The sequence below is a fragment of the Haemaphysalis longicornis genome, unplaced genomic scaffold (assembly GCF_048455015.1).
Source record: "Haemaphysalis longicornis isolate Haplotype H1 unplaced genomic scaffold, Haemaphysalis longicornis Haplotype H1 scaffold_4, whole genome shotgun sequence".
In the NCBI taxonomy this organism is placed as follows: domain Eukaryota; kingdom Metazoa; phylum Arthropoda; class Arachnida; order Ixodida; family Ixodidae; genus Haemaphysalis; species Haemaphysalis longicornis.
Genome location: NW_027526361.1, coordinates 180664641 through 180784765, shown reverse-complemented (window position 1 = coordinate 180784765; position 120125 = coordinate 180664641). Strand labels below are relative to the sequence as shown.

Genomic DNA, 120125 nt, shown 5'->3' with positions numbered 1-120125 from the left:
GAGGGCGAAAGGCGGCGAGATCTAAAGATGGCTCAGGGACCTTAGATTGGATGATGTCCAAGGTTAGCATTTAAACAAGTTTCGGTTTCGGTTCTGTAAAACAACATGCTTGACATCCGACGGCACCGTTGGATGGGCATTTTCGATATCTCAGTAATCATCGTACCCCGCTTCTGCCGTGTTGTCGGCTGTAATATGCCTAAGATGAGCCTCCCAGGACGGCTTGGCATCGTACAAATCACTAGCCGAGGTCTACGCAGTGGATAAACGCCCTCCGCGTCACCGCCGACGCTCAAATGCCATGCGCTTTTCCCGCATATTCGAAGCTTGCCTCACTCATGCCTGTATCGTAAAAAGCGTGTTCGCCATAGAGATAATATACTGACTCGTGTTCGCACCAGGCCAAGGGTCTTCTGGCCTGTGCCCACTGTCCGCAGGCAGTCGGTGCTTGTGGCAACAGCACGCCAACGAGAACTGCATGGCTAGCGCATCAGTGTCAATCTGCGCGCGTTCTGCGAACTCACTCGCGGAGCAGTGAACGTTACGGCCCAAAAATGGTGAACTCAGGTTAGAAAACATCGGCCGCAAATGAAAAAAAAACAACTTACAAAAAAAAAAGCATGCACCCTCGGGGATTCGAACTTGCGACTTGCAAAACAAAATTCCTAGCGCTTCAGACCACTCGGCCACGCGCCTTTTTTTTTTTCTTTATTACATAGGAGAATACCCTCAGACGTTTCAGTACGAGAAATACAAGCAAACAAAAGAACACACTGAAGTTATGAGAAGCACATATACATCAAAATTGAGGCAAACACACACAAGCGTTCAAAAGAGGGAACCATGTCAGGTGGTTATGTACAAATGCCACAGTTTCTCGGAAATATGATCTTGGTGGCTGAGCATGCCTATCACATATAAGCAGCATCGCCACAGACTGTACAAACCAATCAACACAAACATGTCATAAGGCGGCTCACCAGGATAGTCTAATGGCAAAAATCGGATAGAGAAAGGCGTAATATCCATGTCTTTTCTGGGCGTTCGCTGTAAAATGTCCCAGAAAAAGACAGCACCTCTGCAGTCTACAAAGCAGTGATCAATTGTCTCTGGTCGAGTACAGAGCCGAAACAGACCCCGGTCTTCCATCAAAGTTTTAACAGGGAGCGTGCCAGTGAGTAATTTAAAGAAAAATGTTTTAACACCTGGCGGAACACGAGCCAGCCTTGCCGAAGTGGGATATATGAGGTATATAATGTAACCCGCCGCCAGTTTGCACTTTTATTTAATTTTAGCATTTCAAGTACTTTAGGTGACTATTTGTTGCATAGCGCTCCTGCAGTAAGAGTCCTCCAAACTTCCACAATCTTGCTGCTGACCGCTGTGTTTGTTCACCCAGCGCAAAACAGTGCTTCCGGCTCTCTAGATTTGCGCTGTACGGTAAAAGTTTCAGTTGATTTTATTTCCTTAGTACATATATTGACTTCGCTGACTCTTCTCTCGCCTTCAAGTGGCCTTAGATTTTCCTACTAGCGTAAAGTCAGCGAAGCGTCGGATGTGCACTTGTGTGGAGTGACCCAGACTCGGAGCTTGATACAGTAGAAAGGCACATTCTTCCATTCACAAACGTGTTCCCAAGTAGCACCAAAACATTAGAAGAACGTATTTTTTTTGTTTGGTGCTAACGTTAGAGCAATGTTCTTAATGTCATTTTTTTTAAATGTTTAACTAATGTTATCAAAAACGTTACAGTAATGTTCTGTCAAACATTATTTAAACGTCCACAAAACATTTTTACGACATATTATTAATGTTAGTGTTACATTTCCCTAACGTTGCAGCGAACAAGCTAATAACGTTCAAAAAACGTTTAAAAACAATGTAAAACGTTACATCACATTTCGCCAAACGTTATGCGAACAGTAAGAAAGCATTTCTACAACATATAAATACTCTTGGAGTTACGTTTACCTAACTTTGCAGAAGCACCCTGCAAAAACATTTTAAGAACAACTAAAAAACGTTACAGTAACGTTTCGTCAAACATTATTAGAACTGTGAGGAAGCATTTCGACAACATAGTAATTATGTTGGATTTACATTTACTTAACGTTGCAGAAAACACGCTTGAAACAATCTTTTAACGTTGCAAAACCTTTTCAGAATGTGGACCAGGAACGTTACAGTGACGTTTTGCCAAACGTGTGGAATGTGTATCGTGGAGCATTGTTTCTGTTATCCACGTTTGCCGGTTACGATATATTTTAAAGCATTTTCAAAATAACAAGGAAAAGTGAAATTTCAAATAAAATTTTATTTTATTTTTGCATGGTTACAACATTTTTTTTATTTACATTCCATTGCTGCTGCTGTGCAGGAGAGGAGGCTCCATCCAGGGGCTGGCTGCGTCTGTGTGGAAAAAGCAAACAATTCCTACTGCAGTACGCTGCGGCAGTAGGCGGTTTTTGCGCGAAAAAGTAGTCGCCGCCTAAGGATTTGTTTAGTTAACGAGCGCACACACGCACACACACGCACATGCACTAAAAGGAGAGTAACTGAACAAGCAGCTACGCAGCAACTCGTGCTAACCATATGACCAGAAGAAAGCAAGCGCACAAAATTTTGGGTCACCTGACTCCCAACTTGAATCTCCCGTCGCTCGCTAGCGGAGTGTTGTGTCTTCTGCATGGTTCATGTATTTTTATTAGGCAGAGATTAGGATGAAAATCATTTAAATATAAATGCACTATTACATTTTGAGAATATTAGTTTATTGCTTACCTTGTGGGTTCCTGTAAGCCCAATATTCGCAAAGTGGATCCAGTCACCAATGATGTGGCCCGCTATCGACTGTGACCTGCGTCACACCAGCAGCAGCTGGAAAGCATAGGGCGCGACTAGTTATGGGCTGCATAGCAGTTCATAAATCGAACTACTAAAACAAATCAAAATACGCTTTCAGAAATTTTCTACACTCACCAAATACTACTCGGGAACGGATACTAACCTCTCGGACCGTTTTCTTCTTTTCTTCCTGTCCAACTGTATATAGATGACCGCTACCTCAATCGAAACAACCCATCTGAAAATTCGCTTGGTTGTAGAAGCGACGTTTGCTCCTCCAGTCCGGCAGATCTTTCACCTAAAAAAGAACACAAAGTGCTAGAGGTATTACAGATGGTTCACACAAAAGAAACACCCATTAAACACGAATGTGTATAATGGTCCAAGTTTACTTACGTAATAAAGGGAACCAAAGTGGGAACTCATAAACGAACAACTTCGATCCTAGTCTTTCTCAGCACAGGCTAGGGGAAGAAAGGAGGAAGAATTTGAACATTTTACAACAACCCGGGCATTCTTCTTTATTTTTTTTTATTTGCACGAATGCAGGAAGGTTCTGTTTTTCAGTCAAAGCCATGCGTATCATTGCAGCCACTAAATTTGTTAGCGTTCACTTTAACCATGGTTTTTGTTTTTTCACGCTCGGCGTTGTTACCTCGTCATATGAAACGCACCCTGTTATTCATCACTGCTGAGCATTTACAGGATTTTTCAAAAGTTGGGAAGAGCGCCTGGAACCACGGCTGTAAAAGCCTTTGATTCAAGCTGTTCGAAACCGCACCACCGATGAACAGTACTAGAACTAGCTTTTTTGCTCGAAGCATGTCGGTTTTATTTCGGCGAACGACGGCTGTGCATGATCAATGCGGCCCCAATGAAAGCGTGTTGGTTCCAAACTTCTGATAAAGTACGCGCAGTAGGCAAAATTCTGTATCCAGAGTGACCTCTTTTGGGCGGAACGGTTCCCTTTAGAGGGAGTGGGTGATCGTTAGCATGACCAAGTACCTCCCACACCTCCTACCCCCAATTACCCCCTTCGGATCTTTATCGGCTTAGTTGAAAGTGGCACCTGCCCTGGTCATTCCAGCTCCTGTTGTGCTGTGCGTTATCGATTGAATTCGCTTTTCCATTTTGATTCGCTAAACCCGCTAGCCATTTACACAATTGAGCAATATTTACTTACCAGTTTCTATGGTCTCGGGATTGGCACTCATCGTCGATGAACTCCGCGGCTTTCCCGGTTTGAGGGTATCTTGAAAACCATAGCCTGCAATGAAAGTGACTTTGACTCTTTACCAGCTGCTATTTACCAGCCTTTTGGGGTGCATTTCTCACAACTCAAGAACGCGCTATGCTGCTTTAATGCATTTCAAAAATGTAAGTCGCAAACGAACGCATGTACTCGAACAGCGCACTTTTTCCCACCCTCTGTGACACCTTCAGCCCTCAAAGTGCCCCTTTCTAACAAAGTTGGCTATATAGTCACGCAGGTTGTCTGGTTGCTTACTCGCCAGCGAAGAAAGCTACGACAAAAGGCTCAGGTTTGCAGCTTTTAACAATATATCCCAGAAATCTGACGAACTTTTTGCGATAGGTACACCGTCATACCGTCTAAGTTAACCAGCGGCAAAATAGGCTACCAAGGGGTGCATTCTGACCTGTTCGTTTGCATTTGTATCGACTACATTCCGAAGTAGCTGCACTGGCTGCACCCCCCCCCCCTCTTTTTTTTTTACGTTAAGGAACCCCGGCGTTCCCAACATAATTATCGCATCGCCAGGCAATTAGGGGCAACCGTAATGTTTTTTTTTTTTTTTTTTTTTTTCAAAATTTCGCACAGCGAACTAACGTGACACGCACATTATTTTGTTTCGCGTGCCCAAGCCGCTACCTCACTTGCCCGGCTGAAGTGAAGATCATTCGAGTGTGGGCGAGGTTAGTTATCCAAATTCACTTTGCTTTGCACAAAGCGCGCAAAAAACGTTTCCATGCAACGAACAAAAATCGTTTCCATGCAACGTACCCGTAACATCGATTCTTCCATCAATACTGCCTACTATATAGTTCACCAAACATATAAGGCCCGTTCACACTTGCGACGATGAGACGCGATTTCGGAAACTTTTGCCGCCCGGCGATCCGTTTTGTCGTTCGGTCTCGGCCAATTTGTCGCCGCGACAGAAATCGCGTTGTTCGTCGCAAGTGTGCACGGGCCTATAAGCAAGAAAATACTCACGAGTTGCTCCTGCACACCTTCCTTGTATGTCGCTTACATTGCCCAAACGCCACCTCTGGCGCTTCGTTTTGAATATCCAGCGATAAACGGGTCTCGGTTGGACAGACCACGGAGAAAGATATAACACCATCGAACAGGCTACGACTGAACAAGCATGCGCTTGCGCATATACTTACGTCTACAACTGCAGTGTTCCAGGTAAACGATCCGGTGTAACGACTGGAGCTGGGTGCGCACGGGGTCGGCAGTGGCGAGAAAAGGCCCCTTGAGCCCTTGCCCTTTTTTCTTTCCCTCTCATATGAGGCGAGAAGGCAGTGGATCTCCAAGAAACTTTCCGCAGCCGCTGTCTGCGGCTGAAACCTGTCTGAATGAACAAAAAGCCGTGGGGGGATGCTACACAAAGGAACGTCGCACAATGCGACGGGAAACTTCTCCACCCGCCCTTGGGGACAGCGCCGCGAAGTTCGCCTTTTACATCGCAAAGTGAAGACAGCCTTACCTGCTCGTCTCAACGAACAGGATGAAGAGGACTCGCGAACAAGATTGACTTTGAACGAGACTGATCGTGATGCCCGGATCAAGGAACGCTTCATAACCAAACATGAAATGCGAGTGGTTTAGGGAGAAAATTTGTAAAAAACACCAGTGGCATTTTTTTTTTTGTAAACTAGAACTTAAACGTTTTGATTCACTAGTCAGAAATATCATGCTTCGATGAAAAAGAATTGTGGGCAACTTAACCAGTCCGGCTGGTGCGTACGGAATAACTGTGTGGTCACATAACTACAAAAAAGGGTTGTTTTTTTTTCGTACATGTATGCAAGCGAGTTACCCCTGCAGCCTTGAGCACTATTAGCGAACACGATTACGTAATTTCTCGCCTGATCGCCGATAAAGCATGCCTTCGCCAGGAATGCCTTCGCACATGGAGTCCATCTCCCCCCCCCCCCCTTCTTCCTCCCCCGTTAAACGGCTCCGAAAATTACATAGTCTCACGACTAGAAATAATAGGATATCATTTCACAGTAAATCACGGAATATTACGCAAATTACGGGATATTACGGCTAGAAACTGCTCTTTCTAATGTTTTCTAAAATGTTTTCTGAGTGAATCTAGAGCAATCTCTCCCCTGCCCAAAGAACCACAACTTAATAGGAAATAAGCCGCAACGAGTAAAATAAATCTGCTTTATAATAGGTGTTGCTTGAAGTGTGTTAAAGAAAAACCTAACAATGGACACAAATCGTAAGATAAACCTTTGAAACGCGGCATTAATATAATAAAAAAATTCAGTAAGTGCAGTAAATAGTCATTCACGACATATGATTTACCAAAATCAAAATACAACAATACGTTCAAAGCAAATAAGGCATACAAGAACCAGACCGAAGTAGGTGGCTAGTACCAACAAATACATTTTACATGACCTGCTCGAGACAGCTAGCGCACCGCTGGCGTTGTCTTATTACCGCTGTTTCCAGAAAACTGTACGAGCACTGCTTGCGTACTCAAACGCTTCGTCGTCGGTTTCTATCGTCGTTGTCTTCTTCCATCGTGGCACGTTAGGAGCACACTACGAGTAACCATATCTGTTCTTCAAAATGTTTTCGCATCGAAATGCCTTTGAACCGAGAAGTCCGTGCATCGGAAAGCCCGTGCGCCGAAACGTGCTTCACCGAAATGTCCCAGACCCCGTCATAACAGTAACAGGGAGACACTAGCCGCGTTTACATGAATGCGACAGAATGCGATAGCGCGCGTCACATTTCCTAGCGCATCACGAGTAATGCGATGCGCTAGCGTTTACATGTAGCGCATTACCCCTGGTGTGATGGTGGCGCCATACGGTGTCGCACATCGAAGGTAAAGCAGCGTTTATGGCGCTTCCAAAGCTTCCGGCGCGGCTCGTTCTTGTTCTTTTTTCACGACTCGCATTTTCTGGCGTCTTAAACTCGATTTAGACGTTTTTAAATGCAAAGCTGCGTTTGCAGGGCTTAGTTTTGTTGTTGACGTAATTCCTAATGCGATGCGCTCGCGTTTACATGCACTTCGAAAGTCGACTTACGCGTCTCAATCCACCCCTGTCTGGCGCATTAATGCGACGCGCTTTCCTAGCGCATTAGCCCCGTTTACATGGATGCGATGCGCTAGAAAATTGATGCGATGCGATGCGATGCGCCACTAGTCGCATTCATGTAAACGCGGCTTCGGATGATTCGTTTCAAATTAGCTCGATGGCATAGGCGCGAACAAAGTGGGCGCTGAAAGGCTCGATCCCCCCCCTCTTCCCTCACCCTCCCCATTTTTCGAGGGCTTCATGTCCTTAAGCCGCACACGATGATGGGAAAAATATGGGTACGCAGCTTTTCAACAACAAACGCAACTCAAGGTTTTAAACGAAGTTCGCGTAATTGGAGGCTAAACATTGCGCTTCGGCTGATTATAAGGACTAGAATACTTCCTAATCGTCTTGCCCTTGCCTGTGAGAAGAATTCGGGCTTTGAGTTAGCACAATGTCTGCAAGGCACAAAATGGGAAAAAAGGAGTCATTTCAAATACATTTGAACCAGGATGTAACTAACTTCCATGTGACGAATTCCTGGATTTAACAAAGTTTTTCAAATCCCCTTGTCGTTCGGTACAGCATCCCAGCTAGCACCTTCTCAAAAAGTTTGAGTGCACAATTAAATAGCATCAAGTTCGCGAAAAGGCGCCCTTTCAGCACACGTTTGCTCCTTGAAACTGGTTAAAGCAGCGAAGAGTGTCAAAAGGCAAAATTGATAGTTACGTTACGCTTGCGAATACAGGGGTATAAGTGACCTTGATTCTTTGGACTGCCGTGTACTGAAAAACTTCGTGGAAAAGCAGAAGCCGCAAATAGAGCATTGTTTTCACTCTGAAATAAATTCTTGAAGGGAGAGTTCACTGTCCCTGATGTCAAGTATTCTGATTTAGTTTCGGCTTCATTTACGGGTGCCTTAAATCGAAACTTGCATATAATGAAAACCTGCATGTAACGGAAATTTTGAATTTTTATCAACTTCTTTACATACAGGTTTAACTGTACGCGTAACTCTATATTTCGACGTGGTGCGTGCTTTTACACGGCGGATAAACCTAGGCTTGCATCAAAATTGACGAATTGATTACGTCTGCCGCAAAGGGAAGTTTTCAAAGTTTCAATTTCGTCGCCTAAATATTTCTATGAAGTTTCATCAAAGGTAATACAGTTGTCAAACATTATAGCTTTTGCAGTGAATTAACAACACCGCAGCAGCAGACATCAAAATATTTAGGCCGCAATCGTGCTGCCAGCGCAGCGCTATGGGGAGGAATTGGAGCGACAGCGGAGTGCAGTTTATATACGTAGATGTTAAAAGTTGAAATCCACTCTAGAAATACAGTTATGCGGCTACAAAGGAAGGCTGTACAGCTTGGTTAGATACTTCGCAAGGGTCCCGGTGCTTGATTTCACCTTGGGTCCACCGCCCATCGACATCATGAAGTCGATTTCCCGACTAAACTTATAACCAGGAGGCCAGCCGTTTGTAGCGCGAGCGTGAGCGTAGGGTATCATCGATAGTGAGCACTTACGCGCTCGTATAGGCTCAAGGCAGGAGCATGGATATATGGTTAGCAACCGCCACCAAAATGTTACAGAGAGGAAGACGTGAAACGAAGATGTATTTATTAGGCGTATTTACACCCGCCTTGGTGGCTCAGTGGCTAAGGCGTTGTGCTGCTGGGCACGAGGACGCTGGTTCGATTCCCGGCCGCTGCGGCCGCTTTTCCGATGAAGGCGAAAAGCAAAAACGCCCGTGCGTACGAGATTTAGGCGCACGTTACAGATCCCCAGGTGGTCAAAATTAATCCGGAGCCCTCCACTACGTCGCGCCTCATCGCTTGCGTTGCATCGGCGCGTTAAACCCTACAACCCATCAACCAACAAGGCGTATTTACAGAACAGAAGGCCCCGCGCGCAGACCAAGAACGCCAGAGCTTCGGCTTCTTCCTTTTCAATACATGTACACCTCAGAGTCGATCTGAGCGCGCCCACCGTCTTGTTTTGGCTACAGTTTAGCACACGTGCGAGCAGGCTAGGCACTGGCGTTCGTGTCTTCTTCCTCTGTGGCTGATGCACCATAACAATGCTGTTGTACTTTATATGGCTAATGCGAAACAAAATAACGCGAAACTGCGGTGTCGCAGTCTCGCGTTGCATGCGCAGGGCAACTCTGGCTTTCAATGTAGGTGTGAGTTCGTTACAGATCTACCAAATCATCCAATGGGTGTTAATTCGATCGCCGCATTGATAAGAAGCAGCTCTCGCATTTTTGTTTTCTGCTTGAATGGCGCAGAATTTGCGGTGCAAACGTGACAGGAATGTAAAAATTACACATAACACTGTCAATTCCTATTCATTTTTTTATATTCCTATTCATTCCTAGTCATCCATTCATTATTTCATTCATTCATTCATTCATTCATACTAGTCATTCATTCCTAATCATTCCTAGTCAATTCCTAAATAAATTTAACTTCATATGATGCTTACTGAAAATAGTGAAAAGCGTGCTTTCGTGTATATTTGAAGTAACCTGCATAATTGTCTTGCAAATCGTTGTTTCCCGGCAACAAGTGTATTTCTCGATGACGCAAAACACCTTCTGCTGCTCTGTGCTGTCGCTCTTTCTTGCGCTCGGTGCAGATGACAGAAAAGAAAAATACCAGGCAGCCTCACGCGGGAATACAAGACGCAAGAACAGGCTTTTAACGCACTTCCCCTGCAGGTCTTGAGAGGGGGAGCAAGCCCCCACCCGCCGCGCGCACCCGCATGATACACGCCTTGCAAAACGAGGGGAGCGGCGGTGGGCAACAATAGGACTGGTCATAAATGGGACCGGTTGTTGACGGAGCTATTCCTCTGAGGGAACAAAAGGCAACTGAGAGGAAAGCCGCCTTGCCTGAGAAATGTTTCGCGCGGACTCGCAGCGGCCAAAACCACAACTGATGACACGATTGGCGCTGTAATTTATCCTCCTCAACACGTTGGCTTGCCCATGTCCTGGGCTGGGCTGGGCTCATAACACAAAATAAACACGCACGCATACACACTTACAACATTTGTCTCAGCACATCTCCGGCGGCGTCAAAATGCAGTGAAGCACTGAAATAATGTGGCTGCGATTTTTAAAAGCATTGGCGTAGCCAGGATTTTATATCGAATGGGGGGGGGGTTTCAGCCGCCAGAGCTGCTCAAACGAGCTGGAAGTTAGCCGAGGAAGACACGCCCAAGATAGCAGAATTGGTGGCGACACTCCGACGGCGCGAGATGCAAAGTTCTATATATGTGAAATAAGGAAATAACCAGAAATATCCTCCCCCCCCCCCCCCCCCCTTTAATATGTCAAAATGGTGAAGAGGGAACCAGAAGAACCGACCGGTACGTGCTGGAGCCTGGAAGCGTTATCTGGCGCGTGCGATTCACGTTCGCGCGAATCACCCGTCCTAGACGACCCCCCCCCTCCCCCCCCTCCCCACTTCCCTCACGAGAAATTTCGGGGGGAGGACTTGTTTTGACCCCCTGTACCCCTGAAGACTTTGGTAAAAGCCAGTTGTATTGTGCAATTAGTTTGAACATTTCGCTAATGCTTCAAGCATAACATCACCCTGCCGTTGTAACATAAATGTTATGCGTATGTTCAGATTTATTATGTTACCTGACAGTATTACCTCGAGCATTTTAATAACGTTAAATTTATAAAATTACTTCAACGTTATGCCTTGAACATTGTAATAATGTTGCAATAAAGATGTTACCTATAACGTTGCTTTGCGGGTACTTCTTAACATTATAATAATGTTTACATTTTTACATCCCATTAATGTTCTGCCGTGAACATGCCCTGAACGTTATTATAATGTTTCAATTTGTACATTACTTTAATGTTGAGTCCTGAGCATTTTAATAACGTTACCATTTCTAACATTGGTGATAAGTTGTTTCCTGAACATGTCCTGAACGTTATTATAATGTTTGTATATTTACATTACTTTAATGTTGAGTATGAGCATTGTAATAACATTAGTATTTCTAACATTGGTTTTAAGTTGTTTCCTAAACGTTAAATAAATGTTGGGAACAAAACGTTAACATACATGTTTGTTTTCAACGTAAAAATAACGTTTCTAACATAACATAAACATTGAATGTTTTTTTTAAACGTTACATAAACATTGCCTAGTAACATTTAACGTTATTTAAACTTTCGCAACTTCCAGATAACGTTATTCTAATGTTCTGTGCTACTTGGGTTGTGGCTTAGTTTCAACTGATCGAGCGAATTGCGACAACCCGTCGGCGGCCGGCGGACTAAAGTAGTAGTAGTAGTATGAAACTTTAATGAGCCCTATAAAGTAGGAGTGGTTCCCTAGTCCGGGAATCCAAGTGACGACCGGGCGACCGACGCCCTAGATGCCAGTAGTTGCTGGACGTCCAGGTGGTCGCTGGTGATCAGGTTCTCCCACAGCTCATGGAGGGGGAGGGGGGAAGGAAAGGGTGGGAGGTGAGGGTTATGCGTACACTCTAATAAAATGTGGACGAGTGTGCCAGGCTTAGAGCAAAAAGTGCATTGGGCGGGAAATTGAGTAGGAAACATGTGGTGTAAGCGAATTGGATGGACGAAGGACTAAACTTTGGGCTGACTGACTCGGTCGCGGAAGGTCGGCGAGCCATGCATTAGCGCAGCCAATTTCCAGCTCATCTCCTCCTGACGTCACACGAAAATGCCACAGAAAATGGACGAGGGTGCAGAGAGGAGGACAGCATTTTCGAATTGATTTTTCTACTAAATAAATTTGCGTAAACACGCTCAGAGTGATCGAAACATGGCCTATATGGACTCCGGACTACAATTAATTTGCACTAGTAATCCCGCAATGTTTACGTTACTTCAGTGTCCCTTTAAATGTTTCTTCTTGAAATAGTCCTTCATTCACTCTCACCCCAAAAATCCAAGGAAAACGTATAAAAACCGGGAAGCTGTACAGTTAACGTTGGTGAACGGGAGGCATACGCATGTATCCAGTTCACCAACGTTGATTTGTGTGTTACAATATTATTTTTCTTGATCCATCCCAGTGAAAGCATGTTGCCTGATTGATCCTTATTGTGCGTTTATTGTGTAATAATAATTTAAAATAATTCTGTTTCCATTTTCATGCTCTGTTTGCTTTATGAAGGCTTAACAAATCATCCTAGGCTGTTTTGCCGCAATTAAACTGTTTTGTTCGTGTTTGTTCCAGTGACGCCTCTTTTTTTAAAGCTCCGCTGTGAAATTTTGGCTTAATCACTAATGAACGATCATCGCAATTTGTTCATTATTCCGTGCGCAACTGGTTTGTGTTTAAATCTACATTATATTTCTGCTTATTTCTTCTGACTGCTCATGTTTTACCTGTTTTTATGTACTTTTTTACAAGAGATCCCCCCACAGTGATAAAGTATGAGACCTCTTTCTGTATTCTTTACCAATGTAAGTACTGCATTATTTGCAATCTTCCTAATAAACTTCAACTTCTGCCAGAGAATGAAGCCTTTGAGAGTTTACAAGCAATGGGGAGGGGTCAGCTTCAGGCCAAGCTTCTGCTGACAGCCACATAAAAAATAGGACGGAGCCTGGAATCTAGCAAGGAAATACGACTAGCAGAAATACAAGACACTGCACTACTAGTACACTGCAGGTAGAACACAATTTATTCGAAACAGTTTGTTACAGAGTATCAGTACTGGTAGAACACGATTTATTCGAAACAGTTTGTTACAGAGTATCAGTACATAGATTCGGCAAAACAGAATAAATCATGAGTTTACAATATTCTTATTTTGAAGGTCAACAGTCACCAGACGCTGGCAGTGGTCCACGGTCTCAAAGCTCATGGAGCCTTCCCCTATGGGCAGTTCAAAGAAATGAAGGGTGTACAACCACTTCATCCTTTGATCACAGTGCAGGCTGTGAAGCCATCAGTAACGTGCTGTTTATGTAACCTAAATAAAATCGTAGGCACTCGCTAGCAGTACAATTGACGTAACAAAATTTTATTGTTGGCCTGCACAGAGACGTTACGTTTTGACAAGAGTAAGTGCAGTGCAGCTTGTTGAATGAGACACCATTGCCAGAACATATTGTCAAACAACTTTGTACATGTGTATCCTACACTCAGTCTGCAAGCACAACCTTGCAGAAGATCCCTGGGTTGGCAGAAAGGGTGAAGGCTGCTGTGGTTTTTTTCTCCGCTCATCTTCGAACGGACGCTATTGCAGACAATACGCGTCTTTTTGCTTTGTGCCATCAAAGCCAACATTTGCACACTTTAAATGCGACGGCCTATAAATGGGAAATGACCAGATGTAGAAGCAAAAAGTAAAGCGGATGACAAACAACACCATGGCCAAGCCTAAGTCAAGTTGGGCACTGACAAAGGACGAAGTTGTAGGAGAATAGGTGTTTCGAGGTTTTCTTTCCTGTATGAAGAAAACTGCTGACTGAACAGTACAAGACACTCCATAGCCCTCTTTTCATGTGACGGAACTGGCAGAGAGTAAAAGGTGTTGGGCTACTGCAGTACTACTGAAAGCTTGCATCTGCACCAGAAGTCCATGTGGAGCTATGCTGCTGCAGGTATGTGCAGGACCTGCTCCGAACGAGTCAAGCTGATCCCTGTGCTTGTAGTTTCTCATTGGGTAAACAGTGAATGAACATCGCTGAAACAGACACCCTACCAAACGCCATTTCACAGTGGTTACAGTTGTACTCTACATTATGCGAGAGGCAGCAATTAAGCTAGTCCAAATGACCTCACAGAGCCGAGACTGCAAAGTGTGTTGAATCTCGCACACACGGCCAGGTTAGTACCTCATCTTGGGCAAAAAAAAGCCTCCTCGGCAAGGAATGCAACTTTGGTTTTAGCATGACAGTCAATAATTGGTGGCATGAGGAACGAGCAATGCAGCCAGCATGGAAGCAGAACCAAGTGTTCGCGTAATGTGAGTCCTTTGAGTAATCAATGTGTATACGTTGCACGGTGGGAATTGTTCCCCACTTCATCATTTAGCATCACCACTTTGGACTGCGAACTCTATCGAAACAATGCAAAGTACTCGGTGCCGTTTTCAGCCACCCCAACTAGTGCCTGTATGGATACGCATTATCTAATCAAAATCCTTCCCTGCTGCATCTAAAGCTTTTTTGCTTATTGCAAAAGCTTTTTTGCTTATTGCAGAAGTTGTCCTGGTTACTTATTGCAACCAGGACAACTGATTCGTTAAGCTACGCTGCTATGAGCGAGTGTCATGTTTTAGTTACCTGGCACACGTTTTTTGGGTCATGAAAGGAAACATTTGAAATTCGCCACTGCATCAACAGTGGTGACTTCAGTCGTTGTCTGTCGTGATGGGTCCACAGCCAGTCAGCAGGCAAAAGTGAGCGAGGGCCTTCCTCCAGGCAGCCTCATCTGCATCTGCCAAGGCCACAGCTTTTCTCATCTTGCGCCTGCATGAAAGGAAACAGCAAAGGTAAGCAGAAGACGAAGCTCTAGGATACTGAAACTTGGAAGGCCTGCTCCCTCAAGCTAATAAATGGCCACCAGAAAGCGAAGATCTTAGAATATGCTCACAAGGGCTTAAATATACCGCAAAATCTTCAAACAGCGCCAGAAAACAGAGAACGCACTGGTCGAAACAACTCGTTGAGAGGAACACCGAGGCATGAATTTATCACCCTGAGAAGTTGCCAAGTGGCACCAACTAGGCCACCCGTCACGGTGGCTCAGTGGCTAAGGCGTTGCGCTGCTGAGCACGAGGTCGCGGGTTCGATTCCCGGCCGCGGCGGCCGCTTTTCTGATGGAGGCGAAAAGCAAAAACGCCCGTGTGTACAAGATTTTGGCGCACGTTAAAGATCCCCAGGTGGTCAAAATTAATCCGGAGCCCTCCACTACGGCACGCCTCATCGCCTGCGTTGTGTCAGCGCGTTAAACCCTACAATCAATAAATCACCAACTAGGCTAAGCCTCGTGAGGAGTACGGGAGGTGTTATTTATTTGTACTCCATAAAAAAGCCTAAGCAAGCTCACGCTTAGCGACCACCCTACCTTGCAGACCAGCTTGCAACCAGATGACACCCCAAACATGGAAGAAGAAAGAACTACTTCCACATTTGATTGGACGCTTTCCATGGGAAGACAGACTCAAGTCAACAGAGCACAATGCGAGGCTGACCTTGGCAGGCTCTGATCCAACAAACTGGACAACAAACAGAAACCGCTGCAAAAAACTGAACTCAAACATTCATATTTGAGCCAAGCACATCCTCGACCTGCGAACGTATGTAAAACTGCAAGTCACCAAAGCCATCTTCGCCACCCACAACCTACCCCGTCACAACCCTGCAGTATGAGTGGATGGCACAGAAAATGTTGTGCCGAGCAGACCACATCACCAACCGTCCACGCTACAACTCTATTGTACTTCAAGCATTAAGGGACCCTGAGGTGATTTGTAAACATTGCGGGATTACTAGCGCAAATTGTAGTCCGGAGTCCACAGGCCATGTTTCGACCACTCCGAGAGCGTTTACGCGAATTTATTTAGTAGAAAAATCAATTCGAAAATGCTTTCCTCCTCTCTGCACCCTCGCCCATTTTCTGTGGCGTTTTCGTTTGACGTCAGGAGGAGATAACTTGGATTCACTGCACTACTGTACGGCTCGCCGACCTTTCGACAGCGTTAGTCGGCCCAGTGTTTACCGCCGGCCGCTGCAATGATCGCCGGCCGCTGACGGGTCATTGCAATTCGTTTGCTCGGTTAAAACTAAGCCATGACACATTTGTGAATGGAAGAATGTGTGTTTCTTTAGTTTGTTAGTTTGTACACTCTATCAGGCTATCCAGTTTCCTATCCCTCTATCCAGGTCACTCCACACAAGCGCTGCACAAGCGCACATGCGACACTTCGCTGACTGGTATGCTAGTAGGAAAATCTAAGGCCACTTGAAGGCGGGAGAAGTCCGCGAAACCAATATAGGTACTAAGGAAATAAAATCAACTGAAAATTTTACTGCACAGCGTAAAACTACGGAGCAAGAAGCACTTTTTGCGCTGGGTCAACAAGCACAGCAGTCAGCAGAACAACTACGCATCTGCGAATGCTTTTCTGTCTAAGAAATGCAATTGCTAGACGTGAGATATGGTGGAAATTTGGGGGACGCTTACTGCAGGAGTGCTATACAACAAATAGTCACCTAAGCTGCTTAAAACGCTAAACCAAACAAAAGTGTAAACTGGTTATACATTATATACCTTATATTTCCGTCATCGCCAGCGCTGGCCTGTGGCTGAGTGGTCGCGAGCGCTAGGAATTATATTTTGCAAGTCGCAAGTTCAAATCCCCGAGGGGAGATGCTTTATTTTTGTAAGCCGATTTTTTCCGTTTTCGGCCTATGTTTTCTATACTGAGTTCCCCATTTTTGGGCCGTAACGTTCACTGCTCCACAAGCGAGTTCGCAGAACGCGCGCAGACTGACACTGACGTGCTAGCGAGTTCTCGTTGGCGTGCTGTTGCCATAAGCACCGACTGCTTGCGGGCAGTGGACACAGGCCAGAATCAACAGACCCTTGGACTGGTGCGAACACGCTTTTTACCATACAGGCATGAGTGAGGCAAGCTCCAAATATGGGGGAAAAGCGCATGGCATTTGAGCGTCTGCGGTGACGTGTAGCGCGTCCATCCACTGCGTAGGCCTCGGCTAGTGATAGCTACGATTCCAAGCCGTCTTAGGAGGCTTATCTTAGGCATTTTACAGGCGACAACATGGGAGAAGCGCAGTATGACAATTACTGAGATATCGAGAATGCCCATCAGATAATGTCTGATGTCAAGCATGTTGTTTTACAGAACCGAAACGGAAACTTGTTTGAATGCTAATCGTGGGCATCGTCCAATCACAGTGCATCTCCTCCCGTCGTCACAGTGTATAGTTGGTGCGGCCACCGCAGACCAAGCAAGCTAGTTTTTCTTCTTTCGAGCTTTATAAAATAATTACCAACTTGTCAACCGGATAAATGATGAAAAGTGAGTTAATTTGAGCCAGTCTATGCAGTGCAAGTAAAAACGGGAGCTTGACAAATTCACTTCAGTGTCCCTTTAAGGGCAGACAACATGCAACAAAGTCCCCATATGGCTCCTCCAAACTCATGCCGCCGCGTGATAGTACACAACAGTCCAGCCAATCCAATGACACAGGCACGGAGAGCAGCCATGGCTGGCCACTGCACCACAATGGGCAGATGCAATGCACATGACCACGAGCCCTGCCTGCTATGCCTACCGTAACCAGGTCAGACACAGAGCGGATGTAGGCTCAAATTCGGGAGGTCGGCATCTGGTCACAGTGCAACAGGCAGGACCTGGCAGAAAACCAGGAATGTTGCCCATAGTGCAATTTATGCAGCGCCGCGCACCCAACAACCTCAAGACTTCCCACAGCACTTCCACAGTCTGCACCAAACGTCTACAAGGGGACAGGTGACAGGTCTACACATGAGCCAAACCTGCATCAGAATCCACCAACAACATTCGCATTTGTGATCAATGCTAGGACACAAGAGAGAAGTCATCCTGAGGAGTCATCACGTGCAGGAGCAGATCAAGATCCCAAAAGCAACTAAATCTGGCCGCCTTGCAGCCGAGTCGACACACAAGCAGAACACAGGGCAGCTGGGCAGCACAACTGCTGCCTTGCCCGACTGCCTGCCTATCCCAGCCCACCACACAAGCAGCACCCCCAACAGTGCAGCACAGTACCACCCCCCACCAGCCTTCGAGGCCATGCCCCAAATGCAGGTGACACTCACAGAGCTTCACAAGCACAGAGAGGATAATACGCGAAGGCAGGTGCATTATCCTCTCAGAGAATTGCTTGTATTCACTGGCAAGCCGCGCATGCAGGCAACCGTGCGAGTGGCACTCATTACGTCGGGCTCCATGAGATGGCGGTACTTGTCCGTGCTAAGCAGTGACTGTGTTGCACGTTAACAAACTCTACCTCACCAAACACAAAGTATTGCCTCGAGTCCAATGTCAGTGCTATTAATAACAACTCTGTTGACACCACCATTGAGAATCAGGTTAAATGGAGCAGACGACGCACGCCGGTGTTTTTTTTCTTCAGCGTGCAGGCACAGTGGCGCAAGCCGCGCCATGTCCGTGGCGCATCGGCCATGTCTGCGGCCGTTTCCAGTGTTGCCAAGCAAAGGAACTGACAGCTAAACCTTTCAACGAAAACCACCTATACAAAGTGTCAGGCAATAGGCAGAGAATAGAAAGTTACATCAAGCACTGCCACACAAACAGAGCAACCAGGGCCTGGAAATGCTAACTGCAACATTTACAGCGCAACAAATCAAGCTCACACCTACAAGTGACCCAGCCTTTGAAGTACCACAGGAGAACACTTTACATAACTAAAGCAGCGCGCAATGGAACTGAAACAAGAATGGAAGCACAATATTGGAACTCACCCTAGAGTTACAAACCTTTCTCAGTTCATGGCAACGAATTGAATTTTTGTAGGGTTGGAGTGTTGTATTGCTTATAGCCTAAAAAATTAAAGCTGACTGGGACGCTTACACTTTTGTACAATTTGTAATCACCTTTCAATCAATTATTTCCAACAGGAATAGAGAAGCAATAGCCAGACTTATCCCTGGCATGTATATTAGTATGTTGCAGTACTGGGCCTTTTTTGTTCAACGTGCAGGTTTTCTTCTGACAATGACAGAAATATATAAACGAGTCGTCTACAAACATTACAGAATGCAGACCCCCAGAGCAGGTGGTGAGGATTACAGTGATGTGATTGGGTCGAGTAATTTCGGAGCAGCTTTTGGAGCCGCCAAAAGTATTGGAGCAGCAAAATCGGCTTTTGGAGCAGCCAGAACGAGCATTAACATTTGAGAAATATTGCTAGAATGGAAGCAAAACAACCGATAGGAGCCTCAAAGCAGCATCCTGGGCACACAGAAATGTTTAAACAAGTAAAATGCCGTCGGTGCAGACGAGTTTCTGCCGCACAGATGTCTTTTACCAGTGACTATGAAATGCCTCAAGACAAGCAGCGAAAGAGTTTGTGTGAGTGTGTACACGCATTCACTGCATGAGCTAACAGATCATGAAAGAACTTGAAGTTTTATTTAAAAAATGACTATCTGGGTAGCTTTCCAATCGGTAAGCTACAGAACGTTTCGTAAAACCACAATGAACGGGACACAGTGACACGCGACAAAATGTAGAGTGCATTTTATGTAAAAGTTTCTAGCGTCCAGCCTAAATGTCTGTTTCTCTCCGGGTTCCCAAGACGAAATCGCATGCTACATGTCCTCTCCGACTTCTACACTCGCTTTCCAATTTGCAGGGGACTAGGTTTGCAAACACGGCAACTCTCTGGCTTTTTTTTTTGAGCGGTAAGACTGTCTTCACGAAGCACCAACCCAGCTTGTGAAAGAGGGCCACCTATGATGATCATTGAGTAGGTGGACCAACGGCTAAATTATTTGAAGCAAAGACAAAAAAATCAATGAAAACGGCGACCACATTCTTTACAAAGAGCAGCTCTGCAAAAAAAGCTTTATCATAAAATGCTTTCCTGAAGCCCTCCTGTAGCGTTCCTCCTGAACATGTTGAGTCAGGCGAGATCACTTTCTTCGAAGCTCAAAACTGTTCAATGAACCGGCTTACGGCCGGTCCCAAATTAAGCCATCTTGAACTTTTGTCCCTTTCCCTTGTCCCGCTAGCTACCCTTGCAATGCCCTCTCCATCTCGACCCCTTGGAGTTAGTCCCGTGAATTCCTGCCAAGCTTTCATCATCATCATCACCATCATCAGACTATCTACACCCACTGCAGGGCAAAAGCCTCTCCCATTAATCTCCAATTATCCCAGTCCTGTGCTAACTCACCAAGCTTTATTGCAAAGCAGATAGTTAAGCGTGAACCACATGGCGCGTTTTTACACGCGATTCGTGCGCGTCGGCATTGCGAGCGCGATATTTTCACACCCACATCGACGATATTGCGCCCGCGGCACCTTCTACCTCTGCCAGAAACTGACGCGCGACGCGCCCGACAGGGGGAGGAGCTTGCCGACTTGCCCCAATTCGGAGGCGCGCACCTCATGGGGGAAGTTTCGAAGCGCTTGAGACAGCCAGTTGGCTCAGACAGAGATGTTTAGGTGGTTTAGGCTAGTTTAGGCTTACTACCCGGAAGATATTGCATGGGCGTTTTCACTAGTGGAGTGGATTATGGCTTATAGTACCGTTTTCGCCCCCATTATAAGCTCCTTTACCGCACAAGCAACTTCGTCTGTGCCTTGAGCAGCATTTTAGAGTGCTGTTAGACGCAGTCCCTCGAGATCCCCACATTACTTCGCCGCCGAAGCCGCCGCCATGTTGCCGCCTCCGGCCGCGCCACGCGCAGCATGCGGGTGTTCCGCGGCAGCGTCAGCGCGCCTGTGGCGTGCGCGGCGCGTTTTCGCGAGCAGAAAACACTCCAAGATTCCCTCCTCTTCAACGCTCATGGCGTAACGAGCACGCCACATCGAGGAGGCCCGTCAAAACGAAGCTTCGGCGCAGGAGTGGCGCAGATTGCTTGAAATCAGAGTCGATGTAGCAGGATGTAGCAGGATTTACCTCTCGGCGCAGTTAGGAGCAATTGGCGCAGCTATCACATCACTGGGATTACTAACACCAACAAGTAAGAGATAAGGCTCTGGAAGCTCATCAAATAATGTTTGGAACCACGCTGGAGCACTTGTTTCTATTGTCCACGCTTGTCCTTTGTGTAAGTTTTGTGGTTTACTTGTCAAGCACGCAATGGGGACTTCTGACCAACAATTGCTACGCCCCTAGAAGAGCACATGCATGCTTGCTCGCAACCATCCGTGTTTTCTATCTACAGCGCAGTTCTCGAAGAAGCCCGTACGGTTCAGCTTTAAATGTGTTCCCTGGAGATGTTTGCTTGCTATTGTGAGGGCCATTTGTAGATACCGCCTAGATTTTCCAACAGGCCTCGCAGTTACAGCGGAGCTACCATGCAATTGTGATCTTACTAGTAGTACGGCAGATTTTTTTTGTATTGCTGACTTTGTATTTAAGTGAGCCTGATTGGCCTGCTAGTATTGCACTTTCGCTGTGCTGTCAACCTCCTGGGTTCCGGACACCTTGCCAGGAGCCATGATCTTGGGGGCCTGAATTTGGTAAAGCAACGAACAGTGCCCTGGCCTGCCAGCGCCCCACACTCTGAAGTGCTTGCCACTGCAACCACGGTCTCTTGTGAAACCTCACCAGCAGAGCTAGACTGGACGTTTGAAGAAGCACGCCTCCTAAAGGAGTACTGACACGAAAATTTTGTGTTCCGTTTCTATTGCTTTTATCGATGCTTAATGGTCTGGCGAACCCAAAACAGCACTTTAAATACTTCAGCGCGCAATAATTAATTCATTGTTCGGCCTGAAAATCGTTTGTTTCAAGTTCCTGCACTTTCAGCCCGAAAGGCACATCTGACAGAATCCCGGCATGACCTCACCGCTTTGTGCGGACGTCAAAACACTAGGGAGGGCCGGTGGGGGCATTGTTTCGACCACGCCGCCGCCGGAGCTGAACGGCTGAGCTACCTGAAATTGCTAGGCCCCCCATTGCGGCGGAAATTCCATGACCGCTTTCAAAAAACGTGATCAGGGCGACTTCTATTGCGATTCCGGGCTATATTATCGCTTCCTTTCCCATGTGCGGAACTTTATTTTTACCAGCAGTGCCTTTCTGGGCAGCGGTTGTGCCTGTAGCTCGGCTACGTGCACCCGTTTGTGAACGCGCCGGCGCCCAGTTGCCGCTCGCGGGGCTGCACGCGTGAAGTGACGTCACGAGTTTTTGACAAGTGGCGTCCGCGTCACTTTTGGCTACCACGGGATGATGTCACGCTGATGTCCATTTGCTGAGTACCGCTCTGTGTGCTGTTCCGTCGACGCGATAGATGACATCCAATTAAAGAGTGTTCTTCACGTCGCAGGCCGCTCATATTTCAGCCAGGGTATTCTGTTGTGCAAAGAAAGCGAACTGTGTAGTAATATTAACGCCAAAAATTGGTGTCAGTACTCCTTTAACCGGTGCAGGTAACGTGGTGCCGGCCACGGGCCAAATGTGAGCGCCAAGGGGTGCTGGGGCAACCTCTAACGCTTCCTTTGAAGCACATGTGGTGGTCATAGCCACAGGCACCTAGGCAGCACATGGAATACGCCACCCCACGCGGCACCGCGTCAACAAAGCATGTACGTGCAAGAGTCTTTGGGGCGCTTCCCAAGACATAGTACATGCTCTCTCTGATTTTCTGAGCAATGAACTCTTTTTTCTTTTCTCCACTGGGTGCATGAGTAAGTGTACACAGCGCGCTCTCCTGTGTAGTTACACGGTGGAGTGGAGTTTCACTGCTGCCACATGCGTGGTCGGAGGCTTCCTATACAGGCTGGCAAGCCAAAGCCAAATCTCTGACAGTTATAGCACTGGTAAAGCTTTGGAGTACAGTCTACGCCCGTTACAACGAACCCACTTAAACCAGAAAAAAAACACCCGCTGTATCTGAAGTACGCAGTATCTGAACGGGGGTGGGGGGTGGGGTATATGAGCGCAAAAGTGCGAACTTTGAGCAGCACTGCACATACATGCTACAGACACGTTCTTTCTAAGTGCCTGCAGCACCTCTGCACAGCCTTCACGCAGGGGAAAGAATAACCTAAAAACCCTGTTTCCGAAGCTGCACGATAAGCTGAGCAAATAAAGCAAGAATATAACTAGGAGCAATTACTAACCCGCTATAACCCGCTATCAGCCGTGGTCAGCAGAATTAGCTAGGCTCTTTTAAAACCCTTGGTGACGAGGCAGATCTACCTGAAACCGGTCATCAAACAATTTGGATAGCTAGCTGCCTGACAGTCCCCGAAGGCAGCTTCTACATTTTTGATAATTATAGCCTGGTCATTAAAACAGCTGATACAAAAGAATCTGATCGGCAGCTGTAAACGTCGAAAGTTCTACCAATTGGACTGTGTACAGCCACCGGCAGAATGCACGCAATGGAATGGAGCCAACCTCCTACTTGAGGCATTTCTTACCTTTTTCACCGCACGGAACGAGAACGATGCATGCGTGGGATTAATAAATGCCAAGCTTCACTGAACCCGAGTTCTTTATTACATAAAAAAAAAACTGTGATGAGGGCAGACTCGACCCTGAGTGCGCCACATTGCGCACTCAAAAGCGCTGTTGTTCAATCTCACCAAAGTCTCGTTTGTCGGCAGCGGCCTTGTTCTTGACAGTCGAGCAGACCGTTTGCTTAGATAGGCCTGTACTTCTGGCGATGTCGGCCTGTATTTCATCATGTTCGACAGCGTTAATCATGCTTAGTTTACCCGACAGTGAAATCAGCTACCCTGCTGCTCATGCCGCTGGGCCAGTGGCACTGGCTTGGCTTGGCTGCACCAACGACCCGGCTGCTAACAATGTTGCAGACATAACAGTATCCTTGCCAAACTAAACAAAGAAAACGCATATCACCACGGAAGTACGCTATAAGCATTCCCTCTCCTCCTAAAATTTAGTCTGCTTTAGCCGGGTCCGTTATGAGCAGAGTGCACTCCACTTAAAATGCATGGGGACCAAACAAACCAACAGAAATGGTCTGTCGTAACCGGAAGACCATTGTAACTGGACACGCTGTAACCAGCGTAGACTGTATATGGAAGCACACATACTACGTTGACATAACAATTACAGTAAAACATCATTACAAGAGACACTGTTACAAGAGACACTTGGTTATAAGAGACATTTGAATGAAAGCAGTTTGGTTGGCTTTCCTATGTTCGCCATGTTAGCAACATTGCATACGAGAAACCTTGCTTACAAGAGACACGTTTTTTGGTTTCCTTGGGTATCTCTTGTAACGAGGTTTTATTGTATGTGCTTGGTTGGTATTTCCTTGCACCGCTTTGGATCTAGCAGCTCAGGGAGCGGAAATAATGCTGTTTGGAGCAGCTTTGGAGCAGTAAAAGGGTGATTTTGGAGCAGCTTTGGAGCATCAAACCCGAATTTCGGAGCAGTTTAGGTTTGTTTGGGTGCAGAGTTCCAAAGCCAAACGTCATTTATTTGCAACTTTTCATTTCCGGTAAACACACACAAAAAAAAAAGCAAAAATTTAAATGGCTGTCATTCGGCATTAAATCAATATCGAGCAGACCAATAAAAAAAGAAGCTGAGAGTGGAAGAAATTAAGAGGAAAGGAAACTAAGAGGAAACTACAGATAACCTGAACTAAACCTGACTAGATTCCAGAGAAAGCAAAAAAAATTAAATGTTCACCAGCAGAAAACAATGAAAAAAAAAAACCATCCTAGCATATTATTCACATTATTGACCCTTACATTATTGACCGCCTAATTAAGAAAAGGTACTGCGGAACTGCATCGTGTTTATCCAAATAACGAACATAGCAGTGTTCATCGACTTGTTCTTTTTCCAGGAGGGAGAAGGGTGGGGGGGGAGAGGACATGCCTTCCACCCGTAACCCCCGCCCTCTTCCTGCGCAAGAAACATGCGACGTTGGGCAAGACACACCTACGGAGCTCATTGCTTGCCGTAGTTGCTAGCTTAACAGAATCTCCCCTCTCACTTGTGCCAGGGCCTGTTGTTTCAACCTGATCAACACAGCAGGGTGGTATATAACCTTTAGAATGGCAAGCACACTCGCGATAAGGCGATGGTCCGACTGAAGAGTAAAACTACTTTTATTTTTACATTTGACACTAAGTGGAAACGTTGCAATGACGGCTGGTGCCGACACGTGTCACGGCGCAGCACGCTGTTGCATTGTAGGCGAAAGTTCGCGCAACACCCGCACCCCAAGGTCCCTCCCAAGTTCCGTGAAACCGAGCCGCCTTTTGGAGACCGGGAAATTGTGATGAGTAACTCCAAGCTCCAAGCATCACTGAGGGCGTTCACTGGAGCGCCGTGAATGAAAGCTGAACGAATCAACCCCTGACTGCTCCGTGCTCAATGCGGCTGGCATTGAACGCCACCATACAGTTGCCTCGCATCTTGCGGTGCCGCTTTGGAGCAGTTTCGGTGCAATTCTGCCTTTTGGAGCAGGATGGAGCAGCAAAAGCGGATTGAAGCAGTGTGGAGCAAATGAAGCAGCGCTTCCAGCCCTAATCTAGGTTTATTGAACATTAAGAATGTTCTGACCATCGAACCCTTCAACAACATCTTGCTTAGACAGGTTCACGCAATCTTCATCACAGATCACACATCTGGCCATGTTCATGAACCCACCCATACGGTGTTACGCTCGCAGGGTTGTCAATGATGGTGGCTCTTTTGGTCAGTCTGGTGCACTGTCCGCACCTTTGACTTCCAAGAGGAGGTTGCCACTTCCTAACTTGTAGATTTCTAGCCGCTTAGACTGTCGATCATTAAGAATTTGGCTACAAGAAATGGTGACGGGCATCTCATTTAAGTGCTTTCCATGTCACAATGCATTCTGTGAAACTTGGGACATGTTTCTGGCTTTTTTTCAAGTGAGAAACTGCTGGGCTGGTTTGTCTTGCTCCAGTTTTGGAAGTCGATCACGCAAAGAGCATGTTCTTGCTATAACAAGTGAAATATGTGCTGTGGCCAAAATGGCCACCTTCTGTCGAGCCGAATACAAAAACACCTTAGACCAACACTAGCCATAGACACCTGCTATAACCCTGTTTAAGTACTAGAAAACGTTAATTCCTTACGCGCCGTTAACCTTCGCCCCCTAAGCAAGTGGGAAATGACGAAGAAAAGAGGTGGCAGAAAAGAATACGGGAAAGTGAGCGTGAAGACACGAAAAGGCGACTGGTTGATTTGCCCCCCCGGTGGGACAGTACGAGGGTACTGTCTGTAGGAAGTGGTGACCACAGTGGTTGAGTTGCCGCAGCTGAGCGCTTGTGGAGGTCCTAAACAAGCGCAGTGCTGGCCCAGCCACCATGCTTCCGTTTTCCCCGGCCACGCCCGGGCATGCTGTCGCAGAGCCCCCAATGCCCACGAGTGCAGGCACCCCTGCAGAGCACAGGCCCTTCGTGGCACTGCTCACTCAGGGTGGCCCCTCCACGATACTTCTTCACTAATCACCAGCCACTTGCACATGCCATCGTTTACAAAAAGAACAACACAGCAGCCGTGCAAGAGGCCACCAGCCACTGACCTGTGCCAGGCCGACTGGATGACCGCTGCCGCCGCTTCCGTCCTCCCCGTGGTCTGCTCCTCCAAGAGGCCTGGGCCATAACACAGTGCTTTAACTACGTTCACGATCACAGCTGGCAAAGCTATGAAGAAATAAAACTTTGGCAGTCGCGTAGGCACTGTAACTCCTCCTGACCCCTTTTTGCATTCCACGTGCGCAGTGCAGCCTTACAAACGAAGCAAGCTCTCTACAGACGGAAATGTGTGCAATGGGGCCTTCCTCCATACACCACAGTCCAGGTGGGAAAAGTGTGTCACAACACGGGTGCCAGGGGTACTATAGACAAAAAAAGGAAGCTAATATGCCACAAACTTTTGCTGCCATAGTCATGTAGTGCACCAAAGCACTCACGAGATGTACATGCAACTTTCTCAGAAGAAACCTGGAACACGTGTAATTTAAGAATGCCGCTAGCAAAGTGGCTATTATGCCCCAAAAATGTCTCAGTAGTGTTCGACTGCGGCCATCGATGACTATAATCCCTACTCCAATGCTCTTCTCTTTTAGCTCATTTTGTACTACTGCGATTGAATGCTACACTCATATCCCACGCTCAACTCTGAAAGCCGCGAATACAGCCCAGTGCTGCACCTTTGTCCTCTGTGTCCAGCGGAGTGCTTGGACAGCCCTTGCACTTATTCGTACACAGTCACTGCGGCACATTGCACAGAGTTCCTCACAGAGCATTGCGCGCCGGACGCACTAATACCACTAGCACTGCACAAGACAGCAACTGTGGAGGAGGATACTGAACTAAACATGGGCAAGTGCCAACAGAAGAGACAACAAACTACCACAATTCAAAACCTGCCCACAGCTGATGCCTGGGCCCAAAGAGCAATAAAAGGGCTCCTCATTCCTCAATTCGCTATTATCCTCACTGTGCACTTTTTGTGCTAAAATTGAAAATGATTGAGAGTTGCGAGAGTACCCATTTTTGCTAGCCACTACGTTAAAACCAGTGGGCGCGGGTATAAAACCACCACACCTCACATAAGTTACGCAATTTCATCAGGGGTTGACCTGTACGGAATGTTCAACTGCGGAAATGTATGACCCACCTCTTCATTAAGACCAATGCTTTTGCCAGAATTGGTGCAGTCAGTTTGAAATACAAGTACATTAGGCAATGCCTGAGAGCCATATTCCATTCCACAGAACACCTTTACAGATAAATTAGTGAGTATGAAAGAAGCCACACTTCACCAGCCATGAAAGCAGGCTAAAGTATAAGTAAATCATAACACAATAATATTAAACCCAGGCTAAAGTACAAAGTTGGGGGCAAATTAAGTTCAATCCAACAAGTGCATTTTCACACGTGTTTTTTGCATTGTGCCTGTATGACAACACCCCACATGGCCCCATGTCCAAACACGAGCACCTCAAGAAATCCTGACCTTGCATCAAACACAAAACTGATTCTGTCTATACCAACCCAATGAGTTCCAACTAAATTTCCAGAGATGCTCTCCAGATTGAACGAGCTTCACTGGCTGTGCCCCTCTCGAAATCAGGTCCAAGCATTTCTACGAATGACAGCGGCTAGGAATGACAGTGCCCTTGCAGGTGTGTTTTAATGTCTGAGTCACACATTTCGGATAAAAGTATTGTCCTAGAGCCAACAGTCGTCAGTTCACCAGATTCATGTGGACAGCCTTGTCGAGTGCACAATTTCGAACTGGAAACGATCTCCGACACGATTCCAGACCTTGCAGAGCCTCGAGTGCTATATCTCGTACATCTCCTTTAACGTAACACATTGGGAACCCCCACCAGCTGGTTTCACAGGGTTCAAAGACACTTCAGCGTTTTCTCAGTGTGGTTTTGCAACCTCAGGATTGCACGCCCACATTTTCTACATTAATTAACAAGTGGGCAAACTATATGAGACATGTAAAAAATTCAGCACAAATTCAGAGAATTTTATACTAATGCTTAGCATTCTTATGCCGCCTGTCTTGAGTGTGTGTTTTTTCCAGCCATATTTTGTTTTTGTTTTCTAAATCCTGTCCGACCAATTATCTTCAATATTGCGAAAATGCCATGCGTTACACATTTTTTCCATTTTCCGTAATCTTTAATATTCTTCTTTTTTAGTTGTTCAAAATTTTGTATGACCAATTATCTCAATTTATGTTGCTATAAGGATTACATTTGAAACCTTCGCGAAATCTCCGTTATTGTGGGAATGCCATGCGGTATACATTTTGACATTTTCCGTAATTTTTTTACATTTTTGTTATTTTTTAGTTTTTCAATATTTCTTGTATCAACCAATCATGTCCATTTCCGTTATTCTAACGATTACACTTCGAACTTTCGCGAAATCTGCATTATTGTGGATATGCTGAGTGTTACACGGTTCGCCATTTTTCGAAAGTTTTTTAATATTTTTCTTTTTTTAGTTTTTTTTTTTAATTTTGTTCGACCAATTATCTCCACTCTTGCTATTATAATGATTACAGGTGGAACTTTAGCGAAATCTGCATTATTGTGGAAATGCCTGGCGGTATTTGTTTTGACATTTTCTGTAATCTTTTTATGTTTTTGTTATTTTTTAGCTTTTGTAAATTTTGTTCGAACAATTATCTCCATTTACGTTATTCTAACGATTACAATTAGAACTTTCGCAAAATCTGCATTATTGTGGATATGCAGGGTGTTACACAGTTCGCCATTTCCCGTAATTATTTTATATTTTTTTTATTTTTTAGATTTTGAAAATGTCGTTCGACTAATCACCTCCATTTAGACAATTATAATGATTACAGGTGGAACTTCAGCGAAATCTGCATTATTGTGGAAATGTCACGCGGTATACGTTTTGACATTTTCCGTATTTTTTTTACATTTTTGTTATTTTTTAGTTGTTCAAAATCTCGTTCGACCAGATTTCTCCATTTACGTTATTCTAACAATTACAGTTGGAGCTTTCGCGAGACCTGCATGTTTGTGAAAATACGCGTCACACGGTCCTAGCTGTAGGGTACTCTGTAAAGAATGCTACGCATTAATAGGTTTTTCAGATCACGTCCTGCGGCAAAGTTTTAGTTGGCCTGCTTCCATCAACAAAGAGGTGATTAAGAGACACGGCAAGAGGTGCTGCCCACCCAGGGGACAGTTGCCCTCCACTCACTGCCAGCTGAAGTGGAGGTCTTGTTGGCAGCCAACCTCCTCCTCCTCAGCCATGCTCGGAACCTCCTCTGCACAACACAAAAAGGCATGGGGAGAAAAAGGTTGGAGCTCGTCACAACCTACTTTGTGCACAGGCACTGCTAACTGCGACGCGGTCTTCTTTCTGCACAGCATTTAACGACAGTGCAGTTACAGTATCCAATTGTCACTGTACAGCACTAGGCCCTTCGCGAAGAAACTCTACTGTTCAGATTAAGGTTTACGGCTCCAGAGATACAGCTGGGCTATAGCGGATGACTGTGGGTTAATTTTTTCTCACCTAGGGCTCTTTTGGGTGCAGCAAAAATCTTGCCCACACAGGAGAGCGTTTGTGTTGTGCCTACATAAGGAATAGAGCCTCCGTGCACTTTAACCCTCGGGTGACACAGTCACCACACCACCCAGGTGGCTCTCCAAGAGAAACAGAAAATCATCCACATTCTGAGTGGCTCAAGCGGGGCTTGATCGCACAAAAGTTTCCAATGTAAGAGTCCAAAACCATTCCACTGCTTCATATGACATTGTGCTTAATTTAACAGCGTTCGGGCCAAAGACAAAGAAAAAAGGACACAGGACGCGCGCTGACTAGCAACTGAATTCTACTAGATGAAAAAACAACACATCTGCAGGTGTGAAAAACACGACAAATCCACACAGAGAGCAGTTTCTCACAAGCATCGGAAAAAAAAAAGAAAACAAGTAACACGAGTGCAGAGCTCATCAAGTGGCGCTGGAAGGCAAATTCGCGTCCTTGCCTGGCAACCTGAATGAGACCTGGCTAACGTGACAACAGTTGACCGGTAAAAAGCGCAAAGGCTCATGGGTACATTGTCTGCTCCCGCGGAGCCTAGCCACTTCCGGTTCGAGAGTTCTCCTGGCCTCCCATAGGCCGGCGGCTTTCATGCGCACGTGTGCTCGTTGTTTATCTGTTTCCACCAAAGAAAAAAACGCTCATGCATCGCACATTCAATGAATAGCAACAATGAATCCTACTAGGGACTCCTCTGAAAGGTAAGCACCCTGTGACAAATAAACAACACGCACACACGCACGCGAAAGCCGCCGGCGTGCAGGAGGCCAGGCGAGATCTCGAACCGGAAGTTGTGGGAGCAGACGATGTACCCGTGAGCCCATGCGCTTTTTAGCGGTCACCTGAACACTTGCGCCATCTCGTGGGTAGCCTGCTCCCTGTGTGGGACTGCATGCATGTCACTGAAGCACAGGACGCACCTGCATGCACCACAACGTGCGGAAAGATGCCCATGTGTGTCGTTTTGGAGGCTGTTGCGTTCCAACCTGGGCCACGTGCACAGACCCACAAGACAGAGGTATGCTACAAACAGCCGCCAGTTCCCATGCAAATGCAGTTTTCTTTTTGTTTATTTATTTATTTCATGTACCCTCATAGCCCAAAAGGGCATTGGAGAGGGGAGTGGTACAGCGTACATTTTTAGCAGAGAACAATGTTTAACAAGTTTCTTTACAGACGAATTAAATGCAAAAAAGATGGCGGTATTATCCAATACCATACAAGGACAGGAAAAAAGGGAACAACTTTTGATTACAAGCAACGTAACAATCAGGCACTTCAACCATACAAAAAACTAAAAAGATGTACACGATGACAACAGTGCAAAGCAGGCAACTAATGAGCAGCCTGTACTCCAAAGTGCGCGCGCAGCCGCTTTTTGAACTTTTCTAAATTGTTAGTATCAACGACTGCTGCTGGAAGGTGGTTCCACTCTGATGACTTCTTTGGAATGAAAGATGATAGAAGCACTACGAAAAAAAGGCGTGCCCACTTCGTGGCGATGATCCATGCGCAATGAAACGTAGGTTGCCGGGGTGAACAATGCATTTCTTAGATATGAATTCATGCGATATATTTTGAAAAACAAGCTTAAGCGTGAAATTTTTCTCCGTAGCTCTAGGGGTATCAATGATAAAGTCTGCTTAATAAATGTGTGCGATCGTACCTAGGGAGAATAACTCGAGCTCCGCGATTCTAAACAGCCTCAATAGCATTTTGTCAGTGCTTTAGTTCGGGGGTCCCGTATCAGAACGGCATATTGAAGTTTACTGCGAATACAGAAGGTGGCGTCATATAGTAAAAATTCCTTTGAATACACCCTAGCATGCGGTTAGCATTGACGCTTACGCGGCTGACGTGACTGTTCCAAGAAAGATCGGAAGCGAGTAAGACACCCAAGTATTTGTAAGATGTTAGTGTTTCTAATAGCGTGTCATTAAGGGTGTAGGAAGAGTGGTCAGTAATTTTACAATGTGAGAAGTGCATTAGTTTGCATTTGTTAGTGTTTAGTGTCATGTTCCATTTGGAGAACCAGTCCGAAATCACGTCCAGATCTTCTTGGAGTAACACGGTGTCATTAGCATTTCTAATCTCTCGGTAAATGACACAAACATTGGCAAAAAGTTTTACAGTGGAGGTTAAGTTGCTTGGAAAATCATTAATATAAATCAGAAAGAGTAAGGGACCAAGGAATGATCCTTGAGGTACTCCGGAAGTTACTGGAATTGAAGAAGAGTTATAGCCATTGGCATGCACAAATTGTGAGCGATCGGTTAAGAAAGATTTAATCCACATAAGCACATTCGGGTCAATGTTAAGTCTACTTAATTTTACAAGAAGCAAGTTGTGCGGAACTTTATCAAATGCCTTACAAAAATACAAGTACACACAGTCTACTTCAGAACCACGAGAAAGAACAGAATGAACATCATCAGTTAGCATTAGTAGTTGTGTTTCACAGGAATATAATTTTCTAAACCCGTGTTGCGAGGGGGAAAAGAAAGATGAAGACTCAAGAAAATTGACTAGCTGAGAATATATGACATGTTCCATGATTTTACAGCAAACGCTAGTTAATGATATTGGGCGATAATTGGATGGTGAGTGCTGGTCTCCGCCCTCATGAAGTGGAAACACCTTACCAACTTTCCAGACTTCTGGTAAAATCCCGTGCAAGAGCGATTGTTCAAAGATTTTGGATACTACGATAGAGCTATATATTGTAGTGTTCTTGAGAACCTTTGTGTTAATATTGTCAGGGCCACAAGATGACGATAGTTTAAGCTGTTCAATGATGGCGACAATACTTGTGTAGTCAATCATTACCGCATCCATTGGAAAATTTAAGAAACAGTTATAATCAGGATATGGTGAGCCCGAAACATCATAAAACATAGTGCCAGCCAAAGGTTTGGTTTAAAACATTAGCACAGTCACACTTAAGGATTGGATTTGAATAAGGATCGAAAAGGGATATTTCAGATTGTTCCTGTTCATTAACCCTTTGAGGGTCGAATTTTTTCATCAAATGTGACCCCCCAGGGTCAATTTTTTTATTGCTGATTTAAATTCTTCGGATGAACCTATTTTGAGAAAAAATTATCGTAATTTTTTTAGGGTGACCATGAAGTGACAAAAAAATTGTTTGTGTTGTTACATACATGTGGTTTATTCATGAGTGACACAAGAAAAATTCTAATAAAAATAAGAGAGTAACAAGCCGGCACCTTTTGAGTGAATCTAAATCAGATAGACATCAGTTTCGTGGGCGCAAAAAGCAGTAAGCGGCCGGAGGACGATACCGAAACCAGCCGCCGCGCATGCGTGCGGCCAGATGCGCGAGTGATAGACGGTGCACTGCTCCTAAAAAATGGTCCCACAACACTCCCGTCCTGGCCACCCCAACTTGGCGACTAGGTAGACAGGCCCCGTGGTGCGGTGCCCTCTGTCCGTGCCCAAGAGAAGATCTGGTCACGCCGCTTGACGCAGTGTTAAAACCTAAATATTCGTACACCGTGGTGTTACGCTGTGCACATTTTGCATTCAATACAAGAAGGTGTTTGGTTGCACTGCTTTGGATCATCATCATCATCACCATAATCATCATCATCACCAGCCTATCTATGCCTACTGCAGGGCAAAGGCCTCTCCCATTAATCTACAATTATTCCGGTCCTGTGCTACCTGCGACCAATTTATCCCCGCAAACTTATTGATCTCACCTTCCCACCCAACTTTCTGCCGCCCCCTGCCATGCTTGCTTTCTCTAGGGATCCACTCTGTTACCCTTAATGACCAACGGTTATCTGGCCTTCGCATTACATGCCCTGCCCACGTCCATTTCTTCTTAATTTCCGCTAATATGTCCTTAACACGCGTTTGTTCCCTGACCCACTCCACTCTCTTCTTGTCCCTTAATGTTACACCTATCATATTCCGTTCCATTGCTCGCTGAGTCGTCCTCAATTTAAAGGGGCACTGACACAAAAAATTTCGCATCTTGTTTTTTTTGTGGTTGCAATAAGTAGCTAGTGACCTACTTGTCACGTGTGGAAACCTCATTTGCTTCTGCGTGCGACGGTTGTTTAATTAGAGGCATTTTCGATGCGGCCAGTCGCAGTTTCGGTTTCAGCGGGTGCCGCGAAACGATGGATTTTGTGTGAACAAAGCTGACCACGTGACCGTCGAAGGGATATCACAGAGCAGAGCTGCCGTAGCACTATCGAATCCGCGTCGCCGGCAGTTTCTGCAAATTCCCCCACGTACTGATCTCGTGAGCCGCTTAATTAAAAAGCGGCCGTGGACGTAACACAGGCGCTGCAAGTGCACATTGCTGCCGCAGCTACAGAACGACGCGTGACGCTCGAGACAGTGGGTGATAAGACGCGCGCTGGGAGCAGCCGGCCGGTCTGACTACAGGTCCGCCTACAGATGTGTTTGGCTTAGCACTGCGGCGGATATTCGATTGCCGCTCTCTTAAGCGGTGCAGATGACAATTTTTAATGCAACCCGCCATCGCATCATTACCTCCTTTCTCATATAAGCTGCCATGTACGGGACTTAGGTCCAATTTCGTGCTGCGGTAACAAGCTATTGCTCAAGCTACCTGCGCCGGCCTGCATCACTTCACGGCCGTGGCCGCCGCCTGCACAGCGACCGAGGGCTCGCTCAGTGCGCTTTTCGTGTCCCCAGCGCGTTTTCGCGTCCAATGTAATAAAAGTAACAAAAATAAAGTGCCTGGACTCACTGTAGAACTTAGGTTGCGGCCAGCTGCCCGATGAGGCGACGCAATCACGGCGCCTCCGCCGCCAACAATCGGGTCGTTCGTTCTCGAGGGCAGAAGCTCCGACCTCCGATTGGAGCGGCGAGCCGGCGGAAAACGCCGGCAGTGCGGAAGTGGCCAACACAAACTCGTGACGTGTTTGAATGTTGTTTATTTATAAAATATCCAGGGGATGTCGATTGCGCGAGGTCGTCTGCTGGCTGCTCGGTTGCGTTTCGCACACTTTAAAATCAATTTTAAATATGTTCTAGGCTGTATTTGCCACTGATATTTTGCAGATGATGGATGTTTGTTCACACCAATTTATCTCCGAAGTTATCTCACCTTCAAAATTTTGTGTCAGTACCCTTTTAAGTTGAACCCTGTTAGTGAGCCTCCAAGTTTCTGCCTCGAAGGTGAGTACCTACCTACGGTGAGCTCTGGGTGAACTCTGGGTAGTTGTGCAAAATTTTGGGTGGTCATGCAGCCAGATAGTGCAAACAGATCAAACAGATGCTTCGCATTTGGTTCAACAGACAGCACGGTAAGCGTTAGCGTATAACAACGCAAAATCAACAAGATGCGGTTCTGACCCCTCCTTGCAGTGACAACGCAGCCAGTTGCAACAACTTAGTCTAGTGTGCAACAGTCTCTCTACTGTCACACAAAAGATTCTCTAATCAACTACTATCTGTCCTGCTGCTCCTCCCCCCCCCCCCCCCCCCCCCCCCCCCCCCCAAGATGGTGTGTTGACAACACTGGCTGTGGTTCTCGTTAGCGCCCTGCCTTTAACAACCTCTTTGTGCAGCGTACCCCTTTTCCGCAAGTGCACCGTTGCAAAGAAGCACCGAGGGAAATCGGGAACTGTTGTACCTGGATGGCCAGGGCAGCTGCTTGGCGCACGTCCTCCGCACACAGGGCCCCCGCAGCACGCAGCCACGCGCTCAGCTCCCCACTGCCGCTGCTGCACGCCTCGTCCAAAGCAGTCGCCCTGCAGCACACACGAGGCTCTCTTTCCTGGAGGCGGCCAAACAACCCCGCAAAGACACACCAACCCATCCCTCCAGGCGAAACTGAGAAATACGTCCCCTACTCCGATCGCTCCACTTGAGCCGAGTACATTAGTCAATGTTTAGCCAATTTTTGTTACAGTGCCTTTTCTCCGATTTATACATCTTGTCTTGCTCCCCTATCACTTTATTACTTTTTTATGTTTTGTTTTATCACCCCTTCGTCGCAGCCCATTCGTCGCATGGCATTTCGTCATAGGCCGGTTCGTAATAGGCCGTTTCGTCACATAGCATCATTTGTCATAGGCCGGTTCGACACATGGGAAAGTTCGTCATAGGTGCACAAAACGAATGTCCACGTGTTTTTTTTTACGTGGGTCTCAGCGAAGTAGGTAGGATAGTTTGACTCAAAAGAGAGGTGAGGCACGGTTTCTTTTTTTTCTCTTTCCAGCCTTACATCTGAGAAAGTTCAGCAAAGAATGCAAGCCAGAGTGGACAAGTAGGGTGACCTGGGTTGATCAAGAATATAGATACGAGTTCAACAACCCTAGGCAGAAAAGTGAGGCAGGGACGTAGCCTAATGAAATTCTTGGAAAACGGGCCACAAAGAAGAACCCGCGCCCGCCTTTTCAGTGTTTCGGCCGGCTTGGGCACCCTCCATGGCAACAAGCCCACTCGTCAAAGCCAACGCTTCATGGGAAAACTGGTCAAAAAGACATCTGGCTCCAAGTGGCCCCGTGACAGGGAAAGTGGCAGCACCGACCTTCTTGTTCTTGAAAATTTCGTCTGGAAGTTTCACTTTGGGCGGATGTCGAGAAGGGAGGGGGGAGTTGTTAGTGCCTTTAACCCTGATAATTTGTACCAGGTTGACCCTTTCGCAGTTCCTCGGTTCGCCTTTTTGCTTTTTTGGAGGGGATGGTTGAAATTATATTTTTGGTCTAATATGGTCTCTCTTTTTTATCTTACTCCTCCTCACAAAAGAAGAGATGTGTTACATGAGTATCGAAAGATATAGCACAAAAGTAAACTCCACATTGCTAAAAAGGATTGTGAGAACGTGTGTAAATTGGTTATAATTACACTTTCTCACTCAGCAAACATTACCCAACATGTACAAATGATAGTGAGTGATGCCTTATCACCGCTTACGTCTTGTACAAACGATACTGAGTGATGCCTCATCTAAAGTCTAAAAACACACAGCAAATTTTGTTTCACCGTTCCTGTGACGAATTTTCCTAAGTGACAAAATGTGAAATGTCCTATGACAAATGATCCTATGTGACCAAGCAGCCTATAACGAACCGGTGGCCCTCCCCCAAGTGTCCATGCCCTCCCCATCGCACCGGGAAGAATGCAATGCAGGCTGTGCAAAGCGATGCCGGCCACTTTTGGGGGCTGCATGCCTCAGGCCACAGTAAAAAATGTTCCCCCTCACCAAAGACGCTGCGCGCAACACACTTAATTATTGGGGCCAACCAATTGCGTGCAGTAGCTGGAGATGATGCTGCTGCCACCAGCCACCCACCCTTTAATGTTCACACTGCCTTGCGTCCACAACAAAAAGATCACACGCTTTGAACAGGGGCTAATAGGATGACTCATGCATGCTTCCACGTGCAAGAAAAGAAGACGAACGTGGGAGAGGATTGTTGACGGGACAGATGCCAGACATTAACTGAACATTATAAACCAGATCATTGAACAATAAATTTGTTGGAACCCAACAACACATGCTTCTGCACACATCCCAGTAGTAAATTGCGCATAACAATGTGGTATGCAGAAGCGTGTGTTTTTGGGTTCCAACAAATTTACCGTTCATTGCTCACAAAACTTCGTTGGTTGGGAGAGCACCTGTGCTGTCCCCATTCTCCTCCTGTGTTAGTCTTTTCTCTCTTTGTGACAGGCATAAGTCCCCCCACCCAGGCGAGAAAAAACAATTGGAGGATTGTGTTTTCGGCAGGTCCATTTGGGCCTCCAATTGTTTTTTTCGCCTGAGCAGCACCAATTTTCCTAACTTTACACTGTCAACATTTCTTCCTGGGCACGCGATTTTTTGTTTGGCAAAGTGTTCTGCCAGCTCTATTCTGTGCATTCTTTTTTTAGACAAGGCTGCTTTGGTATCCTCTAGGTCAATTTAGAGCATGGCATGTCAACACTTTTAATTAATGTTCCGCGTTGCCCTGGAAGTGCCGGTAGGGTTGCCGCCACCTGCCCGGTTTTGGACCGGCCTGACCGTTTTTTTTAACAGCGGACTGGTTGCTGGTCCATACTTAAAACCGGCCGTCATTGGCCGGTTTCTTGGCCCTTGTGCCGTGATTATGTCCATTTCGGCATTTTACAAGTGTCAATTCAACAACTAAGACGATAAATATGCGTCGACAAGCTGCGCAACGACACGCGAGCAGAGAAAATACACGGGCGAGTGCGCTGCCTGAGTTGGAGGGGGACCTCAGGGAGGAACAAAACAAAGAAGTGTTGCCGCCGCTGTCAGCAACTGCGGTTACTTCTCTGTGAAGCACATTCAGACCAATAACAAAGCTCCCAATCACTTTCAGTGCAAACGCTATGTTGATTTCTCTCTAAGAAAACGCTACAATAATGGCACCGCATGTCAAAAACATGGCACCTTTTTTTCAACGTCAAGCATTCAATACACCACGCGCCCCCCACCCTCCCCCAAGAAGGGCCAGTTTTGTTTGTTTTTTTTTCGGGGAAAGGTGGCAACCCTAAGTGCTGGGCTTGTGTGCCAATTACCCCGGGGCGGGATATTGCGTGGCCCCCAGCCAGGGCCGAGGAGGCCGCTACCCACCACTGACTGACCTGCGCTGGCTGAGGTCAGGCACGGACAGCAGGGCCCCGTGCCTGCACAGCAGCTGGCACACGGACAGGCTGCCGCACCGAGCGGCCCAGTGCATCGCCGTCCGGCCCTGCAGTGACACCGGCCGCACTGAGGCCCTCCAGCGGTGCTCAAGTCAAGTTCAAGTCCCTGGGAACCACAAACGGCTCGGTCTGTGCACCTCTCTCCCCAGTGCCACCCTTATATCCGTTATAAATGGGGAATGAAATTCATCCACACTGCAATCTAACCCAGGCTCTCCTTGTGGGCAGGGCTACTACGCACACCTCACTACGGCATGAACGAGTGGTAATCACAGTGCCTCGAAATGATTTGATTGATTGATTGTAGGGTTTAACGCGCCGACGCAACGCAGGCGATGAGGCGCGCCGTAGTGGAGGGCTCCGGTTTAATTTTGACCACCTGGGGATCTTTAACGTGCGCCGAAATCTCGTACACACGGTCGTTTTTGCTTTTCGCCTCCATCAGAAAAGCGGCCGCCGCGGTCGGGAATCGAACCCGTGACCTCGTGCTCAGCAGCGCAACGCCCTAGCCACTGAGCCACCGCGGCGGGTAGTGCCTCGAAATGGCCGGACTCTTTTTTAACACGAAAGTGTTTTATTCCGGGATTCACTAAGATTTCACTGACGTCATATCCGTCATGGAAGTGACGCCAGTACAACGAAGCAAGCGGCCTATAAAGGGTGCACCCCTGAACACGGGGTCTTCTTGCGGGGAAGCAACCTCTAGTAATAAAGAGTACGTCATATTTAGGGTTGTTCGTTTTCTGGTTTTATATTTTAACACGAAAGTGCCGGGATACCGGAAAGTGCCGGGATACACCAAGATTTCACTGACGTCATATCCGTCACGGAAATGACGCCAGTACACCTTTACACCTTTGCTGAAGCGACCCGCCAGCAGGACGTCGCTCGCCAAGCACACCCACCAGAGCAGCCGACCTGCAAATCATATTCAGCTGCAGATTTCGCTGCACATTTCACTTTCGTGTTTTACAGATTCCTACGACAGAGGAATCAACCATATGTAGTTTTTTTGCCTTCCTTTTCAGAGCCTGATTTGAGCCCCGATGAACTCCTCGTTCAACCAAACTGAACTGAATCTTGTCCCCAGTTGTCAAAGGATGGCATCTGAAGGCAGCCACCTTGCATGCACAGTGCAAGCCACTGCTTTCGCAAGCTTTGCTTAGAAAGGCACACATTTCAGATTGGCAGGAGGGGCACAGGCCTGCGACACCAGCCTTCTCCCCTCTCTTACCAGAGGCAGGGATGGGCCCTGTGGCTTCATGCAGCAGCTCGCAAAGCACGCGGCGAAGCTGCATGGGCACACAGACCAACCTGCCACAAAACATACAGGGGTGGCTGTGGAATCGCTGGCTGGAAATGGGGCAGTAAACTGCAACAAGGCCCAGCCAGAGTGCAGCAGGCAATACGTGTGCCAGCCCCTGAGACGGCACCACTGAGCGCCAATATTACTCGTTTGACATCTACAGTCACGAAGCCAGGGCGAGCCCTGTCGCCGTCCAGGATAGAGCCAGTGCTGAAACTGCAATGCACAAAAAGGAGAGGAGGCACCATACATGGCACGGCGTGCACCTCGCAACTAGCTGTCAGCTGCAAGATGGGCATCGTATTGTGCAACTTTCTGTGGTCTTTGTATCTTTTGCGCAGCCGACGGTTAATGCAAATCACCAACTCGCCCAAACCTACACCTCGTGCTGTGCTCAACTGCGCCGTGTGAAGCTACATAGGCTATGATGGCCGAAGCAGTTTCTATGTACTTCTCTATTACACAGCTTTCGTATTTCCAGCCTTACCTTGCCTCAACCGAGAGGCGTTTGCAGGAAACTACCGCGGCTTTCGGAAGCCATTTGTCCCAAGCATTTTTGCACAGTAGGAAGTTTTCAGAGGTATCTACTTCAAGTCCAACTCGCTGTTGTATCGACGAGCGTGCTGTGCACTGTAGTGCGCCACCATGCAAGCGTGGCCCATCAAAGAGGCGGCCTGGAACAGTTTTGTGCCGAGTGCTGCGAGACCTACCTGTGTGTCGGTCAGGTTGGGATCCGCCCGCACTTCCAGCAGCACCATCACGCATGCCGACGACCCGCGGCTGCTGGCGTAGTGCAGTGCTGTGCGACTGCAGGGGAGAGTTACACTGTTCCCCTCTCGGTGCACACTGGTGCTGCACCATGTAACCCCACACTGCACACGTTGCTACCTCCAAGGGCAGAGTACTGGAGATGCAAAGCAACCACCGTTTCTGACACAGACGCATTTCCAATGGGGCCAGCCACACATCAAAAGTGTTTTTCCCGCTTACCGAGGAGGCCTCTGGCAACTGCTTCATCAAATGTTATAAGGTAGAAATCGCTCGTAAAAAAGACTTCTCAGTCATCACACTTCTGAGCTCACTGTTAATTCATGTGTGCTGGGTGAACATTAGGACCATGTGCCAACAGGCAGTAGGGTTGCAGCGACATCATCATCTTCATCTTCATCAGCAGCAATATTAGCCAGCTTGCGCTAAGAACACGCTCGGCACCCATCTGAACGACACCCTGATCCTCGTCCTTGCCATGGCACCTCGACCACACTGCCTCCCTGGCCGCCTACAAGAGTGCCTGAGAAGAGAGGGGTATCCCAGGTGGCCTGCAAAGAAACATGGGGCTGAGCAAGGGAAGGGCCCACACTGCTCACTTGGTGTATTGCCACTTCCCCTTGCGGTGCTTGGGCTTCGAGATCCAGGGTGTCGACCAAGTTTTAACTTTCAAATTCCGTCAATTTTCTAGGTTTTCCCCGCGTACTTTTGCTAAATTCCCCGAGTTTTGTTTAAGGTCAAGATGGACTGACACCGTGTGGCCAAATGCTGTCACTCATCATAAAAAAAACGACATAATATAGTTTGAATGGTAATGAGTAACTTATTTTCTTCAAAACAAAATGGAACAGTACACTTCACAGGGAATGAAATATAAAAAGAATGGTAAAGCCGTACTGCCATGTTCTCAGCTCATGCGCAATGCAGCGCCTCAGTGCTCTGCTTCAAAAAGTTTTCTGGGAGGACTGGTTGAATCCGGGTCCTGGCGTAGATGTGAAATCGACGCAAGAACTTTTGGCGGCCCACTTCCTCCGTGTTAGTGCGGACCTCTGGGAGTTCTACGGACCAGCCGTCTCCCAATGGAGAGACTGGCATGACGGCCCAGACTAGGGCTGTTTAAAGAATAAAGTTTTCTCTCTCTCTGTCTCTGGTTTGGATGGGGAGAGCTGCACCTGGGCAACAGCCTACACTTTGTTTTTTGAGCTCAGGCTCCTTCAAAGAGGCACGTTTCCTTTCCTGTCGATTCCTCAATGTATGAGCTCTTTCTTTTCTCCTGCTTCAAGCTTCAAGAGCACCATTTGAAGCACACTTTTCGCCAGCTGCACACTGGCAACTAGGGGTGCGCAAATACCGAATGGTAGCTCTCAAATCGAATATCCAGTGGAATTAGGAAAGAAGCCGAATATCGAATCGAATATCAAATATTTTTTTACGGACTTCGATTTTTCGCAGATGTTTGTACATAAACAGAAGCTACTTCGCACGTTCGGGAGTCACGACTTTCTCTTTCCGGCTCAAGGAACAAAATTTTAAACTCTCATTCCCAGCCGTCCAGTCGCTGAGCTGCTATGACGCGACGCCTCAGGAGTCTCGAGCGGGCACGATACGCATTTGAAGAATGACTACTAGAATTGATGTCCACTGTAATAGCCGGTATGAACCAGATCTAAACTGCTAAGCGAGCACTTTGCCGGCATTGAGAGTAAGCATGCGAAAACACGGCACAAGCCCATCATCGACCACGATAAGGCCCTTCTTCAAAAGTACATGGCGATTGTGAGGTGTGGACGATACGTTGCGGGAAAAAGGCTCGCATTACAATCGCCGTGCACGAGCCTGTGCTACTCTATGTAAAGGCGGCTTGCTACGGTACCACGATTAGAGAACACCGTGAGGCAGTGGAGGGGTGGCTTGTAAGGAGTAGTAGCAAAAGAAGGAGTAGTAAGACTATTGTGTCCTGGCGTAAACAAAAAAAAAAATACAATAAGCATACGTCAACTGCATTTAAAAAGCGAGTAGTTTTTAAATTAATGGAGACACTTTCGAAAGCGCCACAAAAGCGGCAGCAGTTGCTTTGCCGGAAGCTTCACTTGCCTAACGTGTAAACATCTGCTTGCGGAATTCAAAATGGCAGCCAGAGTCGACAGCATAGAGGAAAAATTTTATCTACGCAATCACAAGTTCCTCCATGCTGCGTGAGAAAATTCACGGCCTACAAGGCGCGCTCGTCGAAAGCGCCATTTGGATGAAGCTTGCCAAGTACGTGGAAAATGAGCAGATGGTGCAGCGTCAGTGCGGTAGTATGCGCTGACGTCCCTCGCTGTCGCAGAGCCAAGCGCATTCGGAGAATCTACTTGACTATTCGGAAAATCAAACAGTAGCTATTTCATTCACGAATCAAATTATTCTCGGGGGTACCATTCTACTCGTATTGGGATATTCATGTATTCACACACCCCTACTGACAACTCCTCCAGCCGACGACACAGCGTCAAAGACAATTCACTGGGGGACCAGAGATTGTTGTTCCTTCCGAGTTTCGACAAGCCAGTCTGTTACGGCCAATTCTCTTTGGAAGAAGCACAAATTCTCTGAGTTTTCCCCGAGTTATTCCGGAACTCCCGTTTTTTTCCCCGTTGATAGACACCCTGGGATCGGCCCCTCCCTTGCATCAGTGCCAGACCGCACGCCAGTCATTTTCACGACTGGCACTACTTCCAAAAGACGCGAGACTCGCGCTGTCCCCACATCGAAAGTCCTGCCAAATTTTTCACAGGCAACGCTATGAAAGCAAGCTGCGACATCTTAGTTACGCCAGCCATCTTAATCGGCTCTTAATCTATTTAGTAAGGGGACATGCTCATCGAAACAACTTTTTTTTTTTAATAATGAAGTTAGGAGGCTGATATTTTCACAGCTTGTAAAGATTGAGCTCCTCTGGTCATGTATGCAATCATGTGAAATGGGCATTCGTAATGGCTCCTTGCCACTGGTGCCACCAAAGTTTAATGAGCTATAAAATTAGTTCCAAGCGGCGCATCGAAAAACAGATTCTTTTATTGCACTCCCCAGGGTTCCTAGTATTGGGAAATATAAACATTACACTTTTATCAACAACACTGTTTTCTCTGTTGTTCCTCCAATAATGACTAATTATCTCATAATCTTGCGAACTATTTGACCAAATCAAGAAATCGTGGCATATTTGAAATCAGTGGAAAAAAATAAGCCACACTGGCAAGTATCACAGAGTTTACTTAAAAATTAATAAAAGGAGCTGTTTTAAGAGCAGTGTTCAGAGCACCCTTTACGAACAGTTTTAAGAGCACCCTTAACACGGCGCTGCAACAACTGGTCTACAAGGTGCTTTGTAGCCAAAAGACCACCCGGGGGGCATCTTTAACGTGTGCCAGAATCCCGACACGTGGGCGCCTCGGCATGTAACCAAAATTGTCCACTTTTGTGCATTTTTACACCATTTTGTACAACTGTACATTTTTTTAACCACATTTTCTCCGCATCGGGCGTGCGCGCGTGAGAACCAGAGGGCCCTCTGATGCCCACGGCCCCTGCCTCGTCCTCCGACACTCACCCCTGGTGGTCCGGTGCATCGACGGGGCAGCCGCGCTGAACCAGCAGGCGGCACACGCACGCCTGGTCCCCGACCACTGCCCTGCACACACGCGTGGCTGCTCAGGGGGGGTAGGACTGGCCGTCACCAGCCACAACCAACATCGTGGAAGCACCGCTCAATCTTTGGTTGAAACAGGCTGTTCTAATGACTCCATGCAGCCTCACCGTACTACGGGCACCTAACAGTGAAAGCCGTTCCATGCCTCACAGCCCATCTTTAAAATGGTAAGGGCTTGGCTTGGCTAACTACTGCGCGAAGAGGGGGTGCTTATTGCTCCTTCATACCTTCCCTTCTTACCTAGTAGCAAGCCACAAAAACAAAAAGTAGAGCTGGGCAAGTGTCCAGTACCTGGCTGCACGCTGCATCACAAATTTTGGAATGCAAATAGCTTAGCCCGAAATTTATACAACTGCCTGCACACGTGGTACCATTGAAAGAAAAAACGTGGTTGAAAAAAATGCTACATAACAAGTTAGGGTGAGGTGGCAAGGAAGTGGAGCAAAGATTTGGCAGACATAGCTATGAAGAAACAAGTTACCAAGCATGTTTTGAATAAGGGAACATCATAACAGCTGACAGGGTTCCACTCTTGCTTGGCCTGGCTTGCAACATGGCTACTTGTGGCTACAGACGACAAAGGCAACCCAAACATTATCCTTCTTGTTATTGTGGCATGGAGTTCTTAAAGAAGCCTTTATGCATAAGTGTTTCAGCAGGTACACATTAATATTATAAAACAACTTCAAGAACTCTTCAAACGACAATACGTAATTGTTCCAGAAGCCACAGGCAAGCTTGGAACTTGTTTGCAACTCCATATCCTGTGAATGTGAAACACTTGTCAGCGACCTGTCAGCGACCACTTGTAGAAATGCATCTCTGCCTAGACACTGCACCACATTTCCCCTTGGCAAGATAATTAGGGCTAATTAGCCATTTTTAGTCAAACAACAGACAACAGTGTTGGTCATAAAACTGTAATGTTTATGTTTTCCAATACTATGAACCCTGGTGAGTGCAATGTAATCAAAGCAGTTTTTTGATGCATCGCTTGGAACTAATTTAACACCTCATTAACCTCCAGTGTTTGAAATGGGCACTGGTGCTACTGGTGCCACCAATGTTTAATTAGCTGTAAAATTGATTGATTGTGGGGTTTAACGCGCCGACGCAACGCAGGCGATGAGGCGCACCGTAGTGGAGGGCTCCGGATTAATTTTGACCACCTGGGGGTCTTTATCGTGCGCCGAAATCTCGTACACACGGGCGTTTTTGCTTTTCGCCTCCATCAGAAAAGCGGAATTAGCTGTAAAATTAGTTTCAAGCGACGCATCAAAAAACTGCTTTGATTACATTGCACTCACCAGGGTACATAGTATTGGAAAACGAAGATTACAGTTTTACGACCAACACTGTGTTGTCTATTGTTTGACTAAAAATGGCTAATCAGCCCAAATTATCTTGGGAACTAATTGAACGACTGAAAAAATAACAGCATATTTCAAATCAGTGGGGACAAAAACAGCAAGACTGACAAGTTTCGCACAGTTTACTTGAAAATTAACGGAAGCTGTTTTAAGAGCAGTGTGCCAGCCCCTTGAGGCTTTCACCTTAATTAAAACATGACTAGGCCCCCCCCACAGGTGACACCCACAAGCTGCTGCAATGCACGGCAATCACGTGGGTTCGCAAAGTGCCATGACGGCATCTCAAATATTTCATTGCCCCACCACATTTATAACAGCCCCTGGGTTCGTTGCGGTACAATTTGTGCTGGCGAAAAGAACTCGCCGATCGCTCGACGTCAACTCGCAGGCTGGAGAGAGGGCCACATCACAGGCGAAGTTATGTGAATCTCTGAAGTAGCTACAGATTCAGATCCCAAGATTTCTTGCTCCGATACTACATTTGGGCTAAAAGGCATTCTGCAGAGAAGACCCAATCCAATGTACACTGCTCTGTTTCTTACACTGAAGGGACCATGACGACAACGCACAACTTAACCTGAAAGAACTCACGCAGCGCCATTTCAGCCACAAAAGGCTTTTTTTTTAACCGAGAAGCGCAAGAAATATTGAAAAGCCTTCCCATCTCACACCACAGGAGTTGGGCAACGGAAGCCAGCAGTCAGAGCTCAGACGTAACCGTGTCAGCCGCACATTACCGTCCAAGTGACACGATCAAACAGGCCCCTTCACAATCATCGTCCAGCCACGTCTCTTGGTGGTGGCTTAGGTCGGCAGTCGGCCAACCACACAAACAAGATTCTGCGATGTCCCAGAGAAACTGGCGGGCAGGGGCTCGGGTCTGTTTTGCTTCACATCTCAGTTATTTCTTTGAACGGTGCCATGAAACCGGCACCGTTGTTATCAGGACCAAACTTTCACTTAGTCTGTGTGGCCCCTTCAATCAGACGACGACCACCATGGCCAGGAAGCATAGCTTGGCAGTGACGGCACCAGAGACGCACCAGTGCAGGGCAGTGCGTCCCCCGGAGTCGGTACAGTGCAGGCTGGGGGTGCCAGCGGCGTCCAGCAGGGCCAGCAGGCAGGGGGTGTGGCCACCGCAGGCAGCCACCATGAGCGCCGTCTGCCGGGTGGCCCCGCTCTGCCGCTCGGCCTCCCTCACCCCTCGCAGGTCCAGCAGTAGCTGCAGAACGGCCAGGTGGCCCTGGCTGGCGGCCGCCCGCACCACTGCGCCACGATTGATTGATTGATATTATGACAGGCAAATACTTCTGTATTTAATTTTCCATGACAAAACAGGCATAAATAAAAATACGTACATGGAACCAGTGGTTGCCCGTTCTACACGCTCACAACACTCTGAAAAACTAAAAGACTTCTCTTGCAGAACGGATGCCTTTAAAAATTCTTTTTTTCCGAGAACCTTTCGTGAGTGGAATAGGCTAAGAGCAGACATTGTGGAATGTGCGTCCCTTGAACCTTTTCTATCAGCGTTAAAAAATAACTCTTGATTTACACCCCCTCGTTCGTTCTTTTCTTGGACTATCATGTCGTGCGCGCACGGCGCCGCAACGCCTACTACTTGTCCTGCGCCGGTTTCTAAAATGCTATTTCAAAAAGCGAATTATGTGGTCAGTGTGTTATCTTGTCGTTGAAGACGACGCATTTATTCTTGCTTATCTCTTGTGTTGGCAGTCGTGTTGTGAAATTTTGCTTCTCCCCGGCTTGATTTTGTATGAGGTGCTGTATGGTTCGTGGCAGTACCCCCGTGAACTGCTTTCATATACATGTTCATCTATCTTGTGTCATCCGTATACTGTATCGCTCACTCCTGCCAAGGACCTTGCTTCAAAGGTCGGCAGTATTACAGAAATAATAATAATAATAATAATAATAATAATTGGTTCATTGATCGGTTTATCATGGGGTCAGAAGCACAAGGGTACACCTGGGCTAGTCTCCGGATTAACTTTGACAACCTTGGTATCTCTAAGTCATGATGGTCAAGACACACGCAACATTGGACGGACGGACGGACAGACAGACTTACCGTATTTACCCGATTCTAACGCACACTTTTTTTTCCGGAAAAATAGGCCGAAAAATCGCATGCGCGTTAGGATAGGATACGAAACCGAAACTGCCCAAACTGGAAACTTCGTCCCACCCATCGCCATCACCATCTCAAAATGGCGCCAAAGCTCTTAGCAACGATTTTTCGGACCCAGGAAGCATAGGCGCCTAGGCTTTTCTATCGGTGTTCACACAAATCGTCAAATTGTTCCACTTGCGCGCTTGATAACAGCAATGGCAGCAGCGGCTCTCACACGTTCGAAACGACCGGTCGGATGAAGCGTGCGCCTCTGGAGAAGCTCGCAGGATAGGCGTGCGAGGCGTGGGCCATGATCCCATCGACCATGGTTGAACGTCCGTTATGAAGTGTGGCATCGCGAACGCGCTTGACGGCACCGAGGACGAGATGTTGTGGGCAGCAGAGAGCAACGAGGAGTGAGATGAGTGAGATTACTTCGGGAAATAAATCGCCCGTTTCTCTCACATTCGTTTTTTCTTGCTCACAAAGTTTCGTGCGTGTTACAATCGGAGGTGCAAGTTTTTTCGGTTTTTTTGCCTGGAAAATCAGGTGCGCGTTAGAATCGGGGGCGCGTTAGAATCGGGTAAGTACGGTACGTAAAAATTGGGTGGGTCAGCAGGCAGGCAGGCAGGCAGGCGGGTAGGTAGGTAGGTAAGTGGGTAAGTGGGTGAGTTGTTGAGGGCTGTTGAGGCTGGAGAAGCTCAAGGGGTCTTGCACTGAAGACTCCTCCCCAGTGCCTTTTGTAATAAACGCATTTACCCGGTGTCTTCCCGTCACGTGCCCATCACGAGTACCTTACAACTCGCACAATTTCATACTCTACTGCAGTTGGTCGTTAACAGGGGCTGAAAACTCGAAGCACGGGTGTTTTCACTTTTTGCCTCCATCTGAAAAGCAGACGCAGTGGCCAGGATCAAACCTGTACCCTTAGGCTTAGCAGCACACCGCCCTAGCCACTGAGCCACTATGGCGGGTGATGTACAAGTTGGGAACACCAACGGCTCACGTAGTATATCATTCCACTGAAGCAACAGACCTGCAGCGTCAACGTGTGCACGTATTTTGAAAAGGGATTGCGCCTAACGCTCGAAATCGTCTGCTTTTTCTCGCTCAGTTTACCGTCATCACTGCTGTAATTTATAAGCAGATTAAGGGTTAAAAATGGCAGAAACGACTCGTGTCGTGTTCGGAATACTCACGGTGCCACGCTTTCCATCGCGTGCAGGGCAAGGTGCAGGGGCTACTTCCCCTGTCGATCTCGAGCTGCGCCGTAGTGTACTATAGGTTGTACTCACTGGCGTGGCACGCATGCGGGCAACCACGTGTGTGCACTCACGGCCTCTGAGATTCCCCCGCGCGCGTTTTGCTCCGGCCGTCTCAATCGGCCGGAGAGAGCATAAGTTGAAAAGGGGGCGTGGCCACATCTTCCGCTGCACCGCGGCGCTCGCCAGCTATGCATCAACTATTCCGCGGCAGCTTGGCGCAAGCGAGAAAACGCGCATTTTCGCATCTTGCAGTCAAATTGAGTCGAGCCACCAGGTTTAAAATAACAGGTACAAGACAATAACCAATAGCTTTATTATGGTTAACTTAATAGTATGAGGCGCGCAAGTGCAAAGATTAAAGAGCAATCACCCGAACGAAGCACAGTCGGTTCTGGGGCTCTATTCTGCGGTTTCGCGTCCTTATTTTACAGCAAAGCTGTAAATGGCTAGGATCCAGCAGATCGTCTTCGGTCCCAGAGTGATGTAGACAGGAATCGCTAGCTAGCGTAGCGCCACGTTGCGGAGCCCACTCAAATCCCCGGAATCGTAAAACTGCACGCCACACCCCCGGGGCATGGAAAAAATCATACAAAATTAAAAAGGTCCTAGGGCCTTCATAGAGCATGTGCCGTGATTACCATACAACCATACACGCACTTTAATAAATTTCTACCCACGATTCCTGCATGTTTTGTAGCGTCAGCTACACTGGCCGAGGTTGAGCAGTTTCGCGTGTGCCGTGAAGGGTCGTTCTGCGCAAGCGCGAGGGGCATTGGATTGAATTCGATTGGCTTGGCTTGGCTTGGCTTGATTTGGATTGGATTGGATTGTGTTGCGTCACAGCCGCGGCAGACGCACTGGTGCCGGGCGTGCCCAGGTGTGCGCCTCAAATGCGCAGTAGCTAAGTCTGACGCTGCGTCGGAGCTGCTTGATAGCCGTTTCACGTAGCTCGTGAAGAGCCGGGCTGAGCATGCGCGAGGAGCCGTGACTGGACAGGACTGGACTTTCAGTTAATAATCAAGAACAATGCTCAATCGCAAATTACAAACAAACGTGTTTTGCTTCGTGCACCCCTTGGACTACGACCCAGTCAAACCTCGCGTTGAGGCTCGGCACTGTAGCTTTGCTGGCCATCCCTCTTCACGGGGTGGAAGGGCTCTGATTTTTTTTGTTTTTAAATTTTTGGATGTGTATTTAGACGCGGTGCCCTTGAAAAACCTCCCACGTCCTCACCCAACATTATCTGAAAGAGTGACAACTTGCCTAAGCATCTGTCGTGCAAATACAGTATTAAGAATGCTTGATTGGTTTGCTTAATAGATCTTTCCTCAGCATGCAAGTCCGACGCAAGCCAACCGTGGTACATTCAGGCACCACCATTCATTGCAATGCAGTGCAATGTGGTTCTATGCAATGCGGTGTTTGGGAGGTCTTAGTAAGCGCTTTGTGAACTAATATAGCGCATATGCGCGGCAGTTAAAAAACACTAATCATGATCTGCAAAAAACTACACGATACATCATAGCATATGAAGCTGCATAATTAGTGCGTGATGTGCGACTTATTACATGTCTGTGTTTGCATTTGAGAATGCTTTTTGCTTGTATACCTGTGCGCTAAGGAAACTCAGCTAGATCAGTGCACTATAACCTAGCTGAATTTGGAACTATTAATTGTGCTAACTCCGCTATTTTCTCATTTTGTAAAATCACTTTTATTAAAGGCTGTTACAGTAGAATCTCGATGATACGATTCTGGGTGATACGAATTTCGGGATGATACGAATTTCTGAAAAGTCCCGGCAAAATTGCATTGTTTGCAATGGGAAAAATTTCGGCTGTTACGAACGGACCTGCGCGGCCCGGCGGATGATACGAACGAGCCGGCGAGGCGCCCGACTGCCGAACAAGCAAGTGACGGCTCTCTCTCCACATTTGTCACTCTTCTTTCTCCAGAAACGGCCGGGCTGTTGTTTTCTGCTCGCGAAAACGCTCCCCGCACGCCCCATGCGCGCCGCGGCCGGCGGCGGCAACATGGCGGCGGCTTCGGCCGCGAAGTGGCACGGCCGCTTGAGCAACTGCTTCTAGCCGCTTTTTAAAATGCCGCTCAAGGCAGACACGAAGTTTCTTGTGCAGTAAAGGAGCTGATAACGTTGGCGAAAACGATACTATAAAACACCATCCGCGCCGCTAGTGAAAGCGCCCATAAAATATCTGCCGGAGTGCTAAGCCTAAACTTCTCGGGCGGAGCCAGCGGGCTGTCTCGAGCGTTTCGCAAGTCGTCAGCGTCTTTTTCTGACCGTGGTAGGAGATACCGCGGACGCGAAATCGTCAATGCGGCCGTGAAAATACAGCGCGCGCAAAGCCAAGGCGTGCGAATCGCGTGCAAAAACGCACCATGCGGTACACGCTTGACTGTTGCGGCGTGTAGCGAGCTTGGACACCGGGAGTGAGGAGACGAGCGCGAAGCTAGGCGAAGCGTTACGCGCTCCAGAAAGGACTGCTTTGTGACGTGGGGGTTTAAAAAAAGCAGAAAAAATCACGGATTTGTTCACGCGAAAGTAAGAAAAGAAATAAACGAAAACTTTTTTCAGGGCTCAATTTTTTGGTCTGTGTTGGTTCATACGAATTTCGGATGATACGAATATTTTTCGCGGTCCCGCGAGATTCGTATCATCGAGATTCTACTGTATTTATTTTTGTTGTCTCTTCTGTTTTCAAGTTTCGTTTAATTAATTAGCTCGATTTACACTATATTAAAGATATTCAACATGTTATCTCAGTTTTATGCAAAGAAAGAGGTTTAGACAATTCGTTTAAATACGTGTTTCCGTAGTTAGTTTCTATTTGTGGCTCTTGTAAGATTCTGTGCGAACAATTATCTCCATTCACGCTATTATAACGATTAATTAAACGTGTTAACACTGCCAATTATACATTTTTGCGCAAATGCACAGGGCATTACACTGTGGTCAGTTTTTAAGATTTTTTTATTCGTGTGCCCGTCGTTAATTTTTGTCAGGGCTTTTTATTCTTGTCTTCGCTTTGCGCAGGAGATGTATAGAACTGATATTTTTAAATTCATAAGTTTACCTTTATAAATTCTTCGTAGTGTTTCTTGTTTTGTAATATCCCGTTTGATCAATTACCTCTATTCGCGCTATTATAACAATCAAATCTGTTTGACTCCAACAATTGTGAATTTCTGCGCAGATGCAGGGCTTCACAAGCTTTGTCTGTTCGCGCATTTTCTTTTATTCACACTTTTGTCATTATTTTTGCTGCTACTTTATTTTTGTCTTTCTTTTGTCAAGCAGCTGTATAAAATTTATATTCTTGAATTTCTTAATTTGACCTCTATATTTCTCATTTTTCTACTTTCTGTACATGTGTTTTTTTTTTCTAAATTACGTTCGACTAATTATCTTTACCTACGCTTTGTAGCGATTAATTATATCAACTCCGCCAATTTACATTTCCGTTGGAATGCAGGGCTGCACATTTGGTGCCGTACGTGGGGCAGCTGGCGGTTGTGTACGTTCGCTCTAGAATCAGCCAACAACGATAAGCTCCTCGTATTCTAAATGCGATTCTACGACTCATGGCATAGATTGTATATTACAGTTAGATGTTGGCTTCCGCTTCGCGGAAGACCACAACGGAGAGCTGGTGGGGTGCCTTTATACACCAATCGACTTGCAAGGGCGTAGGCCTGTGCCTCGAAGGGGTTGAGCTCTCGGCTGTTCCAATGAAGGACACGCCCGTTACAGGTGTTCTGCAGTACTTGTCCTGGCTAAGCCCACGATGTGTATTAGATGTCCCAATTTCTATCCCACTGAGCGCAAAGTAATGCCCCGACTCCAATGTGAGTGCAATTATTCACATATCTGTTGACCCCACCGTTGAGAATCGGGTTCAAACATGGCAGACGATGCACGCCGGTGTTTTTTTTTTTTTTTGTGCAAGTTGCGGACGCGCTGGCACAAGCATGTCTGTGGCGAAGAGGCACAGACATGGCCGTCTCCAGTGTTGCCAAGCGAAGAAATTGACAGCTAAACTTTTTTTTGTGAATACCATCTAGACGATCTATCACGCGTGCACAACTCTGCAATCCCGCTCAACCCAAAATGGCACAGCCACAGTTGTTCAGGGCGGTCACAGCTCATTGCTTTGAGTGGAAGACGGTTCTACAAAGCACAATTTCTGCCCAAACAACACTTTTTTTAGGTTACGATGGTTTTCCATTCACGAGGTTAAAACAATGTCCCCAGATACTCACTAAAGCAAAAGCATGGTGTGCCTCATGAGACAAGAAACCCAGCAGCAATGTGAGCAGTAAATGGCCCCGAAATTCTCCGTGCTTTCGATTAAAAAAACAGAAAAACCTTGCATGCACAATAATGGAACCCAGGAATCCAAGGTGAAAGGCAAGTTTCTCAACCACTACTGCAGCCGTATGCCACACTTAACACAGCTTCCGAGGTGCACTTAAATCTGCTTACGTTTTTCGAAAGTGAAAGAATTACGGCTTCGCCCGGAGACACTTCACTGCTACATCGCATGTGCGTCATGCTCATTTCAAGAGACCACCATATTACAAATTCGTGGCTGTTCAGCAGAGAGTTTCGAAGAGCCCTCGGACTGGTTGCATACTTACTCATTGGCGATAACAGCTGCCATAAGCTTGCACTGGAGATCAACAAGCCCAGCCACACTCCTACATACCCACTCAAGTGAAGATGACTTCCGCCATTAGGTTAATTTCTGAATCACCAATTCTAACTGCCGTAATGCTTTCATCGTTAAAGCACATAAGCGTACCATATTTTCGCGCGTATAACCGCACTTGCATATATAATCCGCACCCCCACTTTCAGCCCACTGGAAAAGAAAAAAAAAATCCTCGCGTATTGCCCGCACATTTGATACAAGAAAGGCTGCACCAAAGCTGTCAACTCAGCCCAAGCAACAAAGATGCCCTAGCAACACATCACATACTATGTAGACAGAAAAAGTGTACGTTTAGTAAGTAGAACACACTGACTCCAAGGTGTAAGTCAAAATTCACTGTGTCACTACTCTCGCTAGAGCTATCACTTGAGCCGCAGTCCTCACTGTTGTACACAAGGTCATCTTCACAGCACAACACACATTGCCATGAAACTGCACTAAGGGAATAACCCCGCACGCCCACTTTGCCGCTTAAATTTTCGCATTTTTTGATGCAGGTTATACGCCCAAAAATACGGTACTTCAGTGCCTGCACCCAGTAATTTCGTTTCCCCACATGTGCACAAAAAGAAACTCATTTTTAGTATTGCCAAGTCAGCAAATGACAAGCGTCGTCCCTCAACAATTAAACAGCCCTCACTCGTAATTTCCACACCGGGTGAGTGCAGCCCACGCACATCATGGGCTCTCAATTGACAATGTTTCTCCCTCGCAAGCCTATGCGCACGAGTTGCGGCGGAGACAAGCGGCACGAACAAATGGAAAGCAATAAGCCACAGCTAGCCCAAAATTGAACAATCACAAGCTTATATTGGTTCGACGCCCCAAACATGAGTTCTGAGAGACGGACGACATTTCGCACTATGCAGTTACTCACTTCGCCATAACAAGTTTTGATAGCGATTGGTGCTTGGTTTTATCAAGAAATGCTTATTTGCTTTTTTTATGCATATTTCCAGGTACAGCTTTCTTACAAAAGTAACTGGCACTCTACTGTATTTTTGTTTAGTTGCAAAAAGAAACTGAGCTAAATATTCCCACAGTAGTATGTATGGCCTGCAGCTCATTGGGGCTAAATGGCACAAAAAAGTGAAAAGAATTGTGTTTTTCCCGATACTTTTCCCAGGCAAGCATGTTCACCTCATCATGCACATTTCTCAACTTCTTTTACACACTTTCTCAATCTACATACAGCTATGACTGCCTGCCCAATTGCAATAAAATCAGGAAGGTAGGTCCAACTTTGGGCAGTCTCTTTTTTTAAGATGCAGCCCACAGTGCAAATACTGAAATTTTCCGGCTGGACTAAGTAGGAATGCTTACAGAAAGACGCTCAGAAAGCCTGAAATAAAGAAACAAAACTATGACAATGTTGAGTGATAGGCGATTACTCCTAAGCATTATTGTTGCCTCAGTTCAAGATTGATGCTTGTGGTTTTGTAGTGAACATGTTACTTGATGCATCCCCTACTCAGGCATTCCCCAGGCCAGCGTGCTGGGCCCCTCGCTTTTTTAATTTTCATTAATGATTTGCCTAACACAGTTTTATCTCAAACAATTCCGTCCGGGTAAAAGTATAAATACCTGAATAAATACAGTACAACCCCACCCGCCGCGGTGGCTCAGTGGCTAAGGCGTTGCGCTGCTGAGCACGAGGTCACGGGTTCGATTTCCGGCCGCGGCGGCCGCTTTTTCGAGATTTCCGGCCGAGATTTCGGCGCACGATAAAGATCCCCAGGTGGTCAAAATTAATCTGGAGTCCTCCACTATGGCGCGCCTCATCGCCTGCGTTGCGTCGGCGCGTTAAACCCCTCAATCAATCAATCAACAGTACAACCCTCACCAAAAATGCAAAAATTTAAGCGGCAAAGTAGGGGTGCGGGTAATACGCGGGGTGATTCCCTTAGTGCAGCTTTACAGCAATGTGCATTATGCCGTGAAGATGACCTTGTGTACAACAGTGAGGACTGCGGCTCAAGTGATAGCTCTAGCGAGAGCAGTGACACTGACTGAATTTTGACTTTCACCTTGCAGTCGGTGTATTTTACTTACTATATATAGTGTGCTTTTTCTGTCTACATAGTATGTGATGTGTTGCTTGGGCAGCTTTGTTGCTTGGGCTGAGTTGACAGCTTTGGTGCAGCCTTTGGTGTATCAAATGTGCGGGCAATACACGAGGATTTTTTTTTTTTTCTTTTCCAGCGGGCTGAAAGTGGAAGTGCAGATTATATGCAAGGGCGGGTTATACGTGCGAAAATACAGTAAATGAATACATATATAAACGACAGCCCTCACCTGCAGCTGCTCCAGTTGCGTCCAGTGCGACACCGCGGCGGAGCAGGGCCCGCACGGCGACCGCATTTCCGGCCAGGGTGGCGCCCATGAGTGCCGCGTGCAGGGGGGCTGCCGAGTGCCGCGACAGCAGCATGGTGACTAGCGCCTCGCTCTCTCCAGTCGGGGGGCCACAGCAGGCGTGGCCCAGGGGCGTGGCACCCGTGCGGTCGGCCAGCGATGGGTCGGCACGCCGGTCCAGCAGCAGCTGCACCACCTCCCTCCGGCCTGCAGCAAAGGAAGGACCGTGACCGGGGACTGTGGAGACAAAACACGTCACTGCAAAGGCTGCTCTGCGTCGAGCACGACGACGGCAGTTTTATCGCAAACGCCAAACAAACCGTGAAGAGACTAAGGAAAGCAATTCCCTTCAGACGTCACACGACCTGATTGTCGGCTGCCCGTCAAAGCCAACGCCAGGAAACGCGATTGGGCAATTGCAGTGAGGTCTCTAGTTTCATTCGATCATATCACTTCAATGCTAACATGCAGTTAGCGTACCAATTTATTTATTTATTTATTTTAATACCTTCAATGCCCGGAGGGCGTCACAGAAGGGAGTGGTTAGGTTGCAAATACAAAAACAGTTGTACATGGAGAGAAGATTTAGGTTACACAAGAAATGCGGTTTAGATAAAACAAACAATAAGATTTCCAGAAGTTATACGCTACTAGTGGTAATATACAGGTTCAAACAAAGAAGTAAATACAAAGCAAGCGTAAGAACAAATGCAATTAAATGCACCTCTCAAAAAATCTGCATAGAAGACCGAAAAAAAATACAATCGAAAGTACAGGCAAAAGAATATGCAAGGTGAACATACGGACACATGAAAAAATAATAAACTCACCCACCAAAAAGAAATCAGCATAAAAGATTAGAATACCGAAATAAGTATCCAATGAATATACAATGCACGTATCTGGATAACAAGAAGGAAAGAACTGTTTACTGGGAACGAAAGTAGCTTCCAGCGGCCGTTCGAAATGTGGCGATTGAGGTTGGTGGTTGAGTTGTTAGCATTATACCAATAACTAAGCTTTTCGTGCAGGTTCATATTACGTCACAGCTGCCCATAATACATCGCTATGCCATGGAATTTGAAAATTTCCCAATATTTCTTGCGCCTTTTCGGTTAATAAACAAGCGCCTTCCATGTCTGGAATGGAGCTCAGTGAGACACCAAGCGCTAGCTCTGTCAAATGGAACAAAGCTGTACACTGTCTCCATGGCCCCTTTATTGGCGCCCGGCCGTCACGTGTTGCTGCTCTTCTGAGAACAGCACGTGTACCCAGTTCGCATCCTGCCATGCAAGCATAGGGGAGAAGCACTCCTCTTGGGAGGGAATGCGTTTCCCAATCACAGCCACAGCAAATGTGCTGAAACAACAGCGATGAGCGCTCCCTCTGGAGCTACTGAAGGTCGGCAGTATGAGGCTAACGAATGCACCAACCTGGGCAAATCGGAGAGAGACGGCTGAGGCAAGCAGGAAGGAGCGATCCTTTGCGGCCTCAACAGTGATACAAAAACAAAATAAGCTAGCGCACACAAGGAGCCCAATGAGAATAGTTCCCAGTTTACCAGCAGGCAGAACACTCAGTGAAAAACTGTGCACCCAATGTCACTAGAAATCTGAGCAGGGTGCTGAATACAGAAAAAAGTTTATCCTTGCTCTCAAGCTACCACGCCCAAGTTGCCGTTTATCCTATGATCAAAATGGTTCATCTCCACCCGGAAAGCGCTGCCTGCTGAAACTCATGTCCCCCAGCTCCCTCGGTTCTTCAACTCTACTACGACTGAACAGGCCCTCACTCCACGGTGGTGCCAGAAGGTATGGCAGCAGTGGGTCGTAACAACAGCTCTGCAATGGCTAGGGAATTCATGACGGACGCTGCCTACATGCTTCCACATCTGCTGCCCAGCCATGCTCCACCGAGGCTACAGGGCCCTTTGCCTCACCCCTACAACAAGATGGTTCAATCTTGATCTGCCTCTGACCAAATGTGTGTAAACAGCCTGACCGTCACCTGCCATCGTGTTTTGTCCTCAGGGTGGAGTTTTCCCTCCCTGTCTCCCTCTCTTCTTACCAATCTTTCCAACATGGTACTTTAAATTTCACGGCCCAGCCTGTGCCCATGGCTTTCCCACAAATTGGCATAGATTTCCGAAGAGCAGAACCAGAGTTCGTACGGGCTTCAAAAGCAAAAATTCAAGGGTTTTCAAGGACTTTCAAGCACCAGCAAACACATTTTCAAAGACCCCATCTTATGTTTTATCTGGGATTATTTATAACTTTCTAAACGAAATGCAAAATTTTAATATTGCCTAATACCGAAGAACATTATTGCACATTTAGATAGGTGCTATGGGTTCATGAATGCTCCCCCAGGTTTTTTTTTTTTTTCATAGTTTATATTTAGAGGTTTTTCTTTTTTCTTGGTGTTTTGCTGAGGCTGTTTGATTTCAAAACTTAGTTAATGTTGCCTGCATCTCCTGCTTTGTCAGCAAGAGTATCAGCTGAAATTAACTCAGCAAGTGTTGCTGCATGGCAGGATGAACTATGTACATGTGCACCATTTGCACGTAAAAGCAAACGCAAATGGAGCGTATGAGGCACAGCAAACATGCAATGAAAGGCCGTCCACAGACTAGCTGGAACATGCAAGATAGAGAACAGAAGCCGGCTTTCACGGGATTGTATCGTGACACGAATTCTATTGAGGAGTGCTTCTCCCAATGTTGCCTCGTAATAATGAGAATCCACAACTCGTAATTTCACGCAATACACTGAAACTTGATTGTTACAATGTTTCTGTACATTTTTAACACCTAAAATTGACAAACACTTTAAATTCTTGTGAAAAGATAGGACCATTGGTTATCTCCTGAAAAATCAAGGGTTTTCAAGGACCCTTTAAAAATCCCAGGACTTTCCAGGCCTTAAAATTTCCACTTCTAAATTCAAGGGTTTTCAATGTTTTCAAGGACCTGTGCGAACCTTGAGTACGGCATGCATGGCACAAATGTCTGAACAATTTGAGTGTGTGCGTGGGTGCGTGACTTCGTTTACTGCCAAAGTAAAACAAACCACGCGAAGTTTAAGGGGCCATAAAGACAAGATACAACTTTGCATGACGTGAGGCTAGCTCACAGCCCTTGGTAACTCACTCAACTTCAGCTTCGAAAGTGATTTTTTAACCAGCCAATAAAAGATATGAAATATTCGAACACTTCAAAATTTCGTGCAACATTTCGGCAGTAATGTAATAGGGGGAAATACCAGAAAGAATTATCAAATGCCTATTCTGTTCCTTGCGCTCGTATCACAGCATTTTGATATATTATAAGCATGAATGAGAGGTTACGAAGGGCTTTTATGGTGTTTTTATAGCGCCTATAAATGCCAATTTTGGCATTTCTGCCTAAATGACTACAAAAGCTTATAAATTACTATGTATTTTTAATGCCTATTTTCAAAATTGGCACCTCTATGAAAACTATTTAGCCTCAACTTCTGCTTTCGGGTGCTGTTTGAGATTTTTAGGCACGTTACCGGACAGCGCTGACTGTTCAGAGCTCCATAGATTCCACATAGTCCTTCAGTCCAACTAACTCCCGAAAAACAACCGCCGGCACCGCCAGCTCATTCTCGGTGACATGAGGCAAAATTTTGAATACTAGAACAATCTAGAGAGTTTCCTGTTGTTCCCACAATTTTTACAGTATTTCTTAGATTACCAAAACTTGTTGTTGAGCTAGTTGGTACATATTTTAAGGAAGAGAAAACGTGGCACAAACAAGACGTAGACGAGTTTCTTTCGTCCACGTCTTGTTTGCGCCACGTTTTCGTCTTTCTTAGATTACGTTCCGCGTGCTCTCCAAACAGATTTCTCAACCACGTGCAGTCGCATCCTCGTTTCTAGATGCGTACTCAAATCCAACTGTATTTTCAACGCAATGGTTGGGCATATAGAACACGCTTTTGTGAGCAGACTGCTCCCATAATGAAGAGCCAATGGCAAAACGCCACTGTGCAGTGTTGGGACTGCGCATCCCACCGCAGTCACCAATGCCGGGAATCAGCCATCCCGACGCTGTCACCACTCTGGGGACTGGACCCTCTCACCGCAGCCACCACTGTTGCGGCTGGCCATCCAAGCGCAGCCACCGGTGTAGCAGCGTTGCCTTGCTCCGTCCACTATCGACGTGGCACAGAGCAGAGGGATTGTGCCACCGAAAAGTTGAAGCAACATTTATATACAGTATTTACGAGGGTAACAGCAGCGTTACATGGCTCGCACAAAGGCGACAGCACCTCTCCACTCGGTGCCTCCGAAAAGCGCCGCCGAAAAAATGCTGCGAAGAATGCCTACGATAAAAGTGCCTCCAGGTGGGTTTTTATACCCGCTCCAATCACGACTCTCGCTGGCCAAAGTTTGGAATTGGACGAATGGAGGCGAAGCGGTTGCGTCAGCCGAGCCGCCACCATGGGGAGAGGGAGGGCAACGCCCACGCCGTCTCCGCGAAGCCGCCTCCAAGCAGGCAGCCGCATGTCGGCCGTTCACCTGATGCGTGATTCGGCCGAGCCGCCACGACGCAGACGGATGAGGCAACTCTGCAGCAGTGCATGTTTGAGCCTTTCGGCCACGGGCAGCTTGGTCTGGTTTGGACGAGGCGTGAATCCGCACCGCTGTCGGTGCGTCGCCCCGTGCGACGAATCTGGGCCTGGCGCTCTAGCACAACAGCAGCTGCCTTTCCTTACGCCTTAAAACTCGCACTGCCGATGGGCTCTAAAACACGCCTTGCCATCAAAAATCTGTTCAACTGCTAAACGCCTCTTGAAAAACGCCGTTCGAGCATGCACAGGTATATTTAGCAGTTTTTGAACATACTGATTGGTGAATTAGGATATCACTGTACATGAGAAAACTGCTGCTAGAGTTGTACCCAGCAGTTCTCGTGTAAAAGCGTAATAATTTCTTGATAAATCGTAGTCCCTATTGCATCTATTATTCGTGTAGGTTTCCGTCACGTGGTAATTAAATTGCATCAGGCAGATATCAACTATATGACAACACAAGTTGCCACTGATCCTAATCACTGCAGCCCACTGTTCCTCTGCGCGACGAGAAGCACAATTTGGTGAGTGTTTTGAACGTGACGCGAGTCGTTTCAGTGATTTTTTCAGACTTAATCTGCTTATAAATTACTGCCGTGATGACAAAAAAAGTACGTGAAAAAAATCAGGTAATGTCACGCATTAAGCGCAATGGCTTTTGTGGTCTCTTGGACTGAGGAACAACTCACTTGTCACAAGGCTCAAAATAAAGTTTTTCAACAATAACAGCAAACGCGCGCCCGCGCTGATGTAGTACGGGACCGTCGCCTCAGCGGAGTGACACAATGCGAAAGCTACTGCCCTTCTTAACCTGTGCCCGAGTATAGCCCTTTTTAAATCAGTATTTAGGTGCTCCTTTTCATGCCTGTTTCCCTGTGTGCGATGCTTGAGCAAGCGACAGCGGCCACTGAACATGAATGCGAGCACTGTGCCTGTTGGATTAAGCCAATGGATCGCCATTAGTTCAGCAGTTGTATGGGACAATTTAACGGCTATGTTGAGCAGTTGGCGCCTTTGTGCCATCATAAACAATAATAATTTTCGTTTTCCTGTCGTAGACACAGGTCACACATGTCTTCATATGAAATTATTTGCATTCGTGTAAAAAATCATAGTGCCTATATTTTCAGCATTGGAAACTGAAAACGTTGTTTTGCCTGCCTGTTTTTAATGCCTGAAATGTGCTTTTTTTAATTAAGGCCTCAAGATCTGACTTCTAGTTCTCAGCGTGTTACGGCCCATGAGCATTTTGGGGGAAAACCACACTGGTGCACCTGCACAGCCCCCAATCACACAGACAAAGATGCCATAAGGACTCGGCAAGGAAGGGGCTGCATCTGCTCCATCTGTTCTCCTTAATGAGACAGACAAGCAAGCGTTGTCGGGTATATTTTCTCTGTCCCAATGGAAGGGCATCATTAAAACACCTTAACACAAAACGGTTTTGCTGATAGCGCCCTAGAACTTTTGAAACCGCAATTCTTACATCTACTAGCCATACGTGTCCCACCAAAGTCAACCGTGACCGTGAGTTGTGCGGCGGTGGCAACTTTTAACTGCACGTGAGGTAAAAAGAGGCGTTGTCCCCGGCTAATACCCGTGCTACACAAGCGTTTCGAAGGCCTTCGAGTCGAATGTCATTTGACTCAAATGACGCCTTTGAGCTGCTACACGACGTTTTTCAAAGGTATTTGGTTAAAATGGCATTTGAGTCAAAGGAGCACGACAACTGACCTTTGAAAGTCTCAAAGGCCTTTGAAACACGAACAGTCGTACCCTCGGGCTCAGTTTCTGGAAGCCGTAAGGACAAAAACAATTATTTACGAGTAAAACTGTGCTTCAAGTGCAAGAACTTCATAATTTTTCACTTGTTCACTTGTTTTCGTTCACTGTCACTCGCTCTACGATTACGAGGTAACTTGGTACACCGAGACAAAAAGAAACTGGCTGCCTTGTGCATGTTTTGTGCGCGCTTGTAGATTGTTATCAATTTGATCACTAATAATTGCTTTCTTGCCCGTTTTTACTCTAAAATTAAATTTTCGCCAAGAACGAAACATGGCAGCAGTGGTGACACCAAAACATGGCGGGCAAACGCGGAAACTTTCAACTGCCTTTGAGAATGGCCGTGTAGATCGACAGAACTCGTTCCAGTTCGAATGACATTTGAAATTTCGAAGGTCATTCGACTCAAATGACCTTCCACACGCTCGTGTAGCACGGGTATAAAACAACAATACTTTGCAACCTTTCCCATTCCTTTATGCGGTGTTTGAATTATGAGTTGAAATCGATGGAACAGGTTGGGCACGTAATGTAGTGTCACTTCTAGACACTACGTGTCGCCACCTTCCACACTTCGAAAATTTTAGTGCGAAATTAAAATTATTTCTGCCTCTTTACTTGGAAATTTGTTGAGGTTACCCCCAGTATATAAAACGCTGGCTTTTGTTAGAGCTAGGCGACGTGTGCTCCACAAAAATTGGTTGTCTGTCCCTTTAAACGAGTACTAACACGAAATTTCCGTGTTACTTTTTTTCACCGTTATGGGTGCCTTCCAGCCCACTAATCATAGAATGGCGCATTAAATCGTCAATTGCAGCATAAATACTTAATTAGAGCCTCGTTTATTCGTGCCACTTTTGGTTTCAACAAAACAAACACCAAGGCAACTGCCATGACAGGAGGGCGTACGTGACGTCACCGTTCTCGTCCCACCACTGCCCGTCTGAACGTGTGCACTTCCAGACAGGGTGAGGTCTCCACCATCTCCACGTGCATGGGCAGCATGACGTCAGCCCCAGAACCGTGACGTGGTACGCACGTTGGCCACGTCACGGCAGCCCTGACGTCGGCAATTTGGGGCAGTTACCTCAGCTTTGAAATTTTGTGTCAGTACTCCTTTAATGTCTAGCTTACGGTATAAGTCGGAATATAGGTCGGCCCCCTTACCTTGAGGCCAAGAAATGGGGAGAAAAAATACTAGGTACATAACATTGTTGTACTGCAGCTATAAGCTATTTTTATTAAGTGATAGCAGCGATGTACCTAGCACAAGACAGGACGAGATGTTCTCCATTGATGTGTTTGTTTTCCAAGTTCAGTCGATGCTAAGATGGCTTGGGGATTCCTGAGAAAAGGGAGCCAATCCTACGAAAATCTAAATGCTCTTAAAGGGGCACTGACCCCAATTTTCGGCGTTAATATTATTGCACAGTTCGCTTCCTTTACTCGACAGAGTACTCTGGCTGAAATATGAGCGGCCTGCGACGCGAAGAACATGCTTCAATTGGATCTCATTTATCGCGCCGAAAGAACAGCACGCGGAGTGACACTCAGCAAATGGACATCAGCGTGACATCACCCCGTGGTAGCCAAAAGAAGTGACGTGACCAGCGCTCGTCAAAAACTCGTGACGTCACTTCACGCATGCGGCCCCGCGAGCGGCAACTGGGCCGGCGCGTTCACAAACAGGTGTACGTAGCCAGAGCTACAGGCATAACTGCTGCCCAGAAAGGCACTGCTGGCAAAAATGAAGTTCCACACACGGGAAAGGAAGCGATAATATAGCCCGGAATCGCAACAGAAGTCGCCATCAGAACTTTTATTGAAAGCGGTCGTCAAATTTCCGCATCAATGGTAGGCCTAGCAATTTCAGGCAGCTCAGCCGTTCAGCTCCGGCGGTGGCGCGGTCGAAACAACGCCCCCACCAGCCTCCGCGGTGTTTTGACGTCCGCACAAAGCGGTGAGGTCATGCCGGGATTCTGTCATATGCTCCTTTCGGGCAGAAAGTACGGGAACTTGAAACACACGATTTTCAGGCCGTTCAACGTAATTAATTATCGCGCGCTAAAGTATTTAAAGTAGGGGTGTGCGAATATTCGAAACTTCGAATATTCGATTCGAATTTTTTGGTATTCGATTCGATTCGAACGACACTTTTATGGTTCGAAATATTCGAACCACCCAAACCTAAAAAAAATAAAAAAATAAATCAGAGTGTGTCTCAGCAGCAAAGTCGCGAAGCATATAGGTACCCGGCGAACGGTACGTGCTTTCGCAGACTGTATCGGTGTTGTTTTCTGCTCGCGAAAACGCTCTGCGCACGCCCAACGCGTGCTGACACCGCCGGGAAACCACCCCCACGCAGCGCGGCCGGCGGCGCCAACATGGCGTCGGCTCCAGCCGCGAAGTGGCGCGGGCGCTCGAGCGACCGTTTCTAACCGCTCTTTAAAATGCGGCTCAAGGGAGACACGAAGTTGCTTGTGCGGTAAAGGAGCTGATAATGCAGGCGAAAACGGTACTATAAAACATAATCCGCGCCGCTAGAAAGCAGCCGTAAAATATTTGCCGGCGTGCTAAGCCTAACCATCTCCGGCGGGGCCAAGCCGGCTGTCTCGATCTCATCGCAAGTAGTCAGGCTCCTCCATTCTGCCGCGCGCGTCGTGCGTCATTTTCTGACCGAGGTAGGCGCTACCGCGGTCGCGAAATCGTCGATGAGGGCGTGAAAATACAGCGCTCGCAGAGCCGAGGCTAGCGAATCGCGTGCAAAAACGCACCATGCGGTTCACGCTTGACTGTTGCGGCGTGTAGCGAGCTTGCGCACAGTGAGTGAGGAGACGAGCGCCAAGCTTTACGTGCTCCAGAAAGGACTGCTTTGCGACATGGGGGTTAAAAAAAGCAGAAAGAATCACGAATTTCTTCATGCGAAAGTAGGAAAAGAAATAAACGAAAACTTTATTTTCAGCGCTCAATTTTTTGGTCTGTGTTGGTTCATACGAATTTCGGATGATACGAATATTTTTCGCGGTCCCGCAAGATTAGTATCATCGAGATTTTACTGTATCAGCGCGCGGCAATGTTCACGGGCTCGGGCATGCCAGCCACTAGTGTCTCAAGTGAACGGCTGCTTTCGGTATCTGGTGGAGTCGTGACGAGCAGGAGGTTGTCACTGCTCCCCGAACATGTCGAGCAGTTAACCTTTCTCCATGTTAACATTTAAGTGAGTGCAGACCTTAACCTGTTGAGTGCAATGGTATTGTGTAATTTCTAATTTTACTTTGTATGATTTGTCGTGCAATAAAGTTGCAGTTTTTGTGTCTCTAGATGGTGAAAACTTTAATTTTACAAAAAACAATAAGTATTCGTATTCGAAAAATATTCGAAAAATATTCGATTCGATTCGAACGTTGTTTTTATTATTCGAATTCGCTTCGAAATTAAAAAAATTGATATTCGCACACCCCTAATTTAAAGTGCTGTTTTGGGTTCGCCAGACCATTAAAAGCATCGATAAAAGCAACAAAAATGGAACATAAAATTTTCCTGTCAGTACTCCTTTTAACACGTTTCTTCTCACTCTCTTCCAACTGCGGTTGACTTTAGATGTAGACGCACACCAACTAGCTCAGACCCGCGCAATTCAGTTGAAACTCGATTTTACGAATTTCCCGATTTAACGAACAAATTCGGACTCCTTCTGCAGTTGCCCATAGGCTTAATGCTTTTATGACCTCGAAATAACGAAACAAACTTCGCCGCCAAACCCGATTTAACAAAGCCTTCCGGGAAAAAAAGATGCATGGAAGAGTTTTTTTCCAAATTTATGGCGTCTAGAATGTGGCCGACCTAGGAAATGCTGTTTACCCTCCTGTCTTGCTCTTAGAAGCTGCGTGGCCACAATGCTGCCGTTCTCCGAGGTGGGCGCCTGTTCACATTTGAGATGACACAAGAAAGCCACAGCTCTGCTGCTTCAGCAGCTTTTACACTGGGTCGGACTGGGCTTAATTCTCTCTCTGCCATGTACTTTCGTTTCCGCAGAGAAGAGAAATGAATGCATAAGTGTCACAACAAGAAAGTGAGGGACATGTGCTTGGTGAACAAACACGGGCTTTGCGCGAAGAAGACAATGCGTACAGGAAGGACAGGACGAAGGACGACATTGTGCTTGTCCTGTCCTTCCTATATGTGTTGTCTTCTTCGCGCAAAGCCCGTGTTTTTTCCCCAAACATGCACCAACTCGCCCAACAGCAAGTTCTGCTGAGCACGTTTTCGGGCTCACCCTGCTAGCAGACGTGGCTGCACTCACCCAAGATGGCCGCCCAGTGCAGGGGTGTGCGGAAGAGGTCGTCCAGGGCGTTCACCTCGCACTCGCTCCACGACGTCTGCACAGTGCACGGCCAACACTCGGTTCCGGGCGGAAACGGCAGGCGGGAAGAGGAGGCGGGGAAAGGCAGCCAGTCTAGGAGGCTCGCTGCACTGAACTACACCTGGCGAATCTAAGGGGAAGGCGAGGTGCTTTACAAAGGAACGAGGCTGGTTTAATAAGAAAGCACACTGATGCCAATAACAAGGTTGACATCCACCATAGGTGAACCCAAACGTTCTCTCGCTTGCCAAATGTCCATGAAAGGAAAAACCTTTTTCTCTCTGGGACACCTCTAAATTGGCCCAGTGGACGACATGCTTTGGTTGCACTGGGGCATAGCAAGTGCTCGGTCAGTGTTGTCATGATTCAGGAAACAATTTACAGTTTGCCTGCAACTTCACTTGCAAACTTAGATTCAATACAGGCGAGCCCGCTTATAACGAACACAACGGGAAACCGAAATCACTTTGTTATATCCGCTTTTCGCTATATCTGGACAGAAAATCCATGTATACCAATGGTAACGAGAAACGAATATTTGTTCGTTATAGCCGCTATATCGTTAAAACCGGGTTCGCTATAAGTGGGCTATACTGTATCTCGGAGCCTCAATTTGCTTTACACAAGCAAAAACTGCGTGCAAGTGATGGTGAGTAGGCGTGGCTGAATGGTTTTATTTGTAAACAAGGCAAGCAGCACAGAGCGTTTATATAGCTTAGGATAAGGTAAAGAACTTTTTGACTGTGACTTCCTTCACTGTGCTAACATCCAAGAGTCATTTATGCACGAAGCTCAGCAGCATTTTACAATTAAAATAAAAGTGAAAAATAGTTATGCACATAAATATCGCTTTGCTGTCTCGCTCTGTTCCCAATAGATGCATCAGCGATATACAAACAGTGCTGCCTAGTTTGCTTCGTTCAGTGGTTAGTAGAAGAGAGATTCCACTTCCTTTTTTGGGCCACACAGTGTCTCTTGAGTCCTGGTTGTCTGCTTCGTCACATCCGCCGGTTTTGGAGCGACACTTAGGCACTGGCCTTATGTACCCCACAAGTTGAGAAACCCGTCACTGCGAGCAGCAGATGGCCCCAAAATTCCACGCGCACACTTACGATGCCCCTTCCTCGACTCTCTGCACAACGTGAGCGCAGGAACAGGAGGTATTGGTAAAGCAAAAAGAGCAGCTGTGTGCCACATCAAGGACCACGTGGAAGACGTGCTGCTGCCAGTGCACTGACTTCAGCACATAGTACCAGAGTTCTTGAAGCCTGATGGACTAGTGTGTGCCCCTGCACTGTCTAAGGTGCTTCAAGGTGTGGGCAAACCAATTTCTGTAGCAAAGTTTGTTTTTGCAATTGTAAAATGAAAAAAAAAAAAAAAAGGAATGACAAGAAAAGTCCCCACTGCTTGAGGCAGGATGCTGTCATGGCACTGTGAAGTAGAACAAGTTGCTAAAACTCCCTATTTCTAGGGACATGCTGCTACAAGTAGAGAGGGCCAGGGGCAGAGCCACTCGAAAGCAGGTGCTGCTCTGTAGAGTGTGTTACATGCACTCAAAAAGTAGCAAACTCTCGTTGCTGTGCATAATGGCAGATTTGTTTTGGTAATTTGGGCTATGGAGTGTGCTGCACAGTTAGGTCGTGTATACCACCTGAAAATTCATCCTCCTTGCTAGTACTGCACAGAAGGGTACGTGAGATACGGTTACTAGGGAAACATGCACAAGGATGATAGGACGGTAACACTGGACGATGCTAGACTTCAAACGAATACTAAAGTCAGCGATGAAGCCTAGCTTCAGTTGAAGTCCGGTGCTTCTTTCCCATTGTTCTTGTGTCCGTCTCGCTGTTAATCATTTTTTATTACGCTCATTACCGACTAGCTCAGCTTTCCAAAACCAGAACAATGAGGGTACCTCACGTGCATTACTGGTGACTCATCCTCCCGCCTAACAGCTCCCGAACGCAGGCAGGTAAGACGGAAGACATACCAGCAGGTCGATGACAGGCAGCGTTCCGGAGGCCACGGCCAGGTGCAGGGGGGTGCAGCCCCGATAGTCCTGCCAGCCCACCAGGGAGGCCTCGCACTCCTGTGTCAGTGCAAGGGGGAGAGCAGAAGGGGACGTACCCGGGCTTAGTGGGAGGAGGCAACACTGTTGGTACAGGCTTCTTGCAACACTGCGGAGGAGAGCCCTACTACACAGAGACACTACACAGAGCCACATTCCTTGCAACCAGTGGAAGGCAGCCATTAGAGGTGCATTATCCTTTGAGGGTCGAATTTTCTGGCCAAATGCGAGACCCCCCAGGGTCGATTTTTGTTATTGCCGAGTTAAATTCTTCGGATGAATCTATTCCGAGAAAAAATTGTCGTAATTTTTTTAGGGTGACCATGAAGTGACAAAAAAAAATCGCTTGTGTTGTTACATACATGTGGTTTGTTCATGAGTAACACAAGAAAAATTATATATAAAAACGAGAGAGTAACAAGCCGACATTGTTTGAGCGAATCGAAATCAGATAGACATCAGTTTCGCAGGCGCAAAAAGCGGGAAGCGCCTGGAGGACGATACCGAAACCAGCCGCTGCGCGTGTGGCCGGATGCGGGAGCGATAGACAGCGCACCTCTCGTAAAATACAAAAAAAAAGGAGAAAAGATCCCCATCAGTGGCCGGCATGAGAAGCGAGAGGCGTCCGGGAGCCAGGTGGGCGATACCCAGTGCACCCCCTCGTTAGCGGATGCGCAAACAATAGCCGGCGTGCCGATGAAGTAAATCATAAAAAAATAAAAAGAAGAGCCATCGGTGCAAGAAAATAATTTGATGTATTTCTGAAGTGTAGCAGCCCATGCCAAGCAAGAGAAGTTGGCGAAAAAGGCGTGCTTTTTAAAGATACAAGCAATGCCGTACATGTACGTCACTGACCATTTTGAAAGTGTTTGCCGATGCCGTACATGTACGGCCGCGACCCTCAAAGGGTTAAAGGGACCCTGCAGCACTTACCTTCGACTACTCGGAATGTATTTTGGTGTAAAGTCTATCGTCCAAGCAATCTCCTCCCTCAAGAATTATGAAAATCCGTTCGCTATCACCAAAACTACGCGCAATGAGAAATCGCGCACAATTGTTCCCTCTCAACTTGACCGCGAACAGTGCGACGAAAGCTGCACACTCTCTCCCTATCACATGCCGGGGAGTTTTCTCCTTTTGTCCGTCTGGTGCCACACAAAAGCAGGCACGGCTACCTGCTTGCAAGCGCATGCTCAGGCTGGTAGGGCATTTTTGAAGCAAGGAACATTTGTTGCCAAGTGGTCTCGTTGAAAGGGGAGCATTGAGTTCGCCGCTCAAACTGTGCGCACTGTAAACAGAAAATAAGCGCCAAAACTGTGCGTACAGGTTCAGGCATAGAAGAGGTTGGTTGGTACACAGCACCTACGACAGCGGAGCGTCGCAGGAAATGCGAGAAATAAGCCACGAAGTTGACCAGCGACAGCCAATAGGACAGCCATGGCCGCTCAAATGACGTCATTTAGGCCATGCCAGGGGTGCATAATGTGGAGAATTGAAGACAGTGCGGTTGGTTTTTCCGCCTCTTTCACAGCGATTTGTGCGCTCACCGCTTTGCGTGCACGTGTAGTATTTGGCTCAGGTATTCCTGGCAGTTTAATCTAAACATCGCGCAGGTTTACTTGCCCTGCTCAAAGAGTGTTGCAGGGTCCCTTTACGTGGCAAGTCTTATAGCAGCTCCTTGGCAGTGCCCCCTCTCGGTGAGGGAGAAGGCACGAGCTTGCCGAGGGGCTCCTCCGAGGAGGCCCCGTCCAGAAGAGGGCCTGCGGTGAACACAGGGTTAAACGCGAAGGCCCCAGCTTTTTCAACTCGGTGGCAACTGCCGACGTGGGGGTTAATGTTGCCATGCCGAAGAGAGGACAGAGGGCAGCCACTGTCCCAGAATGCGTATGAAAGGCGCACCAGGATTGCCCAACACCGCCCTCATGCCTACTCAGATGGACAGGCCGCACTCTTTGTTGCAGCTCTGTTGCTCAGCAAATGTTGCCACGGTGACACCAGAACAGCTGCAAGGCACAAGTTGGTGCCCTTTGACTTGTCAGTTTTGCCACACACCCCATTCTAAAGTCCACCACAGCGGTCTTTCAGCTGCGCAATCACGGGCGCACTGGAAGGAGCACTCTGCTCACCCACCGTGTTTTGTTTTGTGAGGTACCTTCAAGAGCATTTCCCCCAGGATATTACCCTCAGGGACTGGGCCTTAAAGACCTTCTCCTCAAGCCCTGCAATGCTCTGAATGTCCAGCACAGGGGATGACGACCAGGAAGAAACAGAAGATGATGGTAGTTGCAGTGATGTGATTGGGTTGAGCCATTTTGGAGCAGCTTTTGGAGCAGCCAGAACAAGCATTAAGATTTGAGAAATAATGCTAGAAGGGGAGCAAAACAATTGAGAGGAGCCCCAAAAGCAGCATCCTGGGCACACAGAAGTGTTTAAACAAGTAAAATGCCTTCGGTGCAGACGAGTTTCTGCCACACAGATGTCTTTAAGCAGTGACTATGAAATGGCTCAAGACTCAAGCACCGAAAAAGTACAAGCGAGTGTGTACATGCATTCACTGCATGAGCCAACATTTCATGAAAGAAATTGAAGTTTTATTTAAAAAATGGCTATGCGGTAGCATTCCAATCAATGGGCTACAGATCGTTTTGTAAAACCATAATGAACGAAACACAGTAAGATAATGTGGACTGTTTGATGTACGTACAAAACACTAGAACATTTTGAAGCAAGAAACAACTACATGGCAATAAAACACAACATGACTAGAGTAAGCAGAACATGTAATGAAACAAAACAGGAACTTGTGCTAAACCCATGCTTCTCTGGCTAAATATGCATGAAAGTAGAACTACCGCCACTGGTCTAAAGTTTTCTTTTGTGCCATTTTGTCTAGTGCTGCTGCAGTTCTTCTTTTACCCTCAGCTAGAAGAGACTGTCCACTTTCGACATCACCGAAGCTCTCAGACTTTATGCCATGGCTAATCGCTCCGCATTCACGAGCATCTCTTTTGCGGTCTCCACTTCTCGCAGAAGCCTGATTTGGCCATCGTGACTAGGACCAGCCTTGGCTGGGTCAAGACACCACTGCTTAGCTGCCTGACCTTCTTCAGCTGCAATGCACTCTTGGTAGTTTTCGCTGAACGTTCGTACCGCTCTCAAAACCTCTGGTGCCACAGTGAAGTGACTTGCATCTCCTACAAAGTGCTTGGAGAACGAAACGGTGTGCCTGATGCTATTAACATTTTGTATCGTCAACGAAGCCCTTTCATTAAGGTGCCGGCGGTTTTCACTGAAGCCCCTTTCCACATCCGCGTTTCTATGTAGAATGCGAAGCAACGCTTTCACTAGACTGGTCAAGAGAGGAAATTTGCCTTTGTTTTCAGCCTCCAGGGGTGATCCAGCCATTCGAACTATTGGAGCAATTTTTGGAGCTGAAAAAATGTTATTTTGGAGCACTATTGTATCAGAGCTTGATTTTGGAGCAGCTTGGGAGCAGCACAAAACTTATGTTGCAGCTTCACTTATCTGGAGATAAAGAAAGGTGGCAACCATTCAGGCAACGCTAATTACTTCCCCACAGTTGTAGACTCTGAAGCAGGTAACTAAAGCACCAAAAATGTGTGCCCCCACAGCCTTTAGACACCGCTGCAAGTGAAGCAGATGACAAGCGTTTGTTTAACTTAAAAAAAAACACCAAGTAATCATTACAAAAACTTACTGACACCAAAAGGGGGCCCATTTTATTTACAATACAATTATTTCACTATCTCAAACATATTGCACTGATTTGTTGCTTCTTGCCGTTTCGTTCAGTTCATCCAGCTCGGAGGGTCTGGCTCGACAATATTTAGACAGAAAATATTGCACTTCACACACATCACACCATACTATTGCTTCTTGCTTGCCTTCTTATTAAGTTCATTCAGCTCGGAGAGGGTGTGGCCAAAGGCAGAGTTGCCTTCTGCTAATAAAGCCTGCCCTGATGAAATAATGTTTTCAGCCCTTTTCAGCAACGCACGGCATGAGATCCCTTTTTCTTCCAAATTCCACCTGAGCCACTTTTAATTGCCGACATCAGCACCACATTCCCGGCCACTCAGGCGGTGGATAAGAGCAATATGAAGGGGCTTTATTTTCAATACCGTCACGCGGAATGGGAAAAAAAAAAAAAACAAAAAAACAAAGAGAAACTTGCTGCGAAAATCCCAAATGGCAAGTTGTTTAAACTTACGCTGATGCAGTTTTGGCTAGTGCTACCCCACTGCAGTAGCCCTAAATATAAGGCCGCACAGTAATAAAACGATTCGCTGCGAGCGCAGAAAAGTATAGACTCTCGTTTGTGCATCTTGTCACGAGTGGCCGAACGTCAATCGCTAGTTTTCTACAAGCGATACACATGAAGTAATGCCATTATGCTTGTTTGCAGCAGTGCGGGAAACCACTCCGTTGTGGTCCACGCGACCGGAGTGTATGCATGCCGACTTGCCGAATCGCCATCTCTGCTCCGAAGCGGCACCGTGGCTGCACTATTGCTGCACTGTGGCTGCACCATGAGCAGAGCTCGGCTGGGGCAACCGAATAATCGAGCGCACCGCTTCCTCCAAGTTGCCAACCTAGGAACCATCGTGCTGGTTAGCGGCAGAATGATCGTCTCTCGCTTCAGCTGGTTTGAGGGGACAACTCTCGGCCGAAAGACCGGGTTCAAGCGGATCGGAGCATTTGGCACAAGTAAAACACCACTAGGCGCAGCAGGGCGCAGGAGAGTACAATTGTAGCAAAATGGCGCAAATGGCGCAGCTGGATCACCCCTGAGCCTCCTTCTGCTCAAAAATCTGCTGCCAATACTCGTCAATTTCTGTAGACTGATCTGATTCAATATGTTTCGAGCTGGAGGAGCGTAGACTGATCTGATTCAATATGTTTCGAGCTGGACGAGCTGGAGGAGAACCATCATCATCATCATGATGATCATTCATCCATCAAAGTAAAGGCACCACAGAGTTTCATCACTTGCGGCCGCCTGGTAGCCGGTGCCCTAAAATGAGCGCACGAGGACTTCTCTTCCCTCAACTGTGGGCTTAAGAAGCGCAGGCCCTGCAAAATGACGTTGTCGAAAGGCAGCCGCGACAGAATGCACTGAGTGCATTTTATGTAAAAGCTTCTAGCGCCCAACCTAAATGTCTGTTTTTCTCTCAGTTCCCAAGACAAAATCGCATGCTACATGTCCTCTCCGACTTCTACACTCGCTTTCCAATTTGCAGGAGACTAGGTTTGCAAGAACGGAACTCTCTGGCTTTCTTTGAGCGGTAAGACTCTGTCTTCATGAAGCTCCCACCCAGCTTGTGAAAGAGGGTCACCTATGATGATCATTGGCCTTGCGCCATAAAAACCCAACCATCATCATCATCATGATGATCATTGAGTAGGTGGACCAACGGCTAAATTATTTGAAATGAAGACAAAAAAATCAGTAAAAATGTCGACCACATTCTTCACCAAGGGTAGCTTTGCAAAGAAAGTTTTATCAGTAAACGCTTCCCTGAAGCACTCCTGTAGCGTTCCTCCTGAACGACATGTTGAGTCAGACAAGATCACTTTCTTCAAAGCTCAAAATTGTTCAATGAACCGGCTTTCAGCCGGTCCCACAGTAAGCTATCTTGAACTTTTGTCCCTTTCCCCTTTCCCGCTAGCTACCCTTGCAATGCCCTCTCCACCTCGGCCCTTCGGAGCTAGTCACGTAAACTCCTGCCAAGCTTTATTGCAAACAAGATAGTAAAGCGTGAACCGCATGGCGCGTTTTTACACACGATTTGTGCGCGTCGGCGTGGAGTGCGCGCTATTTTTATGCCCGCATCAACGATATCGCGCCCACTACACCTTCTACCTCGGTCAGAAAATGATGCGCGACGCGCGCGACAGTGGGAGGAGCTTGCCGACTTGCCCCAATGGAGAGGCGTGCGCCTCATGGCGGAAGTTTCGAAGTGCTCGACACAGCCAGCTGGCTCCGACAGAGATGTTTCGGCTTACTACCCCGGCAGACATTGCATGGGTGCTTTCACTAGCGGCGCGGATGATGTTTTATAGTACCATTCTCACCCACATTATCAGCTCCTTTACAGCACAAGCAACTTCGTGTGTGCCTTGAACAGCATTTTAACGTGGTTAGAAGCAGCCGCTCGAGATCCCCCCACCACTTCGCGGCCGAAGCCGCCGCCGGCCGCGCTACGCGCAGCGTGCGGGTGTTCAGCGGCAGCGGCAGCGCGTTTGTGGCGTGTGCGGCGCGTTTTCGTGAGCAGAAAACACTTTCAGAGTCCGTCCTCTTCAACGCCCGCGGCGTAAAGAGCACGCCACATCGAGGAAGCCCAGTGAAATGAAGCTTCGGCGCAAGATTGGCGCAGATTGCTTGAAATCAGAGTCCTTGTAGCAGGATGTAGCAGGATTTACCTCTCGGCACAGCTAGGCGCAATTGGCGCAGCTATCACATCACTGCAGTTGATGCAGAACTAGAGTGTCAGTTAACGCTCGCACTGAATAAATGCCTGCAGCTCTTCCTTTTCTCACTGAAAACAGCTGCCCATGAAGCCCCAGAGCCGTGCATAAATCCCAAGAAGACAGACTTGTGTCCCATCCTGAAGGGGGCCAGGAGTTCAACACACGAGCTTGGCCCACTAAAGAGACTGCTCGGTCCCGATAACAGTGCTACCGCTGTCTTCAGAAGAGTAATCGAGATACTGAGAAAGACCAACGCGGCAGTGGCGACTTTCCACAATCTTGTTCGTGCAATTGGCAGCTGCTCAGAAACATGGCCGGGCAGTCATTGAGTGGGGCATCTGGTTCTGCTCAACTGTGCAGTTGTGCCACTGGCAACAATGTGTCCAGTGGTGGCTCACAGTGGGCTTGCTTGGTCTACCACTCCTGGACGGTCCACAGGCAGTCCGAAAACTGCCCTTGGACCGGAAGCTCCATAGGAATGTGTGGGAAAATCGAGTGCTGGATTGAGTCCTGGGTAGTCCACGGACGATCCGGGACTGATGATCGAGGGGGCCCAGCATGTCATTCACGCCCACATTACGTCGCTGCAGCGGGAAATCTGAAAGCTTTGCAACATTTGCTGCTTCTTTTTTGGTCAAACAAACAAACGTCTCCCCTGGCTGCAGTGGAGCCAAGCGAGTTGCCACATCCTTCAAAGTGAACAGGGCTGTCCTTTGCCCTCATGGGCCCTGGAAGCCATGCCAAGAGCATCCTCAGGAGCACGAGGAGGACACCCACCAGTAGAAGGCGCACGCACGCCAGGGCAGTGGGACGTGTGGAGGCCGCACAGAGGTGCAGGGGAGTGCGGCCCTCCGCGTCCTGCAGCAACGCATTGGCACCCTGCACAAGAGGGGGGAAGAAGCCAAAAGTAGAGCTCCCTCTGCTCCGTCAGTCAGCCAGGAGATACAGGTTCCTGGCAGCTTCTCTGGATGTCTGGACAGGGCATAGCTGGCAGAGGGGAACGTAACCCCATGGAAACGGACGAGACAACATTGAAGGGGCGCAACACAAGCACTGTCAGGATGGCGCCCGGGCTGGAGAAGCTGGGCTCCCGCTATGGTGTACAAGGCGCAGGTTGGTAAACCATGCTGAACGCTCAAAGCGCAGACTAGACGAAGACACGGAAGGAAGACGACACAATGCGCATTTTCTCGTCTTCGTCTAGTCTGCGCACTGAGCGTTCAGTCCAGTGCACCTGTCCTTTTCTCAGCCAAAAGCAAAGCACCAGGCAGGCTGTGTTTGTTGGCCAACAACAAAGACAGATGCCCACAAGGTGCCCACCTCAGCAACTGCGCTATCAAACGCACGCATGCTACCATTCTTGTCTTGTGCCCCTTCTACTTTGTCCCATCCATTTGCGCGCTGCTACTTCCCCAAGATGATATAAAAACTCGCCAAAATTTTGATTTTGGACTACGAGATCAGAGCTGCAACAGCCTACTGCAAGCCCTGCATTGAAACTTGGCATAGTTGGCACCGTATTTTCGCGCGTATAACCCGCCCCTGCATATAACCCGCACTTCCCGTTGACGACTAAAAAAAATACATCCCCGCATATTGCCCGCATATTTTATACATAAAAGAATGGGCCAAAGCTGCTACTCAAGAAACATTACGCATTTGTTTATGCAAAAGAACTTACCAAGCTGACTACGTGACTAGATGACTTGCCGCATACATTTTTTTAGTTGGTATATCGCGGAGCTGTGTGTGCAAAATAAGTGCTGTCAATGGCATAACAGTGGCATAGTCGCTATTACTGCTGCAGGAGCGTACTGGCTCAACGCGCATTGCGGTGAAGCTGCACCCAAGGAAATACCTCGCATATAATCCGCATCTCTACTTCACCCCTGAAATTATCGCATTTTTGGTGCAGGTTATACGCGCGAAAATACGGTACATACTAGGAAGTTAAAGAGTGATGAAGAGAAGACATTGTTTGTGTTCCACCTGTTCATCCTCCGTTCCCTATGCACTTTTAAACTTTCTCAAGCCCTTCATCTCCAGGGGCTCCAAATGGCCAGGCTACCGTCAACCCCAGCACTGTAGCAGGGCCCTTGGAACAGAAAGACAAACTTTACTCAGAGATGAAGTGGGCATATTAGTGGTCGCAGTCTTCAGTCCGAGGCTCCGCCGGTACAGCCGGCTGTCTCCGCCCTTTCCACTAGCAAAAGCTGCGTTTTGGAACAGGAGCTAGCCAGCGTGCTCTCCCGCTGCTCAGTCGAGGGCACGGCCTTAGTTCACACGGTGCCAATGACAGCAAAGCAACACTATAAGGGCGGTTCACAATCAGGGCACTACTCAGGAGAATTTGTATTCATTGAAGCAGTTCAAAAGTCAACTCATGCTTGCTTCTCAGATTTATCCTCAAACTTCTGAGCGCTTAACACTCAAAGCCACACCAGGACTATAAGGCGTGCCTAGTAAAGGGCTCAGGATTAATTGCAACCACCTAGGGATCTTCAAATGTGTGCTGAAATATCAATACCCGGGCATTTTCGCTTTTCAGCCCAGGTTTATCTGAGCAGAAGTTTTCATTGTTTCGGGGGGGGCTGCATCACCTACTGTATAAACTGGTACAATAAAATCTCTATATAACGAACTTCAGGGGACTGCGGAAAATTGCTCGTTATTCTTTCTGAAAGGTCGTTGTAGCGAAAACCGCAAAATTTAAGGCAACAAATAATATTCCGATGGCTAAAACGACCTACCTGTAGAGCAGTGCATCATTGAAGTCATTTTTCACAAAAAATGCGCAAGTGATCATGAAACAATGCACGTTTATTTAAATTAGTTGGCAATTTTCTTCTGGTGCACGCAGAACAGGCTTTCTAGCACGAAGGACTCCAACTCTTCCACATTCCTGTGGACTGTCTCAGTGGCCGTGCGTTTTTTCCCCGGAAATGTGCGGAGTTTTCGTACGCTGTGCAGCACATCCGCAGACGTCAGGTGCTCGTCGCAGTCTTCAAGTGTTGCCGCGGCACCCTCAGAGGCATCGTCGTTCATGCCATCCTCGTTGCCTTCTTCATCCTGAACACTCACGCTCTGGATAATGTCCTCTGTTGTCAGCTCCGCTGATGTCCGTGAAGATCCAGCAAGCCACCCGAGCAGGGGCGGGACGTAGAAAAACTTGTGGTGGGGCGCGAATAGCGCGGTCGCGGCTTTCTGGGAGGAGGAGGCCACCCACACTTCGTTTTTATCTTCTTCTCCTCACCTTCTTCTTCTCTCTCTCTTATCAGCTTGCACCCTCCGCGGAGCCCATTAGACGGTCGAGCACAGTGTAAACATTCATTTTCGGCGTCGTTTATTCGTGTCAGTTTCAGTTTCGACAAAATGAACACCAAGCGGCCGCCATGACAGGAGGTATCACGTGATGTCACCGTTCTTGCCGTACCGCTGCCGCTCTGGACGCACGTGCACGCCCAGACCGGCCGAGGTCTTCACCGTCCCCAGGCGCCCGGGCTGCATGACGTCAGTTCCATAACCATGACTTGTACGCATGCCAGAGCAGCGCGCGCCAACCACAGCCAGCTCGTCAGCTCCGTCACGGGAGCCCTGACGTCAACAGTTTGGGGCAAGTAGCAGATGATGTCATGTCGGCCCGCTCTGGGCTTTCTCGTGCGGGCGAAGATTAAAATGGATTTAAAATATGTTACGCCGAACGGTTGCTGTTGAAACTTGCTGGGAGATATCTCCTGATAAAAAGGAATCATTTTACATAGTTATCTCAGCTTTGAAATTTCGTGTCATACTCCTTTAACAGAAATCTAAGAATCTCCGGCCTTGAAAATACGAGTTCGTAGTACTGATGCGTCGTTAACATGGCACGGAACTAAATAAAACGATCGTCGTTTTGAAAAGTGCGCTTTCTGAAGTACGTAATAGTGAAATAATTTTACATTAAAACTATAAGCAGTCGGCGTGGGATTTCCTAAATGCTCGTTAATGTGAAAAGTTTGTTAATGTGGTGTTCGTTGTACCGAGATTTGACTGTATATAGCAATAGGTACATCAAACTCTTTTCAGGGAAAATAGACACAGAGGTGCTCTCCTACCCCATGCAGTGGCCACAATTAGGGCTTGAAACACAGTCTGGCCACAAGGATCCCAGCATGAGTATGGATGTGGACTTCTTGTGGCCCCTGAAAGCGGAATCTGTGCAAGGCAGATTTCTCCTCCATTGTCAGCAGTGCTTCCTCATTCACTGTTCCTGTTCTGTTCCGTCACCAGTGCTGTCTCCACTCCGAGACGCAATGCAGGGCAGAACTTGATGCCCCCCTTTCTAAGAAGGAAAGGCTGCCATGGTAACCCACGGCCGGCTTCCAACAACAGCACGGCGGCAATGGCGAAGCCAGAAGACAAAATTGGCAACATGCCACATCGCGAGCAAATACCGTACTTACCCGATTCTAACGCGCACTTTTTTTCCGGAAAAATAGGTCGAAAAATCGCATGCGTGTTAGAATCGGATACGAAACCGAAACCAAAACAGTGGAAATTTCCTTCCACCCATCGCCATCGCCACGTCAAGATGGCGCTAAAGATTTAGCAACGATTTTTCGGACGCAGGAAGCATAGGCGCCTAGGCTTTTCTATCGCCGTTCACACAAATCGTCAAATCGTTCCACTTGCGCTTGACAACAGCAATGGCAGCAGCGGCTCTCACGCGTTCAAAACAAGCGGTCGGCTGAGGCGTGCGCCTCTGGAGAAGCTCGCGGGATGGGCGTGTGAGGCGTGGGCCACGATCCCATCGACCATGGTTGAACGTTAGTTCAGAAGTGTGGCATCGTGAACGTGCTTGACGGCACCAAGGACGAGATGTTGTGGTCAGCGGAGAGCGACGAGGAGTGAGATGAGTGAGATTACTTCGTGAAATAAATCACCCGTTTCTCTCGCATTCGTTTTCTTGCTCACACAGTTCCGTGCGCGTTACAATCGGAGGTGCAAGTTTTTCCGTTTTTTTGTCAGGAAAATCGGGTGCGCGTTAGAATCGGGTAATTACGGTAAGTTTGTGGCCGTCCCGCAGTATAACCTGAGATTACAAAAGACGGTAGCGGACTGTTGGTGGTCATTCTAATGCAACCGCTGCGAATTACTACATCGGGGCCACCTGGACTGGCTCCTAAATAAGAATTCCTTTGATCCGAACAGCGTGTTATTGAGCTAGTTGGTACTGCATGCAGGCTCACCTTCCTCAACAGGGCAGCCATGCTCTCCAGGTGGCAGGCCAAGGCGCTCTTGTGCAGGGCTGTCTGCTGCAGGGGCAAGTGGATGGGAGTCACGTGGGCATGTTCAATCAATCAATCAATCAATCATGGGCCCACTCAGGCTGTTGAGTCTGCTTTTAGCCCATCGGCCCCTCCCGGTGTATTTCTCAGAAATATGCTGACTCACTTATTTATTCATTGTCATTCAATCAACCAACGACCAATCAACTTATTTCTAAGAAATGCATTGGTTGACTGAAGGACCGATTGATTATTCTCAATCAATAATTCAACCAGTCAATCAGTGTATGTACTATTTGCATGAAATACATCCGTAGGGGTCCTCTCTCTGTCAAGCTGCATGGTTGCGGCTTTTTCTCCGTCCGCTTTTGTTCACCTCCGTAGCAACGTTGACGGAAATAGAACCCCTTTTTGAAACAAAACCCGGCTCAACGGTTTGACTGGGACTGTGAACCCTTGCATGGCGTTGCCATTATGAGACGGGGAAATGAGGACGATTTTACGCAACAAGCGACAACATTCTGATGGGTCGACCTCCAGCCAATGAGCTCTGCTGGCACAGTCACTGCATGCAAGGCCATCGTGAAAGCAGCCTGGATGCAAACAAACCCTTGCGCCCATGTTCCCGAGTGCCTTCAATCAACTTGGCGAGTGTTTCTGCAGCACCAGCACCGGTTGAGCTGCCTCTTTACCAAACTGAAATGATGTGACTGCCACCGGGTGGTCTTGGGCACCGAAAAAATACACAGCAATGTTCATGCTGCATCTACACACAGATTTGTAGCGATTGTAGCGCGCGTACGTTTGTTGTGTATGCAGCAGTCAGCAGTTTGCTCTCAGTCAATGGTCGCTACAAGATAAGGCAGTCATCACTGCCCAGATCAGTGGCACAAGTGTTATTCGAATAAGGGGGGATAGCACAAACAAGTTTGGGACCGCCTGCAGCTTGCTGTGCCATTTTGAAAAGCAAGGACGCTACTCTTTGCTGGCGCACATGCGCAAAACAAAACACTGACAACTGAGGCCTTTCTGGACATCAACAAAGTGGTGCTCACTTAGCTTTGTGGACAGCGTCGAAACAACGAGGTGGCAAAGTTAATCAACAGAAGAAGCTGGACTTCGCTTGCATGCTCGGACATACTCGATGCCAAGGACCGGGGAGACAAACATGCAGAGAAGGTGAACCCACAACATGTTTTGGATGTGTTTCACACAATTCCGTCGTTTTTAGGCACGCACGACTAGCAGTGAACCACTTTTTGTCGCGTGAGAGCTTAGCTGTGAAGTTACTGTAAGGTAAAGCCTCACAAAGTAGTTACATATAACAGACTTTCAGGAATAAATTTTCAGTTTGTGGGTCATTTCTCCCGTCGTTTATGTTTATTCTCACGGCAACGAAATTCCCACAAAAGCGGATTTTTTGGCTTGCCCCGGCCGATTCGTTATTGCGGGGTTTGACTGTATTCCAAAAATATCTCGAGTACACCCCGATTAAACTTGGCTGTTAGCATGTATAGTTAAAAACCCCAAGTCTCAAGAAATTATTTCGAAAGCTCGATTGCACACAGGATTGCCACCCGTCAGCCCTCGGCTGTTGACTCTGTCAAAAAGTTCTCACATGACATTCTGCTAGAAACAAGCTCCCCTCTCCCTCGTGTTCAACCAATGCAGAGAGGAGGCTACCACCCTCAGATCTTTTAACCGCCCAGCCTCAGACCTCCTTTGGATTACTTTGGTTGAGTGCACCAAGCGAGGCACTCATTCTTGGCGTAAAATCCAGTGGCTTTCACATCTCATAGTTCTGGCACTCCTCTGCCTGATTAGTACTCAAGGCCCTTAGCAACACTCCTGCTGAACACTTGCGTGGCCAGTTTGATTCATTTTCTCTGTATTAGATGGGTTCAGATGAGAAAAAGTAAGTTCTGAACACCCCCTAAGGTAGCCAGGAAGCTTGCCGCCTTCAACGTACAGCTTGTCGCAGTGTGTCCACATTACGCGACTCAGGTTAGTCCACAACACCATCTCTTTCAGGAGGCGGTTGCTTACACATTTGACTAAATGTGGCTCATCAGAGAACACATAAACACTGTGTGAACAATGCGTGAACAAACGAGTTTCTTGCGCACGTTAGTGCTCCACTTACAGAAAACATGGCACACTTGGTTGCAGCCCCATCACGCACACCATTGCATCGACGGATACTCCTGCATCCTCAAGCAGCACAATTGCTTTCATTACTGGCTGCATGAGAACTGTCCCTCTTGTCGGTCCTTTGCTTGCGAACACCACGACTGGCTGAAAGTAACCATCACCGAACGCAGAAAGTGTGAACACCAATCCATGACCTGCAAGTTCACCCAAAGGGTTTGCGGCTTCGCCAAAGTCCCCAAATCTTGCACACGTCATTGTCTTTGCATTTGCTCTCCTCTCTTTCCTTACTTCTGCTTGAAGGCCACAAAAAAAAGCAGCGTCGAATCCACATTTGGCCCGCCCGAAGCATTGACAGGTACTTCCGTACCGTGGCCACACAAAGCAGCGGCAAGATCTCGTTGTCTCTTAGAAAAGAGTGGCCAGACGGGCTTCCAATATGCAAAAGCAAGCATATCAAAATCCAGTGCTCAGTGCACCGTCTGTTCTTCTTGCTTCGGCATTTGGCAGCCAGCACACATTCCTTAATTAATTCCGCCTCTGAGGTGCAGGCAGCTTCGGTGCCTCCAGCTTTTCGTTAAGCACTTCTGTAGACATACTTCGCATCTTTGCTTGGGCCTGCTTCTGCTCTTCACTACGAACCTTCGCACATTCCAACAGGCATTCTTTGGACCTTCCCAGCGCATTCCTTGATCTACGGAAAGCAAGCATTCTGTCACCATTTGGTACAGATGAGAAACGAAAGCACTTGGTCAGTTTGGTTCCACTTCTTTTGTCGGTCTCCCTCTTCTCACGAATCCGGACTGTATCAGAAAAACTTGAGCCCCACTTGCACGTGCTGTTGTTTCCGCAAACAAAAAGGGGACACTTTGTTGTGTCGCCACCAATTGTACACATCGACAGATGCACTCTTGGGATGCGCCAGCAGATACACGCTTGTCTTTGGCCGTCCACCACAGATGGGCATTTCATGCAAGCTTTGCAGAAAGGTCTCGACATCTTCGATTGTAGCAGCGTCATCGCTGATGTGAAAAGCATAGATTGGTACCGTATTTTCACGCGTATAACCCGCACCAAAAATGCGAAAATTTCCCCGGCAAAACAGGGGTGCGGATAATACGCGGTGTTTTTTCTTTAGTGCAGCTTCACGGCAATGCGCGTTGTGCCGTGAAGCTCCTACGCAGTAACACTGACTAAGCCTTCCATGGCAGCGATTGCGCAAAACATACAAGGACAAGGAAGAAAAAACAAGGACAAGCACAATCTAACTTAAACTTAATTTTATTAGTGAATTATGACTTTCGCACTGCAGTCAGTGTATTCTACTAGCTAAATGCACGCTTATGTCTACACAGTACAAGATGTGTTGCTTGAGCAGTAGCTTTGGTGCAGCCTTTCCTGTATCAAATGTGCGGGCAATACGTGAGAATTTCATTTTTCTTTTCCGGCGGGCTGAAAGTGGGGGTGCGGATTATATGCAGGGGCAGGTTATACGCGCGTAAATACGGTACATGCCTTCCCGTCCCAACTACAGACACCTGCATGTTCTGGTCAATGTCAACAACCTCTGTTGTGACCAAATGACTGCTCTCTGCAGAAGTGGCGACATCTGTTCTCACTCCACGCGGCTTTGGGCTTGTGCTTCACTTCATCTCTGTAAAAGCAATGTTTCGGATTCCATCAGTCCTGGCCTTTGAGACAAAGCGGGGCTTCAAATATCTCTCGCACACATGGTCCGATGCTTGAAGGATCTGATCCTTCTGCAGAATGGCATGCCTCCAAAGTTATAGGCAAACTTTGTCTTTTGGGGCCGAAAATAGAGAAAAACTTTTGGTAGCATGACTTGTAACCGGTATTACAACGTGGTACAAAGCACTTTCTTCCCATTGTCCCAAGACATATGCGCGCACTGAGCAGTTGAAAACACCACACCTGAGAACACACCCCCACCGACAGCAAACCTGCGGTGACCATAGCTCTCTCTCTCATTGTAGCAACAGGACGTCCCCGTTCATGATGTGCTCATCAGTTCTGGTAATGTTGGAAGCATCGAAATACTCTTTGCAAACACGCATATTCTTACAGTCAAAGCTAAACATCCCGCTTCTAACGGCGGTATACCCTTTTCCCCTTGTCTCGAAGCTCGGCGCTAGTGGGAAAACAGAAGAGCAACACCTCTTCGTTTGTGCTTCTGTATCTGGAGTGGCAGCCCATCATAAAGCACGTCTTAAGCAATATTGATCATAAGTGTCATGTCGTCGACCTTGCACACGGTGCACTGGCACATGAAGTTCGTGTGACATTGACGATGGAAACTTTGTTGTGAGGAATTTGTTGCGAGGAATACAGTGCCTCCAGGCTACTGCCGCTGACATGGCTGTCGTGGGCCCCCCGGCAGTGATGGCCCCCTTAAGACAGTTTGTGCTGCGTACCAGCCGTGCTTGGCAGCATATCAAGCTCTCCCTTAGAGGGACACAGAAGTTTCGTGACCAGAACAGCATTGAAGCACTCTGCATCTAGTAAAAACAGAAGGAGAGTGCAAACAGGGAGGCACGGCTTTAGGTTGGCAATTTTTTCCCCCAGTATCTAAGCTACGTCCAACGAAACCCAAAATGAAAATTAAAGTTACGACCGATGGCACTTCAGCCCAACGTTTTGAGTTTTGCCCAATGTAACCCGAAGTCAGAAAGTAAAGCTACATCTGATGTATAACCCAAAGTGAAAAATTAATGCTTTGGGGGTCGAATTTTTTTCGCCAAATGCGACCCCCCCAGGGTCGATTTTTTTATTGCTGATTCAAATTCTTTGGATAAACCTATTTGGAGATAAAATTATCGTAATTTTTTTTATGGCGACCATAAAGTGACAAAAAGTCGTTTGTGTTGTTACATAGATGTAGTTTATTCATGAGTAACACAAGAAAAATTCTATATAAAAACGAGAGAGTAAGAAGCCGGCACCTTTTCAGTGAATCGAAATCGGATTGACATCAGTTTCGCAGGCGCAAAAAGCGGCAACGGCCCGGAGGACGAAACCGAAACCAGCCGCTGCGCGTGCGCGGCCGGATGCGGAAGCGATAGACGGTGCACCGCCCATAAAATAGAAAAAAAAAGGAGAAAAGAGCCTCATCAGTTTCGCAGGTGCCCTTGGTCTGTGACAGGTGCAAGAAGCGAGAGGCGCCCAGGCGCTTGGTGGGCGATACCCAGCGCGTCCCCTCGTTAGCAGATGTGCAAGCAATAGCCGGCGCGCCACTGCAGTAAATCATAAAAAATAAAAAGAAGAGCCATCAGCGCAAGAAAAAAATTTGACTTATTTCTGAAGTGTGGCAGCACATGCGAAGCAAGAGAAGTTGGCGAAAACGGCGCGCTTTTTAAAGATGCAAGCAATGCAGTACATGTACGTCATTGACCATTTTGAAAGTGTTTGCCGATGCCGTACACGTACGGCCGTGACCCTCAAAGGGTTAATGTTACAAAGTAATTATACCAAAACGTTTCGAGTTACGTCCAATGTAACCTGGAATTGAAATTGAAGTTACGTCCAACGTAATCCACACCAAAACCTCATGCCCTTCCACTCTGTGGAGAAGGATGACCTGCGAAGCTGGACGCAGTTCACAGAGTGAGAACGAAATGCGGTCACTGACCAAGTCAAGGTGAAAAACACAGAGACGTTTCGGAACCCGTACGCTTAGTATGATCAAGGAACCCGTACGGGTTCCGAAACGTCTCTGTGTTTTTCACCTTGACTTGGTCAGTAACCGCATTTCCTTCTCATCATGATACCTGACCAGACGAACTTTCGTCGAACTCTTGACTACAGTCCACAGAGTGCACGAAACAAAACATGTTTGTTTGTACTTTGAGACCGAGCATGCTCCCCAGCCAATTAGCTGAATGAAGCTTGCAAGGACCGAGCTTTATTCCGGCGGAGAAATGTGCAGCTGTCTGTTTCCCTTCCACATCACAGGCACCTCACTGTTTGTGCAACACGTCAACCGAATCTGCTCGACCTCTGATGACACAGGACAGGTCGCACTGGGCAGTTTGACGTCCACGTGTTTGAACCTCCTGCCAGCACAACGGACATGCCATCAGTAAGAGCACAAAACCTATAGTTGCACGTGCATGCACCCCCTCAAACCTGTGCATGCATAAACTGGCGACCGGCATGCGCGCGTGCTTCAAAATGAAAGAAACCACCGAACATGTCGCTCTGAAAGCCTTTAAGCGGAACAGGTAATATTGGCCCACGTCAGCCTTCCAAGCGGGCAAGTTGCTGTTCATACGGGAGGGATTCGCAGCTACTCGACCAGCTGGAACTTGAGGCGGCAACGGTGGCAGCAGCGGCTTTCTGTTGTTATTGCACCCATTCGTGCTTCTGCTCGAGATGACAGTTCTTCGATTCCCGCTCTTCCTCCAAGCGAATGGCGTTCGTTTCCAATTGCGAGTTTTAAAACCTGGAAGGCCTCAAGCTTTTTCCTAGCGGACAAACATGCGTCTGTCCATTCCCCCCCGTCATAGGCATCTCACTGTCTGTGTAAAAAACCAACTCAAACCCAAACCTCTCGATTATGGAGGACAGCTGACAGGGTGCATTGAGCCATGAGATTTGCACGTTTAAATCTCCCGCCACCACAACGGGCATGTCATTGATAGCGGCATTAAGCCCAGCAGTGTGTGAATGCCCCCGCCTTCCACCCACAACCCGTGCACGCATAAACCGGCAATGGGTGATGGGTGTATACTTAGGCGTTAAATACACCGGTGAAAATGTCGTCTGGAAAGCTTTTCAAGCTGAAGAAGAACTATGGGCTCATGCCGGCATTCCAACCAGACAGTCTGCTCTTCAACCGGGAAGGACTCGCACTGACTCGGCGAGGTGGATTTGGAGGTGGCAATGGTGGCGGCGGCGGTTTTCGGACATTTTTACGCTTACTCACACTTGTGTTCCTAAAAGGCTCACAAAAATTTTACCTCTAAATATCACTAAGTTCCAAAACATCATTTGGACACCGGGACTTGAGGAGCTTGAGGGCAATGAGAGAGCAGACCAAGCTGCGCGAGAACTTACTAACCGCTCAGCCAGTAGTCTTAGCCTACTCACCCCTCTCCCCAATACCTTCGGTGAGCGACTCAACATTCAAAGAAAAGCCAGAGCTCTCTTTCCTCCACCAGATAAAAGCTTAACAGCTGCAGAGCATCAGTCTCTTAGACAAATACATACGAACACCTATCCCAACATCCTCAGGCTATCGAAGATGTTCCCCAAGAAATTCACAAACGCATGTAGTAAGTGCGGTGAAATATCCACCTTATTCCATGCATCCTGGAGTTGTCGTACTATATGGCCCTCAGTAAACACCAACACCAAGTTATATGAGCTATGGGAGGCAGCTCTGGCCAGCTCTGACCGTGGGGTTCACAAGTATCTGATCTTTAGGGCCAAGACTGGGGCAGAGGAAACAGGTGCCCTGGGAGGAGGGAACCTAACCTAGTTCAATAAAGACCTTTCAGTTCAAATAAACGTTTCATCTCTCTCTCTCTCTCTCTCTCTCTCTCTCTCTCTCTCTCTCTCTCTCTCTCTCTCTCCCCGCTAATAGCTGATAAGAGCACCACTGCCGTAGTCAGTTGACTGTGCAACTGGTGAAAGAGTCATCCGTGGTGGCAAGGGGAATAACAGTTGTGAAAGAGGGGCTAGCGGTGGCAAGGAGGAGCCCCAGAGCAGCGCCAAGCAAAGCGGCTTCACCGGATGGGGGGGGGGGGGTTAGACACACACCGCTTTGCAGTAAAAGGTCAAAAAGGTCAAGGAAACTAAAAGGTATGCCCAACGTATAAAATTTCTTGAGATTACTTTCCTGTGAGAAGGAATGGAGTACCAGGGCATTCCTTTTACTACCCTTAGTCAACTACTAATGTGTTTGTTAAAAGCCTCTTGGCTTCGAGACCTGTAAACTCCATTCGTGGCACGAGCTACGCGTGCTACAAAGTGGCTACAAAGTTGCGCCCACGGCAAGAGCTTCGATTTTGTTAATTCCCGTCTTTCCCCTTTCTTTTCTGGGTCGCATTTAAGAAGAAGGGCACGTGCATTCGTATAAAATATTCAAATAGTTTGAATAACAAAAAAAAAAGCGCACCCAACAAGATCTGAACCAACACCACTGCAGCAGCCCTCACGCGTCCCTCCACACCGCTCAAGCAATGCAAAAGCAAACATAAAGGTATGGTTTCCACTGTAAATTTACCAGCACTGCACCGCGCCAGACGTAATGCAGCAACGTTCGTGCTGTTTTTAGTTAATTGACATGACGTATTGTGAAACAGAACATCGCGATCATATTGCAGCGGAACAGTAGAGCGAGTTGGTGATGAGATCGCCAACTCGCCCAACTCTCCGTCTTCCTCTCCTTCTTTCTTTTTTATTTCTTTCTGTACAGAAAAGGGAGCACAAGCGAAAGGCTTGGAGCCTCAGTAGGGCCCCTGCTCTGGGTGGCAGGTAGCGTGCGGGCAAAATATATGCACACTTCCAGTCGAGTGTACAAAAACAAAACAAAAAGCAAAAATAAAACCTACCAAGAATACATTTGCAGTCATGTGCCTCGAACACTCCATGTGCGACTACTTTGCACAAAACAAAAGAATACAGGACAAAATGTTCGCACACAGTATGGTATCACGGCACTCACGAGTCTTTCCATGCAGTGCAACGAGTGAACGGACAACCAAATGCACGAGACAGAGACACCTCAGCATAGATATCTACAATTTCGCTGCAACAATTTATTTCATGATTCAGATAATTTCAGCTATATGCAATTTCGTTATGGTAAGATTATGTAGTATATAGGGCATGAATGTACCGTGGTTGCGTCATATGTGGTTTTTCTTTTTTACTTAACCTTATATTGAATGTAACATTAATTTCCATTTCAGAAGAGTAGACAAGTTAATTCTAATTTTGCGTTTCTTCGGACGCTACTAATTTTGTACTGTGGAACACGTCAGGCGAAAATAAAGCCCCTCCATACTGCTCTCATCCCCCGCTCGAGTCTGATGTAACTTGAATTTTTTGGGTACAATAACTTTGGGCGCAACTTTAACAGATGCACTTTGGGTTGCGTCGGGTGTAACTCAAAATATATGGTTTAAAGGTCTGTCGGATGCAACTTTAATGTTCATTTTGGGTTGCATCAGACTTAACTTTAGACACTGAAATTATTTTTCCTCGAGTTTAGTTCAATTTGAAGCAAATATTTCGCTACTCGGCATTACATGCGGTGTTTCTTGCACGCATTCAGGACTACCACACTCGAGCTGAAATATTGCAAGCGCCACAGCTCTGGCTTCGCCAATTTTAATTTTTTTTTCATAAAAACCTCACTTCAACTTCTTCCCCTCACCATGTGCTGCATTACAACATTGCCTTTCAGTGCAAAAAGCATCACTCAAATCAGTTCACTGAGTTGTTGACAACTTCTGCGTCTGCGCCACACTGCATTTCATGCGGGCTTTTGGGGCGCAATATTCTGTTCCTTGTGGCTACAAGCCTGTCCCTTCCTGTAATGCACCCAGCCACACCTACTGGTTCACGTGGAACACTACTAGTATTTTGAGCAACAGCTAAACACCGCTTTTCGGCCTGCGTAGCCCAGGGGTAGAACCACGAGTTTTGGTGCGAATGGCCAGGGTTGAAGCCCCAGCAGTGCTCGATACCTTGCCCATACTCGCGATTTCTTCTTACACTGTCAGACCTCCGCTCACCTCTGTTCTATGCATTCTATTTGTAGATCAGGGTGGCTTGGTGTCTGTCAGGTCAGTTTCAGGGCAGAGCTCGGTGTACCAACACCTGTAATTACCGCTCTGCATTGCGTCAAAATTGCTGGGCTTGTGCCAACCCTCGGAAACGAGTATCACTTTTGGAGCATGCCCCCTATCCCCCCTTACAAGAAGGCACTGGGCAGCTCCGACCAGTTTACCCAATGGGTGGCCACAGCGAGGGCTGCTGCGGTCACTCGTACGCCGGTCAGCACGCCCCCCTAAGGGGCCTTTAAAGGCTCAATAAAACGTTTGTCCTCCCCCTCCTCCCCCATCTCACTTCCAATCCCCTCATGCGGGGTGGCCCCCACCTTGTGGTCGTCCTGTAGGTCCACCTGGCCAGGGTCTGCCCGTTCCAGGAGGGCGGCCAGCACGGCGGCCCTCGCCTGCGCAGGGGAGCTCGAGGCAGCCGCCAGGTGGAGCGGGGTGCGCCCCCGTGCGTCCCCCCGGGCCCAGGGGACGCCGCCCGAGGAGGACAGCAGCAGCCGCACCAGGCCCTTGTGGCCCTGCAGGGGGGCACGTCAGGGCTGTCACAGAGGAACGCGAGTACAGCCAGGTAAGGGACGACCCTTCCAAGCAAGCTGCGTCCAACCAACGAAGATAGATCACAGCAGACGGCACCTTGTGTGCGACCAGGTGCAGGGGCGTCTGTCCCGCGTGGTCGGCGTGGTCGGCCCGGGCGCCCGCCCGCAGCAGCAGCTGCGCCCCCGGCAGGTCCCCGAGCATGGCGCACAGGAAGAGGGCCGTGCGCCCCTTCGGGTCGGGGGCCTCCAGCTGGGCCTCCCCCGTTGCCAGCAGGCGCCGCACCTCCGACCACCCGCCCCCCAGGGCACACAGGTGCAGCGGGGGAAGGGGACGCTCCGCACCCACCTGCGTCCACCCCGACAGCAGACAACAGGCGTCGACGTCAAAGGGACACTGCCACTTGCCTGGGGCTCAACGGCGGAGGACATCAAAATGTGGTCCACCGGGAGTCCACCCCGGGAGTCCACCAGCACACCTGGGTTGGTTGGCCACAACCAGGGCCTACACAGGGCCTACAAGTTTTCCAACTCACTAGGACAGCCTTGCATCTGAGCATGCCTTGCCACCAGTCTAGTGCAACGACCTAACCTTTCAAAAACTCTTTTAAATGCAGAGCATTTCAGTAACTCACAATGTCACCCGCGTTGACGTCCGTAGTCGTAGTCCACACCCCTCCCCCTACACTATATAAAAAAAAAATACTATCCGGCGCCTGGTTTCGATCCCTCGACCCTGCGGGCGGAACGCAATGTACATGGTGCTCTACCCACTGCGCCACACAGTCAACACAGAATGGGACGCTACGAACGCGCCTTATATCCTCGACTCATTCAAACTAGTTTGAATGAGTCAAGCTCATTCAAACTAGTTTGCCCGATGGTTGGGAGGTTTTTATGAGTACCTCATTTGATAAGAAAAATAATAGGAAGACAGACAACTTCAGTGGAGGAGCTACGCACAATTGTCACCGAAGTTGAGGGAGCTATCAATAATCGCCCTTTGACTTACGTGTAAGGCACGCCCCTGGCACTAACGCTGGCAGACATCATCGGCGGACAGCAACAGCTACACGACGAAGACATGTAGCGTGGATGTCGAAGAGAAATGGAAAAGTAAGAGCTTAATGGAAAAGATGGCATAAAGAGTACATAAAAGAAGTAGGAGCCACTGTCAAGGCCAAGACGCGCCACACAAAACCACTGTCCATAGGAGACCGGGGCCGAAGGACGCTTTGGAAAATGTGCCAAATTGAGAAAAGCTACCCTGGACGCGACGGAGTGGCAAGGGCTTACCTCCTTTGGACAAGCATCAAAGAACTTGCCAGAAGATCGGTGAACCACATCTATCCTTGGGAGAACAGCTTCAAATTAACAGCCAAAGCGAAGGGCTTATGCTGTATGACAGGTCAGATTTTGTCGGTGTGCTGGGCCTTTCGGTATGGGCCTTTGGCCTTTCCAGCACACCCCAGCCCTCCTGGGTTGAAATAAAGTATTGTAAGTATTGTTATTGTCCTACGCATGCCGACGCGTTTCAACTTCCCGCGCTCGGCCAGTGATGTCACCATGGGCGTAGGCAGGGGGATGCAAAGGGGGCATTTGCCCCCCACGCCAGCCCAGCACAATCGCCCCGCGCGCCCCCTCGACCTCCCCCTCCTACACCTCGAAAAACGGGGTTGCACCCTCAATACAAAGTCCTGCCGACGCCCATGGATGTCACTCAACTGCAAGCTTCACTGAACTGCCCTTAAAGCATGGGGTAACTAAAGGCAGCACACGCTTTCACTGAACCGGCATCGACCGCGTCACAGTAAACACCGTTAGACGCCTGACAAATGTCTTTCCGGGTGGGAAAGCGCATTGCCGCGTGGGAAGCGGGATTCGACGCGAAGAGCCCACTGATCAAGTGGCAATGAACACGCATTGGGCCACAGGCAGTCCGAGGACTAAGTCCAGACCGCACGTCCCATAAGAATACATGGGAAAATCGAGCGTCGGATCGCCTCTCGGAACGTCCGCGGACGATCCGGGACTGGTAATCGGGGAGTGCCCTTGTCAACAAGAACTGCAGCAATGTCAGGCGAAACAAGGGCCGCTAATAAGCCCATACATCGTCAACACAAGCTTGCCTACTGTTGTCATGTCGGCGGCGCTTGCAGCGTTCTCGTCGTCCCTTCAACAACTTGAAACTTCGTGGTGACTGTTAAGCATCTCAAGCACGGCGTATGTCAGTCAGTCATATGTGGCGCGCTTTGTGTCGTGGGCGTGCGAACAATTTTTAGCTTTAGTTTGCACGCGGCGTACGAGTGGTGGGCAAACTCTTTTTAATTCTGGTTCGCACGCCACGTGCGAACAATTTTTATTTTTAATGACGTCACACCCGTTGACTAATCAGCGTTTCCAGCATGGAGGAAAGAAATTTTCCTCCATGGTTTCCAGTAGAGTCACTAGTTTCCAGCATAGAGTTGTTTCCAGCATGGAGGAAAGAAGTTTCCAGCCATTGGAAAGAAAAGTTTTTCTTTCTTCATGATGATGATGCTTAGTGGCTTCTTCTTTGTAACGGGGTTGGGGTGCATAAAAGTGTGGCGCCCTTTTATGGTCAACGCTCACTTACAACGCTGGCACTGTGCTTCCAGCCCATGTTCCAGCCCGATTGATCAGGCATTACAAAAACTAGGGCAGCTTTAGAGACGAGAGCTTTAGAGTCACGTGACCTTTCATGCCCGCGCCATTGGCCCCGCGTTCACGCTGACCGGTGCGCTCCAGGATTCAAACATCAGGCAAGCGTTTCTGATGCTTTTTTCGCGTTAGGGTCGCAAAAGGCAGTTCTTCCCGCCTGGCAGGAACTTGTGGTCCCCATCTGGATATCAGAGAATCTGTGTAGCCGTTGTAGCGTGGAAATTCCTGAATCGCTTGTGCATACCCATGTGCGAAACGTTGTCTTCTCATCTTGGCGACAGCGGGAACGGAGGAATGCGAGCAAGACGTGGTTTAATCGTTAAATGCACGATATATTTCAACCTTGGCTTCAATGGAAGACAGGAAAGGAACACAACCCAAGCGGCAGCCCTTTCTAGCACTGGCGCCAACCAACTTGCTCAGCTTCGGTTTTTCTCATCGATCTCCCAAACCACGGGTGATACGTGCCCAAAAATAAGCTCCATGGAACTCCGTGGTGCGCATGTCGTGACGACCGACCAAAGAGGAGAAAAAGAAATTAGCTGGTGATGTGATTTAAAATTACGACTAATGAGTGCGACACCAAGAGTATGGGAAAAAAAAATGCGGAAGTCTCGACAAATCCAGTTTTTCTTTTTGCCGTAGTGGGGTATCGGAAGTTCCTTGTTTTTTTTTGGTGACTAGTGTGCCCGTGCCAGTCTGCAGCGTTGTTTGTGGGATGTTTCATTTGCATAGTAATTGCTTTTGAGCTGAGGGACCGAGCCAGACCTTTCGCCTCAAAGTGTCTTCGCTTTTGCTGCACTCGCTGCACTCATTCAGGTAGTGCAGCACTCGCCTCTTCGATTATCGAGTGCAGCGCGCGGCGCCTGCACTTTTCTCTTCGATTTACCGACGGCGCAGGACGAGTTCGCGGCTTTCCCGAAGTGCAGGGAAAGCCGCGAACCCAGAGAGGAGGTGCAGAAGCAGACGACAAAAGTGCAGGACCGGTTCTCCAGTACTGGCGCCTGCGCTGAACTGGCTGAACTAATTCTGAACTCATGCAGAAAGTGCAGGCCAAATCGAAGAGACCTACTAATTACTGTCGCCTACAGAACACCGGGTTGTATATATGGCACGGATGTTTACGTTGTGTTCTGAGGTTTCACGTTTGCTGCACACGGGAGTCGAGTCCTTTGGAGAAAGTGGGTAAGTGACGAGAGCGGTCACTTCACCGGTGAACTTACCCTCTAGGCTTCGTAAGTATTGTTCTTCTTTTGACCTCTTCTGGTACTGTCACCATGCAAACTTGAAACCAGACTTCAGCCATCGTCCGTGCTTCTTATACTCTTTCACGCGTTTTCACTGTTGAGTTCTTCCTGTGTGGCAGGAACTTGGTACTGGGGTTCATTTCAGCCTTCACTTGTGCCTCTTTCGGGATGGTCCTCTGACAAGTGATGCAGGATACTCCGCATAGCCCTGTGTGTACCTCCAGCGAGAAAAAGTACTCCGTAGTCCACTCCTTGGCGATGCGGGAACGCAGGTGTTGTGGATGGCACTCCCAGTAAAGGGGTAGGCAGGGCAAGTGGGACGCAAGAGGATGCCGTGTGCATGGCGCGGGGCGAGAAGAGAGGGGGTTTGTGCTTTGCTGGCGTGGACGTCAAGTTGATGCCACTGCCTTCATGTTACTGAGGACCTCTGTGGACCAGCTGTCTCCTAATGAAGAGACTGCAGCACGACTGCCCGCACTAGGGCTGTTAAGAGAATCAAGTTCTCTCTCTCTCTCTCTCCGCTTCTTGGTGCCGCCCATAAAGTACTGCTTCTTTAGTCATTGCACTAATTCAGCAATACGGGGGAAAACTTTCGGTGTGTTGACTCGGAAGGAAGTCCAACTGAATTTGTACATATCATGCATAATAAATGAATGCTGTTAAGTGCACATAAAGACAAATTACAGCTTCGCTTTATTCGAAGGATTACGTGTTTTATAGGGCCCCTGGTGCTTGTCTGGCACAAACCGAAACTGACATAAATAGACGAAGCTACGAATAATTATTTACACTGCAACCAGCCATCTAATGTGCCGTTCTATGATTAGTGAGCTGGACGGCACCCTTAACAGCGAAAAAAACGTAACACGAAAATTTTGTGTCAGTACTCCTTTTAAAGTGGTGTCAGTATGATTCCAACGAGGCAATCTTTCAAACGAGCCAAACTTGCCTTTTGTCTTCATGGCCCCTTTAATTCAGGTGCGTGAAATCAAGTGCAAAATGAGCACAGTTGGCACTTAGGGATTATATCATATATGCATACCTGCCAGGTTTCCCGAATTTTCCGGGAGACTCCCGAATTTTCATGGTTTTGTACGATTGTACGACCGCAACAAAAATCTCCTGAAAACGCACCCGTCTTCGGCTTAATCCTTTTCCCAGTATGGCCACAATGCACCAGAGGTATACCTGACAATCCAACCCGACACCATTTGGCATCGTTATCAATGAAGTGCTGAAAAAGCGTAGTCGGCCATGTGCAGACGGTGAACCTGTTCGTCCCATTGTTAGTTTACTGTTTATAGAAACGCAGCACCGCCGCAACTTTCATTTACGCACGAGCACGGCCGTTCTGAAGGTTTAGCAAGTCTCCAGTGGTGCAGCTTGTTGTTAGTTTAGACGAAACAACAAAACAGTTCAGTTCCTGCTGTTTTGTATTGCGCTTGCAGTACTATTTCCAGGACTTTCTGAAAAGGGCGGCGTTAGCAATGTCGAACATTTAAGTGGTGTACCTTGTTGGTAGGTTGGGCGAAGAAACAGTTCATTTCCTGCTATCTTGTAAGTAAATAAAAAAATGTGTGTAAAGTTACCCATTCTGTTGTTGCTACTACCCCCCCCCCCTCCCCCCCGCCCCCGGTAAGATCTCCCTAATGCCATCGCGGCAAATCTGGCAGGTGTGTATATGCCTACACACCTGTGTTGATGGCATTGATGGTGCTTAGCTTACAAGCACATTTATCTTAAAGGGGCACTGACATTTATCTTAAAGGGGCACTGACACAAAAATTTTGCTTCATGTGTTTTTTGTTGTGATAAGTAGCTGATGACCTACTTATCACGTGTGGAAACCTCATTTACTTCAGCGCGCAACAGTCACTTAATTAGAGATGTTTTTAATGTGGCCAGTTGCAATTTCGGTTTTAGCGGGTGCCGCAAAAGGTTGGATTTTGTATAAATAAAGACGTCCACGTGACTGTCGGACGGATGTCACATAGCAGAGCTGCCGTAGCACTGTCGATTACGTGTCGCTGGCAGTTTCTGCTGATTCCCCTATGTACTGATCTCATCAGCTGCTTAACTCTTTCACGACGGCGCCATAGGCAATCGGAAGCCGGCGTCCGATGTTTTTAAATCTCCCGCAAAATCTGAAACCCGCGCTCCACAGACAACTATCGCTATCTGGTGTGTTCTTTGGCAACTTCTCTTTCAATTTCGGTTTCGTTTGTTTATGTGTCTCGTGTTGTGGCGGCGTAGCAAGAGAAATTTGAACTGAAGGGGGAGAGGAGGAGGAGGAAAAATGGCGTCGGGTTCGCGCCGCGCTCCGCACAGTCAGACTGCTGTAGCAAGCACTTCGGCAGCTCCTGCTGTCAATTTTTCTGATTCCAGCAGCAGTGAGGGGTGCGCGCTGCTTGCGCATGCGCGCTCTCCCCCCCGTACTGCTCTCCCTCTACTTATCACGCTATATTTGTGCGCGCTGCAACTATAGCGGCTAGCGGTCGCTCGTGTTTCAGTCACTGCGTTGCTCCTTCCTTCTGACGCTCGTGCCCACGTTTACTCGTGTCTGCTACTCCAGCATCACGGAAGAAGCGATGGAAGCAACACTGCCTTCAATCAGTACTGAGGCCCCAATGCTCTGCATTTACTCGTGTTCCCCTGGCGGGAAGGCGCGGGAATTTTTTTTTTCTTGTTTTTTACCACCGAACTGATAAGAATTTTGAGCGAGGACACAAAAGAGTATACCGTAATTACCCAATTCTAACGTGCACCCGATTTTCCTGAAATAAAAACTAAAAAACTTGCACCTCCGATTGTAACACGCACGGAACTGTGTGAGCAAGAAAAACGAATGCGAGAGAAACGGGTGATTTATTTCCCGAAGTAATCTCACTCATCTCACTCCTCGTCGTTCTCCGCTGACCACAACATCTCGTCCTCGGTGCCGTCAAGCACGTTCGCGATGCCACACTTTTAACTAACGTTCAACCATGGTCGATGGGATCGTGGCCCACGCCTCACACGCCCATCCCGCGAGCTTCTTCAGAGGCGCACGCTTCAGCCGACCGCTCGTTTTGAACGCGTCAGAGCCGCTGCTGCCATTGCTGTTATCAAGCGCGCAAGTGGAACGATTTGACGATTTGTGTGAACGCCGATAGAAAAGCCTAGGCGCCTATGCTTCCTGCGTCCGAAAAATCGCTGCTAAAAGCTTTGGTGCCATCTTGACATGGCGATGGCGATAGGTGGGACGAAATTTCCGCTGTTTCGGTTTCGGTTTCGTATCCGATGCATGCGATTTTTCGACCTATTTTTCCGGAAAAAAAGTGCGCGTTAGAATCGGGTAAGTACGGTACTTGGATGCACGTTTTACAGAGACTCACTCACCCTTGAGTGTCCTCGCAGCGTGGCACAGCCGTCAGTTGCGCTAGGTTGATGGGCCCTCAAAAAGCCAAAACTTGGTGTACATTGTTGAGTTATATATTGAATCATAGCCAAGGAACGTAGGAACAATTTGTATATCTTTAAAATACCTGAAATAATTTTTAGTCTCGGTAAAAGTGCCAATTTGTGTTTTTCGTATACTTTTCTTGGGGGCTTTTTGTGATTACTTGACAAATAAACTGTAAGTTATTGTACCTTTAACAAAACTGCTGCTTTGTGTTTGGAAGAGCAATTTATAAGCTACAATTTCATGCATAGCAAGGCTATGTGTGTCCAGTATCTCAAGAGAAAAAAAACGTTTTGTGGAAGCACTTAAAATCGGCCATTTTTCCGCCGTAACGAAAGAGTAAATTAAAAAGGGACCCTGGCCAGTATGCAGGCACTGCAAGTGCAAATTGCTGCCACGGCTAGAGAACGACGTGCGGCGCTCGAGACAGTGGGTGGGGACACATGCACTGGGAGCAGCCAGCCAGTCTGCCTACGGGTCCGCCTACTAATATGTTAGGCGACACTGCGACAGATATTCAATGGCCGCTGTCTTGAGTGGTGCAGACGACGATTTTTAATGCCATTTGCCATCACATCATGACCTCCTTCCTCGTATCTGCAGCTTTGTGTCGTTAGTCCCATTTAGTGGACCGGTAACAAGCTATCACTTGAGCTGCCTGCGCCAGTTCGCGGCCGCCGCCCGCACAGCGACCGTGCACGGTAGACACGGCTCCCTCAGTGCTCCTGTCGTGTGCCCGGCGCGTTTTTGCGTCTAGTGTAAAAAAAAAATGCAATAAAAACCAGTGTGTCGAACCGAAAAAAATAGCGGTTCGGTTACGGTTCTGGTTCAGCGAAATCATTTCGTTCCGGTTCGACAAAATCACGTACCGAACCGGTTTGTGGACCAGTTCGGGAGCTTGAACCGGTTTGCGAACCGGTTCGGTGAGTTGAATTATCACTGAAATTAGAAAAAAACATGTATTAGTTTAAAACGACAGTCAAATCAAAATACAAACAAAAATTCAAAATGCTGCTGTTCCCCAAGGGCAGTGGCGCAGTTGCAAAGCAAAGTTTAAACAATTACGAGATATTAGAAAAACTGATGAGGTGGCAACGATTTACCACCTACTTTCTCGCCCAGAATTTATGTTGTCCTAGCGACTATTCATAAACCACCGCCAAGAGATATGACGGTGGGCTATATTTTCTGCCTTTTCCTTTTTTGTTGAAAACGCTGTGGAATCGCTTATCACGCTAACCTTAAAGCCTTAAATTTAGGCCTGCATACTGGCGCGTTCAAATACCAGCGCTTAATACCAATGGCGCACATTTTTTATACTTGTAACAAAACAGAAAAATCCTACAACAGGCACATGATTACTACCACTGAATTAGATTATTTGGTCACCCTGAATAATTTGTTAGCTCTCACCTTATCGAATGTGTTAGCCACACTTTTGTCAAAAGTAAGCTTTAGTTAACGCTCAGTCACTGCATTATTGCTCTGACCATTGCAATTCCTTTTGCGATAGCTATACCGGATGTGTGCATTACAATCAGTATGTCATCGTACCGCCTGACCCCCGGCCATCGTTCCGTTTGCTACATTGTGGAATCTTATAACAGATTATGCTGTTACAAAATGAAAGGGAAATTTGACGTGCGGAGCATGGGACTTTTTCGGGTAGACGCTCTTTAATTCGTCCACAGCAGTACTCCTTTGCAGAGTACTGTAGCAGTAGAAGTAATTTAGCGAGTTGGGCAGTCAGTACAAGTGCACCTTCGAAAAAAAAAAAGCAGATCTTAAAGAGACAAAACTGCATCAGCAGCAAACGGCTTAGCCACTGAGCAGCTCCTGCGGTCACACTTGTCAAGTATTAACTATTTGCAGGTGTCGGACAAACTACTAAATGCAAAAAGTTTGCACACATCGGGTGTGGGCTTTCGCTGTTGCGCAGTGGAGCACTCCTGCAGCCTGATTGCTCCAATAAAGTCGCAGCTAGGGAAGGGAAAAGTCATTGTATATCCCCTGCAAGCTGCCGAGAATGGCATTTCGTTTGGTCAGCTTGCACTACGCTCGCGCTTCCAGCAGCAACAGACCATTGCTTCATTGGTGCTTATTCATTACGCTTGTTGTTACATAGAGCGTGATAGTAGTGTTCAATTGTCTCGAGGGGAAAGTGTGCGAGCGGGAACGAAGTTGATGGTACGTGAGAGAAAAAAAGGCCTGAATTGCATTGACCGTACAATATTAACAACGGAGGGTCGAACTGTTTCGGCATGAACCGGTATCCATTATTTCTTTTTTCGGTTCAGTTTTTGTTCGGGTTCAGCGTGCTCAAAAAATAACGGTTCGGTTCGGTTCCGGTTCGACACCCTGATAAAAACAGAGTGCCTGGAATCGCTGTAGAACTTGGGTCACGGCCGGCTGCCCAATGAACCAGCAAAGTCTGTGTGCCTTCACCAGCAGCGATCGTATCGTGTGTGGCTTGAGAGCAAATGGACCGACCTCCGATCGGAGTGGACGTCGGTGCTCTGCCGGCAGTGTTGAAATGCCGGAGAAACGCTGGCAGTGCGGAAGCCGCCAACAGAAACTTGTGACGTGTTTGTATGTTGTTTGTTTGCTCCACATCCAGAGAATGTCGATTGCATGGGGACCTTCACTGGCTGCTTGGTTGCATTATGCACACTTTAAAATTGATTTTAAATATCTTCTAGGCTGTATTTGCCGCTGATATTTTGCAGATGATGTATGCGTGTTCACCCCATCTATCTCCCACGTTATCTCGCCTTCAAAATTTTGTGTCAGTACTCCTCTAAACTGTGTTTTTTCGTGCCTGAAGTTCTGGTTTCTACTCATGATGTACCCTCAAACCAATGTTTGTGTTCCTGCTCACTGCCTAAGTTCACTTGTCTACATAATGCGAATTTGCTTTTCATTGGCGATTGTTCTTCGCTACGCTTAGCCATGCTGAAACAAGAGGACGTGTATAATGGCTTTAGGGTGACAAAATAAAAAAGTGGGGTGTGTAAGGGCTTCACTGCCAAGCAGCTCTACTTTGCTGTGTCGCCCGTGTCGCTTCAGCAGTCAGGCAGAGTGCATCTCGGCAGTTTTGGTCGTATTCTCGATGGAGCACAATTTGTGTGGCCGCGTTTCTGTAAAGTGTTGGCTTGAGACAGAAAGCACATTGCCTCAATTTTGACTGACATGGCAATTTGGGCTGGGATTTGTAATTCTTGTTTGGATCATTCGGACGTCACTAACAAAGACCACACTGGCAAAAACTTGGCTTAAATGTGTAATTCTAGCAACATGCACAAAGGGAGGATTGACAAAATTAACTCGCTTGATTGTGACTGAGCTCCTTTCCCCCCCTCCCTGCGTTTCTCTCTGTGCACCGAAGCAGTCGCCTGCTCCCAAGAAGTTGCCTGCTCCCAAAATCCTGACTGCGTCGCAGCGACTGAACGTGGTGCGAACAGCAGCACCCACCAAGCCATGCAGCAAGGGGTGCGCAACTCCTGTTAAGCTGACCGTCCCGAAGGAATTCTCCATGCACTCGAAGAAAAGGCCTCCGCCTGCTAACGGCACATCGTCCAGCAAGAACGGGGCAGGTGCGAAGGTCTCCCGCCCAACAGGCCCAAGCACGGCCACCACCAAGGAGACCGGGCCGCAGGAGTCCGCTGGGCCAGAGAGTCAGCAGACCAAGAGGAACACGTTCGACCGTGACACGGTTGCGGTCACTGCCGCGGTCCTTGCAGAGAGGAACCAGGAGGAGCTGCCCGAGTGCCTGGGTGACCGCACCGTGGATGGAGATTGACCGGTAGGGATAATGGAAGCAGGAAGCCTGGAGTTCCACACTAATATATACTGCTACTATATACAGTTATAGCTCGTTATAACCAGACAGGCTATAACAAAATAATGGATGTAATGAGCGAATCGTACTTCTCCTTGAAAGTCCCAATAGAAACCAGTGTACTTAAAACCTTGTTTTAACGAGGTAAAATTTGCCAGTTACAGGATATAACGAGCAAATTTTGTTAGGAAATAAAATTCAGAGCCAGTTTCGTGACAGGGCACTATGCAGATTTGGGATGGTGCACAATGAGACACCTGTATTTAGCAATTTAAAACTCCCGCCATGCATCCTCCAGCAATGCGCACAAAAGCTGGACGGTGCGCGTCTGCTGTGCCTGCGAGGCCATTCCCAGCTTCCTCTAACTCCAGCCACCACATGTGGCAAGGCACAGACATGGCCGTAGTGCGCTCACCTGAAACTCGTATCATTAGTGTCTGTCACATCTCTGCCACATGAATGTGCCAGGTGGGAAGCGAAAGGTGCGTGAAGTCCAGAGCAGGAGGAGGTCATGCTAAACGCCATCACATGCTGCACGAAGCTGTCCGAGCCATCGTTCGCGTCAGAAAGATGCATCAATATCCTATTATTAGCTTCCTTGCAGCAAAGTCTGTTGAAGTACGAGTTACTTAGTTACTTATTTTGAAGTGCAATAATGTAGGTGCGTGACTTCCTTCTGACCTCCAGAATGCGGTTATTTTGTTGGGTACCGCCATGCGGCGAGATACAGTTTCACCGGCTGTTTGTTTTGGGCAAGTGCAGTGCACAATATTTGCAGTGAACGCCCACTATGGCTATAACAAGACATTGGTTATAACGAGCAAATCACAGCGCCCCTTAAGTTTGGTTAAAATACCCGGTGCAGTGGCTCACTGGCTAAGGCATTGCGCTGCTGAGCACAAGGTCGCGGGTTCAATTCCCGGCCGCGGTGGCCGCTTTTCTGATGGAGGCGAAAAGCAAAAACACCTGTGTGTGCGAGATTTCGGTGCACGTTAAAGATGCCCAGGTGGTCCAAATGAATCCGGAGCCCTCCACTACGGCATGCCTCATCGCCTGCGTTGCGTCGGCACGTTAAACCCTACAATCAATCAATCAGTTTGGTTAAAATGAGGTTTAAGTGCATACTAATACAAACAGCAAGCCTCTAGGCTTGCTGGTGGTGGTGGTGAACGTCTATTGGAGCAACGGGGGAAGGGGTGTAAGAAGCCTCCCGAGTCCAGAAGGCCTCTTGACCCGGGAGATCAGGGCCTGCTGGCGGGCTGGGTCCGGGCTGGTCAGCTCAGTCTGGGCAGGAGAATACTAGGTGGCAAGTAGTGAGAGGGGTATTGCAGTGCTGGCAGTGGGAAGGGTAGGTGGTGTATGTGCCACATTGGTGGTGGGTGAGCGTGTGATGAGGAGGAGGGTGTGAGCAAGTCGGGCGTCTGGCTCGCCGGCTCCCTGGCCGGGAGTGAGGCGCTCGGGTGGCAGCATGCGCTGCTTTGTTCCCTGGGATTCCAGCGTGACCAGGTGCCCAAATGAGGGTGATTGTACGATCTTCTGCCAGCCGTTGTAGGAGAGGGATGGCCTGAGGTGGGGAAAGGCCTGCTTGGTAGAGGTGGCAGGCCTGTTGGGAGTTGGAGATGATTGCTAGGGAGTGAAGGCGTGGGTGATTGCTAGGGCTTCGGCAGTGTCGACCTTGCATGAGCGGTATGTCGCCGCAGTTGCAATCTGCCCTGTGGAGTCGAGGGCGACAAGGGTGGTGCGAGTTGATGTGAGGTCATGGGCGACGTCTTGCTGTTAAACAGGTTAAACACCAAGGAAGATTATTATGTAAATGAAAAAGAGCAATGGACCCAAGATCGAGCCTTGTGGCACGCCTCTGTTAAGGGGGCAGTTGGGTCTTTGGGACCGAAAACCAGTCAAAAAAAGCGTTTTCTGAAAAATGGCATTTTCAGCCTCCACGGCCATTTTTCTATCAGTCTGCAAATTTCTTCATCAAAAGGCACCATATTTTTTTGTTATTATATTATAATAGCATTTTAAAGTGCACTCTACAGCTCAGTTAGCGCAGAATTCGATGGTGAAACGGCACTTTTCTTGCAATGCAAAGCTAGCATTTTGTCCTCAGATATCTTGGCACCTAGAGCAGGTACAACTGTAATTCTTTTTGCCTCTGATACCGAAATGTGTGGAGAATACAATGTTGCAAACAAATTTTTCAAGTGGAGGCTTTGGAAAATTATTATTGTGTTCAATTGGCACCACCTGTGAGCCATTTCTGGCCGAGCGCGGGAGGAGCGAAGTTCACTGTGATGTAAAACAACCAAAAATAGCTGAATCAAAAAAGTTCTTCCTACGTTGTATTCTTTAGTCATTTGTCTGCCTAGCCACATGGTAATTGTCAATCTGTATGGAGTGGTTATTTTGTAACTGTGACCCAAAATAATGGCAATTAATCATTAATTAACTCAATATATAATCAACTTACAAAAATCTAATGGCAGATTTGAAATCAGCACAAAAAACTCTATAATGCAGTGCAGTTTCATTAAAATTGGTTGGTAAATAAAAAAATAGCTCTAAGACCAGTCTGCCCCCTTAAACTGTGACCGGGAATGATGTTGCTGTGGAAACAAACTATTTGTTGCCTATTTAAAAGAAAGCTGCGTAACAAAGTTGGCGAAGAAGATGAGATATTCGCACATCAGTGCGTGTTTGTCCTTGAGTAAACTTTTGCGAGTGTTTGGCTTACGTCTTCTTCCAAACGAGGAAGTTTCCGCTAGAGCGGAGTTTTTCACTTGCCCTGTAAATTTAGATGTGGGTTTGAGTGCAGTAGAAAAATTTACGTCTAACCAGCCCCTCTCTGTGCCCATTGGCTAAGCGGCGTTTCTTGTGCGAACTCTTTGGATGTAGCAACTGCACTGTCCTTTCTAAGCTGTTGCGAATTTTGTTCGGTGGCAGACAATGCCCCGTTTGTGCACCGACAAATGACGCTGTTGTCTGTGTCTCTCGTCTCCCCTTGATTTATGCAGAAAAGCACATCAGAGATGGTGAAAGGGGACTGCATCCCACCAAGTCCTTCAAAGCAGAAGAGGGCCAAGGCAATGGTGGAGGAGATCCCCCTGAACGTGGTGATGACGCCTGGACATACTGCACAGTCGACGGTGCCAGTGATCGCAGACTTTTGCCACTCGCTACAAATGCCGTCCGTGAAAGAAACAGTGGTGCCCAGATTCACTTGCATGAATCTTTTGACGGTGCTTCAGCAATACTTTCTGCATACATTCAGTGTACATGTAATCATTTTTTAGACAGCATGCTATGATTTTTTTTTTTTTTTTTTTTTTTTTTTTTGTGGCCTCAGGGTATGTGCGGAAATATAATGTATATACATATCTGCGTTCTGTAAGTAAAAAAGTCAGATCTTTGTCTGTGTCTTGTATTTTTCTTCTATCTGTATTGGCCAAAAGCTCTTTCTCCTCTTTACCAGCTGTGTACCAACTCCGACAGATTGTATCTATTCTACCGTTTCTTTCTGTTTTTTTTTTTTTTTTTTTTTTAAGAAGCACAAGTTCTGTAAATCTGATTCCACCTTTCGCGGTGTGTCGTAGTGATGTGAAATGTACAGGGCACAACAATACCTGTTTTCACGCTTCCGCCACTTTCTGGGTTAGCAATTACAACTGCTGCTACGACAAGTGGTACATCTGTATTGGTGGCACTGACCCCTATTGATGAAGGTCAACTTGTTGTTGCACTTGAGCGTCACTGCTATGACAGGATATGATTAGGAGTGTTCGTTTACGGGTTTTATATTTTTTCAAAATCAGTGGGTAAAAATTGGGTGCAATTTTTCGAACTGATATTTGTGGGGGGAAAATCAGGTGCTTTTGTGAAACCATCCAAAATTCAGGTTTTTTTTGGAGGGGGGGGTTAACCGATAGATGTACTGAGTCAATTTTAATACGCTTAGTTTATTTTGGAGAGTATCGCGAGCTCTTTAACCCAAACAGGTTAAAGTTGGTGTTTATTTCAAGCTGGTAGTCGGGGGGGGGGGGGGGGGGGGGGGGGGAGGCCTTCATGGTTCTCTTTAAAATGGTCTCCGAAATTCGGCATTTGTCTGGAAATGAATAAATAATGACAGCAAATAGCATTGATAACTTCTAGCAAATGCAACATTTTATTCACAAAATGCTGGTCATCAATTGTTCCCTCATACCTGTTTACATACATTATTGTAATCTCCATTCGAGGCGTGTCTGATGGCCGAGCGTATCTCAACTGGGAGAAGGTTCTCTTGACAACAACACAGCTTCCAATAGCACAACAATGTCAGGGTAGCATTTGCCGGTCTGAGGTTGCGGGTGGCAGAGTCATTCAAATGCTCAATGAGTTCCTTCTTATGATCTTATGGTGGGGTTTAACGCGCCGACGCAACGCAGGCGATGAGGCGCGCCGTAGTGGAGGGCTCCGGATTAATTTTGACCACCTGGGGATCTTTATCGTGTGCCGAAATCTCGTACACACGGGCGTTTTTGCTTTTCGCCTCCATCAGAAAAGCGGCCGCCGCGGCCGGGAATCGAACCCGCGACCTCGTGCTCAGCAGCGCAACGCCTTAGCCACTGAGCCACCGCGGCGGGTGCTCAATGAGTTCCGAAGGTGTGTTTGTGTGCTTGCGCCTCCAGCAAGTACTGGTTGAGAACGGTGCAATGTCAGACCACAATTGTGCAGATTGCTCTTTCGAAAAATTGCATTCGGGGAGGAATTGGGTTTAACTAGAATCTCCTGAAACATGTTTGGGGCGTAAGAATCAAGTAAGATGGGGTTGTACCCGAAAACCCCCCGAGATGTGATGCATGCTTGACTCCCACAAAAAATTTTACTCAAGTTCTGAGCACATGAGCATTCTGACGGCGCTTGTGTTCGCACGTGCTTTGGTGACAATGAAGGAGCGTGTGACCCTTTCAAGACAATCACATCAACTGAGCTGTGGCAGTTTCCACTGCTTGTAGCTTTTCCCAGGGCACAGTTGGTTTCCAAACCTCGCTGCCTTCTTTTTTTTTTCTGTTTTGTAATTCTAAATTTTTTTTTGATGCCGTGAAAGAGATGCCACCAATTGTATGTTATTAGGATACTGTTATCGCATCTACCAACTAGTTGTTCTCCTTTTATACTGAACAGGCTTCCCTGCAAACATACAAGAAAGCAAGCTTTCAAAGCAGCCCGAAAGACGAAGATTGGTATATATAGTCGAGCAACGAAACCGATGGAGAGAAAAAGGGAAACCGACAAGACTTGGCGGAATAAGGAAGTAAGAGGCCGTCCGTTGACTGCCAAAAAGATTCTCAGAGAACGCAGGCAGGCATGCGCAGGACTGGTGTGGCCCTAGATGAAGTGGGGGGCGAGGAAATGGGATGGCCATCGGGAGAAAAAAAGTTGTGTGTGTGTAGGGAGTGGTGATAGCAAAATAACAAAGTGACCGATGGATGATGTAGATAAGGAAGACAGACAAAAGTGCACCCAGGAAGTTTTGGAACTTGCCTATATAGAAGCACTGTGCGCAAAAGACAATGTCCGTCAAAAATTCTTGGTGAGTGATTTAGAAGGTGAGCAGGCATTGGAGCATATTCATTAAGGAGAAGTTTAGGGAAACAAAAACCGATATCTCCACCAGCACTTACAGTGCCACAGAAGACTGCAGAGTGAGAAAGAAGTTTGAGAAATATTGACTGGAAAAAAGCAAAACAAAAGGTTTCCCCCAAACAGTGGTTCGTCCCGATAAAATACCAATGCAGCTGATCAACATGCTTGTACTAAAACGTAAGGCGTCATTGAATAGGGTATTCGATAACATGCAGGCGCAGCAAATATTGGAGAATTGGCCCCCGTGTAGCATGAATTTGTATGGTAAGAGCAATGGCTACAAAGCCAGTTTTAATTCATACAGACAACTCTCAGTAACATCAGTGATGTATGAATTGTATTGCAGCCAGTAAAATCCGAAATTCACCATGGATGGCGAAAAATGAAATCCTCAGAACTTCTGCTCAAACAGATTTAGAGGAAACAGGTGCTCCATGTTAAATTGTTTGTTCTAAAGTGGTGCGTTGAAATTTCAAAAGCTCAGGAGAGACCATTATAGGTAAAAATCTTGGGCTATAAATGGGCTTATGACCGTGTAAGCAGAGAATTGGTGGTGAGAATTAGTTGGTGAGGTAGTGCAGGTCTTTAGAGCAATTTATCAAGATAATAGAAGATAATAGACATGGGAAGAGTAGAATTGCCCACAGCAAGTCAACACCCGCTGAAGGTTGTAACAGGGATGCCCTTTGAGGATTACAAAAGAAACGGGAAGAAAGTCAGTTAGCATTCAAGGAAAGAATTCCAGTTTTCAACAAGCCACAATCCTGTCTATCTGAATTCGTTGAAACAACTGCCCCTTGGTGTCTTTTAAGTTCAAAATACTTTACAATATTCAGTTTTCCAACAGTGCCACTTGATTCGGCTTCAAATAGAACATAGCAGGATTCGCTTCAATATTCGAAAGTTTCAATTATTATTAAACTGTATTACCATTGGAAGTACTGCTTGTGGTTTTAGCCCTTCAGTGTGTTTTCACCAAATCACATATCACGCACACTCTTTGGGAAAAAAATTTAATTCAGCCAGAGGGATATGCAGGTGCTAGTAGACAGTCCAACCATCGTCAAGCAAGCTTCAAATAGAACATAACAGGATTCGCTTCAATATTCGAAAGTTTCGATTATTATTTAACTGTATTACCATTGGAAGTACTGCTTGTGGTTTTAGCCCTTCAGTGTGTTTTCACCAAATCACATATCACGCACTCTCTTTGGGAAAAAAATTTAATTCAGCCAGAGGGATATGCAGGTGCTAGTAGACAGTCCAACCATCGTCAAGCAAGCTACAAAAAGTTCATCCTGGATACACGTACACCCACAAAATTCTGCAACAGAAATGAACTCCATAAAGAGTGTACTTTTTGGTTCCGATTCATAGGTTTTTTTTATGCGAGATGCAAAAAAATTGTAAGCCGATCCTACAACTCTCCTAACATCACCATCCACCTATTTTGAACATGTCTGGCCAATCCCCTCTCAGCTGAGCATCGGGAGCACACGCTGCACTGCACGCAGCCAGCTCGAAGAATAGGAAGCTCTGATCCTCCAGGCAAAGAGTGCAGCCACAGCCCGCGGCCTACCGGAATAGGATGGCCATTCATTGCTACACTGTTCAACCCAACTCCCTTCCCCTCTGTTCTCAATAAGCGTCTTCAACGACCCCTTCTCTCTGGACACAGAGTGCACGCAAAGCTCGACCTCGGTGAAAACAAAAACGATCAAAATAGGAATGCAACGACCGCAAAACAAAAACGTTCCTGCGCAAAATGAAAGGCGATGACTGAAATAAAATGCAAAACCATTGATCTACCAAAACAACCCTTTCATCTCGCTGAGCTTTACCTGAACACAAGTGTTTGGTATAGGTTTATTGCATGTCACTCTTCTGCGATTATAGGGAATTACGTTCTTCAATGGCTGCCCACTCTTCCGCGGCGTGGACCACGTGTGGCCTACCCATGCCGCGCTACAAGAGCGAACGTCCGCACCTGCACTGTGGCGTGATGTGCGTGGCGACACTGATTGGCCCCCGACTGTGGCGTGATGTAGAGCGACACCTGTGCGAGCGCGTGCACGCCAGCTGCAAGCGGCGAGTGAGAGCTGGCCAGAGAAGGAAAATCCTCAAAAGGCTTTCAATCTATTGTTCAATCTATAAGCTCCACCAGGGGCGCAGTCAACACTTCATACCTAGCCACTCCCCCCCCCGAGTCGGTGCATGCCAAACACTTCAAGGGCATCATCATCATTGTCAGTAGAGCAGATGGACAAAGTTGGCTTTGGTGAAAAGCGTTTCGGCGTACACCCCACCAACGGCGCAAGTCAGCCAACACAAGCTCACCTGAATATGCCATAGAGGCTATGGAGACAAATATTCATGAAGGAGCTGGGTATATGATTGTTCTTTAAAAGCTCTTTGCCCTACAGGAGTCGAGGCCACCAAGGTTCTGTTGCTCTACACAGACGCTGCAGCCTACATGCACAAGGCCGCTCATCTCTTGAAGGCCTTCTACCCGCAGATGCTCCATGTCACCTGCCTAGCGCATGCTCTTCATCGTGTTTGCGAGGAACTGAGGAAGCACTTCACTGACGTCAACGAGCTTATTGGTTCAGCCAAGGCCGTGTTCCTGAAGGCACCCTCTCGCGTGCGCGTCTTCAAGGAGATGCTGCCTGATGTGCCCCTTCCGCCAGAACCCGTCGTCACACGATGGGGAACGTGGCTAGAAGCTGTTGAGTACTACAACTGCTACTTTTTGGACATCACGGCCGTGATCAACGGCCTTCTAATTGACGAGAGTGTTGCAGTCACAAAGGCTCAAGCTGTCCTCTCCGTGAATAGCCTTCCAGGAGACCTCGCGTACCTTTGCGCCAACTTCACATTCTTAGCGGATTCTATAAAAAAAACTTGAAAGTGCGGGAGAAACTCTTGTTACGAACGTTGCGCTAATTCTCCAGGCACAGGAAAGAATCGCCACCGTTCCCGAAGGACCCGTCGCCGAAAAGGCACGTGCGAAGCTGCAATCGGTCTTGGACAAAAACAAGGGGTTTTCTGTCCTTAAGAAGCTTCAGAAGTTCTTGCTGGTGAGCACTGTAGAATTCCAGTGTCAATTAACACATCGAATCTTCCCAAGTATAAGTATGCACCAATCACACCTGTCGACGTCAAGCGTTCGTTCTCCGCGTACAAACTCATTCTCAGCGACAAGAGGCACAATTTTGAACCCGGAAATCTCGAGATGCTGGTAGTTACCTATTGTTTCTATAATTTTCATAGTGATTCTTAAACTAGGTTCTGCATTCTGTCCAAACACAATTCTTAATATTTATATTTCGAATGAGCGTATGTGTATTTGGCAGTGTTGAAAGGTCTTGCCTGTATAATTAAGGTACCTGTAGAAAATTGCTAAAGTTTGTACGCAAGTTCTCACGTAACAACATGTTAATTTCTTAACAAACCTTGTCTATCTTGCATTTATTATTTTCTTGCTTTATTGTAATTTAATTGCGTCAGACAGACATAACTTTGCGCTTTTATAAATCAGTATTACCATATTTCAAGTATTGTTTCTCCTGCCTGTTTCACAATATGCGACGCTCGAGTGACTTTCGCATCTGAACATGTATGTAAGCAATGTGCTTGTGAAATTAAGCCAATTGATCGCCATTAGCACAGAGGTATCACGGGGCAATTCCACGACGTCTAAGGTCAATGTATAGAACTTGTTATGAGAGAAAAATAAAGAATTGAATTGCATTGAATTGAACTGTTACTGCCATTGTGGCCTCATAGCAATGACATTTTTGGATTTCCTGTCGTGCTTACAGTTCGCTGACGTCTTCACTTGAAATTATTAGCATTTATCTAAAAATTTATTGCGCCTATTTTATTCTTTTTAGTGCCTAAAACGTTGTTTTTGCCGCCTATTTTTGGCGCCTAAAACGTGATTTTTAGTGCCTAAAAATCCGGCCTCTAGTCATCAAACACGATGACACGGCAAACAGTGTCGTGATCATCCTCTACGACTCTTACCATGCTACCAAGTTGGTTCGCACAAAACACCGGACTTCTTGTAGCAACAGTAGTCCGACAGCAATTGAAGTGGAGATTGAACAAATCGATCATAATAGAAATACATCGCACAGTGTAATCCACATCTACCCCACAGAAAGCAACGAGACTATTTTTAGTTGGTTACGCTGTGAACAGGAGGAAATTATCAACGTGCAAGAGATAGGCAAGTCCCATAGTGCTATCCCCACCTTTGACTGTGCAGTCATGCCCGTGTTGTCAAGTGCTCCATGGAGTGGGTGTGGGTGGTTGAGTACAGACCCAAGTCTGTTTTAGTTGCCACACAATCGGGCACATGGCAAAACTGTGCCCACCAGCTACTGTTTGGCGGTGATTGCGGTCGCAAGCGTCCACCTGAGGCAGCGTGCGTAATCATGGCGCACTATGTGGCATGCAAAGAACCCGGCTGCACAGCCAAACGGGCAGAGTGTCGGACTGGAACGTCTAACACAAGAACCGGTGTCACCTGGGCCAATGCAGTAGCAGGCCCCCCCAAAGACTGCACCTCCAAATCCTAAAAAAAGGACACCAATCACATGGAGCGAGCGAGCGAGCGAAGCAACTTTATTAAAAATGCCTGCAGAACGATTAGCCATCCCATGTAAGGAAGGCGTCACCGTGACGCGGTCATGACGTCTTCCTGGCTGTTGGCGCCTCTACTCCGGCCGCGGCCTCACTACTCCCTTTGGTTGACTGCGCCTGCCCCTGTTTTGGGATGGCAGCGGTTTCGCTCGGTCGTTGCCTTTTGAGGGCCGCCGAGATCTGCTGGATGGCCTGGGCTTGGACTTCTTGATCGTAGCAACGCATTGCGGCCTCGAGCCGCGGCGGGATCGTTGTCATCGTTGTAGCTTGGTGCGGGTTCTTGGCACAGTCCCAAAGGATGTGAGCCGCAGTGGCTCTCTCCTTTCGGCACACACAACAAAGGTCACTTACATACACACTCGGACATATGTGCTTCATCAGCACCGGGGTGAGTAACGACCGTGTCTGTAGTTGTCGATATATTACTGCTTCCTCACGGGTCAAGCCTCGACGAGGTGGTGGCATAGTCCTTTTATCTAGTCTGTACCACTTCACGATTTCATTGTAAGTGGTTATCCTGTCCTTGGGTTTCCACCACCACGTCGGGTCGACCCCAGTAGCAGCGGCACGAGCACAAAAATAAGATACTCAAACAGGAGATACAAGAACTCAGAGCCGAACTACTCAAGTTACGAGCAGAACTCCATCAGGCCAGGACACCCCCAGCATGTGCCCAGTCAAAGTCACCAGGGCCACCACCTGCTCGACGCAGCCGCTCCAAATCAAAGAAGCGCCCCCCACCCGAGACCACTGTGGATGTACCAAGTATACGGGTAACCGAACAAATGCTCGTGCAAAAGGAGGCGAAACAAATTTGAGGCGTCGAAGGAATTGAAGATAGCCTTGGAAGGGATTCAAGAACTACATGGATACATTCGTTCACATAAGACCAATCTTCACCACCTCGCGGACCAACTCCGCTCCTACAGTGGAACTGCGAATTTGGATAAGCAAAGATGCAGAAAAGACCATACCAACACTGAACCCTCACCCACCACGCTCCAACAGGCTCACCACTCAATGGAACTGCTGCAGTTTTCTCAAAATGGCCCACTCTTGAAACAGCTGGTTCGCTGTTAGACTCCTACAGGAAACACACGAACCACGTAACATTCACAACTATGTTGCTTTTATGGGTCCCAAAATTATGCACCTTGATCACAACTCGCCCATTTATAGAGGATCAAGCAGCCATCTTAGTACGGAAATATTGTGAAGCCATCCAGTATAGACGGGACCAAATGAGTAACGCCCATAGAGAAATAGTTGTGGTCCGAATCAAACCCCTGGCAATGGTTCTATTCTCCTTTTGGCATACTACTGCCCCCAAGGCAGCTCAGGGTACTGAGATGATTACGACTGGATCCCTCACTTCGGAACCATCCGTTTCGGTGGTCCCATAGAAGTCAAGGGCAACTTTAACGCTCACAGTACATGCCTACACTGGTTGGCCTGCACCCAAAACAGGCTGACACCACACTCAATCTTACTCATTCAACACCCGGATTCATTTAACAATGGGAAACGTCCAGTACTACATGGGGTAGCGATCACTATCCTATTTTCCTTGAAATAAACTCGGAGAAAATACGAGAATGGAACACAGTCCGATTTCACAGTTGGGACAAGTACAGGACCTGCTTCGAGCTGCCTCCCGATGTCACGCCCTCAAGCGTTGTCGCCAGTATTAAAGACGCTAAGTCCTCCTGCGTAGAACCGACATCGACTACTCTAGAAATAGAAGCATTAGACGTGCGCATGGCTCAACTGCTTCGTACTGCCAAACACCTAACGAAGTGATTCCGAAGAAATGGAGAGCAACACCGGCACTTGATAAAGCTCAAAAACCATTGCAACGAAATCAATGAGTACCAACGCATACTCCAGAACGAAAAATGGAACGACCTCCGTGACCGCTTACGGAAGAAAACAGGCTTGTCAAAACTATGGGGAATTTTTCGCAGTCTCACTCAGAAGTCAAAAACCAAGATTCCCGTTATGGAGGAATTAATGTTGCAAGCGGAGCACCCCGTAGACATAGTAATCCGTGCCTTCTCCCCCCCCCGGAACTTGCACACCAGACCACTTAACTTACGTACCTCCCTTACAGTGCTTCACAATCCCCAACCCACAAGAAAATCTAGAACAACCCTTCACTATGGACGAACTTGTCTTGGCCCTGGGGCAAGGGAAACCGCACTCTGCCTCTGGCCATGACGGTATAATGTGGCAAGATCTACGTAATCTGCCTACAGCCGCTGAAGAAGCTTTGTACAATCAATCAATACTGGGAGCAAGGAAGGGTGAACGAACACCTAAAACTAACCATCATTCATCCCATTCCCAAGCCTGGAAAAGACTTCCGTCAACCTGAAAATCCTAGACCGATTGCCCTCGCACCTATTTGCAAGCTCACTCAGAGACCCCTCAACAATTGGCTGCAATACCATCTCGAGCAAACGGACTGTTTCCACCCATCCCAAGCCTCTGGCTACTACACGAGTTGTTAATAGAGAATCTCGGAAACACTTACCTGAAAACCTTCTGGCCATCGATATGCGCAAGGCATTTGACAACGTCAGCCAAAATGTCATTCTTAAAGAACTTGCAGCTGCATTCCCCAGCCAGCGAGCTCAGAACTAGATGTGCACCTTCCCAGAGCACCAATCAATTTGATTCCACAGCAAGAGCTGCCAGTGGACACCTAAAACTTTCTTCCTTGATAGGGGAGTTTCCCAAGGGTCAATACTCTGCCCACTTCTCTTGAACTTGGCCATAAACAGAGCGCCCCGCGCACTAGAGCGTTAAAGGGTTGAAAGTTGGGCAAGTTGGTAATGATGTGCTTGTGCTGTCTTCATGTGTTCTTGTCCCCGTTAATTTGCGCGCAGTTTGTTTTTTGAGATGCACTAGAGTGGAACACCTCAGCCGGATTTGTTGTTTACGCTGATGACATTGTTGTCTGGACAGAAGCGGCTGATTACAATTGCAAAGAGTGCATGCAAACTGAACTACAGGCAGCAGTATTCAGCCTCGAAAATTCCCTCACATAATTTGGCTTGGAACTTTCACCCAGCAAAACAGACTTCCCGAGTATACTAGATGGACAGCGACTAACAAACCTGGCTGAATAACTGACAATCCAAATGGGCACCAAAACTTTAACCTCCAAAAACGGCACTATTCGACTACTTGGTTCCCCTACACCAGCAGGCATTCTGATGTCCGCTCCTAGGCGAGACAATTTACACCTTCGTTTCGCTGTCGTTCATCCCGCGCACTATTATTGAGTGGAACAGTTTACCCGCACACATTGCCACCGAGAAAGACTCGGCTAAGTTTTTAGAGCTCATGCGTGCTACGCTGACCAACTAATTATTTTTTTTGCTTTTGTTGTTCTGTTTTTGTTTCTCTTTTTTTAACTATTGTATAACGCCACGCAATTGTTGCCCGTATTCATGGTTTGCGTTTTGTTGCAGTTGTTACATTGCATTGTATCTTGTTGTACTGATTTTTTGTTTTTTTCCCCCCGTTTTTTTGTTGTTGTAGTTTACACACCATGTGGTATTGCCCCCCCCCCCCCCTATGTAATACCCTCTTCTAGAGGGCCTTTAGGGGTAAGCTGAATAAATAAATAAATAAATAAATAAATAAATAAATCTCCCCATTCCAACGATCAATAAATACATACATACACACTCGGCGCCCAAGTTAGCAGCTGCAACAGTCCCAACGCATGGATTCGTACCCTACACACAACCTGGCAACAGACAATGCACCTCATTTCCCGTTATCTCGAGTAAATTTGGCAGATCCAGCCGACGGGCCCGTTGTACGCTTGCATGGGCGGTGTCGGTCGGCAGAATTACTTATGGAATACCAGCATACAGTCTGTCACAAAAACATATACGGGACCTCAATGTCATTTACCATGCAACAACCTGGACAATCACTGGGCTCCCTAAACATACTCGCATTGATATCCTCGAACAGGCCGCTCAACTGCCACCACTCACCAACATAGTGGAGGAAACACAACTTAGGCACCAGCAACGCCTTGACCTCACATTGCAAGGCCAAGCACTCAGACGATGCGATCTGCAAAACAGCGAAGTCGACTCCACGCTAATACCACCTTCAATCCCAGCCTGCGATCGCCGAACAACCGGTATCGTGCGCCGGAAACCAACTGCAAGACGAAAGATTGCCAATGCTTACCCCTGGGAATTTTCTGACTCTAGGCCCAACATTACGCCTTGAAGTCTAATAACGACTGATTTTTTGGACCTGGAAGGGAATGAAAAACAGTCCGAATAAAAGCGCAGTCTGAGAAATCTGTGCGTCATTACTCCTACGGGGCAACTGCCGGTTTCTCAGGAAAGTCTGGAACATCCAGCAAGTCCGGATTTTTGGAATCTGAAAAACGGTCGGCTATTGTATATACCCACAGTTTGACGCAAGCTTGGCGTTGCTTGACACCTTGCAGGCGCAACGACAGCACTGCCTAACGCTAAGCCAAGCCAAGGTAAAAAGCACGTCTTGAATTTCGTGCAAGCCCCAACACTTGCACAACGTTACATATACCTACAAAACTCACCAGCGTGCCAATCCCACATACTGTACCACACTTGTGGAGTCTGAAGCATCCCTGTTTGTGGCTAAACAAAACTTGCCCGTCCACACCAGCACGCCACAAATAGCCCGCAGCAAAACTCATTACTTGCAGTGAAAAACCCAAAAGAGCAATCAAATATTTTCAATTGGACATTGATACTCTTGCAGTCAGAACTCGCAAGGACTGTGCAGGTGTGCTTGGAGATTTTTTTTTTTTTCGTTATATGGTCCCTATGAGGAATTCCAAAGCTTTGTGCATCTTAAATAATTCAGTTCGAGTTTCTATTGATGGGGCACAAAATCATGATGCCTCCCTACGAAAATACACACACACACACACACAAAAAAAACCGGCCAACGACATTAGTGATAAGAACAAAAACATATACTTTTTTTAATGGCCCCACAGCACAACCAGAGGGCTCTGGGGTTACTCCGTGCCAAACTACCCAGACAGAGTTCGACTGTCTCCGGTCGATTACTTCACTACACTATTTGTCTTGGTAACCAATTTTTTGAGGAATGGAATGGATGACTACTTTAGGACGCCAATAGGCCCTGTTGTGAGACATGCGAAAAAGAGTATGGGAAGATGGTTCATGGAAACCTTTTCAAGGAGCCGTTTTTCTCCCTCACAGCAGTTTGAATATCGTGGCTGTGACCACAGCTGAGGTTGCAAAAGAAATTTGCAAAAGTAAACTATTACACAGGTAGCAGTAAAACGATCACAGTTGGTAAAAAAAGTAACCGCGCTTCCTTTCTACAACGTATTCACAGCTGATAGTGGATTTCAAAATGTGCTATGTGGGCAAGCAAATTGCTGTCTCGGGGCCACGTTTAGACATTTTAAGAGCGAATGCTCTTTATAAGCGACCCCAAACCATCCACCGCCGGCGTCGGCGGCGGCGTCCGCAGTGCTCTTTAAAGAAAAAACAGCATCCGGCGCCAGGTTTCGATCCGAGGACTTTGCGGGCCGCAGCGCGACGCGCTACCGACCAAGCCACAGACGCGACGGTGATATCAGTGTTAGACGCGCCTTATATCTTTAACGCATTCAAACTACGTCGTCAGCGGCGTGCGTTGGCGACTCAGCGGCGTTATAGCGGCTTGATAACTGCGTGGTGTACACGTGATACTACAAACCCGATGGAAGAGAAGGCGGCGAGGGGGTGGGCTGCGGGGGCCGAGCGCAAGCGCCGCAAGCGGGCCGACAACCGTGCATTCGCACTTTCACATTCTCCCCCTCGGGGAAATGCGGGGGAATTTTATGACTAGGCTTCACGACAGTCACGTGACGCTCCCTCCTAAACTTTTTCTTGCACTTGTTACAACTTTTTCAGAGGCAATGCAATTGCATAGTTTGATTACATTGTTGAACTGCTGAGCACGAGGTCGCTGGTTCAATTCCCGCCAACGGCGGCCGCTTTTCTGATGGAGGCGAGAAGCAATAACGGCCGTGTACACGAGATTTCGGCGCACGTTAAAAAATCCCCAGGTGGTCAAAATTAATCCGGAGCCCTCCACTACGACGAGCCTCATCGCCTGTGTCGCGTCGGAGCGTCAAACCCTACAATCAATCGATTACGTTGTTGACGGTCAGTGTGGGGAAAAAATATGGGAGTCGGGAAGCCAGCAGTTTGAACACTGCCACACTGCACCACGCCCTGTCCTCACTAATCGACAGCTGGAGCCATCCTCCTTCTTTCTCGCTCCCAGTTTTACTGGCTCACTTCATCTGCAGCACTGTGGGAGGCTGGACGATGCATGTGGAATCAGTTTTACCAAGAAGACAACATCCTTCGAACCAAACGAAACATGCAATCTCTTGAACTGCGCGGCCGCTGAAGAACTCTGGCCGGCCACGGGGAAGCTGTCGGCACAGAGAAGCAAACTTACGGCCCACCGACTGAGGTCGTGCTGGCCACTCAATATAAAAATTATTTCCTCGCTTGAAACAAAGCACTCCGATTAAGCTTTGAGAAATAAATGCCCTTTCTATGCTCCTCAAAAGAGCCAAAGACTATTTGCACATGGGCTGCCACACACTGCGATAAGCGCCTGCACATGGGCAATATCGCAAATTTTTCAACGCAAGTAAGCTTAGTGCTCCGAAACTGCTGGCCTCCCAACTCCCATATTTTTTTTCCACACTTACCGTCAACGATATAAACGAACTACTCAGTAGCATTGTCTCCGTGAAAGTTACAACAGCTGTAAAAAATGTCTAAATATGGCCACAAAGCGGCCCATTGCTTCCCCACAAAGCACATTTCGAGATCCACTAGCAGCTGTGAATGAATTGTAGAAAGGACACGCAGTGCCTTTTCTACCGACTGGAATCGTTTCACCGCCATCTGCACATTTTATATTTGCAAAATTTATTTGCAGCCGTAATATTGGTCACAGCCTTGATGCTCAAGCAGCTGTGAGAGAGAAAAATTTATTCTAAAAAAAATTAGCTAAAAAGATGAATGGTGTAGTGAAGTGATTGGCCATGGTTTTTATAGTGTAACTGGGGATGGTCAACTCACTGACTGGGATGTTTGGCATGGAATGACCCTTTAAGCATGAAACTGCAGAAAGGCAAACACAGAAAAGCAGCCACGGGATTAGAGACAAAACTCAAGTTTATTCCACTCGGCACCTTAACAAAAAGAATTTATTTTACACCTCCTAAATAGATACAAAAAACATTTAAGCAGCCAAAAGACCACCCTCATATGTACACAGTCTTCATTCGTGTCACTTAATGCCAGCTATCGATTGCACAGCACT

The 120125-nt window shown here is 47.4% G+C and overlaps 1 protein-coding gene and 2 long non-coding RNA genes across 7 annotated transcripts; 1 reads left to right on the top strand and 2 right to left on the bottom strand.

The window, feature by feature from the left end:
• Window positions 1–2063: 2063 nt before the first annotated feature.
• On the bottom strand, window positions 2064–5340 carry LOC144180689 (uncharacterized). 3 transcript variants are annotated; one of them, XR_013324510.1, is made up of 5 exons: window positions 5257–5340; window positions 4028–4111; window positions 3008–3142; window positions 2782–2877; window positions 2064–2409 (listed from the first exon to the last, which is right to left on the bottom strand). It is a non-coding gene; the product is annotated as an uncharacterized LOC144180689 (long non-coding RNA). The 3 variants fall into 3 exon arrangements; XR_013324509.1 differs by having other exon boundaries at window positions 5081–5332; XR_013324508.1 differs by lacking the exons at window positions 4028–4111; window positions 5257–5340 and adding an exon at window positions 3241–3307.
• A 7487-nt stretch (window positions 5341–12827) lies between these two features.
• LOC144179539 (uncharacterized) lies at window positions 12828–93602 on the bottom strand. Of its 3 annotated transcripts, XM_077707929.1 has the most exons (16): window positions 93398–93602; window positions 91365–91613; window positions 91055–91249; window positions 80743–80808; window positions 76292–76393; window positions 68945–69043; window positions 66895–66970; window positions 56152–56415; window positions 46774–46996; window positions 44262–44342; window positions 40612–40708; window positions 38536–38642; window positions 35573–35690; window positions 29590–29656; window positions 26412–26481; window positions 12828–14632 (listed from the first exon to the last, which is right to left on the bottom strand). In XM_077707929.1, the coding sequence occupies exons 1-16, from the start codon at window positions 93404–93406 to the stop codon at window positions 14515–14517; spliced, it is 1941 nt and encodes a 646-aa protein (XP_077564055.1). In that variant the 5' UTR covers window positions 93407–93602; the 3' UTR covers window positions 12828–14514. The 3 variants fall into 3 exon arrangements, with proteins under 3 accessions (XP_077564055.1, XP_077564056.1, XP_077564057.1); XM_077707930.1 differs by lacking the exon at window positions 38536–38642; XM_077707931.1 differs by lacking the exon at window positions 91365–91613.
• Window positions 93603–93872: 270 nt separating this feature from the next.
• LOC144179536 (uncharacterized) lies at window positions 93873–105997 on the top strand. Its single transcript, XR_013324276.1, has 3 exons — window positions 93873–94044; window positions 102021–102434; window positions 105482–105997. It is a non-coding gene; the product is annotated as an uncharacterized LOC144179536 (long non-coding RNA).
• Window positions 105998–120125: the final 14128 nt, after the last annotated feature.

Coding starts and splice junctions, on each gene's coding strand:
- LOC144179539 (XM_077707929.1), bottom strand. Junction 91,250..91,364: donor TGCACCTGGTCGCACACAAG/GTGCCGTCTGCT, acceptor GCCCCCCTGCAG/GGCCACAAGGGCCTGGTGCG. Junction 40,709..44,261: donor GATGCACCGGACCACCAGGG/GTGAGTGTCGGA, acceptor TCTCCCCTGCAG/TCGCACAGCACTGCACTACG.